This window comes from Sceloporus occidentalis, unplaced genomic scaffold (genome assembly GCF_023333645.1).
Source record: "Sceloporus occidentalis isolate IW3139 unplaced genomic scaffold, rSceOcc1.0.p SCAF_85, whole genome shotgun sequence".
In the NCBI taxonomy this organism is placed as follows: domain Eukaryota; kingdom Metazoa; phylum Chordata; class Lepidosauria; order Squamata; family Phrynosomatidae; genus Sceloporus; species Sceloporus occidentalis.
In genome coordinates this window covers 845,727-989,905 of record NW_028317065.1, presented here as the reverse complement: position 1 = coordinate 989,905, position 144,179 = coordinate 845,727, and the positions used below count along the sequence as shown (strand labels likewise).

General features: G+C 39.6%; 3 protein-coding genes across 3 annotated transcripts; 2 read left to right on the top strand and 1 right to left on the bottom strand.

The window, feature by feature from the left end:
• Window positions 1–26,521: 26,521 nt before the first annotated feature.
• Window positions 26,522–58,984, top strand: LOC149285050 (metalloprotease TIKI1-like). Its single transcript, XM_089495844.1, has 7 exons — window positions 26,522–26,629; window positions 38,328–38,888; window positions 53,114–53,260; window positions 54,773–54,947; window positions 56,635–56,725; window positions 57,740–57,967; window positions 58,804–58,984. The coding sequence occupies exons 1-7, from the start codon at window positions 26,522–26,524 to the stop codon at window positions 58,982–58,984; spliced, it is 1,491 nt and encodes a 496-aa protein (XP_089351970.1).
• Window positions 58,985–81,856: 22,872 nt separating this feature from the next.
• On the bottom strand, window positions 81,857–117,574 carry LOC149285049 (protein Hook homolog 3). Its single transcript, XM_089495848.1, has 22 exons — window positions 117,518–117,574; window positions 104,515–104,600; window positions 102,282–102,354; window positions 101,118–101,168; window positions 100,148–100,280; window positions 99,596–99,663; window positions 98,992–99,054; window positions 98,651–98,734; window positions 95,663–95,826; window positions 94,601–94,741; window positions 90,966–91,167; window positions 90,411–90,521; window positions 89,393–89,480; window positions 89,235–89,304; window positions 87,215–87,355; window positions 87,033–87,120; window positions 85,312–85,346; window positions 84,136–84,218; window positions 83,549–83,649; window positions 83,005–83,109; window positions 82,514–82,585; window positions 81,857–81,997 (listed from the first exon to the last, which is right to left on the bottom strand). Exons 1-22 carry the CDS (start codon window positions 117,572–117,574, stop codon window positions 81,857–81,859), a joined length of 2,157 nt encoding a protein of 718 aa, XP_089351974.1.
• Window positions 117,575–130,983: 13,409 nt separating this feature from the next.
• On the top strand, window positions 130,984–134,013 carry LOC149285048 (E3 ubiquitin-protein ligase RNF170). The gene is made up of 4 exons (XM_089495845.1): window positions 130,984–131,053; window positions 132,031–132,104; window positions 133,150–133,257; window positions 133,744–134,013. Exons 1-4 carry the CDS (start codon window positions 130,984–130,986, stop codon window positions 134,011–134,013), a joined length of 522 nt encoding a protein of 173 aa, XP_089351971.1.
• The last annotated feature ends 10,166 nt before the right edge of the window (window positions 134,014–144,179 follow it).

The window sequence follows — 144,179 nt, the reverse complement described above, 5'->3', positions numbered from 1 at the left end:
TCCTGGAGTGTGGGGTAGTCCCGGAGGTCAGAGCAGGAGTCGTCAGGGCCTTCAGCATTCGAACTGGCGGGAGAAGGCGCCATTTTATGGAATGAGCCCCTGGAGTCTTGGTCTTGAGTCCCCTGATAATAGGAGCGGACCGAGGTGAGTGAAGATTTGTCTTTGCACCCCGAAGGCTTAGGGATGCCATGGGCTTTGTTTTGCCCATTGTGGTGAAAAAACATGCTATTTTGTCAAAGACACGGAGAGGGTTAGCAGAGCAAAAGACCTAAGCAGCCATCTTCGTCCGTGGCTAGCCACGCCCCCCTCATTCATTATATTTAATAAGACATTTCTGGCAAAACCAGATTTAATAAATCTTAGATGCTGCTGCCGATATATATAAATATTAGACCTTGCTGCCGATATATATATATATATTAGACCCTGCTGCCAATATATATAAATATTAGACCCTGCTGCGGATATATATAAAAATATCAGCCCCTGCTTCCGATATGTATAAATATTAGCCCCTGCAGCCAATATATGAAAATGTTAGCCCTACTACCAATATATATTTATATATATTCTGACTGTACCACGACATTGAGAGGTCCTCTCCCCTTTAATCATCCTCAGGGTCCCTTTGTGACCTCTCTTTTACTTACTTCCTGTAGTTCAGGTATAGATCGAATAAACACATGGAAACAGCACATGCAACTGAATAAGACATAAAAGCCCTGTATTTGCAGGTAAACATAAATACCTAAATAAATGTAAAATCAGCACTGAAGGTGTAGATCAAATAAACAACACATGGAAACAGCAATCCAGGTAATGATCAACTGAATAAAACATATAAACCCTGTATTTGCATAAATAGTGGAATAGTATTATTAAATATGGAAACATAGCATAGCAGATATGTATCAAAAAAATAACGCACAAACCCAGCTTTGCACATATAGATCAATTGGAATTCACATAAAAACTCTGCATTAAAGGTATAGATAAAACCCCCTAAATTACAGGCACAGATCACAGGTCGCACACCCTAAAGGCAAGCCTTGGCATCCACATTGCCAACATAAAACCTGACCAACATCCAAATTATACACACTTAGGACATGCCATCTTTGTGCCCAAACAGCCCAGCATGAGTCAACATTGTCCCCAAACATCCCAGCGAATAACATCTTTGTCGCCAAACAGCCTGCCCTGTGCCATCTTTGACCCATAAACACGCTACCTGTGCCATCTTTGACCCATAAACACGCTACCTGTGCCATCTTTGTTCCATAAACACCCTGCCTGTGCCATCTCGTCCCAATGCTTAAACACCCTGTTTATACCCTCTTTGCCTTTTTGACAAATCAATTATACACTTATGATTCACACAAACACTTTTACAGTCACTCACTAATTCACTTTCATTCATATAATTCATTCACACAATCATTTATTCTTTCACTCTTTCACACAAATTATTTAAACATATTCATTAATGCAGTGTCACAAATTCATTAATTCTCTCACTCATTCACACAATTTATCCACACATTAATCCACTCTATCATTCTGACTCTTTATTTCAATATTCTTGCTATCCTCCTTTCTCACTATATACCCCCTCTCCCTCCCTTCTCACTATCTACCCCTTCTGATTGCATGCTAGGGAGCGTAGAGCTGGGCCCTAGGAAATGCTTTCTGGGGTCCAATTTTTTGGGATGGGGGGCGCCAGAGGAGTAGTCCGCACAGGGCTCCAGAACACCTAAGGCCGGCTGTGATAGTAGTTGTACCAATGGGGAAGACCCAAACCACCTTTTCCAACTGGTGAAGTCTATAAATAATTACCAATTCGTCTTCTATTACCTATATAATTTTCAACATTTTTGAGCCTAATAAAATACCATGTGATCACTGATTAATGGGCCTTTAGGTCACTAATCATTAACCAATCTCACTTTTCAATAGCCAGTGACCTAATCTGATCATCATCCCTATCGCTAGCACTATACAGTATCTGTAACCTAACCCTAATATCTAACCGTACATAAAACTATCCACTAACAGTACCCTGGCGCTACCACTTACCCCTCTGCTAACCTCTTACATAAGCTCTAAGTATTTTCACTCAGCTGTTAGGTGCATGCTAACTGGTTCTGTGACACTAAAACACATTTGAAAAATGCAGCATCCATCCCTAAACTTGTCTGACATGTGAAAAGGTACAACCTGACCAAATGCTTTTTTTCCCCCATTATAGTTGTGTAATCTAGAACCTGCTGCGCCAAAAAAACTTTCGACAAATCACAAGTTCTCTCAGTAATTTTCATTTACCCATGGAAAGAAATGGGACAGATTAACACTTAAATGGTTAAATAAAAAGTAATAAAATGCCCCTAACAAAAAAACTTTTTAAAAAATCTATACTTTTGCTCAGCACTATTGTTTTTTCTGGCAGCTATTGAGGCCCAACTCACAGCATTCAATATTTAAAAAAAATCTTGTTTGGAAGCAGTGATGCAACATCTTTTATACTTGGCCTTGGAACAACCACAGTAGATGCAAATAGCATGCATATGAGGACAATCAGGACAAGTACCTTTTGGAGTTTTTTTCTAATTTTTCTTATTTTCACTGGCTATGTATAGTTGTAATAGGTCAAACGTGAAAATGTTGATGTCAGGCCCCATTCAGGCTGCGGAGCTGCTTATCTCTAGTTTCCCCTGTCTCGCTACGATTCCCTCTTTGCTGTAATCCATTCCTGGATTTCCCTGTGCTCTGCTGTTTACTTATGATACTTTGTTTCAGTCATGCTCTTAGCTTCAGCTTCTTTCCTTTATAAATTGTTATGTTTGTCCCAATTTGCAGTCTAAAGGTATGTCTTTCTCTGTTCTGTGTATAGATCTAATGTTTAGCTTCAGCTTTAGTGATTCAGTAGGCAGAGTTTAGTGCTAGGACCACCGAATATTAGAGTACTTTGGCGTAGTGGTGGGCTAAACATACTATGGCCATATGATGTGACGAAATCTCCAATTGTCATTTTATAGTCCTAGGCTAATCCTGTATTTATGTGTGTCAGTCTTTTATGTGCCTTTGCCCTCTTTTTCCTGAATCTTCTGAGGATCTCGGTTCCTCTCTGCTCTCCCCATGTCCCAGTTAAGATATCCTATCCTTGCTTAAAGGAGAAGCATCCGAGGATCTCGGCTCCTCACTCCATCCCTTGTGTTCTTTGCCTTGTTTCCCTGTCCTCTGTTGTGTCCTGTACCATGTATGTCTTGTCTGGCTCCCTGTTCCTTGCTCGCTCTGTCCCCCTTGCTTGCTATTTTTCTGCTGTTACTCTGCTTAGCTTCCCTACTCCCAGCCTGCAGCATCCTGCATATTTCTCTGTTGAGCTATGTCTCATGCCTACTTCACTTTGAATGTTGGTCTGCCGGCCCACGGACCATCCAGCATACAGAGAAAATAGTATATATATATAATTTTGAGGGTGCGTTAAATGAGTTAGTGGGCAATCACAGTTGAATAAAGACATAGCAAAAACTGCTCTCATCCTTTAGGACAAACATGGTAAAAAAAAAATCCTGAAGGGGTTAAAGTGCTCACAGAATGCTTTCCTACACATTCTTTGTTAATGGGCCTGCCCCAATAAACTGTTGCTTTAAAGTTTTCTGTCTAATGTGATCAATCATACTAGAAATCCCAATTAATGCTAAATTGTCTATATAAAATATCAACTTTAGTGTCCTTTTCAATTTTGTCTTGAATATAGGCTCCTATTGGCTTTCTATAAATGTGTGGCACAAGTTATTCTCTTTATCAGCAAATGTGGAGTGAAGTTTCATTTTTCAAGCATGAACAGAGGAACAAGAATAGTGCTCCAGTTCATAGTTGTTTCTACTATTATTGTTTTACATAGTTCAGTAAAAGATTTTTACCAATATGCCAATGTTTACACCACATCTAACTGTTGCTATAAATTTAAAATAATTATTTATATATATAATATAATTATTTTAACAATTGTAACGTTTTACTAAGTGTGACCTCGAACACTTAATGCTTCTGTCTAATGTAATGAAGGCATCATGGTTATAAGTGTTCTATATTATAGATTATGTATAGCTTGCTAATTCAATGCAAAGGGGATGTAATTTGTAAATAGTGAGAAAAACTACCTAGAAATTGTTCCCCATAGAAGCTAAATGGTTTGTTGTGTGTTCCTTATACTTACTAGCACTTATTGCTTGCACCCTTAAGAACTAGTAAGGGTTCATATTATAGGACATTATACCATAGCGGTAGTAATCTCTATTCCTAGTCTTAAACTACTGTATATTGATCATACTTGTGAACGTCCCAGGGTAGGCGTCTTGGAGCTTCCTCTCCTCTGTGCATGAGCGTGGCTAGCCACACATAGGGGCTAGCCCTAGATAGCCTTTAGTGGGTGCGAACAGGGAGGAGAGCATTGGAATGTGAGCATTGAGTAGGTGGAACATGAACAGGGAGTGCATGTGGCCAAAACTTAAACCTGGAGAGTTCCCAGATATGATAATAATTCTAAACAATTGCAACAAAAGTACTTTTTTTTTTATAACAGCATAATTCTCTTAGTTTTCAATACTGTTCAAACAAGTTGCAAAACAATTTTCTTAGAATGGCTAAAAAAAGTCTCTGCCTTGCTTCCTTCATCTAAACTCCCTTTAAAGAGGAACGAAAACATCACAAAAATATTTTCAAAGGTATTGTGCTGTGTTATGTTTTTGCATAATATAATGTTTTTAGGCGACTCCTAAAATTACTGACAACAATGGCAATCTCCAGGTCTGCAGATAAAATAAGTTATATGTTATATTTATATGCTCAAACTGAGAAGATCATTCTGTGAAGGCTAGCCTACATTACTATGTACAACATTATATATTATTTTCAAGGCGAACCTTTTTTTTAATCGCTATCATGCATATAATATTTTGCTTTGAAATCAAATGGCCTTCACTTGTTTGTCCAATTCTTCCAATGTTTTGTCCTTGTATAAAAGATGTTCTACTTTGGTAATCTCATACTCAAGATCAGCAACGTCTCTGGTGATAGCTAATAATGCTAAATAATGATCATGGCATCCAAGTCTAAAGGGAATCTCTGAAAGCATCTTTATTTTATTTCGTCTTTAAAACAGCCATAGGGAGCTGACGAGTATTCAGACCTTAATGCCTAACAAATGCCTGTCCCTGGATCGCTAATTATTATGCGTGAAAAGGCCTAGATATATGTAGTACTATAATGAACAAGTGTTATCCGAATTAGTTTCATTAGCTCCAAAATCCACAGCCTGTTATGTGCCATTACAGGTAGGTAAGCCAGGCAATGAGTTGCTCCAATTCAAAATTCAGACTCGCTGAGCAGCACAAGCTAAACCAGACATGCACATTGAATAATCAAGTCCTTGAATGCATCCTGTATGAATGTCACTCTTATTCCCTTTTAACAAGCTTGTCTTGAGACCACACCAGCCAACATATGGCTATATGTTGACATATGTTCCACTAATACAGAAAACACACAGCAACTTACCAGTGTCTACTGCTTATGCTTTTAGTGGCCGTACCTAAAAGAACACCAAGTCATAAAAATAAGGAGTTGTTGGCCCCTTGAACACCAGTAAAATCTAGGGGCAGTCCCATTGGCCATTTGTTCCACTCCTTACATACTAAGCAATAGGGAGGGGTTCATCCTATGCCTACAATACTTATTGCCCAGTACCATGTGGGCTAATATACAGTCATGTCCAGTGTACTCATTTTCACATGCCCGCTTCTGCACCAAGAAGCATATATAAATACAGGGATTCATTTAGTTGAAGAAAAATATCATTTTGTTCCAAACTTAAATGTAGAAGATTTATTTGCATTTAAAACAATGCCAACATTTCTGCGTAACACATATCAAAATAGAAACCTGCTGTGTCTGTTCAAAATTCACTGGAAAACAAACATATCAGTAAGATTGTATGCTCAGAGACCATGCAGAGGTACATATTGCTTGCATAATAAAGGTAAATCATACTGGTGACAAGGAACTAATTTGCTTGCTAAAATAAAGAAAAGTTTATTATGAAAGTAGCCCAATAATACAGATGAGCCTGGATTTCAGTGCTCACTGCTGGTTTAGTAGGAGAGGACAAAGTGGGTTTTTCATTTTCCTGTATTTTACCATGTTATACAAAAAATGTGTAATGCTCATTCCAAATGAAAATGATCAACATGTATTACAAACCCTGTCTATCCCATGGCAACAACTTTCTTTTCTTTCTGCTCTCAGAATGCTTATTCCTACCCTTTAACCTCTGCCCAATTGTTAGGTTGCTGACTGTTGTTAATTGATGAGGAAATTGATTACCTAATGCTGGCACATTGAGAGACAAAGCACTTCTGTAAGGTGATTTGTTAAAACAAATACATCTAAACGCACTGTCTACCAAAAGGTAGTTATAATAAATTTACCAAATTTACAATATAGACAGAAGCCGGACGTGGGCATCGGTAGATATATCTGAAGTTATATCAGATCTTATACAAAGATAAAAACAGTAGAATGCCTAAGCAAGACGTTTCGTTGCTTAATAATGTACGATTCAAATAAATTATAACAGACCTAAAAAAACATATATAAGAAGACATGTTACCGTATTATTTCCAATTTGTGGTGGATTTTTTAATAAACGAGATTATATCATATTAAAGGTGCCAACAGCATAAAATTAAATATAGTACAGACAGTTAGATTTTGCCATTTGAGCCCAGGCTTTAAATAATGCATGGGGAGCAACATATTATAAATCACCTGACCTTTTTCTCCACTATGCTTCAGTGATCATTTTACTGGTTTACAATATTGTTTCTATATATAAATATTATATTTCTGTTTTAGGGTGTGTGTTTTTTTCTTCTTGTTTTTTTCTTTTTCCATATACAAAGTATGACCAAACGTATGTGGACACCTGACAATCACACCCATATGAGCTTGCTAGATATCCCATTTCAAAACTATGGCCATTAATATGGAGTTGGTCCCACCTTTGCAGCTATAACAGCCTCCACTCTTCTGAAAGGCTTTCCATAAGACGTTGGTGTGTGTTTGTGGAAATTTGTGCTAATTCAGCCAAAAGAGTATTTGTGAGGTTCTGGCACTGATGTTGGACATTCCAAGTTTAAGGTCAGAGCTCTCTGCATGCCCTTTGAGTTCTTCCACACCAAATCATTTCTTCGTGAACCTTGCTTTGTCAACAGGGGGCACATTCATGGTGAAAAAAAGTGCCTTTCCCAAACTGGTACCACAAAGTTGGAAGCATAAATAAACATCTTTGGATGATGTAATATTACCCTTCGCTGGAACTTTGGGGACTAGCCCTAACCCTTGAAAACACGGTCACCTACCGAGATGTTACGTGATAGTTTGGCTGCTCACTGTGCAAACAGCTAGTAAAAAGGGTTCCTGTGAAAATAAGGCTGTTGTGTGATAGAATGAGTAAGTGTTAGTATGTAAGTGTGTGTTAACATGAGTGTGTAAGTGTTTGTTTCAGTGGTATGTGTGTTAGTATGTATGTGTGTAAACGCAGGTACAGCTCATTCTGTACTAGTATGTCTCAACTTGTGTTAACCTAAGTTTTACTGCCCCCCCCCCCCGTTATGATAACACTGCACAATCTACTCTGTAGGGCTCCATAAGTAAATGTAACTTATTAAATAAAGTGTTGCATAAAGTGGTAAATATGTAGAATATAACCGAAGTCACCATTTCACCGTTTAATCATTATACCAAAGATTCTTGAAGCTGTTAGAAAACTAGAATTATTTTAAAAGATACATTACATCCATACCTAGAAACTCTGGGTGAGCACTGCTTCTCTGTGTCTCCTGTTTGGTTTCTTCTCCATACACAGGAGCAGCGTTCCCCTCATTAGGGTTAACCCCACCCCTATGTATAACAAGCCCTGTCCCTCCATGAAGCCACTCCCCCAGAAAAAGGGAGAGCTAATGTTGCTTAACCTAATTAAGCAAGGTAACCCAGATATAATTACATCAAAGATGAAATACCATATATTACAATTCGAATGAATATCATAAAGTCGCAATGTGTCACCAACCAATCAGTGTTCCGCCTGGAAATATAAGGACTTCTGCCATATTCATCCCCAACCAAGTATCTAATGAATTAACAGTTGAGATATAATCTTGTTATCTTGTAAATCTGCCAAATGTTCCAGGTTTTTGGAAACTGCCTGATTTAATTTTCTGCTACCAATCTGAAAGATGAAAAAAACAACCATTTAGCACTACTATTTGAAATTATATTCAGCAAAAATCTATAAGGCTTTTAGTGACTATTCCTCAAAGATATTTCCTTTTCCTGACTATATTAGACTTCCCACTGTTGCCATAATTGTTTTAGAAGTTTATTACTGTAAATGTATTTACTAGATTACATACATTTATATGTCTCCCCATCGGCCTTTTTTTACAGTTCCATGGTCTGTACTAAATAGTAAAATCAGCAAAAATGTATTATACAGAATGCAAGGGGGCTTATTCAGTTTGCAGATGTGTTGAAGTTAGCTTGCTCCCGTTACATCATCATGCTTCATTTAAGTTGATCTATCAACTAGATTTTATATTAGTGTTTTAAAATTATTTTGGATATGAGGAGATATAACATCATTTTTGTCTCCTGTTAAAACTTACCTCAATCCACTAGACTCTTACAGTTCATTATGGCTAAAACCCCAGTGATTTTGCAAGTAATTGAATTCTCTGCCCTTTTGTAAATAACCCATCTGAACTTTACGTTATTCTATAATTCACTAGCCAGCCTTGTGTTTTCTTGGAAATCTTGTCGATTAAAAAGAGAGAAATATTTTTATTTTATAGCTCTTTATAACTTTCTAAAAACTCTATTGTGTATAATAATACATTTTCTGTAAAACCGATCAATTGTTTAAATATGGTTATTCTTATTAGATATTATGGAACAGAGATCAATGCTGAGGCGCTACTTAATATTTGTAGAGAGAATGTGCTGAATGACAATAAAGGGAATCTGTATTCAACAGTTTTCTCTTTTTTTATTAATGTTGTATATCTATAGCTGAATGTCTTATGAAACCTACTAATTTTGTGTTGCAGTCAAGGATATATATTAAAGTCCATTTTTCTAAATATTGCATTCAGTTCTATACACTGAACTAATTTGTTTCCACATAAAGGTTTTAAAAATAATATATTATTGTCACGTCACAGCGTACAAGGAGACACCGAAGTCAGGTAGGACTGGCAAAGGATGGTCCAGAGAGCAGCGGTCAGGATACCGGAGAGCAGGAACGTCGTGGGAATAGCCGAGGTCAGGATACCGGAGAGCAGGATAGTCGTGGAATAAGCCGAGGTCAAATAACAGGTAAACAACAGGAACGCGTACTGAGATAGGCACTACCGAGATAGGCACGACCATCAGAAGGCAATGTCTCTGAGTTAGGAAGTCTCTTAAATAGGCACAGGAGTAAGGCACTAATTGGAGATTTCCCGCCAAATATTCAAAGTGCCATTACGTCACTTCCTGCGCGGCCATCTTGTGTTTGGCGATTTCGTAATCTCCCCATATAAGTCGAGGTAGTAACTGCCGGTGCCACTAGGTGGCGTGAAGAAGAACAAGTCCGGACTCCAGAAGAGGACCTGTCTCCTGGCTGCAGCTGCTGGGAACGCAGCGTGGAGGTAAGCGGTCTCCCTCGTCGTGGCAGCGGCTGCCTCTGCTGTGCGGAGGCAGGGGGTCTCCCTCTTCCTCGCGGCGGCTACGGCTGCTTCTCCGAAGCGGGGGGTCTCCCTCTTGTTCGCGGCAGCTGCGGCTGCTGAGTAGAGGCGGGAGGTCTCCCCCTTCTTCGTGGCGGCTGTGGCTGGAGTTGCCGTGCAGAGGCGGGGGGTCTCCCTCTTCTTCACGGCGGCTGCTGCTGCCGGACCGAAGCGGGGGGTCTCCCTCTTCTTCGTGGCGGCTGCCGGACCGAAGCGGGGGGTCTCCCCTTACCTCGTGGCGGCTGCGGTTGCTGACCGGAGGGTCTACCCGCCGGGTACGTAACAATTATAAAAACAAAACAAGAATTCAGCGCATTTCCAGTGAATAATGTTCAAAAATCTAAGGTATAAATATTGGGGATTCCGTCACACTATATGGCCATATATTGCCCACTGTAGGCCACCACTAAATCAAAATACCCTAAGTTTGGCGAGTCCTGTTTAATTTTTCATGGCTATATTTTTTTACCAATGAGCTGAATCAATGGGACTGCACAATACTTAAAGCTGTGTCAGCATCTTGAAACATAAAAAGTTCTGGCACTGAATTACCAACCTTCGAATGTGTGTTTTTTTTGTTGTTGTTTATTTTTTTTAACGAAGCCCCGAGGGTCAGTTCTTTGCTGTAAAGCAAAAAAAAGGGTGTTCGTGCCAAACTGGTGGCCATACTTCCAAATCTTCAGGGGCCACACTCTACAGTGAAATATGTGAGCATCATAAAAATTCTCAGCACTGCTGGCAAGCCTAAAAGACTGGGGCTAGTGAAAGATAAATATAAATATAATTAGTGCCAGGATGGTTCTGAAGGTGCATGGTGCACTTACCAGGGGGTCACAAAAAAACTGTTCTGTGTACTGAAGACAGACGCACCTACTGTGGCATGCAATGACTATGGACCTTGTCTGGGGCCAAAAGATCAAGACCCTTCTCTCTAATAGGTACTCAACTGATCTTAGCCAAAAGGTGTGTAAATACAGATAAAAGAGTATATTGGTCTCCCTGCTCGGTCTCGGTGCCGGCTTGTAATGCTGAGTGCCGGAAATGACGTCATCTTCCGGCGCTCAACATTACAAGCCAGCACCGAGACCGAGGTAGATGGCTCGCAGAGGAGAGAGGGGCGCCGAGCGGGTACTGACAACTTGGTAAGATAAAACCACTCGGCGCCCTCTCTCTCTCTCTTCTCGGCTTTAAAAAAAAAAAAAGGGCTTGGGGCGGCAAAGTGCCGCCCCTTCAAAAGTGCCGCCCCTTCAAAAGTGCCGCCTGGAGCGGTTGCCCCACTCGGCTCCATTGTCGGGCCGGCCCTGAGCAGAACCATCACCCTTTTTATGTATGCTCGCTTCGTGAGAATGGACACCTCACATGATGACGTCACCACGTCAGTTCGTTTTTTGAGCGTCTTTAGAGTGTTTCGAGTTTTGTGGTGGAAATGTTGTAACAATTGCAGTGCAGTAGATCCATTGATAACAGAAAAAGTTAGTGCTTAACAAAGCACATTTTCATTTCATTACATTCTCTGGACCCCATTGTATATGTGAATGTTGAATAGGACAGCTAGTCCTCAATACATCATCATCATGGTGAGACTGTTGCGTGGGTACATTTTGCAGGTAGGGTTGCCACCTGTCACAGCTGGTATTCTGCCCTTTTAAGCAAGTGCTGGCATAAGTTAAATACCAGCAATGCAAAGCTGATGGGGGAATGGGAAGCAGCTTTCCACAAAAGGGCGAAAGTCTCTTTTGAATAGAGACACAGGTGAGGGACTACCTAGCAATCTTTTACCTCTCTCATTTTCCCAGCCACTCCTTTAAGTGTGTTTTGACATGCCCCTTCTTTGCTGTTCCTGCTTTCTCTGGCCATGCCTGCCTCCTTTTGGGTCTGTTGGAGATCCTAGCTCTGCTCAAGGTCAGAGTGAGAAGGAAAATTAGTAAAATGAACAGGGAGAGAAAAGAAAGAAAGGAAAAGAGTGAAAGAGACAGAGAAAGATGGAGACAAAGAGATGAACGAAAGAGAAGATAAAAGTGAATATATGATGGGGACAAAGGAATAAAGAGAGATGGAGAGACAGAAGAAAGGAGAACAAAAACAGAGGAGCAGAGTGAAAGAGAGGGAACAGAAGATAGGTGTGGTGACTGGGTGTGTTGACTGGGTATTATGGGTGTGATGGCTGATTAGCTGATGCTAAAGAAAGAAGACAGAAACCCTAAAGAAAGAAGACAGTAGAAAAAGAGGCAAGAGAAGAAGCTGGAAAGGAGACAGGGATGTTAATCACTCTGCAGAAAAGGTAGGAAGATGTTGAGATAGAGACTGAGTGACCATGAGTAGGAGATTTAGAAAGCGAGTAAGTGAGTGAGACAGCATGAGTGAGTAAGAGTGAGTGAGAGTGTGACAAAGAAATGCAAATAATCTGATGATGGCAGATGGGAGTTATGCTGTATCACCGTTAATTTCTGGCTCAGTATATAGTGAGTTATGGCGTACTACCATCAGTGTCTGATGGTGTTATGCTGTAAAACCACCAATGTCTAGTTCATTATGTAGTGGTGAGAGCTATGTTGTGTCTGACTTGCTATAGAATAATAGAAGTTATGCTGTACCACTGTCTGTGTCTGGATCACTATATAATGATAGGAGTTCTACCATACAACTCTGTATGTGTCTGGATCATTGTATAATGATGAGAGTTGTGGTGTACCACTGTTAAGGAGTACCTGTACCAAGGAGCCTAAAATCTCATAGGTTCATGCAGCATTGAGTGGCTCTGCCCTTTTTGTGGCTCCACCCTCACTGACCCACAACTATGGCTAGTATTTGAGGAAAAGGTGGCAACCCTATTTGCAGGTGATGATTATGTTATAAATTAATATAAAATAATTATTAATAACATCAGTTGTTTCTCAAAGGCGCACTTCTAAAACTTATCATGTGGGTGAATATTAAATAAAAATTGGCAGTTGAGCCATCAGGGGAAATATATTGTAACAGGTTAAAAGTGTTTTTGCCAGATTCCCAGGATAGAGAGTTAATGAAATAAGCAGACTTGACAATCTTCTTTGTTGGTGGTTTTAGTAGTCATGTTGTGGAAAGAGTTAGGCATGACTTTACGTGTGCACCAATGTCCAAGCAAAAGTGTACAGTAAGCCCTGAAAACAGAACACAGAGTAGGTGCAAGGGCTGCATGATGCCAGTTCCAGTTTTTTGCACAAGATGTCAGCTATCCTTCAACTGTGACTATGTGTCCTGGTTTGTCCAGGACATTCCTGGTGGAGATAATTTGATTGTGATGGATGAACGTTCACAATAGATGGGGATGTAGCCTGCTGTGGGTGCTTAGGCTTCCACTGCTTCCACTGCAGCTTTCACTTGGCCATTACGTCGTCTGCAGCTAAGCGCTGTGAGGTGGCTCTTTGAGTAAGACAGGTGGCCACAACTCCAGCCCCACTTACTTCTGCCTATGGCCCCTTCTACTCCCACTTCCTTTCTAGTCTTAACACACCTGAAACAGACGCCTGAAATGAAATAGCATTTTTTTCCACTATCAGCTGCAGGTGGTTTCCAATGTGCTTTACTTGCTTAGCAAACTAAGGCACATGAAATGTACATTTCACTCTCTACATATATTTCTTGTTCTTTCTAAACCATGGAAAATAAGAAAGAAACACCTCCACAAAAAGGTGAATACTAAAGATGATAAAAAATATATTTATAAATACCCTACAGGTCCTGCTGCTGCCCGAGAATAACACTCCTCATAAGTGTTAACAGGAACAATAGATCAAAATACCGGGGCGCAAAGACATGTGGGAAAATAAAAATAGTAATATAGTGTAATAAAATCTCAGATATTTTAAGAGATATAAAATGAAGTAATTGCACTCACAAACGTGCTCAAGGTTAAGCGCTCATCAATGTGATGGAGTCTGTATATCCTTAGGAATACTGTGATAAGGAACAGAAACCAAAAATAGTGCAAATAAACGTTGATATATTTATTATAAAATAAAGGTAAAAAACTCACAAGCGTATATGCATAACCAAACTGTCATGCATAAAAGCAATGGAAGGATGTCCTTTTCAATAAAATCCGAAAGGTCGATGATATGTATAAAAGTTTCTTAAAAGTTTCTCAACGCGTTTCAGCCGACTCCTAAGGATATACAGACTCCATCACATTGATGAGCGCTTAACCTTGAGCACGTTTGTGAGTGCAATTACTTCATTTTATATCTCTTAAAATATCTGAGATTTTATTACACTATATTACTATTTTTATTTTCCCACATGTCTTTGCGCCCCGGTATTTTGATCTATTCTTTCTAAACCATGGCCAGCAATGATATAGACTGCAGGACTAAAATTCTAAGTATACTTTTTCACTTCAGTTTCCAGCAAATAGTTCTATTCAGTGATGTATCTACCTTTGGGGCCGCCCTAGGTCCGACCTAAGGCAGCGTTCACCTCCGTGGTGGCAGTTTCTGGTACAATAAAAGGGACTTTCTGTGTTTCAGAAACGGAGCATGCAGCACTTTTTAATGAAGTCTACGGAGGCTGTGCAGGCTCAGCACATAGCTTAAATAGACCAGGTGGGGAGATGAAAGATCTCCCTTGTTACTAGACCAATGTGCAGCAGAACGCTGGGGGACTTGACACCTAGTTGATCTAGGCCAGGATGCGACACTGGTTCTATTAAATCTTTGAAATCTTTTTCAGTCCTAATCAGTTCATCGGCTATGATTTTCCTTTATACTAAAACCACTCTAACATGCCTGACAGGATTTGCTTTCTGTTATATAACAAAAACTGATATAGGACATAACTTGTAAAATAGACACAAATGAGATATTTTAAATCCATTCTGAAATGAAGACTTGCTTAAATAGTGAAAGGGACATTCCGCTATTGTAAAATGTCTGGGCTACAATAACACTACTATAAAGGGCTGGACAGGGGCTGATGAGCATACCTGGGAAATTCTAGGTTCTGGCTCCCCAGGGCCCACTTCAGGTAGCAGCATGGCATTAGTGGGTGCAGCATACATCATAGTGGATGGGGCCAGAGTCTCTGGGTGAAGCCCTAGAAATTGGCAGGTATGCTGATGAGGTGACCCTAGTACTTTAAGCCCAGCACCTTCCTGATGTTGTAAGCGTGGCTGGATATGAGAGGATGCATGTTACATTTTTATGCTCACATAGTGTGCACCTGAGTATATTCCCTGGAGTGGCTGATGAGTAGGTGAGTATAGAGCACTCTCAGCCAGTGCCGCCTAAGTATCTCAAACAGCGCCGGCCCAAGACATAATGCCGCCTGGGGCGAAGTTTAAAATGCCTCCCCCCTGCCGACGCCAGGGGTCATTATCTACCCTTAATCTCCCTCCCTGTTATCTATCCAACCCACCCCGCCCCGTTGTACTTCACTTACCTTTCAGCAGTCCTGCGGCGAGTCTCCCTGCTCTGCCACGGTGCGCACTGCTTTACTGCTGAGCGCCGGAAATTACGTCATATTCCGGCACTCAGCATTACAAGCCAGCACTAAGACCGAGCTAGAGGGCTCGCAGAGGAGAGAGAGGGGCGCTGAGCGGGTACTGACAACTTGATAAGCGAAAACCACTGGGCGCACCTCTCCCTCCTCCGCTTAAAAAAAAAAAAGTGCCTGGGGCAATTGCCCAACTCTGCTCCATGGTAGGGCCAGCCCTGATCTCAAAGAAAAATGATTTGCAGTTTTAAGTAATCAATAAAGCTGAGCTGAGATAAAGCATTTCAACTCCCTTAATTAAATATGCATTTTGATGGGCCAGTTCCATTTAGTCACTTCTGAGATCCTGCATAATGCAAAGTTAATACTCAGGAGATGACATTTAAGAAATCTCACTGCATTAACTATTCATTGCACATGGCTTGGATGCTGGCCATGCCAAATGAAGCCAAAGACAACAGTAGAATTTGGTGTGTGGTAAAATAATATCTCACAGCATGGAGAACTGACTTGGTTCCTCTTCCCAATGCACTGCTCTTTGACAGGTTTTTAAATTTGTACAGGTAGTTTAGATTTTTTTTTTTAATCGTGGCCATATAATTTTGTATGGTTGATTTATTATTGTTGTCTTTCTATATATGACATTTGAAAAGAATGCAATATGGTTGAAAATGATTAAAATGTTTTGCAAAAATATAACAAAATAATAAGTTATTATTCTGTAATCACAGCAGTGATTTAGAACAATGCATATGCTTTTTAAAATGATGAATTTGAATTTGCCATTTGAAATAATTAAAAAAGCAAACACAAAGGCACTTTCATATGTGGGAGGTTTACCCATATATACAGTATATATATCGAACAACGCGGAGTGTTTATGAGCAAATATAACACGGTCTCACAACAGGTTAGCGACAGCATCCGGAATGCTGACCATCGATATGACCTCCAATGAAAAATTTCTAGCTTCAATTTCTCATGAGCCTTAAATGATATGTTACAGATATCTGCAAAATTGTTATGATTCCTTAATTTCAAATAGACAATATCAGAGGAAAGGATGTATCAGGTGTTTAAATTGCGTTACATGTGCTTACTCGATTCGGAGTACACAGCTTGTCCTAAAACTCATCAGATACAGAATCACATGTACTATTGAATGTGTGATATATATATATATATGATAATATGTTCATGTGGTTTATCATATATCGGAAAAACTGATTTAACGTTACGTGACCGGATTCAGGGTCACGGATAATCGATCATGGCCTCATATTGTGATGGTGAATCAGATAACCCAGTAGCGAGACATTTTAGATAGATCTTGTCTGCTCCTTCAGTGTAAATGCTATTGGATTAGAACTTTGGATACTGTTGCCCCTCGAGGTTCTGAATTTACATTTATCGTTCTCTTCCTTTATAATGCCTCGCTAATTTTGCATGCAGCGACTGTCTTTTTTCTTTTTAATATGAGCAACTTTTGTATTATTGCTATAGTTGCCGGTTTAGTCTAGAATTTCAATGTATTTCCATGTGTACAGTTGTAGTAGGTTAAGTGGTTCGAATGTATCTCCTTTAGGGTACAATGTAAAATGTAACAAATGTTGTACCTTTAGACAATTGTAGCTGTGTTGTTGGTTTCTTCATACACAATAGGACGATGCATGACAACGAGGTTAGCGTCTCTGGTCTCCATAGTAAATTAAGGTGGTCCTTTTTCATAATTAATACCCTTGTTGGTATGTTTAGTTGTTAGGAGCCAACGTCAGCAGTAATTAATTGTTGCGATACACAGGTGTATTCATTAATCGTTTAGTTCCTGGCACGCTTATGTGTGTATTAAAACGGCTCATTGGGCCATTGTGAATGTGTTGATAAAGGTCCAACATCCGGACCGAAACCCTGATGATGTTGTTCTGTCAAACTCAATAAACTAGCTGATTTTCTATGATTAGAAGTCTCATGAGTGCGTGCTTATTATGAATTGTTGTTTATAGGCTGTGCTGCACCCGGGCATTGAGAACTTTTGTTCCTGATTTAAGGCTGAGTGGACTATACCTTGATCTGACCAGATTTTATAGGAACCAAAGAAAAGATTTTGCCCTCTCCTGAAAAAAGGGTACCATCTACAGCTTCATAATTTTTTTTAAACAAGTGTATTAAAACATAGCACATATATTAACAATGGTTTTGTCTTCAGGGTACTAAATACCAATGGTAGTGAAAGGGTTATTTGACTTGGGTTCTTTTACAATCCAAACTCACTTGAGTTTGAAATATCATAAAGCGAGATCTTTGGAAGAATTAGCTTATTCTATGAATAGCTCAGCAAATTATTGCATTTCTCACATCTACCAAATGCTTACCAACATCTTTGATAATGAGTATAATGAGAACTAATGATGTCCTATTTAGAATCTGGAACCATTTCTTACAAATCTCTGAGCTATTAAAACCCCTCCTCTATCTATTTTTAATTCAACAATTTTTACAGCATTTTCAAACTGTGGCTCTTTTAGAGAATATCCCATCTCTATAATTCTTTTTCTAATAAACAAATCTGGGGGTTTTTCTCAGCCTCTCCAGGCATGCAGCAATTACATTCCTTGGACATAAATATATCATGCTATTTCTGTTATTATTATTATTATTATTATTTTAAATAACAATAAAATGCTCAAATAAAGCTGTGATCTTCAAAATAACATTATCATTAAAGTTGGTGGATATGACATAACAGTGGTTATGGTAGATTGGCCGATTTGTTACCAGACATCGCGAAATAACATATACATATGTTTTCTGTTGGTCATATTCCATTTATGAACCTGGCAAAGCATATTAACCTTTGTGATTGATGATAGTGATGGGGTACAGCTGGGCCAAACCAGGTTGAGAATCCCATTTCTATCAGATAAATGTCACAGTGTTTACCACTCTTTTTTACCGCCCTACAATTTTCTTTCCCTGTATCTTCCACACTTCCACCACTTTGTAAAGCGACTTTACCATTTTTTCCTTCACTTTCTTACCCTTGCGGAAAGTACAGTATGTTTTATATATAGACACATTGGACTAGCCCTATGTATAGTTTTTACCTCACTGGTGTCTATTCACTAAAGAGCGACTTGGCTGTCAATTCAAATTTTGAAGATTGCAAAAACACGTTTTATTGGGCTTTGTAAAATAAATCCTTAGTTTGCTATTGTGCGTTTCAGAAGCATTCCACAAGATGGCACAACTGAGCTCTTCTCTTTGGGGTTTTAAAAAAGTATTATTGATAACAAAAGAAAAAACACTTTTTTTCCCCAACACCAACAATGAAGCTATAGAACCACCTGAAATTATGTTATACGGCAGCATTTGATGGCCTATCCAGTTGTCAAATGAAGCGTGTCAATTCCTAAATTCCAGAAAAAAAGTCTCATTTAATTATAATGCCTATGCAAGCTTCTTTAGACGTAGTCATGCGACTATACATAAATTTGTTCTTGGCTGTTATCACTAGTCTTTAGAGCTAATGTGTAATAGTTACTTAGGTAACAAAAAATATAATTAAGAAAAATTAATTCTGAATCCTGCTACATCAGTAAAATATGGCTAGAATGGATAGGGAAGAATGATCAGATCTGGTTTTTTTTTTTATCAGACTTTATTATTTTGGAAATTTTACTTGATTCATCATGGGTAGGTTTTGGATTCCAACCCCTTCTGGGAGCAATTCTTGAATTAGTTTTAAGAATGTTGTTTCTAATAGTTTCAAAATTGAGTAGGTAGAACGCAACATTTGACATATACATATTTCTGTTGTGAGATATTTCTAAACATGCACTTGACATCATGATTTTTACTTGAATATTTTTCATAGTGGTGGAGGTGAACGGGTGCCCTACATGCCACTAGCATTGTGTGTTCCACAGTGTGTAGGATGAATTTTATTTACATGGTGACATATGAGTAAAATAAGTGAGCGAATAAACCAATAAATACGTAACCTGACCCCCATAAACACCTTGTTGACTATGCAAAGTAGCATTAACTAGCACATTGCATATGCAGATATGCGTACCTCTGCAAATATGTACCTACCTCCCCATGGGCCCATTTAGGTGAACCACCAATAAACAATCTAAGAAGATTATTTTTCATATTTTGTACTGACTTGTATGGTCAACAACTGCAAGATAATTTACATTAGTTGTGTAATTGTTTTTTGCCCCAAGTATAATCTTGGAAAGAAAAACACACAATTTTGGTATCCAAAGTTCTAAATTAACTTTTAAACAGTTACTCTAATATTAATAAGCAAGTGATTAGTGATAAAAATCCAGAGTAGCCAAAACTTTCCAGCTAATGTTCGTTTCCCAATAATTTTTTTTTTAATGAATGTAATAACATTTTCCTGATAAATATAAAATGATCTGCCTTAAAGCCTATTTTGTTGCCAGCGCACCTGGTACTTTAATAAAAAATAAACCTCACTCTTCTCATTTAGCACCTTCCCATATATCTAGTGAGAACGATTGAAAAGTGCACAAAATTATCATTTTGTTAAAGACTTAAATGTGCATGTGGCTGGGTATGCCGGAAGCCTCCCGTTTTTGAAAGGGTTTTGAAATAGGAACATAATCCATTGTTTGAGAAGATCCTGGAAAAATAGCTAAGAACAAAAAAGTTAACTCTACAGAAAAAAAAATATTCTTTAAAACTGAGTGAGCGTTGTATTGTGATAGTGTATAGTTTTAAAACTTGATTTGCTGTACAGCTAATTTCATTGAGGAGCTAATACTGTTTTTTTTATTGGTTATATTAATTTATTTTATCTCCAAGTGGTTACCAGACATTGGTTTCTTAGAAGTGTGGTTTGGGTAATTAAGATTGGACTGGAATTATAAATGCAATAAATGCCTATAAAAATAACACATTGACAGATGGAAGATATACACTCCCAGCAACTGTTATATGAATCAGATCCATTGGTTGTACTGTGCAGTCCTGGAAGCAATAAACACAAAAAATAATGTTATTATCATCCATCTTTTGAGAGTATTTTTATTATTTATTGTTTTATATAGCGCCATCAAATTCCGTAGCGCTGTACAATGGGTGGACAGGACATAACAAGTAGTATGTAACATAACAAATTGACTAACAGAGACAACAGGTGAGGAGGGCCCTGCTCAGACGAGTTTACTAGAGGGACTCATGTTTTAAATGTCTATACAAACTGCTAGGCTTTACTACACACAAACCTCTCACACTGCAAAGAGAAGGGACATTTGTTATTAGATTTACCTAATAATTATTATTTATAAAACAGGAGAGGACATACCCAGATGCCCAACCCCAGACCCAAGGTTCCGAGCACCACCAGACAAGAACTTCCCACCGAAATACCACCAAATGCTCTCCCCAGAACATTCAGCCCCTAGATGCCTGGTAAGCTTTCACCCTCCACTGTGTCAAAATAAACTGCTCACCTAAGCACCACAAAAATAGGGAGGTAAGGAGGGTGGGACAAACTACACAAGGTACGGTGACACACAAAATGGCCCGTAAGCTCAGTCAAGGCCCACTTCCGGCCCATTTTGGTCTCCGTGGGCATCAACACAGATAAAGTTGCTTATGTACACATGGCTGTACCATCATACCCACCAAACATCTGGAGCGCATAGAAATATAGAATACCGGGAAAGAAAAGATGGACAGAAAGATTTGGGCCCTATCAAGGACTGTCGCTCCAAAACAATAGACACGGACACTTAGTCTATTATTCCACCTTGTGAACGGTGTGTTTTAGGTGGTAGTCCGCCAGCTGCCCTGAAGGCAAATGTCGGCAAAGCTCAGAATCTGTAAATTGATGCTTTTTGATTCAAAGACTGAGTAAATACAATTAAAAAATATATAATTTATGTTTTGGAAATATACAAATTAATTTTGTGAATTTTGATTTATGTATTTAGCGTACAGATTATGTCTCACTTTCTGGCTTTGCTTTTGGAACAGCTTCGCACAGATGTCATGGTTGATCTTAGTTTATGGCTTTATCTGCGGAGTGTGTATCTACCTATCTATCTATCTATCTATATACACATATATATATATATATATATATATATAATCAGAACTACCTAGGAATTATAGATCTTCAAACAGACTCTAAGATTGAACAAACAGGACCATTCTTTCTTCCTGTTCCAGTATGATTTACCTTGTGTTATTTTCGCTGTTCCCTTCTGCAACAGAGCAACAAATTCTGCTGGTCCTCTATACATAAGTATGTAATTTAATGAAAAAGTTGTTGGCTGCCCCTGCTTGTTTATATCCACAATGTTGAATGTCAATGACAGCTCAAGGCAAGCAATTTTTTTGAAGTCACAATTTTATGAATTCTCAATTTATCTAAAACTATTTTACTGTTATTTATGCTACGGTCACATTTAAAAAAATAATCACGATAGATTTCTTCAGTTACATTTGTCTTTACAGAAAAAAAAAATTGTCTCACCAGGGATGTTGTTAAAATAGGGATTTTTTGCTACAAAAGTTAAATACCAGAGTAGAGTGGTAGCATCATATAAAACTTTTTTTTTGGAGTTCTAGTTAAAAGGTGCAACACAAAGGATGAGTGGTGGAATGTGTTGTAGTTAATAACATACCTCCTGATCTGTTCAATTATTGTGCAAATATCTCAAGTAGGAACGAAATGAAGATGCAACAAATCTATGTGCTAATACATGATCAGTTTACTTTAGGCTAATCTGATGGCTCTTAACACATCTTTAACAAGTTCATTATAAGGCAATCATTACCTTTTCTAAAGTAAAATAGAAGATCCACTGGAAAGAGGAAATAAGTTAATTAAATCATTTAGTTACATGGATTTACACACCTTTAACAATTTCCTTCCTTTTAACATATTTGAAAGGCACGGAGGGAGCCACAACTTTACAAGTGTAAGGATTTAGCCACCAAGGATGCTACAATGGTGTTAAAAATGTATGATGAATTACAACCAATCTCAGCCTTTTCCTGAACCATTTTAGCACCCAGTGCAAATAAAGTCGTATGTTTACACTTTTAAGGACCTGTCTGAGAAACATGTACACTAACTACATTGAATTAAATGAATATATATACTTTATTTTTTAAAGTTCTGTTTTGCGGTTTTCTGTCTCCACCAAAGGCATATCATGCAAGTATTTTATTTTTCCACAATCCCTCACTAACAATTGCATTGGAATCACGCAGTTAGCCCAAGCAGGAATTTGTAACACCAGGAGAGGGCTGGCACCTTCTGGCCCCGGAGGCAGGTACAGCCAAGGGGCACACCCTCTTGCACTAACACACACTTAAACTAACACACACGCTAACACAAACTAACACACGTATGCTAACAGATACATACACTCATGGTAACACAGACGTATACATACACTCACAGACGTATACATACACTTACACACTCATGCTGAAGCACACTCTCTCCAATACACATTAACACACACACACTTACACATACACTCTAACATACATACTCACTCCCTAACTCTTTTATCACCTCTCTCACTCTCCAGTAGATATGTCTTGAAACATGTTATTGAAATTAGTGCTCGTGTGTACTTATATTATGAAGAAAAGAAACACAATATTGCTCACAATATGACCCAGGGATATGTGAACAAACACCTTGTGTATACTCAGTAATAACATTTTACAGGCATCATTTAAGGGACGTTCCAGTGTTCCAGACAGCCTCCTGAAAAATTAATGTATGTACATTGCAGTACTACACCCATTCCAAAATCTGACATGTTGCACCACTTATTGACACCTTAAAGGAGCCAATCAGTGGCAGGAAAGAACTTCCATTGAAATCAGTAGAAGCTCTTTATGCGCATGGGGAGGTCTAAGATGTAAACTTAAGAGGACCAAATATCATATGCATTAAAGTGTATATGATGGTTGAAGTGTCTATTTAAAAGAATATAACGATCAGCTTCAAAGGGCCTAGTTTTGCACCAAGAATTGTGGAATGTAGAGGTAAATGTTACCTCTGTTGTAATTGAATATTGATATTTACAGATATATTTTACAGCCCTACACATTAAAGATACATATTCGACTGTGTTTAGTGATTAAAATAATCAAGAATAGTAGTCACCTTCGCCTAGATCTAATAAAACAGTCCTGGGTTTCTCTGTTGCTCTGGATTAGGTGAGCCATTAGGTCTGTAGACATTGGCGGACAATCTGCCATTATGTCTGTGGGCAATCTAATTTCCTAGTTGATTCTCTATGGTATATTTAAAAACCTCGACCAATTACTAATGGCTGCTGTCCAGCAATGCAAGGCTGGTCAAATATTGCTTTTAAAAAAACCACATTTTTTAACAAAATGCTCTCTAATTCACATGTTCTCTAGACCCGTTTTTTTTCCTAAAATTGAGAATTTAATTGATGACTTTGGGGTTTACGAACAAAACAATGAATAATGTGTGAAGAAAAGTCATTACTAATCATCATGAATAGCTAACTCACATTTTCTTCCTGCAAGAAGGGTTGACTTGCCCTTTATCCTCAACATGTTGATTTTTTTTTGTCAGTTATATGTGCGTACAGTTCTGGAGACCCCATCTCCAGATGGATATTTATATTTCGGAGACAACTCTGAAAAGGGCTACCAAAATAGTGAATGGATTGCAGCATAAAAAATATCAGGAAAGACTAAGGGTGTGCAATATGGATGAAAGACAAGCAAATCAAGATGTGAAAAAAACCTTTAGCTATTTATAGGGATTTAACAAAGTAATGGAGGGAAGTTTATTTAAAAGGAGTAGAAATGTTAGAACAACAGCTCATAATCTAAAAGTAGAGGGTCAGAGGTTTAGAAGTAATGTAAGGAAGTAATATTTTACTAATATGCTGGTAGATAAATTGAATAACTTCTGATCAAAAGTGTAAGAGGTTAATAGAGTAAAGAAATTTAAATATGCATAATACTATCCTAAATCTAAGTACTGATTTAAACCAGGAAAACCGGACAGACTTGTTATCTGCCATCAAATTCCATGTTTCCATGTTCCTAGACAGAACATCTCTAGTATGTTAAGAAAGCAACCTCAGCAGATCTCTCATTTGATTTTTTCCTCCGTAGGTTTAGGGCAATAGAAAACACTGGTTTCTTTAAACCCTTCATAAAAAATGTGACATCCCAAACATACCATGACCAAATATTCAGAAGCAAAGTGACAAATATAAAGTACATTTTAAAGAGACAGTGACACTTACGTACTTGTAACCTTGTCCAAACATAAACCTTGGCAGGCTCCTTGATTAAAACAAAACAACATTTTTTTTCCATTTTTTTTGCCTTATAGGATTGCAAAAATGTAATTTCTCTTTTTCAAGGCTTAAAATGTGATTGTGTCCCTAGAAACGCAGGTTCTACTGTCACCACACATTGGCATCATTCTGTGTAAAAGTGAAAACACTTTCTCATTAAAAGTACATTTTCATTAATAAGCATTAAAATCCCTTTAAAGTACATTAATAAAAGTTATAAAAATTCTCAGTAGGGTTTATGGATTATGCTGGTTCTCTCTAATGATGATAAGTATAAGATTACAATAAAGCAGAAATTTTTTTAAAGGCATTAATAAGAATCAAATACTAGATTAGAAGGTTGTAGTGCACTGGTGTCTTCCTTATATCCAAATAGGATGTAATTAATCAACGCTATAAATAATATGTTTGATTAGAACTATTTCCTTTTTTAAGAGACCCAATTTCCTAATGTTGTCAAGAATCATAAACTTACTATTTAAGTGCACTAGACTGATGATTGGAATACACAAACACACCCTTAAAAAAATGTCCATCTTCAAACCCCCCAAAACAGCCAAACTACTTTTAAAGCCCTTAATCTCCAAAGTTTTTGAATCACCTTGTTGGAAGTGCTTACATTAATCAAGAGAAAATGCATGCATTCTTTCACACTGATTATGATTAGATGATGAAGAGCCCAAGTAATCCCATCAGTGTCATCATCATCACAGGCAGAAGAAATTTAGACAATGGCATTGTATTTAGTGTGACCCACATTGTCTATTAATCTAATCCGATAATATATATATATATATATTATATACACATTACATATATATATATATATATATATATATATATATATATATAAAACACAATCACTGTGTATGTATATATATATTACAAACATTTCAACTTGATATAGAAAACACTGTACTATATATCTAACGAAACACAATCACTGGCCAGAACCAGTACATACTCGTCTATGTACTGCATGTTATAATATGCACTTTTGTGCAACCCTTGTTTTTTATTGCTAATATATGCTTAAGGACATCGGGGCAGGATTACAATGGAGAATTAGTAGGCAAATTCATGGGACAATGGTTAATTATTACAGAAATCATTGGGTGACTGTTAACACTTGTACTATGCAAAGCGCCTCGGGCCATCCTAGCCAGTTTCATGTCTTCAGCCCAACCTGATTTTTGGGGCTTTGCCTGCAGCTTGATGAAAGGCTGTCTATTTAAATGACAGTGTGCTGTGTAGAAAGCGGACAGTTTACATAACATAGAGATCATGAAATTCCCTGATCTGATCTCAATCATTTCTGTGCACACCATACTGCTCGCCTCCTCTATGAGCCATCTAGATGTGTGCGGGGGGGGGGGGGGGGGGGGGAGTGGGACTCACGGAGGGGATTGGATACAGCGAGAGGCAAATGCAACAGGGGGGGTGGGGGCATAAAAGTTCCAGGGCCCCTCCCACAACTTTCTATTTTGTACAGGGCGATGTGAATGTTGTCCTTCACACTCTTACATGGATCTGGGGCAGGATGCGTTTGAGTGACGTTGATGAGCTTATTACAATCATCGCACACTATAAAGAGCTCCCAAAATTCTGTAAATAAGACAGCATGGCACTGGGGACGGAGACATCACTGAATGACCACTCTACAGAGGGGATCAAGAGCAATCACATCAGCTTAGGTCCCCTTTAATATACTGGATTTTTAATGTAACATATTTTCATACTTATAGATCTATCTACTTTTTTTATATTTATACTTTTTTTAAATTATTATTATTATTGTTGCTGCCCACAAGTAGCAACCATTCCAACCCCCTTTCAGTTCTTCTTTACAAGGTTAGCAATTTTGTTAACCATTAAGCGATGATGGTCATTGTTTGGAATTTATTTCTTCAAGTATTCCTCCTGGTGCTGGCAAAAGCAAGTCTCAGGAGCGTCAGAGAATTGGGGAGCTGTAAACTCAACAAAAAGGTAAGCGGGAGATCTTGGGGTAAAAGAGGAGATGTAGTATATTAACCATCAGCTTGTCCTGTATCCATTACTTTAATCGTACATTGTCCAGAATAAATTATGTTCATTGATTTGTGCAAAGAAATAGCCATTCCCTTTATTATAGACATTCATATAAGTTTGCAAAGTTGCAATAAATTACTTTAATTCTTTTTTTATGTAAAACGATGGTTCTTTATGCACGTTTTAAATTTCACATATTTGCAATTCTTTTCATAATAAAGATTATTATTATTATTATTATTATTATTATTATTATTATTATTATCTTGTATTCATGCAGTACTTTTTACTATACAATGTATTCAAAATGTATGACAAAACCAGAATTGACAGACTAATACCAACTGATACATTACGTATAGAGGGCCCTGCTCAGAAGCTTACAATATATGTGGTTTTTTTGGTACACTTTCTTTAAATGATGTGCATCCCAGTAGAATAATGATCATTTATTTGAAATACCATAGTTACATTTGACTTTAAAGTGGTGCATCCTGGATATGTAAGCATTCAGTTTGTAAGAGGATACTTTTAGCAATATATCTTTCCTTCAACCATAATGTAAAGTAATGATTTGTTAAAAGAATCTGGAATTCCCCAGTATTTTAATCAAACAAGTGGCATCTTGCAATCAGATTTTCCATGGTTTGTTTGAAGCTGACTTTTGCAACAAATGTTACAGTGAGATCTATTGCACATCTGCGCCTGTATCACAAGTCACCCTCTCACACTTAGAAGGTTACAAATATTTGTATGTAGCTTGGGGGGGAGTCCTTCTTCAAAATTGTTGAATTAAAAAGTAAACCAAAATCAAATACAGATGTTTTGCGTTCCAAACAGACTTTTTAATCAGGCATCAAAATCACTTAGTGCGTTAATTCATCATTGTTGACTGATCATGTGGGTATTATATATGAGTTTTGCATCTGGTACAATTTAGAAGTGTAGTTCCAATCATACGGTTGTACAATTTAATATGTAATATATACCGTAAAACTGTAATGTATTATAAGACAAAAACTATGATCTTTTTACTTGAAAATGTAGATCTAAATTAAGAAATGTGTATTATATCTGCATTTTAAATCCAAGATTTTACAATATCTGTATAAACTATGGATAACTATTAGTGGACTAGTTACTGGGGAAATACAAAAAGTTTAAGTGATAGTCATTAAATGCTATTTTTTTTTTGTTAATATTGACCTTTGGTTTTAATGTACCATGTCTAATTTTGTTGTCTACTAAGCAAAAAAGGTTCTACTTTATAAAATTGGATTTTTTGTGCTTTACATTGTTTTTCTGTTTGTGACATCTGGTGGTTTGTTTTTGCTAAATAACCTGTAATTTGTAAGAGCCATTTGTACTTTAAAAGCAATCACATGGCCCAAATTGCCATTTGTCACTATCTTAAGACAGCTTTATTACAGAGTTGTGAAAATTATTTCTAGGTGCCATCCAAGATAGGTAGTTGAGTGATTTTAGATAGTGTCTGAATAATCGCTAAGCGAGATATCAAAAGTGGAAAAGTGTATTTCATGCACCTCTGATCTTCAAAAACTTTAATCGTTGGAGGAACAGATTGCACTGCTTGACAACCCCTGCCAAAATCAAACTTCAGAGATTACACTGAACACAAACCAATGGCCAATTTCCAAATCTAGCCAATGAAAAAAAATCTCCTAATCTTACATTAGTTTATAGATTATTTTAGCCTCATAGCAGTGCCAATCATTATTCTTCTAAAATAAAGAAGGCAAGTGATACTTTCAGTCTAAGAGGAACTTGTGGAAAAGTGAACTGGTTTGTTAAAGTGTTTTATTTACATATTATAAAAGGTTACGTTCCCATGATCCGAATGATAATCTAGTGTTTACCTTTGCTTTGTAATGCAATGCATCTTTCTCCAGTGGGTTAGAGGAGAGGCCAACTTTCGGCTTGTAAGGTATCTTATGTGGCCCTTTGTTTACTAGTATAAGTATGTAGGCTTTATTATGTTGTATTTTTGGCATAATAATGTATTAATGTTAGATAGGTATGAGCCATTTCATGATATTCTGAAAAGACAATAATTGGTTGATTATGATCTTCTGTCAAATAAGTCTAATGGCTATGGTTACATTGTGGGATGAAAAGGAATAGCCTATTCACAAGGCCCATGTTAATGGACTATATTACTATTTTTATTATTATTATTATTATCTTTGATTTATATAACACCAACAATTTACACAGCACTTCTTACAATATGATATATTCAGGGGGCATGACAAGACTAGAAATGACGGACTAAGAAAAAAACGATACATTACTGGCCAGCTGTTAATGTCTATGTGCATGTGTCTATGTGTCTATGTAACTATTCCATTTAGGTTTTGTAAATTAGGCATCTTATAGAAACTGGTTGAATGTTTGGTTGACAACCTGGGCCTCTGTTGAGTCAATGTCTGATGTTACTTATAACCCATACCTATGCCAGCTATGCCAGTATCATGACCAGATTGGTAGTAGAAATTTCTTAAAGGCTACCAAATGGAATTAGAACTTTGTTTCATCCTACACATATCCAGTTACACAGTGACCAGAGGAGCAATCCATTAGTTGGTTTGGCTTCTCCTTTCATACACTGGCACCAAAATTATGTGTTTGTTATTTGTTTCACTACCTCAGTAAAATATTTTTTCTGCCAGACTCTTCATGTCGCAGGTTCAGAGTACCGTGTTGTTTACATGCTTTAGCCAGTATCAAATATGGACACACGACCCCTGAATTTCCCTTGAATGGCTGGTTTTAGCAATAATATCACCGAAGAGAGGATTAGCTTCTTGACAATTCCTCTAAACTTTGGAGTTTAGTTTAGTTACAGTGTTTCTTTGTGGCCATCAGCAGGGTTGATAAGGGTTGATAATTGCCTGTCAAATGGGGACAAGCAGTTATGGCTACCATTTAGGATGTCATACACCATGCAATCATTTTAAGCAGCATTTCCTAGTGGTAAAAACTTCCACAGTACTGGTAGAGTAGGCCTCTAGGGCCACAAACAGGCCAGGAATTCTATGTAACCTTGCCTGAAAAAAAGTAAGAATATTTTTTATTGAGATGCCTGTACTCAAGGTGAGATATCCACAAATTGTGGCATATTTGCTGCCCTCGTGTCTTGGTATAGAAAGGCAATTGTGAAACCCTCTCAGAGCTTTCCAAATTTGCCCCTTTATTATATTGTGTTCACTAAGACCGGGACCTGTCTATAGAAGCAGATGGATAAATAAACCCCCACAAATGGTTGTGATGTATATTCCACATGTTGCCATTAAGGATAAACTTGGAAATAAACAAGTTAGTGGCATAAGCTGTAAGCTAATTGATATAATGGCATTTGTAAGCTGTGAATAGTAGTGCTTACGGTGCCAGATAATGAGATCCAGTCAGGAGAGATAAAGTTGTGTGGAGTGTGTGAGAGTTTTGTTTGCTTTGGTTCTTCTTTTCTTGTATTATTTGTTTTAGTCAAGCTCTCATCCCTTTGCCAAGCACCTCATTCACTGCAATCTGACCCCTCTCCTCTCTAGCCAATGATCACAGGAGGTCGGCCTCTCTAAACACAACCATTTTTGCTTCATTAGGTCCTTTTATTCTGTCTCCTGTTCCCATTATCACTATTTCAATTTGCATTTTAATTAACCGAAATTCACGCTGCTTGTTCTCTCTTTTATCTTACAAAACACATAGTTAGCTTCACAATCACACTGGCTGCACTGTTCAGTACAGAAACTGGTAATAATGTATAAATGTGTAATAAGTCCTTTCTACCATAAGTGTAGAATTAGCCTGCTCTTAAGAAATGATAGGGTTCAAAAATATGGGATATTCACACATACTGTACGTTCTATGCACAGAAACATCTAAATGACCACAGTAATACCTGTCTCAATGTAACAAAAAGAGGAAAAAATTTAATTTAGACTAGTGTTATTTTATTTACATTTATTACCTTAAAAGTGCTTTTCTTCTTTATTAAAACACAGACACTTTGAAGAAGTGTTTCCATTTTCAATTCCTACAACCTATTACTGTCTGCTTTTGTGTCACATGACAGTTAAGGGTTCCTGGGGAAAATTATGAATGAGGCACATTCTTGTAAGATTAAGGTATTATTTCTATTGCCTTGTCTAGGTCACTGCTGCACATGTATTTTGGTACTCCTTCTTCATATCTGCATGGAAATAGAAAAGAACAACAATAAAAAAAATAAATTCTGGAAAGAGTTAATATATTATTAACCTTTTGGCATTCAACCTCCTTTAGCCCTATTTCGTTTTCAGATTTCCTCCTCTGCTCAGTCCTCTCCTACCTCTGTCCTTTCACTTCCCTTTCTCTGTACTTGATTGAAAATGCATGCATGTGTGAAAGGATCTTTTGCAGTATGAATAGAGGTCATTTACATTGTCTGCTTAATGGACAAGTCCTACCTGCACCTGCCAGTAATCTGAGTGCCCATAACCTGGTTCCTGTTTCCCGCAGATGAACTCTTCTAAACAGTTTCTTCCAATAAGCCTTTCCCCCAGGTGATTTCTAGTTGGTTTCCTAAAAACATAATCCCCATATAGCTACCACTTGCTGATTATGTGGTTGGAATGAGACTCAGCTTGTTGACTTGAATAGTTTTTCATATTTTAACATTATTCAGTACACATTGGCAAGGTCCCATACCACCACTATTTTGCATTACTGATGCCGTCTTTATGCAACAGTTGGGCTTTTATTTTCTCAGACATTCATACAGTATATCATAGTCAGCTATCAGTGGTCCTCAGCTTCTACTTTTAAACTAAATTTAATGTAGTGAAGTAATACTACAAATTTCAGTGATATATTTAGAAGAGAAATACTTGATTAAGTAAAACTAGAACTTCATTTAAAGATGTTCATAGAAACAATGCATAGGGAACAGTCACTGGTTTCAATATGGCTTCTGTTTCTACGCCAACAGAGGTGATTTTCTAGGGTAAAGAAAGGAAAAAACTTATGAATGTTACGCGAGGTACAAAAAGATAGTAAATTTTGGCTTTTGCAAAAAGGTTTTCTCCTTTATTTTTGGAGATATTTAATTAACATGTTGTGAATGTGTAATGGTCACTGGTGACAATGAATTTATTTATTTATTTATTTCACTTTTGGTCTTTTTTTCCCACAGGGTCATATTTTTTCTTACAATTTTTTATGTAAAGACATATAGGATAAAAGCTAAGGGTTTCTTTATATATTTTTTATATCTTCATATTTTTGTTTTATAACAATTGCCACATAATATTTTAATAAATAAACCTGAAATAAGTAGTAATGATTACCGTTTATGACAGCCCATACTTCTGCCATACAAAATTGAATACTGATCACATTATTTTGGTTTGTTTTGATCCACTCAGAAGGTATAATATAATTACATATGCAAAGTAGATTAAATAAATGCTTGCAAACAATAAAATAAGAGTAACATACCTTACCTCATGAACATTTTTTTCCAATATTATTATTTATTTGTACAGCAACATCATATTCTGCACTTTTAATAACATGATCACCTCATCACTAATATTAAAATGGTCTTTTTTCGGAAAATCTGAAATACATCATGTTCAGCTAACCTTAAAATATTTAACATTTTGGCAATTAACACATTCTACTTGCAGGAATCCCAGCACGATATGTATTAATACATCAAATGTTTTGCAGATGAACCTTTATCTACATATTGCTAATAAGCAGAAGGTCATATATTGCCTGTGGCATATTGATAAATAGATGGAATGACAATGCCAGAAATGGTGTATTTAAAAAACATATTCTTCGGAAGAATTTCCATTTTCCAGTTTTTAATGTTGCTTTTCAAATGAATTATATTATGTATGGAGGACACAAGTATTTATATAGGTGGGTTTGAAAATTGGAAGGCGTTTAAGGGAAGTGTTGGCTTTGTCTTGTGTGAAAGCTTAAATTAGCTTATTTGCGCACCAAAAGACCACTGCTGAGTTGTGTACCTAAATACTTGGGTAAATGTTTGAGACAGTTTAGCCTGATATTGTTGATTCACAAATTTGCTACTTAGGTTCTTCATGTTAAAATGTTCATGCTGTGCTGAACAGCATATGTTGTATCTCATCCAGAATGGTAAAAGCAGGTAAATGAGCTATTTTATCACTTGACTGACTAAAGTAAAAACAAACATAAAATTAATTATGTATTAGGTTCTGGTGCTCCTCCGTGATCTGATGCTTTACGCCACTAATTGGCTACTTAAATCAGCCAATCAGTGACAGAAAAGCACTCCCATTGAAATCAATGGAAGCACCTTCTGCACACGTGAATAGGGCTGTCTCATTAGACCCCTAGAACACTCATTGAGTCAGTGCTGGAGCTCTTTGGCAGTAGGTATCATAGAATCAGAAAAGATCTTCTTAAATTGTGTGCTGTTTTCATGATTAAACCTTTATTAGAGGAATGAATAAATTACTGATCTGCTACAGTGTATCAGTTAAATTTGCTCTGACAATTCCCCTAATTTCCTGTAGTGCAAACTTAAGCAGCCAAGTCTTCTCTCTTTCTACCACATAGAAAAGGGAGTGACAGACACCTTTAGTTATTTCAGCCGGTTGTGAGATTTATGTTCCAATAAAATACTCAGAGCTTTCCTATAAACATTGGTAACCACATTGAAAGACTTTAAGAACGTTGTTAACCTGTTGCTTAAAGAAATACACTTTCTGTAGGAAAATGGCTTCTCGAATCAAGTTAAAGATAAGACACTTCAATACCAAAAAAAAAGAAAAATCACAAAATTCTATTCTTCGGGTGTGAATTATCTGTGATTGTGTATGTACTTCTGCTTCTTTAAAAATACATTTAGATCCAATTATTTACGAGTGCCTTGATCAACAAATCGCTCCAGCTATCTTTGGGGGAAAGAGCATACCGTATTGGCTCGAATATAGGCCGCACTCCCCCCCCCCTTTTAAGTCTTTATATAATCGGGGTCTAGCCCTCGACGCCCTGGACATGCAGTCCCGGGCGCCGGGCAGGCAGCGGGGTTAGGATACAGATCCCCCGCAGCGGTGCAGGGGACCCGTATCCTACTCTCGGATACGCTCAGACAGCCTCCCCTGCCAGCACTTCCCACGGGGGGAGTACCGGCACGGGAGATTGTCTAAGCGCATCGTGCAGACGTTTACCGGCAGCGGCGATGCGCGTAAACAGCCGCTGCCGGCACGTCTGCACGATGTGCTTTAACAATCTCCCTTGCCGGGAATTCCCACGGGGGGAGTCCCGGCAAGGGAGATTTTTAAAGCACGTCTTGCAGACGTGCCGGCAACAGAGGTTGTTTCTGCTCGCATCGCCGCTGCCGGTGAACGTCTGCGCGAACAATCTTCCTTGCCGGTACTTCCCACGGCGGAAGTGCCGGCACCGGAAGTTGAATAGGTGTTATGTGTAGATGTCCCCCGCCGGCCCCGCAAGACCCCGTGGAGGCTGCACCGGTAAGTCTGGTGGGGGGGACATCTTGGGGACAGAGTGGCAGCATATCTCGGGGGGAGAGTGGCAGCATATCTCGGGGGGGGTAGAGTGGCAGCATATCTCGGGGGGGTAGAGTGGCAGCATATCTCGGGGGGTAGAGTGGCAGCATATCTCGGTGGGGGTAGAGTGGCAGCATATCTCGGGGGGGTAGAGTGGCAGCATATCTCGGGGGGGTAGAGTGGCAGCATATCTCGGGGGGTAGAGTGGCAGCATATCTCGGGGGGGTAGAGTGGCAGCATATCTCGGGGGGGTAGAGTGGCAGCATATCTCGGTGGGGGTAGAGTGGCAGCATATCTCGGGGGGGTAGAGTGGCAGCATATCTCGGGGGGGATAGAGTGGCAGCATATCTCGGGGGGGTAGAGTGGAAGCATATCTCGGGGGGGTAGAGTGGCAGCATATCTCGGGGGGGATAGAGTGGCAGCATATCTCGGGGGGGATAGAGTGGCAGCATATCTCGGGGGGGTACATCTTCGTGGCAGCATATCTCGGGGGGGCAGAACTTTTTTCATTAAAAAAGCACCTAACTTTTAGGGTGCGGCCTATATTCGGGTGCAGCCTATATCCGAGCCAATACGGTATTTTTATTAAATTACTTTTGCCCAGGCTGAATATTTTGCTTTGTATTATGCTAGCCAGTACATTGTGAGATAATATGCAAGACAACAATAAAACAAATACAGCTCCATCATATTCCACAGTACTGTACAATGGGGTAAATAGGACATGACAAGTAGTGCATCATATAACAAATTTAACTTACTGAAAGAAACAGAGAAGAGGGTCCTGCTCAAACAAGCTTACAATATAGTTTAACTGATATTTGCACAAACAACCATGTTTTCTACAAATGTATATATAATTGTGATATATTTGTGTGTGAATACATATTTGCATTCACATTTAGTCAAATGAGAATGTGTCAGCAGCTATGCTTGGCTGTTTGATCCATGATGGAAAGTGTAACAGATGGTGATATAAAATATTGAATGGATATTTTAGGGGAAAATGTTTTTTTTTTTATTATTCTCTCAAAAGTGTCAGAAATATAAACATGTACGCAAACAGTTTTGATACAAGTCGTAAGGGAACAGAAACACTGTGAAAAATGTAAAACATACATTAATTTATACATAGCAATATACAACAGAGATAAACGCAAATCCCAAATTCAGTTCCATCCTAAAATGGTATAACTGTTTAATCAAAGTTGATCTTCTGCCCTACTGGAATATGCTTTTGAATTTAGTATAGTTCCACAGAACTTGAGCCTGACAAATAAAATGATGAGCATTTGAGGGTCTTAGCTTTCAGATGAACCTATTAGGCATTTGCTACAATATAGCTCCATAGCTACCCTCTTTCTAGATTCTCCACTAACACAATTGCTTCATGATATATATTTCTATTGAATCCAATTATCCAATGGCAGGCAGAAACCACTGTCTACATGTATTCAGTTGTGTGTATGCAAGCTTACAGAATGAAAGAGAAACATGGTCACCAAAAAAGTGGAAACAGAATGTAAGGACCTAACCTCTTTAAAGTGCCATTACAACAACCTCAAAGCATAGGCCATCTATAAAAACGTAATTGGGCCTGTGAGAACATGTGACAGATGTCAGCACCATCCAAAAGGCTCTCATCTCAAGATGAACTTTAACACTCCACAGAGCCCAGGCAGCTGTCCTCTCCTTCACACCACATTCTTATGGTGCTTTGGAGGCAGAGGTCAGGGGGACTACAAAGGGAATTAACTTCTATCTGTAGGTCAGGGGCTAGATTAAAGGTAAAAGAGAGAAAGAAACATTGAGTGCCTAGCAATGCAAGCTAAAGAAAGATTTAACATCTGAGTATTGGAAGAGAGAAACGTGTTGCTAACCTGTGCGCAAATGGTATACCATATATCAGACTCTTAGAATGCAGCTTTTTATGTGCCCTGCAGTTTCAACCAATACTGTATTATGTTTACAGTTTACTTTTTGACCTATGTTTACAGTTTTTTTGACCTATGATAAACTGTAATAGTTATCTTTTCTGAGCTTTAGTCACATTCATTTTGTTTTTTCCTGTAGTTTGCTTACAGAGTGTCTGATCGCATATTGTCCCCCTAACAGTTTACTTGCCCAAAGTGGGACACCTTTGTTGTGAGGCATAGTTAGAGGTGGGTAGGAACATGTTTAGGGTTGGAGCAGAACGATCAACCTGCCCAGCTAACTAACGATTGTATTGAAGCAATTCGACAGCATATGATGTCATATCATGGTGTTTTGCTTTAATATGTTACAAGGTGGTTATGTGAGAGCTTTTAATGAGGTTTGTACTGCAAAAGCACAGACCTTGATCAATTTCACAGCTGACCTGGCAGTCAGGGGTGATCCTATGATCCCCCTAACTGGCCCATGATCCCATCTGCCCAAAGTGGGGCAGCTTGGTGGGACAGGACAATTATTAAGTAAAGTGCATTTACTTAAGACAGCTATACATGGCAAAACTGTATATTTTACTTCCATAATAACGACCGTAATAATCACTGCGGTCTGGTAAGGCACTACAGGGCAGCATTACTTTTTGTGGTCAAAAGACATACTAACGAGAAAGCAATTTGATGGAAGCCTCAGTTTGTCATGGTGTAAATTGGGATTAGATGTGTGACTGGCTGTATATTTTTTTCGTTGTAGGTATAACCACATTAAAACAACAAAAAACTTTCAAGAAGCATTTTCATTTTCTATGAAAACATCCTATCATTGCAAGCTTCTCTGTCACATGAATATTATGCATTCCCTCCAATAATATTGACCGATGTAACATTTTACATGATTTAAAAAAATGTTCTGCCAAGGATATATATATATATATATATATATATATATATATATATATATATATATATATATATATAATCACATATAAAGTCTGACATTTTGGGCAAATGCATTTCTGAATGGTTTTCAGTAATTTTGTCACCAAAGTTATTCCAACATTCTTTTAAAGTGAACTTTCACCTCACCTCTGTTTTAATCATCATAGTTGTCACATCTTGTTTTTAGTTAGTGGTAACTGAGACAAGGGAAGTTCAGGGGTCAGGGAAGGCAGACCCTTTCATATGAAATATATTAGTTTAAAATATGGAGAGCTACAGAATTTTGTCAGTTTTAGTCAGATATACTGATCATGAATGTATTTTGTTGCTGGTATAAAAGCCTGCAATATTATATATTTATGTATAATGTATCATACTACAAAACCAAACTTTTTAATGCCTATTTGGGTAAGAATGCTGTTTTTTCCAAAGGATACTTTATTTAATATGTGCTCTCACCTCTGTCTTCATACAGGCCATCATGACATGTCTTGTTGATGGGGGTTGTGGATAGTTGCAAGTAGGTAGTAAAGGGACATAATTAGGTGAGAAGTGGGCTAACGGCCATGTCCACCACCAGGAGATAAAAGCCCATATTTGAGGACAGTAATCAGCTGACAGATCAAGACAAAGAAGTAGAGTTCCCAAGTATGACAGTATATTTTAAAGGCCAGCCTCATGTGATATTCTTATGAGAAGAGAAAATTTCACTGACCTACTAAGAACTAAGAAGTCCGCCCATTCCTTCTTGCATTAGAAATTCTCCAGGGTTGTCTCTTTATTGTGCATAGTTAAGTGATTGAAAATAAATGTCTCAGCTCAACTTATTTACAACTCTGTAGAGAGTAAACCTCAAGCATTGGCTTGCCCAAGGATGCCCTAGATTTCACCAAAAGCTCAAGATAAGTGTGTTAAGGTTTGCTTATGCTACTAAAACAGAACAGTTGCTTACGGTAAATAGCTTTTGTTATGGTAAACCAAATACCTGTTTCAATAATAGTAAAGTGTGATATTGAATTATAAAACAGGTGTCTCTAAACAGAACCCCAAAATATTTTCTTCAGTAGAATATTTTAAGTATTTAGGAATAAAATTGTGCTTTAATTATACAACATAAAACCCATTTTAGCATTGTTAGTGTATATTTCTGTTAAACATATGGTGAAAATTTTGTTAACTTATTTTTTAACATATTATCTTAATTAATCTTTTTGTTTGTTTGTTTTTCAGCAAAGCCAGTTAAACTCCTTTCTTTGGACAATAAAACGAGATCCTCCTTCATACTTCTTTGGTACTATTCATGTTCCTTATACAAGAGTGTGGGATTTCATCCCAGAAAACTCCAAGAAAGCTTTTCATCAAAGCAATATTGTATACTTTGAGCTCGATCTGACAGACCCCTACACAATTTCAGCTCTGACCAGCTGTCAGATGTTACCCCAGGGTGAGAACCTCCAAAGTGTGCTTCCTAGAGACATTTACCGTAGACTGAAACGTCATTTGGAATACGTTAAACTAATGATGCCCTCATGGATGACTCCAGATCAAAGGGGGAAGGGGCTTTATGCAGATTATTTATTCAATGCAATTGCTGGAAATTGGGAGAGAAAAAGACCTGTATGGGTAATGCTCATGGTGAACTCTTTGACGGAGGTCGATATTAAATCAAGAGGAGTCCCAGTATTGGATTTATATTTGGCTCAGGAAGCCGAACGTCTTAAGAAGAGGACAGGAGCAGTAGAAAAAGTGGAGGAGCAATGCCACCCACTGAATGGACTGAACTTCTCACAGGTAAAATTAGAGAGTATGTCACATATGAAGCATAGCACTAACCGTTTGTATTAACACTGTACAGCACTGACATATATAAAAGAGCTATTACTATAATAACAGTATACAGCATTTGATATCTTTTAGGACACATATCTTGCCTGGTTATTATGGGTTACTTTTATGGTGCTTAAACCAACATTTATGTATGATGTAGTCAAAGATCTTGAACTGGTAAATGAAAATTCACAGGTTGGTTAAAATACCTGATGTCCATTGGTTTGGTTTGGTTTGGTTAGTCTTCTAGAGGTAGCCAACAGTAAGCACTACATCACCATACTTCCACCGCAGACCTGATTTGATTCTGTAATATGTTTATAGATTTTGCTGTGTATACAGTTTTGAAAACTGTAAAATATTAATCTTTAGTACAGTGTGTGTTAGGCTTTTTTATTGATTTTTTTCCAAGCAAGTGTGACAGAAGAAATGTTATTCAGATGTGGCAATCACAGGTGCTTTTATGTCTAAAAACAGAATATCATTAAAAGTGTTACAGAACTATTGTTAATCTTAGCTAGAGACTTAAAGTTGCAGCCTTTCATATTATGCTAATGTAAATTTGGGCTCTGTCTGAACCCAATGAAAACTGTATGGGAACTCGGATGGTGACTTTGAGATTGGCCACCACTGAATATGTAAAATTACCAATTTAAATCAACAAAAAAATCAGTCAACATAGCAGCCGATGTAACATTTCTTCTGATTATTCTATGGTTAAAGAAACACTATAGTCAACAAATGCACTTAATGAATATGGTAGCTCAGTATTACCTATAAATCTACAGTTTAATGTTGATAAATGTAAAATAAAGCAATTGGGATGTAAAAATTCCAATGCAGAATATAACATTGGGGGCACTGTTCTGTCAGTGACAACAGAAGAGATGGACTATGGAATCATTATTTCAGAGGTCTTAATGGTAAGCAGGCAGTGCGATAAAGTGTTAGAAAAAGCAAGTAGCGTGCTGGGTTGTATAGTTAGATACATTAGTAGTCGGAAGAGAGAGGTTCTGCCACTTTACAAATCTCTGGTAAGGCCTCATCTACAGTATTGTGTACAGATCTGGAGACCCCATCTCCAGGAGGACCTATTGGAGAGTTATGAGAAGAGATAAGGTGAATGGTTTGCAGGATAAAAATTATCAGTAAAGACTAAGGCAGGGGTGTCCAACCTGCGGCCCTCCAGCTCCTGCAGGACTACATGTCCCATACTCCTCAGCAAGCCCCTTAGCTCAAAGAGCATTATGGGAGATGTAGTCCTGCAGCAGCTGGAGGGCCGCAGGTTGGACACCCCTGGACTAGAGAAAGAAGAGTGAATTGAGATGTGATAAAAACATTTAAATAAATTAAAGTGATTTAACATAGCATAAGAGGGAAGTTTACACTCACTGGCCACTTTATTAGGTACACCATGCTAGTACCGGGTTGGACCCCCTTTTGCTTTCAGAACTGCCTTCATTCTTTGTGGCATACTTTCTACAAGTTGCTAGAAACATTCCTCAGAGATTTTGGTCCATATGGACATGATGCAGTATTTGTGGGGCTGCACATCCATGATGCAAATCATCCATTCCACCCCATCCCAAAGGTGCCCTATTGGATTGAGATCTGGTGACTGTGGAGGCCATTGGAGTTCAGTAAACTCATTGTCATGTTCAAGAAACCAGTTTGAGATGATGTGAGCTTTGTGACATGGTGCATTATCCTGCTAGCCATCAGAAGATGGGTACACTGTCATCATAAAGGGATGGACATGGTCAGCAAGTATTGGTAAGCAATACTCGATGCTCAATTTCTTGGCCCAAAGTGTGCCAAGAAAATGTCCCCCACACCATTACACCACCACAAGCCTGAACCATTGATACAAGTCAGGATGGATCAATGCTTTCGTGTTGCTTACGCCAAAGTCTGACCCTGCCATCTCAATGTCGCAGCTGGAATTGAGACTCATAAGACCAGGCAACGTTCTTTCAGTCTTCCATTGTCCAATTTTTGTGAGCCTGTGCGAACTGTAGTCTCAGTTTCCTGTTCTTAGCTGACAGGAGTGGCACCCGGTGTGGCCTTCTGCTGCTGTAGCCCATCTGCTTCAAGGGTCGACGTGTGCGTTCAGAGATGCTAACTAGAAACCACAGGGCGCTGGTGTGAAAATTGCACCTGGGCCCCCAACCTTAGCAGCTGGTCTTTGCCATTATTGCCCCTAAACAGCTTGTCTGTGCCCCCCCCCTTCCAACATACAGTCTAGCACACATATGTAAACACACTTACTCATACTCACTAACACACACTCCATCTCACCCCACTTACACGTACATCCTCACACAGAAGCACACACAATTACACATCCATGCTCACACACACGCAATTACAAAATCCATGGTCACTCTCATACACACTTACACATTCATGCTCACACATACAAACGCACACAATTACACGTGCATGATCACACACACAATTACACATCCATGATCACACACACAATTACACATCCATGATCACACAAACACAAGTACACATCCATGCTCACACACACACAAGTACACATCCATGCTCACACACACAAGTACACATACATGTTTACATAGATACATAAATACAAACACATATACGTACATCCCACCTCCCTCTCACCCTCGCTTACATTATCTTTTTTCCAAGAAAAAAGAAATGAATTGCATTATATTATAAAACAGAACCCAGGTGCCAATTTTAAGAATATTCTGTCAGTATTCATCATTCAATAATAAATATTTAGCCTGGAAAGCAATTTCACCATTTGCCATTTGAGATAGGCATAGTTTATTTTCAGATTCTACAATAGTATGTTTGTTTGTGAAACTCATTTTATTGTAACTCAGTTGAGCCACATGTTGAACAGTGACCAAATACAATAGAATTATCAGCCAAGTTAAAGCATTTATTAGTCCATTGCTGGGGCGGCTACATAAACCCCCACAATGATGATGAGCTGCTGAATAAAATTAAATGATGCTGAACCAGCAACCTGACCTGTTCCAACTGAGCAATCACAAGTGACTGCATTGAATATAGTTTGTGGTTGCATCAGATATTGTCACGTGAAATGTGCAACCCGCATAGTACCCAGCTCTCTGTATATATAACGTAATGGTTTTAGTAGGTCTTGCCTTGCACATACTACTTATTATAGGTAGCCCCCCACATTTGACTTTGACCCCCTCTGTGCCCCTTTGTGTATGATTTATGGAGGAAGAACTTTTATTGTCCCAGATCCCCAGGATTTCCACAAGCCTTGTTACAGGCACTTGGACAGTCACCTTGCCTAGACTGAAGTAATGTTAGTCTTTAACAGGGAAGTAGATATGATTGTGTTGGTCCTAGAGAAGGTAATATTTTCATAATCGTTAGTGATAACCTTTAGTGGCAAACATCAAGGACTTCTGAAGTGCCACCTGTTTGTGTAACTTATACTTTATGCTCAATGAATGCAATGGCCCAATGCAACCCATACGAAACCATTATGACCGTTACCTATTTTACAACCAAGCAGGCTGTCAAACGGAGAAACTCAGTTTTTTTATAAAAAAAACATTAAATGCATGCCGTAAAAGCTGTGAGATTGACATTGATTTGCATTAATGTTGTGTTTAAAGACATTAAGACATTTTAATGGATGTTTCTAAGGGATACACTAGGCACTTACCTTGACATATTTGTAGCGTCATTGGAGCCAGTAAGTGTATTCCTGTTAAAAAGAGGCAAATATTTTTCATGTGTATCACTTGTATTTTAATAGGCTGCACCTTAGTGGTTCTTATTTCCCACCCATAAGGCATTTTTTAGAAAATGAAGAGGCGTTTAGCTGTATGCTGTACTCTGGATGTAAGTATGGCCCTTAGTTGATTGTGAGGCTAAGGTCACAGTGAGTACAGGAATAACAAATAAAGTTGTGTCTAGGTAATTGGTGCACAATAATGCAAATATGTTGTTAACTCTGTTACCGTAAAAAATATATATGCTCAAACCCTGACATATGAAGAAACAAAGCCGAACAAAAACATTCACATATAGCTGGGAAACAAATGATAGAGGTATTAGGAATGAGATGCGTAACTGGACATTTGAAGCTCTTAACGTCTTCGCAGTCTTGCACATCTATGTGCAACATTGAACCAGTTTTATTAACAGCCATTCTGACCCAAAAAGCTAAATGTGAAGCAATCAGCATTCCATGGTTTCCATAGCAATTGCTCCACCTTTAGAATTATTTTCATAAGTATGCCCAGTTTATCTATAAGACTGTCCCCAACAGGTCATTAACATGCAATATGTTCATAATGTTTATGAGAGGAATGTAGGAATACCTGTGATGATGCTAAATAATTATTTATGGTAAGGGAACACAGATTTTTTTCTGGGTTACCCAAATGTGGCTAATAAATGTTCCCCAAAGATATTTTGTGGGAACAGTCTAATTCAGAACGCATTGCATTTTGTGCACAGTATGGACACTCGTATTCGTCACCTATTATTCTGGTAGTGGCTTTTGCCTGCTCGCCCATCCTTTGATCACTGACTGAAACTAACTACGGACCTGTTTCCATGGAAACTAATTGTTTATTCACACATCAGAGCCATCCCACAAAGTTTGACTAGCTTTCAGGGAAAATTGCCTGAAAACTTGGAGATCACGCTGTTTAGTGTTCAAAACAAGTATATTATTTGTGCCGTCCTTGTACAAAACCGAGTGAGTTCAGTGGCATGTTTCTTTAACCGTTTGAAAACCATTTCGATTTTAATCAACAGAAAGGAATCAGTTGTACCCCGTGTATTTTAGGGTTATCAATTACACAGAAATGTCCCTAACATATTGTATACATTGACTGTATAGGTTGCTGTTCTTATCTCCTGCTACTTGCATTCTTTCATAGTCCTTTCAGATGAAACTTGTCTTTAAGGTATTTTTCCTAGATTTTGGAACAATGATACCTTATCTAAATTGTGTTTTTGGAGTTTACCAGAGGCGGCTAACCTAATGAACACTGATAAAGGCCCAACTGTGATTACAAAGCCATTTTGTAACATATACTGTTACATATACCTTATTATACTGACAACGTATTAGCATTTATTGTCTTGCTCCAGTAGAAGTGTCTGACAAGTGCTTTATAATATGGAGGGCTGTGTGTGAAGCGTAAAATATAAGGGTAAATTGTATTATAAAATATTTTGTGATATATTCCCTTCACCATAGGAATATATCAAAGATATGCAAGGGTTGAGTGTTTAAATATTTCACGTGTAACACTAGTCAACTCTGCTTACGTTGATCAAGGACCATTCTTTGTCTTTTGGTCAATACGTATTTCCGGTGCAAACATTCACACCCAATGTAAATATGTTTTCTTATGGCAACCTTTTGTGCAAGGTGAGGTACTTCTAGCTACTCGATCCTCTGTAGTCCAGAAAGACAGCTCATGATTTATGAGTGAATCAGTTAATTATTATATATTGACTTTCAAATTGCTGATTAACATTTTTTACTGTATAATCTGGGTATTTAATGACTAAAAAGACATGCTAATATTTTGTTTCACGTTATCTATGTAGGTAAATAAATATCAGAATAATACCGTATTTGCTTGATTATAAGACGACCCCCCTCAAATTTGAATATTTAGGAAAAAAAGAAAAAGCCTGAATATAAGACTGCCCTATAGGAAAAAAGTTTTACTAGTGTCTGACATAGGCTCCCCAGGGACACCAACCAGGTCACCCAGGCTATTGACCTTGTTGCCTGAAAAAAAAAACCCCTGCAACTGCAGAAGGATGGCCGCCCAGTGACTCACATACCAACTCTTTTTTTTGGGGGGGGGGTTAGCCATCACAGATGTGCTATACAAACAGAAAAACCTAACTCCACTCAAAGACCTCCAAAGAACCCCTGGCCGAACCTGGTCATGCAGGTCTTCACCAATTAGGTGCCAACCTTGCCTTTTCTAGTGTAATATTCCTTTGAATGGGGTGTATGCTTACTTGAGGGGTAGGCATTAAAGTTTAAGTTGTGAAAAAATTACATATTATGAAGAACCAACCACAGGAGGAGTGAAAGTAGGAAATGAAATAATTTGTCATTGCATAAACCAAACACATTTCATTTGTTGGTACATTTGTATCTTTCCAGTAAAGGGTTCAAAGCAACATTGTATTCCGTAGACTTGTCTTGTAAGAGTTTTACATGTAAGTACCGTATTTGCTCGATTATAAGACGACCCCCACAAAATCTAAATATTAATTTAGGAAAAAAACAAAAACCTGAATATAAGACTACCCTATAGGAAAAAAAGTTTTACTAGTAAATATTAATTCATGTAAACATTTTTTTCATATTTAGTAAAATCTATGATTGAGAAAAATATATATTTTTTATTTCCTTTTATTTGCCAACCTGCCCCCCCAGTTATGCACATCTGCCCCCAGGGTTGCCACTCTGCCCCCAGAAATGCCTTATACCCCCTATTTGCCACTCTGCCCCATGATGTGCCTCCAGAAATGTCTTATACCCTCCTATATGCCACTCTGTCCCATGATATGTCTTTTAACCCCCTATATGCCAGAGTGGCATATAGGGGGTTAAAAGGCATATCATGGGGCAGAGTGGCATATAGGGGGTTAAAAGGCATTTCTGGAGGTATATATATATAACTGCTAACAGCAATCACACTCCTATCAAGCCAAGGCAGCCAGTACATGCTGGAACCTCCCTATGCCATGCTACCACCCCCCCCCCCCTTACACATCCATGCTATCACACACACACACTCATTCACAAACATTTAAATACTCATTTATTCCATTAATCACACATACCTGCTCAAAAACCCTCCCCCATCCCCTTACCTGAACTGCAGATCTCTCGCTCAAAGACTTCTGCAGGGGCCCGGCTGTGCGAGCAACTTCTCTGGCCCCGCCCCCAGAGGAAGGAAGGGTGAGGCAGATTTATGTGACACTCTGCTAGCTTCCTGTTCTCCTGCTGCTAGTAGACGAGACGCTGCCTGGCCCCAGCGGACATTTTTTTGAGGTCTGATTAGAAGACGACCTCGATTATAAGACGAGGGGTATTTTTCTCTGTAGAGTAAAATGACCTTGCAGAACAGATTTGTTCACGTGACTTTGAACCCATAACCCCTTGGACTATAATATCACTAGTTTGTTAATTTTTTAAACTTGCTGTTCCATTAGGAAGTAAACGCAGAATTATTTTATTTTATTATGTTGTTCTTTTTATGTTCCTTTCATATATATATATATATATATATATATATATATATATATAATATAACATTCCAATTTTCTGTGAAGGACATTTGTTCAGAGAAACGCATCTCCCTGTGTTTTATATATTTAACTGCCAGTCAGTTCCATCAATGGGGTTCCGGAATGCTCCAAGTGGAGGTCTAACAAGACTCCAGATGCAGATGCATGGAAAACATGTCCATTGATTTTTAATGGGAGCGTTTCCTGTCAATGTCCTGCTGACACTAAACCTCGGACCAAGGGCAGGGAGCTGCAGCTCTGCAAATTATTATTTTCTTTTTTTGTAGCTTAAATAAATCCATATGAAAGTACTTATACTTATGCATTCATATACATTCATTGTTCAGGGAGTCCTTTCAAGTAAGCTCAATGAAGACTATTTAAGGTGCCCTTGCTACTAGTTGGGCAGTCTCAGCTGTCAACTTCAAAAGTATCATGGGAGCTAAATCAAAAAATCTAGCTATGTAGTCCAAAGGCTCACTTTCTCTACTTATTTGCATGACAAAGTCAGCTTAGTGACTTTCATAGCATTTGTGCCTTTTGTTGGGCAATTCTAAGCATCAAAAATGAATGTTAGGTTCAGATTTCAACATCATATAAAAATAAAAAAAATAGCATTGTAGCATGACAGCGGGTATATGAGAATAGAAAATCAGGAAACAAAACTAGCATGTTTTGCACTCAGCAGTGTTTCTGTGGTGCTATAGATTCCCCGATCATAATCAAAGACGGTAAATGGCTTTCAACCCTGTATAAAGAAAGCAAAAGAACAGAATATGGGGCAAGCGTCCAAGCAGATGTGAGAGTTTAGTTGTGAAGACTTGAATGCTGACGGGGTGGTGATTGGCTAATTTGAGTTGCATAATGCCATAACCCATTCAAATGCAAAGTGCAGCTTTGATCAAGTTGGATAAAAGTTCTGAAAAGTAGAGATGGTGGCAGTGGGTCTTTTGTCTTTGACAAAAAAAAAGCATCTGCTGTTTTCCACACCACTCTCCCAGCCCCCTACAGCCTAAGAACTATCTTCAGCAATAATTGCATGGAAAAGTGACCTGTCTCTTCTAACACCTGAAAAAATAAAAAGGGGATGTTATATGTATGTATGTATGTATGTATGTATGTATGTATATATATATATATATATATATATATATATATATATATATATATATATATATACATATACATTGTTTTTATAACATAAATCATAGATTTATTTTGCCACTTTTAATTCCAGGACATTTCATATAGCTTATATAATACAGTTTTTCGTACTCGGCTATTGGCTATTTTTGCAGTTGGCCCCATTCAGTTGACACACACAATGGAACCCCGAATTCCTAAAAAAAAGTCTTGCATCTTGTTCATATATTTCTTCTCGTATCCAACTAAACATTGTATAATGGTACATAAGTGGGAAGTTACACATTTGCTTATGTGACATCACTCCATGTGTGAAAGAAAGATTCCAAGGCAGACAATGGAGTATAATTTTCCTTTTATTTTCCAATTTGTCAGATTATTAACACTGATAATTATGCCATTAATCAAGCAGGAAATGCACTGAAGCTTTGTAATTATTTATTTTGGAAATTCTTAATTAGCTCCACTTTACATTACATGTGTATGACACTTTTCTTTGGAAAATCACATGATGAAATGTTTAACTAACTTTACTATTTAAACAAAAATATGAGATGCTTAATAAGGACTTTAAGCACCATAAACTAACTTGAGTAGGTTTTTCTTAGAATGACTGCCACAGGCCAGTGGAACAGCAGCAGCAGGAGAGAGAGAAACAGAAGGCTGGAGTAGGCTATTTAGACATAGACACCAGAAAAAGCACCTGGGAAGTGCAGCAAAAAAAGCTTTTATTTAATCATGTACACCCCTGCTGCCGGAGTGGTTTGGTCTGTTCTCTTCCTCTCTCTGTAGCTCCTCTCTTCCTCTTCACTCTAGCATCGGCTCCTTCGCAGGCACAGAGTCAATGCCAGGACAGAGACACACTTATATTCAAACATGTATTGTGCTAGGGTTACTTAATACAGCTGTTAAGACTACATTTCCCATGACTCTCAGCTAGTCTGGTATATTGCGGATAATGGAAAGACAGTACTCAACAACTGGAGTAGGTTGGTTGAACATCATGAGAAATGCAAAACTACGAAGTGTCCTATTTTGGTTGGTTAGCCTTTATGTCCCTTTTGCTTACTACCTTTTTTGTAATAATTTAGGATGTTTGCTGTGCATCACAGAACTACACAATGTAAAATTACCTTTTTTTGTTGTTGACTCCATCTACAATAATATTTAACCAGCCATATTTCTAGCTGAAATTCATGTGAATTGTAGTTACAGACTGGGATTGTGGTGGCCTACACTACACACTAACTTTTTTATGTTCTCTACAGCTCTCATGATATACAGTGAGCCATTACTGACTGAACATCATAGGAATTGTAGGCTGGGGTAACTGTGGCCAACAATGCATTTACCTTCTACCCTGTCTTAGGCCTGACATAGGGCAGGTCCCCCACCCCTGTCCATCCCCCCTACTCGACTTAAGGCCGAGTCTGCACTGCCTTAAATGGCATGACATGCCTTTAAGACATGGAGCGCCTGGAAATGACATCATATCCCTGAGCTCCTTGTCTTAAAAACACACACCACCGTCTAATGCAGACTATGGGGGCTGTGCTGAGTTGGCTCATCCATCATAGCTTAAAAAGGCAGGTTGAGGAGATCGAATATCTCCCCTGTAACTGGCCCATTGAGCAGCAGGATACTGGGGGGCCTGATCGTCCAAAAGGTCAATCTGCCCTCGGTTTTGCAGCAGGGGGATTGCTAGTTGGCCTAGGCCAGAATATGTCACTGATTGTGGCTAATCTAGTAGTGGTCTGTTAGCTACTACTAACATGGTCATATAATTTTTCTTATGAATGGGTAACTACCACTTGCATCCTGCCAGGGAACCCCTCTTCTGAGCCTACAAAGATAGGCAATGGGAATCATTGTAATGAATGTATCACACACCCAATAATTTTTTAGGTGCCCAAACTTGGAAAACCATTGTTGGGAGGTATGGCATGAGACAGTGAGGCTGAGGAAATAAAACAAATCATGATACAATTATTACAGAACTCTATTATTATTATTATTATTAATAATAATATATTACTAATGTATGTGTTTTTCATTCAATTTAATAATTGTTACTTAACTCACTTACTAGATTTATCAGCTCATGATGATTGACAATGAAGGTCATCTGTTGATGCTGCTAGAGCACCAGCCGCTTTCAAATTCAAGTTTATCTATGCCATTTTTACAAGTGTTTTCCTTTCCTCCAAAGAAGATTTTCCTGATCAGCACAGCTTGTGATTCTATTGCCAAGACATCACTGGATGATAAGTGGCTAATGGTGTCTCATGCTGGGAGTGTTGGAGGCTAAATAAGATGAACCAAATTAAAGAAAAACAATGCAGAACAGTTTGACAGAAAACATCCTATTTAAATTCTAACAAATTAAAATTGTTTCCACTTTTGGATCTGTAATTTAATTACATTTTTTAAATTCTGTCTTTTTACTTTTCACAACATGCTGTTCAGATTCTTTATACACAAACTATTTTTAAGGTATTAAAACTTTATATGTGCAGAATTTTAATTGTAAAAATACAGGTTTTGTGGGTTTTTCTACTTTGCACATAATTTAATAAAGCATGCAAAGTTAAGGAAAAGATCACCTATCATAATAGTGGCACCTGTACGTTATTTCGGTATGAAACATAGTATGTATTACGTGACTATTTGCCAAATTTGTACTGCGTATGGTTTTTGGCACTAGATATGAAGAAATATCCTTTTGTGTTTCCGCAGAATTTCCTTGGACTATCTGAGACTATTAATTATTTGGCAAACGAACACTATTAAAAGTAAATGTCAGCCAAATAAACACAGCACAATTGGCCATAATTTTATATCCAAGATACAAACTAATTAAAGTGATAAATAGCATGCAAAATAACAAATGGAACAGTTGATAATTTTGTTTGAAAATTCAGGAAAATGAATTCTCAAACTGGAGCCTCCCAATCCATCTTTTGTAAATTAATCAGTGAGAGGTGAGAGACTTAAGTTAAACCTAATACTTCTTCAAGGGTATAACATAAGAGGACAGTGTTATTACAACTTAATTTACTCAGCAAATTAATGCATAGATTAAACATTTTGAGCAGTGGTAGATTACATTATGTTACGTTGTTATTGTTTGAGTCTATTCACAAACTATAACATTTGAGTTGGGTTGCTCTGGACTTAAGTAGTTGAATAGTCATCTATTCAGTAAAGTAAGAATTCCATCACAGGGCTTGTCCACTAGAAGTTTACCCACATTACAATTTATGACACTTTGCTATTAACAGCATTGCAACTAGTCGTATTAAGTCAAGTTGAAAAGGGGCTCCAAGTTAACAAATAAACACCTTACTCTATAAGAAGAGGTGAATTGGCCCAGAATTCATTTAAGTTCAATATGAATCACAAATAGTGTCCAACACAACTACAGACTTTCATTGGCACTTTGACCAACACACATAATGACAAACTCGACAGTATGAGAGTTTCACAGTGTCCAACTAGGCAGCATTTAACTCACTTTTTGGGAGCAAACTGACATTTCGTGAATAAACCTTTGTAACTTTACGTGACAATGGCCTGGTTATGTGGGCAGCTGGGATCATGGGCCAGCTGGGGAGATACGCTTTCCCTGTCAGGCCAGGGGAGCTGTACAATGCAGTTGAAGCACAGACCTCTACTTCAACTTCCATGGGGCCTCCTTGGGAACTTTCTAAATGAGCTCTCCAGGTTTTGCCTGGAAACTCTGGGTGAAGCGCCACTTTTCCAGGCCAGAGTAGGGGCCTTTAGGTACACCCTGCTCTCCATCCATTTTCTCCTCCTACCACTTAAAAATGTAATGTGTTTGAGGATAGCTCCGCCCATACATCATTGACCCCACCCACTGATGTCAACAGGCCAGTCCACCCACATCCAGAAGAAAGATGGCTCCGGGTAGCAGGGGCCTGGATGTTCCCAGCTGTTACCAGCATATAATGTTACTAATATCTTAAAGATTTATTGCTAATGGATATTTGTAAGAATATTGTGAACTGTGAAAAGTTGGGAGTACTTGAAGGCAGAATAGATGGGCCAGTTGGTTCCTTTCTGCAGTACAGCCGTGCATATACAGTATGTATGTACTGCTGGGCTAAAAGCAAGAGGTCACTGTAATATGTCAGCCTTATCTTGAGGTAAGAATAGGAAATCGCTAAAACCAATTGGCAAACTTTTCAAAGATAAAAATATCCTAAAATAATAAAGATAACACAATGCTAATAACTGGATTAAAAGCTAGTGGGAAAAAACAATAAAAACATGACTTAAATTCATCTCAAAAAGCTTTGTGTTGTCATCATGGTTTAATATATGCCCAGATAATATGTTAATATCTAACTATATATGATATTCGTTGAAATGTTAGTATTGTAACAATAAAATAAATATTAATTTAATATTTTATTACTTTTGAGAATATTCACAGCAGTCAGTGCCCTAAGTTTTATTCAGTATATTGAAATAAAATAAACAGCCTCTATACATATAATATTAAATTTCTGCTCATATTTCCACAGCTGTCATGTCTCCTATGAAAAGATAAGTCGGGCAAGTCTGCTAAACTATATAGGGGAAAAGCAAGAGTCCCTCAGACACTAGAGTTGTCTTTTTTCCTTTCCTTTTTTTAAGACAAAAGGACCCCTGCTGGGCTCTTTATATGCCTGTAGGATCAAAGACCCAATCTGCATATGAAAGACTTATGGTATTATGCAACTTAAATTAGCCAATCGCCACCCTGCCAGCTCTAGGACTCAACAACAAAAACTCTCACATCTGTTCAATCAATTGCCCTATCTTCAGTGTTTTCCACTCTCAACTCTTTGGTTGTCAAGTCAGTTTATTAGATAATGGTTTAGAAAACAACTCTATCTCTAAGACTCTATTACTAAACACTTCTATTGGTTATAACGATAAAAGCAAAATGAATACATTTGCATTATCCAGGTTTTCAGGAAGTTCTTATTTTTCATGACCATCTCGTGACACAAGTATCAGCTACAACAGACTAGCACTATTTTCATAGTTATAATAGTATGTTAAAAATATATAGTAATAGCTATAGAATAGATAAAAAAGACTGTATAACTGATTTGGAGATATATGGTTTAAACGTAAGGCAATAGGAAGTAGAGTTCTGTAAAAAGGTGGCAGACCTAGCATATCAATTGATATACCTTGCTATTATTCTCCTCCCTGCGCCCTAACATAATCTGGCTGAATCAGTAAACTGCCACCAAGGCAATTAAACAATATATAATATCTACAAATGCAGAGAAATTGTACTTTAAAGACAAGATATTTATATGGTAGTACCCTGCCAGATGACGAGCTGTCTCAAATTCAATGTGATAAGTTTACGGAACTTTGATTATTTGTTACCACTAGCTGTTTCTGTATATGCAGTAGAGCACATGGTATGTGGTATACTTAATTTACAGTTTAGTTGAAGTTTAAATGCTTGCCTCATGCATTTCTTTAAGACTAGGCACTTAATGACTATTAAGATGGATGGATGACAAACTCATATATACATTGTAATATATAGAGATGTTCACTTGATTTATATGTATAAAAGATGGATAAAACCCAGTTTTCATGGAGTTAGAAGCTGATGAATCCAAGAAGTGACTAGCTTTCGCTTCATCACACTGTTACTATTTCATCCGTCACATAACAAAATTCACTTCTAACTTGTGTTTTTTAACTTTTCTTTATAGGTAATATTTGCCTTAAATCAGACTCTCTTGCAGCAAGAGAGCCTTCGAGCAGGAAGTGTACAAGCCCCATACACCACTGAAGACCTGATCAAACATTACAACTGTGGAGACCTCAACTCAATTATTTTTAACCATGATTCTTCACAAGTAAGTGACCTCATATTTTCCCCCTAGTATTGTCCCTTTGGATGAATTATTCCTGATTTTGAATTAGGTAAAAGCTAGAAACTAGTTTTTGGTGCTAGCATTGTTGATAACATAGCTTAACCTTCTTAGTCACAGAGAGTATGGTTCTGAACACAACACAGCAATCAAACAAAAATTATAGTTTAATAACGCTTAAACACCCACTGAAGTTAGAATAATTATTTTGTGAGGCATTTTAAAATCAACAAGCTTATTTGAATGGAAATGTAGAACTAGGCAATGTGTCAGGTTGGTAAAATCTACAACTCATCAGGCTCTTACAGTGTGGCATTTGATACATATCCACACAAAAAAAGCTAAGCTGAGTTAGAACAAATACCACTATGTGAAGTAATGTTGGCACATAACGTCTGAATTTTAGAACGTAAGGCAAAGCAAATCATTAAGTCGCATTTCACTTTGGCATTTAGATGTGCTATGCCCAGTGCCCCATAATATGTTCCTCCTATAACTTTCTGTGTATAAGGGGGTGGAAAATCATGTGGGTGAGGCGGAAGCAGTTAGATATTGAGTTTAAAATAGCAAGGGTTTGGGAATGGCTAATAGGTATGTTCTGGGATTGTCAACTGCAGGGATGCCAACTTAAGGACAACAAAACAGGATGTCTTATCAATGCACAGCTGTTCATGTTGCCTAGAAGCTGTCGCCCTGAACTGCAGGGGAGAGCAGTCTGTTTCTCAGCTTCTACCATAGTGGATGCTTCTTTATCTGTACTTCAGTAGATTGCGGATATTGCAGTGGTACATTATAAATATACAGTATATATGTATACCTTTCTCTGGTAATTAGCCCTTTCCAAATAAAAAGGAACAGTCTATTGTCCCTGCCACCACCTGTAAAGAAGAATGCATATTAAAGTACTCTGTGAAGCAGTTAAACAGTGGCCAAAAAAATGCTTCAATTGAAATGTATGGCAGCATCTTCTAAATATGTGCACCGGGGTCTTGTGGAGCAGGTCTGGAGGTCACATACAGGGAGAACACATCGCCTACAAGGCATTTAGCAGAGGGTTGGCTACCTGGAGCCTACCCTTGCAGGACGCGGCCAGGACTCCCCAATGACATCAGTGGGTGGTCCCACTGCCAGATGTGGGCAGTCCTGCTGACATTGGGGGTGGTCCCTCTGATGTCAGGGCGGTCCCGCTGATGTCAGGGGCGTGCCTGCTGACATTATTGTTTGTTCCAGCTAACATGGCGGGAAACACCCCCATTTAAAGCGGAAATGGGTGGGCAGTGGGGTCGGTCAAGACCTCGCTTCCGCAACCCGAAGGAGGTGAGAGTTCCCAGGTATGATGATATAGCTTAGGTCCCCAAGAAACCTAGAGCCACCCCCCATTCCAGGCTAGAGGAATTAGAACATCACGTCTGTGTATGCATTTTACTTCCAGTTCTATTCACCTATTAGGGTATATAGGCATGATATAGCTGAAAATGTGTCTTTTTTTCTCTCCAGGTGCCTAATTTTATTAATGCTACTTTACCGACTCAAGAAAGAATAACTGCTAAGGAGATCGATAACTATTTTCGTCAAGAGCTGATTTACAAAAGGAATGAACGGATGGGACAGAGAGTGAAAAATCTCCTTGAGGAATTTCCAGAGAAAAGCTTTTTTTTTGCTTTTGGTGCAGGTAAGGCAGAACCCACTATTTCTGGGATTATTTTCCTTATTTATAGGTCTGGTACCTGGGGGACAATTTCCAAAATAATATCAGGTTCTCGTAATGTTTTTTTAATGTCATAGACCCAACAGGCAGATAAATACCCTTAATTAAGATTACTAAACCTAATGATATTTAGTAAATTGTTTAGAAACAATACCTCACCAATTACTCATTGTTTTTACAATTTCTGTGCAAGGACAAAACACATATACGTAGATTTTGCTGAGACTTTGGAAGGTTTGTAGTCTATAAAGGTCCATGTCAGGAAGTGTGTATCAGGTTACATAGCATTTTATGTGAGGCCATCACATTATCAGAATCTTATTTCATGATCATTAATGGACACAATGTAGACTGTTTTCCCAAAGTATGGTATAAAGGGAGTTTGTGGACGCATTATACCTCCAGTGAATTCAAGGTTTTAAGTTCTCAGTTGTTGAATTGATCTATAGACGTAATTTGTCTTTGTTATTAACGTTAAGGCTTAACACCCTAGAAGAGCAAAGGGAGAGGGGAGACATGATATAAATATTCAACTATATCAGAGAATAAATAAAGTCCAAGAGGAATCATTTTTATCAACAGAGGTGTGCCAGGAAAAAAAGCCACAATTTGCCATTAGTTGGTGGAATACTGAGAGATAGTGAGAGAAAATTCTAGGGTATGGAAAGGATAGTAGATACTCAGAATAGACTTCCAGTGGAAGTAATACAGGCAAACACAGTAAATAAATTAAAGAACCCTTGGGATATGCATTAAGCTATTTAAAAGAATTAGTAAGAAAAACATTAATTCAGAAAGGGCAGACTAGATGAGCTGATCGCTATCCATGTATTTACGTAAGATGTGATACTCCACCCCTTTAATACACTATAGTTACGTTAAGCATGTAAAAATGTGTAAAACTGCTAATTTTAAGAAAAGGAATTGAAGGCTACCCAGGTACTAATGGTTAGCCCACCCTCTAAGCTACTATGTACACATGGTTGAGTTTACATGGAAATGTTTGGAGTGTGAGTTAAACTGAGCTTGGCTAGCAAACATAAATGGCAACTCTAAATGGCTGATCCCTTGAAGCTCTTTTGTTCCTGTGCTATAAGGCTTAAAATGGCAGGGGTGAAATTGGAAGGCGTGAATGACTGCATTCGAAGGTAGGACTAGTGTCCAATAAACTTAAAACGGTATGGGAACAGGGATATCTGGGCAGAGATTGGGCCGAGTAGAGATCCAATCGCTCCCGCACACCCAGATAATCAAAACTGCTCAAAGAATCTATAAACTACTGCTGACTGATAACTATCAATGACGATACAGAAGATGTTATATCCCAGTCAGTGATTGTTAGCGCTGTCAAGGAAGAAAGAGCCTTTGTCACTGGAGCTTGTGCTCCTCATGCTAGATAACAGGGAGAATTCAACAAATGGTATATTACTTTTTCTAACTTTGGGAATCAGGAATGATTTTTACATGAAAACAAGGTGGCAGTGATCATTTAATTTCAAGTTTACTTTGGTAACAAGTCAATTTTAATAGCACAGTAAGTTACAACTGATGTACATTTAGGTTAAAAAGGTATTTAAAGTACTGAGACCTGTTTGCTATTGCTGTATTGCTAATGGGAAAAAAGTAGCAATTCATTTTTTCTCATCTACAGGACACTTCATGGGGAACAATACGGTCATTGATGTGCTAAAGCGATATGGCTACGATGTGCAACACACACCTGCCGGGCGATCAATCACAAAGTAAGTCACCCACCTGGTAAACCATTTAATATTCACAGCTCCAGAAAATCATTGCTACACGAAACAGCACTCATTATCTTCCATTAGCTGTACAGCGCATAGAAACATAGAGTCTGACAGCAGATAAGAACATTCAAGTAAACTTCCCTATGTTAAATCTAAATCTTTGACCCTCTAGTTTTAGATTTCCTCTGAAATAAAGTTCTCTCCTATACATTGTTAAGACCGTTTAAGTATTTAAATGTTTACAACACATCTCCCCTCTCTCTTCTTTCCTCTAAACTATACATATTGAGATTCCTTGGCCTTCCCTGATAATGTTTGCATGAAGGTATTAACACTACTTATTCAAATCATTAAGTTGTAGTGCATGGTACTTTCAAACACGTAATCCATGATGTACTCTTGATGGGACCAGGAGGTGCTTCAATGGAAGTTCACCAAGCGATGGCTCCCATTCTGTTTGTGAAGTACCATTCCCATAGAAATATTTTAGCAAAATTAGTAATAAGGCTAAGGTAAATGGTAGTAAACGGCACATATTCAGCCCCTTGTGTGCCACCAGGCTACTCATATCTGGAGGCACACAGCAACTGTGTCAACAAGAAATGTTGATGTTCTGTGTAGATGGTTGGATGTTTCCTTCACCAGCTTTATTAGTTGGCAACAGGAAAAGCTGAGAATTAGTATTTTAATTTTTCTTCCATTAGAAAACACTAATCATGCCATATATCACACTGGGATGTAATATAAATAAAATGTTTGTATAAAGACAGCAAACTATCATGGGTTTGCTGAATGACATACCACATTTCGTGAAACGTATTTTAAAAACTCAGCCTTTTATTTCTTCTACCCTTCACCTGCTAACTGGGATGATTATTGATCAGTGAAGCCAGATCCCATTTTGAGACACTTGACTGTTCATTCCACTGGTTATTATTTATTTATTTATTTATTTAATATGACTACATTTTAAATTGTGTTTATCATTTTTTTTTATATGTTTTCTAGTGGTAGAAATAAAAAGTCATCCTCGTTTTCTTCATCACCCCCGTGCACGGCCATCTCTCGGATGAAGGAGCCAGACAGTTCTCACCAAGACTCAGAAATGGTACCTAATGTATTGCTATCTGATAACCTCGGAACGATGGATAAACGTGAAAGGAAATACAAGAAAAAGAAGCCAAGGAAAGAAAAACATCGGCACTTCAGTGACCTGTGGGTTCGCATTCAGGAGAGGTACTGTTTCATATTAAATCTTGTAGTTTTTTGTTTCATAACACGCTGATTTTTTGGTTGGAGGATTGGGGCTGGAAATGTTACTTGCTGCATGTGCTAGAACCATAGATTGGTGTAGATGAGTCTACAGCCATTAACATAGCAGGTGAATGACAACACACAGCTACTGATACAGTTAAATTGCTTAAACTAATAAATACACATTGACCATGGTAGATTGAGGCTACTACAGACTCATATTAGCACCATTTAAGCACTGCGGCTATTTTCATTACTTTGTTTGTTTTACACGGAGTCATACTACAGTTGCCATAAGAAAAAAACATTTTGTAGAACTCAGCCTTCCTCGTGGAAGAAACTTGCACTGTATAATGTCTGAGTGAAACGTATCTATAACTCATTGAGTAAAACTTGAGAACCTGTTGAACCTGATGCAACCTTAATTGACAGGGATTAAGCTATCACACAACATTAACTCTTGTAGATGCTACTACGTTTGAAGCGTAGCGAAGATTCTACATACTTTATTGATTGCTTTTAAACATTTTACAATCGTCCACGTTTAAGATGGGTTTCACTTGACTTCCATTCATATATATCAACACGACCATTCCTAACATAGGCTTGGGCCCTTGCAAACTGTGGACAAAATCTGAAATCACTCAGTTTCAGTGTTGTCTTGCTGCTGCCCCTTTTTTGTACGTGGGGCGTGGAGCGCCTAGGAGCATTCCTGTTTACCATTTACAATGGATGGCCCTGTGTACCATTATAGTACGAGTTCTACAACACTTGCATCCAAAACATGTAAATAGTGTCTTCTTTTTTTGTTTCTTTAGTGCTACGGAGTCTCCTCCGCAAATTCAGATTATTAATGGATACATTACAGTGGAGCCCCCGCCAAGACAACATGGAAAAGACAGTTACATACAGGCAGCCAAGAGCAGCTCCTTCTCCCAGTTCATTCTTCCTTCCTTTTTACTGTTGGCTTGGTGTCTTCAACAAATGGTGATTCTGTAAAGACAATAACACATTATCAAGTGAGGACATTCTTGTAAATGGAGCACAAACGTGTCTGCCAGCACTGGAAAATACCCTATGGCATTACACCGCATATCAAATGTTCTCCTGAAGGTGTGCTTGGAATCTGACCACTAATGTGATTTACTGGTTAATACAGAATATATGCCTTTTGTTTGAAAAGTCATTATATTTTTCTTCTCTTTAAGAAGGATGATTTCATGTTAATCCCATAATGTACTTGGGAAATGTAAAATAATGTTGTAACATAGCTATACTCTAGAGATATAAAACATTGACATAAATGATTTTTTTAATATAAATACTGTCTATGCTTGTTTTTAGTCTTTCTATGGAGCTTTGGATCTCTAACCGGGTTAATAATAAAAAAAAAGTGATGATCCTTTCAGCAGCCAACTGCAACTGGCCATTAATGCTCAGAATGCCAACTGTGTGTGTTGTACGTGTCTTGTATACAGTGATTCTACAACGATTTTTCTCCCTGAGGGAAATCTTATGTGTTGAAGAATACATGAAAGATGTCTATTATAGATGAAACCCTTTTATTACTGCAATTCATGGCCTATGTATATACATAAAAAAAAGACAGGCAAATATTACTGTTGTCCATCCTACTGAGCAGAGTTGGATGTAGACAACCTGCACAATAGCAAGGATAAGTCTATTTCAAGCTCTCTTGGTTTCAATTTTATTTAAAAACCAGGTCCTCTACTCAGGGGCGTACCTAGAGTATTTGGCACCCGGGGCGGATCCTGTAAGTGGCACCCCCCCCCCCAAATGTAAAGACATCTACAAAATTATGTTGGCAAGAATATTTATTGCACCAATTTGTAAACTGTATTTCAACTGTAAACAACAAGAAATCTGAAAAAATAAATTAATAACTTATAAGTAAAATAAATACGTTTAAATAACATTTACTGAACATATAATAGTGCTTTCTTTAATAACCCTCCAAAAAAAACAGCGTCCACATTGCCCACATAGAACCTGACCAGCACCCAAATTACACACACATAGGACGTCCCATTTTTGCCCCCAAACAGCCCAGCATGAGTCAGCATTGTTCCCAAACAGCCGAGTGTATGCCATCTTTGTCCCATAAACACGCTACCTGTGCCATCTTTGTTCCATAAACACCCTGCCTGTGCCATTTTTGTCCCATAAACACCCTGCTTATACCATCTTTGCCTTTTTGACAAATCAACTATACACCTATGATTAACACAAACACTTTTACAGTCACTCACTAATTCACTTTCATTCACAGAATAATTTATTCTTTCACACAAATTATTTACACATATTTATTGATGCATTCTCACAAATTCATTAATTCTCTCACTCATTCACACAATTCATCCACACATTAATCCATTACCCTCCTTTCTCCCTATCTACCCATTCTCACCCCCTTCTGTCCTATCTACCCCTTCTCACTCCCTTCTCCCTATCTACACCCTATCCCCCCGTCTCACTCCCTTCTCCCTATCTACCCCCTCCTAACTATCTACCCTCTCCCCCCTTTGAAGTTCACTTACCTTTCAGGAGTCCTGCGGTGGGGGTGCAAGGCCTCTGTCTTCCAGCTCTGCCACTGTATGGAACAGCATAGAGTGATGGGAGTTATGATGTACTTTAGAGCATAACTATATAATGAAAAATACATTGGAAATGGTACAGCATAACACCCATCACTCTCACACATTTACCAATCCACACATACCAATCCACAGATTCCACACATACCAATCCACAGATTCCACACATACCAATCCACAGATTCCACATATACCAATCCACAGTTACCAATCCACACATACCAATCCACAGATTCCACACATACCAATCCACACTTACCAATCCACATTTACCAATCCACAGATTCCACACATACCAATCCACACTTACCAATCCACACATACCAATCCACACATACCAATCCACAGATTCCACACATACCAATCCACATTTACCAATCCACATTTATCAATCCACAGATTCCACACATACCAATCCACATTTACCAATCCACACATACCAATCCACACATACCAATCCACAGATTCCACACATACCAATCCACATTTACCAATCCACATTTACCAATCCACAGATTCCACACATACCAATCCACACTTACCAATCCACACATACCAATCCACAGATTCCACACATACCAATCCACTCTCACTGTCACTCTCACTGAATGATTTCCTACCTTTCCTCTTTTCTTCTTACAGCAGTCAGCTCCTTTTCTTCCTCTTCGCTCCTCTTCTTCTGTCTTCTTCCGGGTTCAGAGGGCACGGACGGCGGTGGGCGCGGCTTCAGTGTTGTGCGCCGGGATCTGAAAACAAACCCCGGCGCACAGCAGCAGTTGCCGCGCGGATCGCGAGGGAGCGGTATCGGAGGTCTTTAACAGACCTCCGGCTCCCTTGAGTGATTTGAAGCCGGTGGAACCGGCTTAAAATCACTCAAGGGAGCCGGAGGTCTGTTAAAGACCACCGATACCGCTCCCTTGCGAGCCCTCTCCTCCAGCGTCGGACATTACTGTCCGTCTCTGGAGGGGTGCCGGCAAGTTGTCACCCCCCTGATGAGCGGCACCCGGTGCGGACCGCCCCCCCCGCCCCCCGCTAGGTACGCTACTGCCTCTACTCCATGACAGCCTAAAAAGAATTGCGCCGTTCGGCTATATATCAGAGTGTGCGCCGAGATGTCATTTGACATAACTAGTGGCAGATACACGCTGCATTATTGCACACATCCCTCTCTAGGAGATCACTGTAGATTCCAGCACAAGGCTAACCCAGGAAGGAATAGCAAATTAAATAGAAAACTGTATTGTACATTATTATTATTATTATTATCCTTTATTTATATAGCGCCAACAATTTACGCAGCGCTTCATACAATACATATATTCAAGGGGTATGACAAGACGAGAATTGACAGACTAAGACAAACCGATACATTAGGTGGAGAGAGCCCTTCTCGCAAGCTTACAATCTTGAGGGAATAGGGTGACAAACATAAGGCACAAAGAAAGGTGAGAGGTAGTGTGGTGGTTGTATCAGTGACAAGGAAGTTCTAGCAGCTAAGATGGTTCGGCTTTTATTGACAGATAAGAATAATTTAGCCTGCCCATTTTTTCTGATGTAGGACTCGGATCCTAATCAGTCATTGACTTTAGATTCAGCATAGCTTTATGCCTACCTCATGCATGTTTAAAGTCTCTTACTGCATTAGCATCTACGACTTTTGATGGGAGGTTGTTCCATTTATCTACCGCCCTCTCAGTAAAGTAAAACATACTTGGATATAAAGTTTGAAATCTCTGATACTCTAGTTTTAGATTATGACCTCTTGTTCTAACCTCCTTTCAAATAAACTTTCCTCCTGTACTTTATATATTTAAATGTTTCTATTATATTCCTCCCCTCATAAAAAGTCATAATGGCATGGAACAGTGGTTTCTGGAGTAGAAGACTAGCGCACACCCGAGGCAGACGTAGAGAACTGCTATTAACCTATCCCGCGTCTCAGAAAAGTAAAAAAATAAATAAAAAAAGTTCTAAAAAGTGGGCTACCAACTGATCTATAGTTAGCTGGCTGGCACACTGAAAAAACTGCTTTCATGCAGCTTCTCAGACATTATGGCACAGTCAGCCAGACCCCACTTACAAATAAAATCAATAAAATACATTTTCATTACAAATAAAACATATAATAAAAAATACCCTATAGCCACTTTTTAAAAGGGCTCAGGAAGTATGTAAAATATTTCTGTAATATGGAGATGCAGCTAAATACATTTTGGTGGGTTTCTTTGCATTTGCATGTAATCTGTGCAAACAATCCCAAAAGCAATAAAAATGAATGGTACAGCCCCTTTTGCTAGGGCTTGATGACCAACTGGTTGCATAAGTGTTCAACTGCTCTTAGTGAAATACCCAAGCTGGTCTTCTCTCCAAATATATATATTTTGTGGGGGAATTTTCAGCTAGTGGGCTGCTCCCAAATGAGACATGGGCCTCACAAAATAAAATTTCAAAATGTGTGCCCTGTAATTTCCAAAAAACTTTACAATAAGGGAGATTTGTAAAATGTAGGTGCTGGGAAATGTAATAGAACCACATTAAAGCCCGCTGTTTTCCAACACTGTCCATGAAAATGTATTATCCTTTTGATACTCCAGCCTGGCTGCTTTTTTTTTTCTCAAATTCAAGACATTTACATTAATATATTTTGTGGCATTTTGGTCAACTGAACTGATTTGGGAATCATTTTCATAGTAAAATACAAAAATTTAAAAAAATATTTAAATTACTTTATTATTCATACTAAAAATGGTATCAAAAGAAAGGACTCTTCCTGTCCTTGAAAAAAACAATGTATGCAATTAAAGAGGAGAATCATGCTTATGGAAACATATTGTAAAATGCTGAAAAAGTCTCAAGGTTAAAAAATGCAGACAGGCTGGAGTATCAAAAGGATAATACATTTTCATGGACAGTGTTGGAAAACAGCGGGCTTTAATGTGGTTCTATTACATTTCCCAGCACCTACATTTTACAAATCTCCCTTATTGTAAAGTTGTTCTTTGTTGTTAGATGGGGAGAGGAGAAAAGAAAGAATTTCAAAACACGATATAAGATAAAAACAAAAGTAGTACAAGATGTAAGTAGCTTTAGTAATTTAGTAATGCTAAAACCATGTGTCTGGTTTGTGTGATAGACTTATCAAAATAGTTTTAAAGAGGCTAAATTTCTAAATTTCCTTTAAGTATCAATTACATGTGGATAACATGGCACTAATGCCCACAGGCTTAAGTCATTAAGCTGTATGAGCAACGCCAGACCTTCCCATTGTATAAAAAAACATTACAGAATTTGTGTACCTAGAGGAAGAGTTTAAGCTGGGTCTCACTCCACTTTTGGACTTTTGGCAGTGGGGTTCAGCCAACACAGGGTTTCCAGCAGGCCTCTGCCATAAGAGGCCATCCCATTTCTGTTGACTCCCATAGGATCATTGCAGTAAGAAACTTTTGATATTATAAAATAATATTGTGAATGCAGTTTCAAAGCAATGACAAGATGTGGATTAAAGGAGTGCAAAACTCAAAGCTCATGCATTTGGTGTAGAACTTCAGAATTTTCCTTTGGGGCGGTTGGAAGCCAACAGCTGCTTCACAAATCATACCATTAATTCAAATATTGCTGTAATGCCAGTTTGTACTATAGTTAGGATGAGCACAAAAAGGTCAGGAAACATTTTATATCGCTCTTAGGATCAAAAGACAGGTTGAGAATATAGCTTGCCTTTCAGTTTTAATGTTCATTGAATGAGTTTCTCATGTAAACCTGATTCCTATCCTTACCTATCACCTAGTCATTTAATTACTAGATGCAGTGTTATTAAAAATATTTGTTTAAAAACATTTAAAGAAGTAAATTCACCATAGGGCTACCATCAGACTTTTGTTAGTACCAGTATCATCTTGGGCCCAGGGCCCAGCCTAGTTATGCCCAACATATGAATCCCCAAGGCACCTGTCTAGTTAAGAAGAAAAGTGTACGCACTCTTCCCCTGGTCCACATAGGTTAACGGTGTACATCTTTCATATTACAAATCCTTTCGTAGAGAACAATGCATCAAAATAGTTGTACTGACTATACTGCTTTAATGGTGGCTTCATTTCTATTAAACAGGATTATGCAGATAACTTGGATATTTGAAGCCCCGGACTTCCCTAAGTTTTATGAAGGGTCAGTCCCACCCAGCTTCACCTATAAGAAGGGTAGAGCTGGAACTGCAGAATTTGGAGCTCAATTGATGGAGACTTTTAAGAAATCTTACTGGTTTAACTTTATACTATACATGGCCAGATTGGCCCTTCATGCAAGAGAACCTTATTGGGGTTGACCCTTTTTAATGCATAGTGCAATCAGGGAATTGGTATATTCAACTCAATGCAGCTCACATGGGAACTTTCTCAAGCCAAAGTCCAAGGGGCTGTGGGGCTTGTGGCTGCATAATTTGAGAGTACTTACAGATAAACTCAGCAGAGCCAAAGCCCCTGAGAGGACCTATCAGAAAAAGCAAAATTTTAACATTTAGAGAGAGGGCTCTAGCACCCAGAAGACTCCTGTAAGCCCCTAGAAACATGCATGCTTCAACTGATAGGAAATCAGTATCAGGATCTCTGTGGTTCCTTTTTAAAAAAAAAAAAAGATTTTTCTTTAAAATAAACAATTTGTTTGAAGTCTTTACATATTATTTACGTAATATGAGTTGTGCATGAGTGACATCGAAAACTTTATCCTATTCTATATAACTTACACATTTAACTAAAGTGTGAAATGTCACTGCTGATGAAAGTACAACTGATACCTGTTTCAAACATTGGGTGGTTAATTCTCTAAAGGGAGAGTTAACAGGATATATTTAGGTAGATTTATGTTTCAGCACCTTCACTGTAGATGTTTTAGTGCCATTGTGAGCTTGGCTAGCCCTTTCTCATCTATAGTTAAACCGTTGACAGTGCTTGAAAGTCACCATAAACTCCACTGACCTGTGTCTCCAGAGGACAAAACAGTCGACCAGCGGCCAAGGTTGGTGTGTGTGTTATGGCCCACTTTTCAATTCTAACATAGATAAATGATCTACCTCTAGGACATCTTGAGAAACGTGACTGTCGGTAAAAAAAATAATTTGTAAGTAAGCACAATTTTTACTGAAGTAAATTAAAAGAATTATCAGTTGTTGGCAATCCCAACGAAGGGCTGTACTGATATGCTTTTACTTTCACTGCTTATCAGATTGAATGTAGCTGAAATAAGCTTACAGTACCTACGCAACATGCAGTGAAACACCCACGCTTCTGTAGCAGTTAACATCAGGCCTTGGTAATTCCACCCCTATATTATCATTGTATATATGCTACATGACTCACATGTATCTATTTCTAATGTGCACATGGAGGTTCCTTATACATTCTGTTAGACAATTGAGAAACACTTTTACCCAGCACACAATATTTTCTTTATTTATTAGTTGTGTTTAAAATTAAACGATATGTTTATCTAATCTACTTGCTTTTCCCGTGGTAACCCTAAATCCATCTTTTGCCTCAATAAATTATGGAGCATGCGTAACATTCATATGGATCCACATATAGTTTCACAGCTCCATCTAGTGAATCCTTTGAAAATTTCAACAAACAGAACCTGTGCCGTGTCTTAAAAGTAAATAATAAAACAGAAGACTGCTTGATATTTTGTGGATTTGAATAGTCTCACAGCCAAAAATGAAAACAATAAATTACAATTTTATTTGGGCCAGGCTCTAACACAAGTGAAACATATTCATAAAAAGGAATTTTCACATTTAAAAAAAATATATATTATATCAAGCTTATGGTAACAAAAAGGCAAGAAAATCAATCATTTCACTGAGTTCAGTGTCATGTTGCTGTGTTCATATGGATGTGTCAAATCAGTACAATTACAGTGAAAGCATGTAACATATTGGCTATCCAGATAAAGATCTGGATAGTTTCCAGCGAGAGAACTTTCATCACTTCATGCAGGATTCCATGATGGGCCATACCACCTTACAACATAGGCCACGTAAAATGATATGGCGGTCGCATTGCAGTTAGTTAGTACTGTTTCTCTCCCATAATTATCACACACAAATATTTTATTAGCTCAGACCATTCTTTTTTGGTTGGTGTATACATTTGTTTATTTAAATGTATTATTTTTTTCTTTTAATTCAATTGTGCCAAATAGTTCCAGCTAACAGGAAAGATAAATATGGTTGATCAGAAAGATACCAGTCAAAGTTGCTCCAGCATGCTTTTAGTTTACAGTAAAGCTTTTTAATTTAAATCTCTCTTAATCTCAGATTCATCAAGACACTTATGGGCCACCTAAATGTACTATAATTAAACAAGACAACAGGAAATACACCATAATGACCACAGAAAAACACAACTGAGTTTCACCAGCATAATTTTCACTAGGTTCTCATACTACTCCGAGGAAACACTGCTCAGTTTTCATCAAATTCTAGGTGTATTTAGTCTCTGTGCTAGGGTAAGCAGGATTTTTTTTTGCCTCTTATGCAAAATTGCGTAAAGGCTGGCTGCAAATATCGCCCAGAGACTATGGGTGATGCACCGCTTCTCCAGGTCTTTATGGAAGGGGCATTACAACACGCCCCACAGTGCTGCAACATTAGGGGACCATTCACGATGTCAGTTGGACCCGAATACTTGCATCCAGAGAAGGAAGGGCTCTGGGTAGCTGGAGCCTGAAAGTTCCTAGATATGGTCACAGACATCCTTTAATCTTCTAGGGGCTAATTGCCAGATTCAGCAATAGCCCTGTTTCTAATTAAAGCAACGTGTAACTGAAAAGTGTTTACACATCATGTAAACCCTTACTTGAGGGTCATGGAAGCTACATGTTTTCCCAGTTTGTAAGGACAAGCTTTTAATGAAGATTAATGCTCCTAAGGGGACAGTTAAATGTCACTGACAGCCCCAGTATTCTTTTAAATACAAAGAAAAATTACTTACATCAGGTAGAAGCTACAGCTACAGTCTGACAATTCTTGCCACTGATTGGCTGTTTGAATCCTTCAATCCGTATTAGGAAAGCACTCCCATGGAAATCAATAGAAGCACTTTCTATAAGTGTGCATGGGGGGCTGAGTAGACTTTGCCAGTACTTAAATATTGTGGAGGCTGTCTTTCAAGGTATGATTTGGGGTACACCTAGTGCAGGGGTGTCCAAGTTTTTTCTGCAGTGGGCCACTTCATCAGAATTGTATAAGTGCGAGGGCCGCACTCATTTTTCACTGAGAGAAAATATGGCCTTTAATAAAATATGCAGATTAAAATAAATTAAATGACACAAAACCTTTACTTTTCCTCTCACTGATTTCTGGGATTTCTGGGCCTACAAATTCAAGATTCTGGAAAAGTAAAAATAAAATAGTTCTCTTTATTTTAGGGATGCACTAAAATGAAAATTCTGGACCAAAACTGAAAATTCAGGGTTCACTTAGCCAAAACTGAAACTGACCCCCCCACACATTTTAATAAAAGTAAGTTACACACCAAAATTGTACAAAAAATATATATATTATGATTGTTAACAGCAATCTCAGGCATACCCAGATTCCAGCATGTACTGGTTGGCTGGGCATTGTATTTTTTGTCCAATTTTAGTGTGTAACCAACGATAAATCAACGATATGACTTGGCATGATAGGAGTGTGATTGCTAACAGCAAACACACTCTTTTTATACTCAGGCAACCAGTGAATGCTGGAACCTAGGCATGATGGGACTGTGATTGCTGTTAGCAGATTGCTGTTAGCTGTTAGCAATCACACTTCTATCATCCCAAGTCAGCCAATACACGCTGGTACAGGGTGGCTGTAAGTGCAGACCCCATACTGCTGGCAGCATCAATACACAAGGGGGGCAGCTAGCCAGGTTTCAGCATGTACTGGCTGACTTGGCATGATAGGAGTGTGATTGCTAACAGCAAACACACTCTTTTTATACTCAGGCAACCAGTAAATACTGGAACCTAGGCATGATGGGACTGTGATTGCTGTTAGCAGATTGCTGTTAGCTGTTAGCAATCACACTCCTATCATCCCAAGTCAGCCAATACATGCTGGTGCAGACCCCATACTGCTGGCAGCATCAATACACAAGGGGGGGCAGCTAGCCAGGTTTCAGCATGTACTGGCTGACTTGGTATGATAGGAGTGTGATTGCTAATAGCAATCACAGTCCCATCATGCCTAGGTTCCAGCACTTACACATCCATGCTATCACACACACACGCACACACACACACACACACACACACAAATTCATTCATTCACAGATTCATTCCCTCAATCAGACATACTCATTCACACAATCTCCCCCACCCCCTTACCTTCACTACGGCTCTCGATGCCGCTCACAGACTTCAGCAGGGGGCGCGGCCTCCCTCGTTCTCCCCACAGAGGAAGAAGGACGGAAGCAGAGAATAGACCCTCCCACAAGTAAGCAACAGGGCTCTTGTGATCCTTGCTGCCGATCTCACGCGGGCCGCACCTCGAGGTTTCGCGGGCCGCATGTTGGACGCCCCTGACCTAATGGTACATCTTGTGTGGTGCCCTAAGCCTAAGCCGTCCCCACTGTTGCTACTATCCTCGCTGCTGAGTTCAAGGATATGACTTCATATCCTCATGCTTTGCATTTTTGTGCAACATTTTCCTATATACCATGGAGGTTGCACGCCACACAGTCCTCAAGATCTCCCTTGTAACCAGCCCATTAAGCAGAGGCACACAGAGGGGCCTGATCTCCAAGGTTTTGCAGAAGAGGGACTGCTGTCCGTCAGAATACATTGGTTTCAGCAATGTTGATGGTCACAAGTTGAAGTACCAGAAGCATATACAGTATTTCAAATACCATAAGAATTTTGATCAGTGCCATCCATCCGTGTAATACAGCTAGTCTGAAGGCAAGGCTTTTGTCAATCACGCAGATGTCCTTCATAACTTCGAAAGGACTATATTCAATGTCCTAGTCAAAGAGCTCTTAACAGTGGTTGTAGAAACTCAAGCAAAAGCTGCTGTCTGACCTTTCATATGGGTCATGGAGTTTTGTATTCAGAAGCATCTACCACCTGCTTGCACAAGTGATTCACTACTTGGCATCTATTCGGCTTTCGTGCATAGTACTTATAACCCAATACTATTTAAAAGCTCTGAGCTTTTAACTCAGTGTGGATCCTTAAAATAAATCACACACAAAAAAGCATTCTCAAAACTTCAGAGAGGTGAACAGTATTGACATTCATTAACAGTTTCTGTATGTATTGCTAAAACCAAACGCATCTCTCCTTCACAGTTCTGGCTCTGATTAAAGTGCGGTTTGATTATTTGATGTGGGGATGGAAAGGGTAATAGATGTGCTTCTGCAAGGAATATTAATTCTTAAAACCTCTTTTCACACAAAAAAAAATCAGAAGATGGCGTAATTCATTAGTGACTAATCAGATTTTCAATATCAAACATGATCTTGACTTTATATAAAATAATCAAAAAGTTACAAATTTGGCTAAAAGTACATTCAATGTATCATGGGTGACCAAACAGCGGCTTCTTAGCCCCATGTAGCCCTTTCACATTTATGTGCAACAAACAGAAATACCTGTATGTTTGTCGGTCCAACATATTTTTATGCCAGCTGAGTCTGACCTTCTGCTTCCCTATCTCTTTTTCCACAGCTCCACTTCTTCTCTTGCCTCTTCTTGTTCTTCTGTCTTCTTTCTTTGTGAGCTTCTCCCCAGTATCAGCTTCATTGACCTTACGAAATGCTTTCTCAAAACGGGCAGATGCTCTCCCCCTAGGAGAACTGAGTTGGGACGGGGGAGAGGCTGTCCATTGACTAAAAAAACCACGTGCATTTCTAATAATTCGAAACAAAGGGAATATTCTTCTGTGAATTGACCAATGTCGGTTACTCACATGACCTCTACTATCAGTAAATAGCCTTTGAAAATATTTGGTATGTATATGTATACATTGTGATTATTAAACCTAATAAATATTAACAGTTTATATTATTTATTCATGTATGTACTTTATAAACTACATATTAATAAAAGACGTACTGTATTAATATTTAAATATAATTTTTTGTATAACAAAATGTGCAATTTATCATTATCCCAAAATAGGTAAAAAGGATTGTGGGATTTGTCTTAATGAATATTCCTTTTCAGACGAAAAAGGGAAATTTGTTTTTTCTGCGATAGATATTAAGGGATTTTAATCAATATGACAAGGGACTTAACTAGAGCTGCAACGATTATTTTTTTGAATAATCTGATAAAAAACAATATGCTGATTTTTTATTTAAAATAACTTAATTAACAAAGTGGGTGTTAAAAACAAACAGAAGAAAAAAAAAACCTTAAAATTTACATTTTATCTTTTATCTCTTTATCACAATGGCATTTCTCTAATTGCCTTCTTATTTTACTATGACATAATAAAAGCTACAAGAACCCAAACACAATATTTTTAATAGCTAAAAAAGTTTAACTAGTAAATATTAATTCACATGTACAATAAGCTATTTTTTCATATTTAATAAAAACTTATTGAGAAAAATGCATTTCTTGTTTTTATTTCCTTTTTGTCAACCTGCCCCCAGTTATGCACATCTGACCCAGGCTTGCCCCCCAGATACACCTTATACCTTCTATATGCCACTCTGCCCCTCCAGATATGCACATCTGACCCCAGGCTTGCTACTCTGCCCCTGATATGCCCCACAGATATGTCAATCTGCCCAGAGTTACCAATGCATTCCCAGACTTGCCCCCGTGGTCCAGACTCCCTGGTGTCTAGTGGGGGCAGCCGGCGGACGTCTGCACAATATGGGTAGACAACCTCTGCTGCTGCCACCCACTTCCACTGGGGCTTCTATGACGGAGCACCGCAAGGTCATGTCACGCTGGCGCTGCATCATAGAAACCCCAGCGGAAGTGCGTCCACCGGCTGCCAGAGGATGATCCAGGTCCCCTGCAGTGCTGCGGGGGATCTGGATTTTAGTCTTATAGTCAGACCTATACTTGAGGTCAGATTATAAGATGAGGGGTATTATTCAGAGCATTTGCTCTGAAAAAAAATGCATCTTATATTCGAGCAAATCGATTCAACTAATTGATAATGAAAATAGGTAACGATTTTCATTATCGATTACATTGATTAGTTGTTTAGCCCTAAACTGAACTGATGCTCGACTGTGACTCTTTATTAAACCGACGAACCATAAACACTGGATTTAGAGGAAATGTATAAGGCATGAAAAAATATGAAACATTTTAAATTAATTTATATCGTTTCCCTACTCTGTCATTAATATCTATTTAATAATAGCTGTCAAAGCATCCATAGGTTTATAGATCAAATTCAATGACTGAAAGAACAGGCTCAATTCTTACACCTTCCAAGATGAAAGAATTCCACCACAGGGGATGGTCAGTCCGAAACTAGCTGTGTCATATGTTTCAGAGACCATAGTCTTCAGTTAATATGACCCCTTATTTATTGCATCTCTGCCATCTAGTGGTTGTCACACTGATTAATTTCAGGATAGGCTTGAATGAAGGAGGTGTGAGAGGTGCAAATGTGTGTCTGGCAACATGATGTATATAGGGCTACAATAGGGTTTTTTAGTATATATAAAAAAAAAAATTGAAAAAAATTCTATTTAGGACTAGAACACCGTAGTACATTGCACGTGGCTGAATCTGAAACCTAGGTCCAAGGTGTAGAGGGTCATTGTGGATGATACCCTAGGTCAGATCTACAGCAGCACAGCATTAGAGGAATACATCACTGATCATTGTGCATTATGAAGTGCCTTCTGTTGCAAGATGGACTTCATTGGCTATACACAATGGGCTCTTAATGTGAGATTTTGTGAATGTTATCTTACTCAGCCAACTAACAGCAATTTTTATCAAATTTTACGGTAAAACTATACTAATATTTCAAACTCTAACATATTTTAATCGGGCAGGTACATTATAAAACTCTTAAACCCAAAATGCCACCTGCCACCTTTGATCAACACGATTGCGTATATGTTGTCATATTTAAAAGGAAGCAAAGATTACCATCCATTTTTAAAATAATTTTTTATTTACAGTTTCCTTAACAAAAGTACACTTCAGGTAGCAGTGGAAGCATCTACATCTGAATGAAAAAGTACAAACGTTCAAAACAACATTTTCATCCTATATACATGTATGGGTCTTAAAAACCAATGCTTCCTTAGTGGATGGATGAACATTGCATAATGCGCAGGCAATGGCATAACTGTATTGCAGATTTGCATTCACAGATGTTCAAAATAAATTCTCATTCCCTATGAAACAAAACATGTATAAGAGCCAGATGTATGATGCACACAAATATTTTTCTGAAGTCATAATCCAATGCTAACAGGTAGCGTAGGTTTATACAACAGGGAGAGATGTTCTGGAGAAACATGTCTCAAAGAATGCAAATAATGGTACATACTTAATTTGGGTTTAGTTTGGGTTTTAAATGTTGGGGTATTTGACAAAATGATATTGCTCCTACTTAGGGATACAAAAGCAAAGCTATTAAAAGCAATTGAACAGTGTTCTCACCATATTAACCAATGAACTTATCTTGCTGGTTGGAACATTCTGTTGGTTTCTGTGGTGATCAGACCAACAGAATAGCTTTTTAAATATACAACCCCACTTGTTCCAGCCAAATGTTTGTTTCCTTAATGACTAGCCACAGTTCATATAATAGTTGACCATTTCTAAAAGGTGATTCGGGTGCAAAGTGGTCTTTTGAAAAGTATTCCCACTTACTGAACCTCCAGTGGTTGCTACACTGACAGGAATACTTTTTCAAAATTTGCATCTGAATCACTTTTGTACTCAACTCCCATTTCTAGTACTATATAAGGGCCACCCCTAGCTCACCTGGGTTGGCACTTCATAACAGAAAGTGAGGTGAAACGGCAACTCCATCTTCAGGGAATTACCATAAGGCTTATATGGAAAAATTTAGCACGCTGCTTAGTGGGACACGAAATGAAGGCCATGGCAAAACGAGTAGGCCTAAGTTTTCCAACATGAGTCCACAGCAGCTGCAATGTGCTCCCAACTAAATTTAGTGAGGGAAAAGAAAAAAGGGATTAGAACAGTGGGAGACACAATAATATAGTAATGAGAGAATGGGTAATCTTGTAGACCCTAAAAGGTGCTTAGGGAATTTGTGTGGAAGCATAATCAGAGCCTTGTCAGGGGTCCAATTCAACTTTTAAAATGGCCGAAAGTGCATTACTTGGCTTATTATATGTTAACCCCAAACCTCTAATTTGACTATAGCCCTTAAATGTCATCACGGCATCTCTGATGTTACAGATATCCATAAAAATAATTTCAACACTGGAGCAATGTGAAAATGAGATTAGGAAACCTAGCATGCTCTGTATACAAAATTACAAAACATCTAATGTTACCACATTTAAACTGTAAGCCACCGCAGTGCTTCTTTAAAAAAAAAAAACAAGAGTAAAATGTAACATCAGTGTCCAGCTTCACATATACTATTTATGAATCAGGTATGGTTGTTTTTATTAAGAGGACAGCCAACTAAGAATAGAGTATTTGAAACAAAATACACATTAAAGCTTGCACCATTTTTTTTAACATAAAATAAATGTGAAGGCTACTTTGTGGTTCTTTTATGTAATACTGCAGAAAAAAATGGGTAAATCAGGCAGTTATTCAGCCCCCATTTCTATGTGTTTGCATACAAATAGTTATATAACTATTAGAACATAAACGGTTATATAGATATGAGTAGAAATAAAGTATTAGCACAGTTAAATAAAAACTAAGGCAGCCCATATATGCAAATTAATTACAAAGTACATTAGAAAACAAAATTACATTAACAGGCAAAATGATATAATTTAGCATAAAATCTTGTAAGAAAAGCAAAATCTGAAATTGTAAACAATACGTCTTTCTTAAACAGTCCTACGTACAAAATAAATGCAAGAGGTGCAGATTATTTTACAATACAGGGTATAAAATAACAAAATTTTGCATTTACATACATACAAACCCTTCATGGAATCCAAATAATTTTGGATGTTTAGGGATTATCTTTTATAGTCAATGTTTTACAAGTTTGGGAGCAACTTGGATATAATAAACCTGAATATACCGGTACTTTAGAAATTTTGAGACATTGTAAATTCTCACATCCTTCTTTTCTTCCTACAAAATGTATTACATGAAAGCTTGGTCTAATCCCGCCTAATCAAATAAGTCTGTTATTTTCTGTCATAAATCACATTACTTTTGTCATCAAGCTGAATATATTTAATGCTTAAGAATTTTTTTCCCCCACATACAATTAAAATTCTAAGTAAAAACATTCACAATACATGTTCAGCAGGCTTCTAAAACCAAGGAGCAACGTGGAAAGGAATTGGTAAAATGTTCAAGCTTTGTTCTCATGGGTAAACGCATATTACATTGCAGCCACTAATGTCGGTTAGTTTGAAGGTTAGGCCGGTCCGAACAAAAAAAAAAATATCATGCAATGCACAGTCCCTGACTGCAAAACCAAGCTGCGTTCATGCAATGACATCACTGCAAATGAAAAGTAAAGGGAAATATGTTAATTAATTAGAAACACAAATGAGGTTAAAAAAAGTGATTTACAAATGCAAAATAGAGATATATTATACCCACGTATAGACAAAATTACCTCAATACAAAGCCTCACCTTTCAGATTTGTTCATATGTGCAATGACAGTCTATTAGCATATTTTTATTTAAAATGACAAAAAAATGCTGGGAGCACCCAACTTGGCTTTAGTAATATTAGTAAGTTAGTAAGCAACTAGTTATTTTTGATATAAAAGTAAAGGGATGTGCAAACGATGGTTAGGTTTTGCTTTACAGCCAATGACAGAAGCCGTGACTCTTGTGAGGGTAAGATAAAAAACCAAGATGGCTACCATTTCGGTTTAGTCAGAAAACAGTGATGCTTGTAGATAAAAAAAAAAAGCAATAAGAAAAAGTATTGCAATAAAAATGTGAATTATACAGAAAGAAGTGATATTTGGATGCAATGCCTTGAGTAAAGCAAACTTCCCAACAGTTTATTGAATGATATATATATATATATATATCCCGCTAAGCTAATTTTGTACGATGAGGTAAATACATTACTATGAAGATCCTCTATAACGTAAGCTTGCGAGCAGGGCCCTCTTTACCCAATGTATCGGACTGTGTTAGTCTGTGTTAGTCTGTCAATTCTAGTTTGACAAAAGTCATAACTTTTGAATGTATGTATTGTAAGAAATGCTGCGTAAATTGGTGGTGCATATTAATACAAAGCAACGATAGTATTGGAGCTTTCCACATATCATTTATAATGATTTTTGTCTTACTGTTTGGCTGGACAAATGTTTTTATTTTAATAAGGTTATTAAGTGTATGCCAAAAGACAGTTAAAAGTAAGACAGTTAAATCCTCTATTCCGCAGTCACATAAATTGTATTAAAACCACATAATGCGTAGTCTCCACTGGACACAGTGGAAACTTTAAGAGCAGGCTCCGTGGTGGCAGACATTTTACCGGTTACCCCATATGACCAATGACTTTATCTGTAACCTGCTATGGTGTATCAGTGGTTCAATCAAGTAGGGATTCAAACAAAATACATTATATTTTTATGATAAAATATAAACTGTAAATTGTGAGCCCCATTCACGTATTTTATTAAGCCACAATTTCCATAGTGAATATAAGTGGCCAAAATACCCAAAACTATAACCAATAAGCCATTTAAGGAATATTTCCAGAAATAGTTTCTCAATTAAAGGGACGGTAATGCCCATTGTTTGTAAGCAAACATTACTGGTCTTCCTGTCACCTTCATTTTATTTATCTAGCAGAAAGAGGAGAGCTAAGTGGCTTTGCACAATGTTTCACGCAGAAACACTATGCCACTATGCAGAGTACTGGGTAGTGTTAAATCTAACACTAGACAAGTCAAAATATTACATTCTTACAGCCAAAGAGGAGGTAATAGACCAATGCCTTTAAACTAATGCAGATGTGTATCCTGTTTCCTGGTGGGTTGAGGAATACGTTGCCAAACACTGGCAGGTGGATTAGGAATTGTGACCTATAACAAAGACATTCACTAAAACATTCACCAACAGGGAGAGTTGACCGGAGTTATGCTTTAGCTCCTTCTCTTCACTATTCATTGTGAAAAGTCAACCCTAGTGAGTTTCTGTTGAAGGTAGAGCTTGGCCGGCCTTGTATAATGTGTAGTTAAATCAGATTTATTCAGTCTCCTTACACATTGAATGATGCAGGGCCAGATCATCAAAGAAATTTGTTGGCCCTTGAAGTAAAAGTTAAAACCGCAACTCCCCCTTTACCGAATAAACCCCATTGCTGTTTACATGGCAGATGAGAGCCATTTTCTGGAACACAGCCATGCTCCCATATGCAACAACCTAGGCACTACAGGATGGATCAGACTATTTTATGCAATGAGGAACACAATCAGCAGCAAACAGATATAATTTAAAGCAGATGTAAAACTAGTGGTGAATCCCAGTATTCCACAGATGAAACTAAAGAAGAAATGCTTTAACTAAATTTTCTTTTTTAATTTGAAAAGATAAAAGCCAACAAAATGCTCTGTTCTACAGTCCAATCGTCTTAACATAGTACATTCTGCATCACTGTGTTACACTTAACATATAGGAAAGAGTCACAATATACCGTATTTTTCGCTCTATAAGACGCACCTGCTGATAAGACGCACCTAGATTTTAGAGGAGAAAAAAAAGGAAAAAATATTTTGAGCTAAAAAATGGGCTATAAAAAAAGGACATCATCCTCCCGTCATGCCTGCACAGAAAAAAGCTGGTCAGACATGATGGGAAGTATAGTTGGACTACAAGCGCCGTACTGCGCATGCGCCGGCGCCATACGTGACACGGCGCTTGCGTCAAATCCCCCCGTCCTCTCCATCCAGTCCGCCCTTAGCCGTCGCAACGGACCAGAGAAGAGGAGAGGCGGCGACAGAGGCGGCGGTCTCCAGATGAAGACCTCCCCTGGACGGCGAAGCGAGACAGAGACTGTCCGGGACACTTTTGGTGAGTACCGTATTGGCTCGGATATAGGCCGCCCCCGTATATAGGCCGCACCCTAAAAGTTTGGTGCTTTTTTAAAGAAAAAGTTTTTTTCTTTAAAAAAGCACCAAAAAACATACTGCCACTCTGCCCCCCCCGCCCCCCGAGATATGCTACCACTGTCCTCCCTCCCCGAGATACGCTGCCACTGTCCTCCCTCCCCGAGATACGCTGCCACTGTCCTCCCTCCCCGAGATATGCTACCACTGTCCTCCCTCCCCGAGATACGCTGCCACTGTCCCCCTCTGCCCCCCCTCCCCAACTTACCGGAGCAGACTCCCGGGTGTCTTGCGGGGCCGGCGGGGGACATCTACGCAATACAACTTCCGGTGCGGCACATCCGGCACCGGAAGTTGTATTGCGTAGACGTCCCCCGCTGACCCCGCAAGACACCCGGGAGTCTGCTCCGGTAAGTCCGCGGGGGGTGCAGAGGTAAAACGCATCCGCACGATGCGCTTAGACAACCTCCCGTGCCGGCACCCCCCCCCCGTGGGAAGTGCTGACAGGGGAGGCTGTCTGAGCGTATCGGGGAGTAGGATGCAGGTCCCCTGCACCGCTGCGGGGGATCTGTATCCTAACCCCGCTGCCTGCCCGGCGCCCGGGACTGCATGTCCCGGGCGTCGGGCGCTAGACCCCGAATATAGGCCGCACCCCCACTTTAAAGTCTTAAAGTGGGGGGAAAAAAGTGCGGCCTATATTCGAGCCAATACGGTATATCGTTGCCCCCCCCCTCCCTGCCTGCATCTTCGCTCCATAAGACGCGGCTGATTTTTCATCCTACTTTGGGAGGAAAAAAACTGCGTCTTATGGAGCGAAAAATACGGTATACTAAAAATATGCAGCTGGGTCATGTTCGTTCCCACAAGAGACAGAGATTAACATTCAGATAGCCTCAGCCAAACAGCTGGTTCAACAAGCCATACGCTAGTGAAATGATTACATTCAAAAAAACATGGATGAAAAGGCATCGCTGTGGTTATTGTATCTACGCGGCTACTACTGGTTTTGAACATAAATTATACAGATTCCCCATTTGATATCATCCGAAAGCATTATAAGCTAAAACAGCATTTTTTAAATTTCCATAAGACTTAATAATTTACCCCGGCGTCTCCAACAAACAGCAACAGAATATATTTGACCAAAATCTTATCTCAGACAATGGAATCCAAATTCTTAATGCAATAATCCTAAAAGGAATGAATGGTGGTAAATAATAGAACGGCTCAACCTCAATCACCCAGCCTGACACTTGGGCTAATGAAAGTCTATAGAGGAAGAGACTCCATTAAATAAGTAGGACTTATTGCGATAAAGAGTCAGTTCAGTATGGTGTTTGAGCAGGGAAGTCACTTAAAATATCACATCTGGTAACAGTAGCAGCCTACGGGTCTTTAGATAAAGGAAGGTCATTGGAAACCAATTAAATAAAAACCTGTTGTAAATGACACTATGTTCACGGTCAACGGCACTGTATTAAATTGGCAATTCTTTTCCCACATGCGGCTTACTCTCAGCCCAGAAACAGAACATAAAGTAAAGGACCAACTTGAACAATCAGTTAGTTGCTATGGTCATAAGAGATTGTTTCTTACTTTACACCCCTCAACATTCATCTCAGCAGTAAAAGAACTGCGTGGGGATATGGTGACTTATACGCCGTATAAAACTCATTAAATGATGGGGTAACATGATCTGCTTACATAAGTCAAGCTTCAAAAAGCCATGCTGATCATAAACATGCTGTGTTTCCGAGCTCATGACTGGCTCTTAGCAATGCAACGAAAGCAGAGCACTGTACGCCGACATCAATGTGTGTAAAGCGATACTAATTGTATTACTTATTTTCCTGCGGTGTCAAAGCATTAGCATCACTGGTAAAACCAGATCTTTGCACAATTCAGCCTAAATAGGGACAGAAAGTCGTTTATCAAAGGACCCAGATTCAGTTTCAGTTGAAAGTGAAAGGTGGATAATGCAAATAATTCACAAAATAAAGGATGGTGTTCTTGTTCTTTGTTTTCAAACCAACAAAATGGGGTTTTTTTTGGGTTTTTTTAATATCTGTATTAAACTACTGTGTATTGGGTGATCATGAACTTTTTCTCTTGTTCCATAGCTCATAAATCAAAATCCTACAGCCTTGGTTTTTTGGACACAATATGAAATTGCCTTTTTTTTTTTTTTTTTTTGAGTCATGAACGACATAAAAATCTTGATGCCGCTCTCTGAAAGAGGGCACCAACCAATACATAGATGGAACATTATAATCTTATACACATGGCAGTGTGCCTGTTTATGTGCTGTTGTTGGAATGTTTTCTTGTTATGTATTTTTTTTTTAAGGCCAACTTTCACATGAAGGTAATGCCTCTGAAACCAAAATGTATCTACAGAGCATAGTTGTTAAATTTTTACAGACACTGTTCCATATAAAAATCGATCCTGGTTGGTGAGTTACCCCACTGTTACAATTTCATTGATAAAATATCTTGGTTTCTCCAAAAAAAACAAAAAAAAAAAAACAATTCATATGTTGTAATACTTAACATGTTATATTGTTTCTTAACTGAATAACTGTTATTTAAAGCTGCTGAGTGTACCCATGAAAAATCCAAGAGTGATGGGAACATTTTCAACCACAAAACTAAAAAAAAAAATAGTTCATTTCCATTAGCCCTTAAGATGCATTTTCTTTCTATTTGAGGTGTATTGTACTTGCATACAGTTTAAAATATTACAATGTTTAAAATATTACAATGTAAGTGGGAAACTAGAATCGGTTTATAAATATTTTAAAACATATTACACCACGCTAATGTGTACAGAACATTGCTACCCCCAGACTATGGAAGCCAAAACAAACCTTGACATACAGGTTCATACAACAAACATATAGAAACCAAGTGGTGTAAAGTGCTACGTCATCATTCATTTGCTCTTTGACTACCTTGTTTATACATTTAGAGTTCCCTCTTGATCTTTGCAGAAAATACTTGGCAAATGATGAAAAAGGAGAGATGAATAAACAAGGCTAATTAAAGGGAGTTTCGAGAGCAAAAGGGGTAACAAATTCATATGGAAAATTTCCAACACTTGGCATGGTTTTATCAGGGTACATTATAACTTAAGACTTTAGACTTCAAATCAAACATATCACCATAAAGCAACTGAACAACTGTTGAAACAGCTTGATTCACAGATTCTTAAAAACAAAGTGGTTTTCTTAAAAAGGAAGCCATCATTATGTTGCCCAGAAACCACAGCGAAAGAAGGCAGTTTGCTGTATAACCTAACTCTCCAATACATTAATCCGCATTGCCATAAAAACCATGCCTTCCATGCCCCCCCTCCCCCCAAAATAAAACCTCACTGTCCCACCAGAACATTATCTGGTCACAACTGTATTTTAAATCACCATTTATATACACATGCCCATTTAGGTACAATCACCAATTCCAGAGCCACCCAAACTCTTCTGCTTCCATATCATACGTAACACTGAAATAAAAAAGTGACTACATGCCTGTATATATGTACACTAAATCAGGTCAAGACATCAATTGTTTAACAATAATTCTTGTCCATACTAGCGCTTTACCAATAATGAAATGCACACATTTTGCAAGTAAAGTGTTTTCTCCATCAAGATATACATACATACATATATATATATCTTGATGGTGTTAATTCAAGACTACACCTTTTGCAAGATAGTACACAGTAACATATTAACAAAAGTTTAGTTTGTTTTAAGTTTGCACTCTAATATTTGAATAACCTTTTTTTTTTATAATTTAAGATTTGGAGATAAAAAAAATTTTACACCGCTCTCAAGGGTGCATAGAACATTTTTTGGCACATTAAAATGTACATGAATGGGTATAGAAAAGATTTGTAAATATATGACAATAACTCGTATTAAAAAAAAACCAACAAAAAAAACCAGAACAAATAAAAGCACGTTGGTTATATTTCCTGAAATGCTGTCATGTGCAACACAAGGTCATGATGAAGATTCCCATCCTAGAAGGTTCTTCTACCTCGCTGTGGCGGGTTGGACGTGCCCTGGGTAGGATCTCCTTGTGCTTGTGGCTTGTCTTTGCCTGGCAAGGAATGATTGCCCCGTGCCCGTGCTTGCAATTCTGTCTTCTGCTGCCTTTTTATGCAAGGTCATACCCTGTGGGAGTACATATATCAACTATATACCACAAACTGCTCAAGAACTTGAAAGGATTTAAAAACGGTCAATAGCGATACAACAAATGAGTAGATATACTAGTATAAGATATACAAAAACTATGTTTTCAGATTTAACTAGCTTATATTAAATGATCATTGCACTAAATTAATAATTATGCGTATTTCCCTAAATTCTATACAAGTTTTGAAATTCACAGGTCATTTCCTTTTATTGTAAACAGTGCCTGTTGTATATGGGATAAATTAGAGAATAAGCCTGATGACTTTACTCCAAGATATAAGGCTAATAAAAAAAATAAAGGCAAAAAGTTGTGCTATAAATAAAGCTAAAATGACATAGATTAGTTCGTTAGAGAGGACCTTGAACATAACAAATAATATAATCTAAGCATGGAGTTACGTTAGAACAAATGTCATGTTTCAGAACCTGCTTGACAATATAGTAACAATGTGTTTAAGAGCTGATGTTGGTGTACTTTTCAGCTGATCTTACCATATTGTACCAAGCACTAACAATCAATTTTTCTTCTTGATCCCTTTGTGTTTTTGATTTCTCGTATTCTTTCTAAGAAAACAGAATATAAAAGGGACAGATTACATGACAGAGGTAAAGATGTAGTAAACAGATTGGGGAATAGTTAAAGGGACACTCCAATAAACAGATGCATTTTACTGCATTGTTCATTTTGCAAATGCATGGAGGGATCCTGCAGCATCCCCCATACGAATTTGCTCCTCTTCCCTGCCCCCAGCTAAATGCCGTGCAGGAGACGGGTCCAGCCGAACCCATCTCCCTGCATAATATATACTCCCCTCCAGCACTTCACGCAGCCACGGAGGAGGCCAGCAGCTGCATACTTATTTATTTCTATTTTGTTTTCTTTTTGGATGGACGCATGCCCTCACATCGTACGCTAAAATATGCATTCTTCCATAGAGGGGGTGTCACGGACACTAACTCGTCCCTTTAAAATAGAATATTACCTCTAAGGAAAGTAACATTTTATCCCTTTCTTGGAGCTGATTTTTTAAGGCTTGTATCTCTGGACCCGACCCTTGATTCTGTTTTGGATCCAACGTGCGGATAACCTGAGGAAGAAAAAAAAATGTTAAAAAAAAAAAGCTATGTTTAGAATTCAGATATGTATTTTTTTTTTTATTCTTCTAAACTTGCTATTTATCATAAAAGGGCCAACCACGGCACAAATTAATGAGGTGACTTTCAAGAATTATGACTGATCCAAACGCAGGAGCCATCCATACTATTTTTAAAGCGGAACCTCACTGGGTCAAGGCAGTGAGATTAAATTGCAACTCTCCCACCAACTCACTCTTTAGTTCCTAATCCTCATAGCGTCAAGTTAAACACTGGTCCCACTAAAAACTTCCACTGAACCAAGCCCACTAAGATCAAATCTGTAAAATCAGGCCTAATGTGAAGAACAAAACTGAGATTACAGGCTTCACATTAAGATGCGAGTTTAAAACATTTTGGACAAATCAAACAGGCCAATAATGTTCCACTTACGCTTTTTGCTTTCTCCAGATACTTTTTGTAGCGCTCCTCCATTTGCTTCATATCCTCTTCTTTTTTCCGCAAAGCATCTTGCAGTTCTTCAATTTTCATTGCTTTGTTTTGGGAGAAAAAAAAAAATAAAAAGTTAAACTTGAGACAAAAAGTTACCCAACAACATTAACCGTAAGTAGGAATCTCACACAGTGAACCAACAGGAGAACAATGACAGCAATGACACTGATGGAATAAGATGCTTGTGAAGCTATACTATCAGTGATTGATTTTTGTGTCAAATGACTATTATGTATTCATTGTAACACATTTCATTGTTCACAACTTTTTTACATGACTTATGAACTGTTTAAAGAAAGGGATTTGGCACTCAGCAGTACTAGGAAGTATTGTAAGGGCTACACTTAAAAGAGTATGTGGAACAGTACCTTTAACATTTTAATGCCCTTCAAATGCCCCAGATCTCCAACCTTTCAAGGAATGTAGGGTATTGGCAGCCGTCAGCCTATTTTGTTTCCACTGCTCTCGCTAAATTTGAGTAAAACAAAAATCTACGCAAAGAACTGTCTGATAGAAAATAAACTTACAGCTATTGTTGTACCGGGGCTCCAATTCTTCAATAATTGCACGTTTCTTTTGTAGCTCATTATTGGCTTCATGGAGCTTTTCCCTGTTCAAAGCAAAAACATTTCCAAGTTTAGATTTTTTTTTTTACCAAGCCAAAAAGAAAAACCAGAAAATGACCATAAGATTCTCCTTTACAAGGTTGCTAGAATTTAACAGCAAAATAATAAACTTTTAAGTGTTATGTTGTAACGTAAAAGATAATTGAACTGATGTGGGTATAATATCTGCGGTTTAATGGTGGATGCAATATATTCATATATGTTGATTTCCAGAGGAACTTCATGTTGCTGTATTCCATTCCCTGACAGCAGAGAAGTGGTTTAAAAAACAACTCTTAGACTCTAACAGAAGAACTGGTATAATAAAAAATGCGAGGGTTTTAGGGAGCCTGATAAATCTAACACCAATGCGTTTAATAAAGGAAAACGGTTATATTTTACTGATTTTACAAACCATACTGTGTTTTTAGGAACACAAAATGACATTCACAAGCACATGAATTAATTATATATACAAATATCTTTATATACATATATATCTATATCTATACACACACATATATATATATATATATCTAGATATATAGATATATATTATATATACACACACACACACATCGTATTTGCTCAATTATAAAAGCCAACCCTGATTATAAGACGACCCCCCCCCCCAAATCTGAATAATAATTTAGGAAAAAAAGAAAAAGCCTGAATATAAGACGACCCTATAGGAAAAAAGTTTTACCAGTAAATATTAATTTACATGTAAACTATTTTTTCATATTTAATAAAAACTATGATTGGGAAAAGTTTTTTTTTTGTTTTTATTTCCTTTTATTTGCCAACCTGCCCCCCAGTTATGCACACCTGATCCCCAGTTATGTAAACTTGGATTAGCAAACACAATGCGCCATTAGAACACAGGAGTGATGGTTGCTGATAAAGGGCCTCTGTACACCTATGAAGATGTTCCATTAGAAATGAGCCATTTCCAGCTACAATGGTCATTCACAACATTAACAACGTCTATCCTGTACTTCTGATCAACTCCATGTTAATTTTAATGGACAAAATCAGCTTTTCTGGACGGTAGCATGTATGTGTATTTATAATATATAATTCAATCAAAGGACTTACAGGTGTTCTTCAAGCTTCTTCTTCAATAGATTTGACTAGATGACAGAAACAAAATTGGAAAAACAAGTCAAACCACATTTACAAAAATGATTTAAAAAGTATTTAAAGTGCCATGAAAATAGCAGATTCAATGTTTTTGTTAAAAAAAATAAATCTATTCTGGCTTGTAAAGTCATTTTAGTTTCACGATGAGATGTGATAATGCTCTGCTTCAGGCGATGTAAATTTTGTTGGCAGAAAACAAATAGCTTTTTAGTAAAAGTTTTTCTATCTTTCTAATGACAAATGTATGTGTTAATAGAATTGGGTTCAAATGAGATGCTGTACTATAGATATAACTATATACTCACAATAGCCTTGTGTGAAACCCAAGCCAAAAGACAGAAGCATTAGTAAAAAGAGCAAGAAAAACATGGTTAAGGAGGTATTCCAATCTATAAAAAGTAATACCAGTTATTTCACTCAAATCAAAATAGTTGATTGAGATATTTGCGGCAAGCTACAGGACTAACTTACTTTTAACGTCACGAAGATAACGGCAAACTCATAGCTGACAACTATATATATTAAATGTAATCTGTCACCACTATAACCTTTGGTACTGTTAAATTCATGTAGGAATCCTGGTTATGGATTGAAATACTAAATGATGAATATTTGAGAATCATCTCTGTGTATAGATGGCAGAGCTCTGCATTTAATAGAGGAAACTAATAGGGGGCTGTGTTGGTGAGACAAAACTGCTAGCTGGAATAAGGTACACCCATTTTTTTGGCGCCAGCCTGGCCAGGCATAACTTGCCCTATAGTGAGTTTTATTTTCATATTATATTACATTTTATTTATTTTTTCTTGAATTTTTACTTTATTTATCCTTTGGTCTTATACATACGATGCTTTTTTTTGTATGTTTTCTTTTTGCTTTGTATGGATTCCTAACATGTTTGTTTCTTTTATTTATAGTATAATCAATAAATTATATATATTTTTATATTCACACTTTCTTTGAGCGCTGTCTTTCTTTAGTTAACACCCATAGTCATATTATAATTACATACATATATACATATATACACACACACACACACATATATATTTATATATACATATACATATATATATACATATACATATATATATATACATATACATACACATAAGCTACCAGGCTGCTAGGATTTGTCAAGCCTTTAAAGTAATTGAAAAAACTAACATGCAGAATCCTTGCCAGAGCTTGTCTATAATACAGAACAATGTGCTTGTTATTGAAACTTTCTGTATCACTACAAGCCATGATATACATCCCACACCGACATTAACTAATGATATACTGTTATTTAAGCTGGCTCTGTAAGTAAGCGTAGGAAGTAGGTAGGCATCTCCTACGGCTGTTTACCACAGACTATCATTGTAAGTATGGCTGCTTGTTTGAACACTAATTAGATAACATGCATAAATATTAACTTTCCTTGCATAACGGTTACTGTTTTACCCATGCAATTACTTCCCCACCTCTCCTACAGCCATTTGTGTATGTGGTTTTTTTTTAAATCATATCATATATCAAAAGACTATGTTGTAGACATGGGGGTAACGATGAGATGACCCCAGCTATCCTTTCTTGTGGAATTAGGCTCAGGACCTGGAAAGGTTCCAGGAACCAGTGATGGTTCACATAAAACATACATACAAAGTAAAAAAGCATATTTTTTGACAACTTACATCCTCGGCTTTGGCCCCTTGTTCCTGTAAAGATTTCTGTAGTTCTTCTACTTGGGACTGTACTTCCAAAAGCCTTTGGTTAACCAACCTGCAAACAAAACAAAAGAACACACATACCAATTTTAACAAATAAAACATTTGTTAAGAATAATATATAAAAGATCATTTGGATCAATTTTTACCTGTTTTCAGTCTCCAGTTCATTTTTGCGCATGTTTGCATCATCAAGCAAACTTTGTAAAAGGGATATTTTTTCATTGTCGGATCCTTCTTGGTTAATTTTCAGCATCTTATTTTCGTGTTGGAGGCGAATTAGTTTTTCCCTAAAGAGACATCAAAAATCAATTTGTAGAGCGATCTGTTTATTTGAAATTTCAATATTAACGCCAAACTGTAGCACAATGTATGAGCATTATTTATAAAGCTCCAGCGTTCCTGTGCAGCACATTGGGATTACAAACAAGTTGACAAGCAGGAGATGAAGACGGCCACGTTGGTAAGATTTAGAGATGAGGCGGAGGTATATGAATTTCTGCTTGTCAAATCTCCCAAACTTAAAGTGTTGAAAAAGGAGAACACCATTATTACTTATTGTTTTATACACACACCATGGCTGCCAGGTGTCCTTGAGCGTTTGAAGGTGCTGTTCCACTTAGACAAAACATTGTGCTCTCTAATATTTTAAAATTATCAGATAACAATATAATTGTTAGGAATCTTTTTTAGGTTTCTACAGCGAAAACTTATAAATGGCTTCCAAAAAATAATTATGAAAAATGCATTTTTTTTTTTTTAAACAAAAGGAAGGGATTTGTAGGAAGGTTTTGAACATGCAAGAGGATGATGTTTCTAATGGTGTCCATAGTGTTAAATTTATAAGAAGAGCTGGAACAGGACTAGTATGAACTCTGCATCGACCACATAATTTTCCACATAATTTGTTATCGGTATTTACATATGATCCTTCAATACAATACAGCCACTTCAATCAAATCACCTTGCTCCATAGCTGCATACCATTTTGTGGATTCATAGGAATATAAATATACCGTATTTGCTCGATTATAAAACGAGGGTTTTTTTCAGAGCAAATGCTCTGAAAAATACCCCTCGTCTTCTAATCGGGGTCGTCTTATAATTAGACCTCAAATAGAGGTCTGACTATGAGACTAAGATCCAGATCCCCCGCACCGCTGCAGGGGACCTGGACCCTTCTGTCTCCCCCCCCATTTAACACTCCCCCCCACCCCACCCCACACACACTTACCGGTGCTTCCAATTTTCCTGCTGTATACCGGGGCAGCGGGTTGACGTCCACGCGATCCGCGTAGACAACTTCCGCTGCAGCCGGATGGAGGTGTGGCTAGCAGCGTGGGTTGTCTGCGTCCATCGGGCACCGGTGCCGGTGCCAGTGCGGGGAACTCTGATCTCTGACAGCCAGGGAAGGTCTGCGCGACGGACGCAGACAACCCCCGCTGCTAGCCACACCTCCTTCCGGCTGCAGCTTAAGGAAGACTGCTGCCCCGGTATACAGCAGGAAATATTGGAAGCACCGGTAAGTGTGTGTGTGTGTGTGGGGGGGGTGTTAAATGGGGGCATAGGGCATTTCTGGAGGCAGAGTGCTCTATGAAATGCCTTTTAACTCCCTGAACGCCACTCTGCCTCCTGAAATGCCTTATACCTCCCTATATGCCACTCTGCCCCATAATATGCCTTTTAACCCCCTAAATGCCAGAGTGGCATATAGGGGTATAAGGCATTTCTGGAGCCAGAGTAGCACATAGGGGGTTAAAAGGCATATCATGGGGCACAGTGGCATATAGAGGGTTAAAAGGCATATCATGGGCCACAGTGCGATATTGGAGTGGCAAGCCTTGGGGCAGAAGTGCGTAACTGGGGGGCAGGTTGGAAAATACAAGGAAATAAAAACAAAAAAATATTTTTCTCAATCATAGCTTTTATTAAAAAATGTAATAGTTTACATGAATTAACATTTACTGGTAAAACTTTTTTCCTATAGGGTCGTCTTATATTCAGGCTTTTTCTTTTTTTCCTAAATTAATATTCAGATTTTGGGGGGGTCGTCTTATAATCAGGGTCGTCTTATAATTGAGCAAATACGGTATATGAATAAGTGTAATAAAGAAAACTTGCAAAAATGCGCAGAGTATATGGCGGTAAAGAGAACGAGGCAGCACTTACTTTATTTCAGGTGTCACTATTTCTGCTGCCAAGCTGTCTGATGTTTCCTGGTTGCCCAAAGGCAGCAAACCTGTGGAGGTGAATCCATTTTCAAAAAAAATACGGCACAAATAAGTTACGTGTATAAATCTCTTATTGGTTAACAATCAGTTCTTTACCTGCTGTGGTGAGCTGCCCTTCCTGAGCTTGAACACATCGAAGCTCCTCTATGGTTTCCTTCAGAGAATCTCTTTCTGTTCTTAACCTCTGGCATACGAAACAGAAACACAGATGATGATTGGTAAGTGCCAGCGGGACAGTCTGCTCTACCCATTTCTTTCTACTTGCTCTAAGATAAAAAAACCTTACACGGCACCTTAGTCTTGTCTTACATTTAGGATGTCCTTTTTGTCTATCCCATGTATGTTTAAGTCCCCTCACTCTATTAACGTCTGCTATTTCTGCTGGGAGGCTCTCAGTGCAGTAAAACCCCCCTTACATTAAAAGTATAATTTTATGATTACTTTCTCATCTTTAAATATATCTCAAGTTGGTTATGGGAAAATATCTTGAAATGAGCTCTTCTTCCAGTCAACTTGAAAACCACTTATGAAACGTGCAATGATTTAACCCAATACTTAGCTTTAAAGGGAAAGTACAGGAAATGTATGGCAAAAACGGTCTCCAATATATACTAAATCTGGACAACATTTACTATTTCATAAGCTTTTATCATTTGAAACCATGATCGCTCGTAATTAAAATCCATGACAGCCCACCTGTCACAGACATCTGGGAAAAAAAAATGGATTCCCTTTTTTATAGGCCACACATATGGCTTTTAATTTTTCCCCGTCTACCTTCCTTGGATTATTTTAGTGTTGCATCTCTTCTAAAAGTTCACCAACGTACCATTAAGAAAAAAAGAAAAACAGCAAAATCATACATATGGACATGAATGAGAGAAGACAAGCCTCCAGGCACATTAATGGATTCCGCAAAAAAAAACAACAAAAAAACAAAAAAAATAAAAACAGAGGATCACTTGAAAGCATAAATGAGGGACTCCTTGCAGTATTGTGCTGCAGGGGAGATGCAAGGCATAATCCGAGAAAGATAGTGTACAAGAGTATGTGCCTCATCACTGCAGTTTCATCTTTATATTAAGATAGTAAGAATGAAGGAAGGCAGACTTACATCTTTCTCCTTCTGCAAACTGTCAATTTTTTCTTTTAGTCGTTTGTACTCAAAATCCAGCTTATCAGCTTTTTTAGATTCCTCAGAGAGTCGATTCTGAAGTTCTACCACCTGTTTAAGAAGCAAAACACTTCATTTAAATGAGCAGTAGGGGCAAAAAAAAAAATAAAAATATATATATATATATATATATATATATATATATATATATATATATATATATATATATATATATATAAAATCCCACACACAAAAACAGGTCACAGAGGTTCAGCAGCAGATGACATTGACCGGAGGGTAAGACGTTCAGGTTGCCGGGGTATACTGTTGGATTCCTCAATCAACCGCATGCACACTGCACACTAACGCTATTAGGCATAATCCATAGTTTTCTTACTGTAGCACACCTTGCCTTCCCCCACCACCAACAAGCAAACAACCCATGGGAATAATACGGATGCAAGCCAGAGCCAACAAAGGCACTGCATTGGAAACGGAAGATTAATGTGAATACACAGCTTAAGAGACCCCAACTGTGGCTTAGCGTAGCTTTACCTGTCTCTTGTAGGTTTCCAGCTGGCCTTTAGAAGCGTTGGCTTTCCTGAGTTCTTCTTCTAAGCTGACGGTATTCTGCATATACATGGTGTTTTTTTCCTCTAAAAGCTTCACCTGCCTTCGTAAATCTCCAAGGTCCTCCAGTTTCTTTTTATATGCCTCGACTTGGCTCTCAAGCTTGGACACTTTGTCAGATGAATGCCTATGAATAAGAAAATGAAAAGGTGTGGGGTTTTTTTGTCAAAAGGGTCACATGCCAATGAGCAATTACATGAGGTATAACCTATTCTTCTACCATCTAGGTATTCTTTTGCTCCTAAACACCTCAAAGTTTGCTATAAAACTTGTGATCATAATGTATTTTGGACTAAATATTCTTGGGTACAACACAACCCCATGTTTAAGTCATACTATAAAGGTGAGGCCAAAGAAGCTTAGGTAATGAGAATTGGGGTTACCACGCATAATATATACTAAGGTAAGAGAAGAGACCTCAACTTCCAGTATCATTCTACTCTATCTGAATTTCCAGTAGAAGGCAATACAAAGCATAAGGCTCAAATCATAACACAGGACAAAAAGGGGTCATAGCATAGCATTGTGGGACTGGAGAGGATTTTCGCATCTTAGTGCTTCTAGGCCATTGAGGTTCTAAGTAAAAGCAAACCCCCAAAAAGACGTTATTCAGTACAAGAGTGTGGCTACTGGGAAAAATATAGTTGAAGTGTGTGTATAAATAATTATAGACAATGTGGAAACCACTTGCGTTCTCATTACGATAGTGTCCCCCTCTGAAAGTCATAAGACTGAGACAATTTGTAAGAACAATTGAACTGTTCTCTTATAATAGGGTTTGACGCATCCATGGAGCAAGTCAGAAATAGTTTTTTTTGCTGGCCAAACACAATGAGGCGTTTAGGGCTTACAATCTGCTCTCTGTTGGGTTCATAAATAGGCCTGTGGTGTCACCAGGGTGACCCGAGTACAGAGCTGCACAGAAATCAGAACAGATCCCTCATACAAATGCTTTGGTCACTGGGAAAATCACTGCTAGGAATACTTCGCTAACTTCAACTATGCGGTCAGATAACGCCTTTAGATACGGTGCTATTATATAGGCAAAGTAGCTGCTTGGGGACTCGCTGGACAGAACTCTGCTAGCTTAATGTTCAACCATCTTAAAGCTACCCATTTATACTGCGTTTCTTAGCTTACATATAATGTAATTAAAAAAAAAAAAAAAAAAAAAAAATAGAAGAAGAAGTGCTAAATAATAAACAGAAAAATGCAAGGATAACCCGTTACACTCAATACCAAAAGAAAAGTGTTCAGAAAGCAACACCCAAAGTATAGATATGACATAACTTTTAATTCATAAAGTTAAAAATAAATGAAATAATAAGTAAGCCATCTCTATATGTATACAAGAACCCACTAAACACTGGACACAGATGATGTGCATGTGGCTAAACCGGCGTACAGTCAGGGCTGTATTGGCATAAGACACTGAAAGGGTTAAAAAAACAATAAAAAGCACACTAAGTACCCCTAAGTACTAAATACTTCAAATGGCAAAAATATATGTGACTGATATGTATAGAACAAAAATAAGTATACGTATAAATAAGTAGGGCTGCAACAACTAATCGATAAAATCGATAATAATCGATAATGAAAATCGTTGCCAACGAATTTCATTATCGATTAGTTGAATCGATTTTTATCGATTATTAAATGAGGGTTTTTTCAGAGCAAACGCTCTGAAAAATACCCCTCATTATATAATCCGTTTAGTCTGACTCACAGCAGCAACTCCTACTTACCAGTCCCTCCCTGTAATCACTGTGACAACTGGTCCCGCCCCCTTCCTTCTCCCAGAAGGCCAGAACCACATGGCTGTGACACTCATCTAACTAAGTATAAAATTAATATTTGGGTTACTGAAAGTTAGGGGAGGTGGGAGTTAATTTAGGGGCTGTTCTGGTTAATGGGGTGTTTAGGGTTCATTTAGGGGCAGTTATGGTTAATGGGGTGTTTAGGGTTAATTTAGGGGCAGCTATGGTTAATAGGGTGTTTAGGGTTAATTTAGGGGCAGCTATGGTTAATGGTGTGTTTAGGGTTAATTTAGGAGAAGCTATGGTTAATGGGGTGTTTAGGGTTAATTTAATGATGAGGACTGAGGGTTAATTTAATTAATTTATTAAAGTTAACTTAAGGTGCAGTTAGAGATAAAGGGGGGCAAACCGAGGGGAATCTAAATCCTGGGGGCAGTGAAGATTAACCCAGTACTTATTTATAAAAGTATGGTCTGTGACTCTATGAGGGGACTATGAGATATCTGGGGGGTATAAGGCATATCTGGGGAGGACGGAGTGACATATCTGGGGGTATAAGGCATATAGGGTATATAAGGCATATGTGGGGAGGGCAGTGTGGCATGTCTGGGGAGGACAGAGTGGTGTATCAGGGTGTATAAGGCAGATCTGGGGCCACAGTGGCATATCTGGGGGTAGAGTGGAGTGGCATATGTGGGGAGGGCAGTGTGGCATGTCTGGGGAGGATGGAGTGGTGTATCAGGGTATAAGGTGTATCAGGCACAGTGGCATATGTGGGGGTAGAGTGGAGTGACATATGTGGGAGGCAGAGTGGAGTGGCATATGTGGGAGGCAGCGTGGAGTGGCATATGTGGGAGGCAGCGTGGAGTGGCATATGTGGGAGGCAGAGTGGAGTGGCATATGTGGGAGGCAGCGTGGAGTGGCATATGTGGGAGGCAGCGTGGAGTGGCATATGTGGGAGGCAGCGTGGAGTGGCATATGTGGGGGGCAGCGTGGAGTGGCATATGTGGCAGGCAGCGTGGAGTGGCATGTCTGGGAGGCAGCGTGGCAAGCCTGGGCTCAAACGTGCATAAATTGGGGGGGGGCTGGTAGCGAAATAAAGGCAAGAAATGCATTTTATCAAAGTTTTTTTATTATGCTGTTTGTATTTAATATAATTCGTTTATTACATTATTTTAAATAAATGAAAAATTTACATTCATTTTTTTTATCCGATTAATCGAAAAAATAATCGGCCAACTAATCGATTATGAAAATAATCGTTAGTTGCAGCCCTATAAATAAGTAAAATTACCCTTCATCAAACATAAACCATCTAGCAAGCCCTTTTACAAATCATATTATACCTCTCAACATTTAAAAAGTGTGTTTGTTTTAAGGGGTATTGTTAGAGATATGGCTAAGGGTATGGCTTTACTACGACATTTTGCATGACTTTATGACAGCTATGTGAGAAGAAAAAGAATACTATTTACCGTAAATACATTCTGTTACTTACATACACATTACTAGAGATTTGAAGTTGTAGAACACTGTGATAAATAGAACCAAAAATTAGCAGATTATGCCAGCGGAAAGGATAGCGATGCACATTACAAGAGCCGTAGATAAAATAGCTGTGTCCTTGTGCTTCGAAGATAGGTTTCTGATACTTGTTGTTCTGCTTATTTTTAGCTATAAATGTCATTACATTGATTTTTATTGGATCTAAGTATAATACTACAATCAAGGTTTGTAGGACGTGCAAATCTCTCTTCACAATGAAAATATGGGTTGCACCAATAAATGGGAAAAAGTTACCTTAAGACATCTATTTCATCTTTGAGTGACTGAGCCTCATCTGCAAGTGTGGTTAAATCTTCATTCTGTTGTCTTAATTCCGAAATTTCCTTCTCTAGCTCTTCACATCGTATCCTATAATCATCTTTGGACGCCTCGAGCCTATTACAGTTGGCAGGGAAAAAAAATCAGCCATGGTTAGACAAGAAATCCAGTAATTAACAGGATACCTGCAAACCTTTGCCACGATCTGCCTAGCGGACAAAACAATCTCTCCAAATCTTCTGTTAGACTCTGTTCAGCAATGGTCACCATAGCATATGCCAAACCTGCGGCCCCCCAGCCGCTGCAGGACTACATCTCCCATAATGCTCTTTCAGCTAAGGGGCTGGCTGAGGAGTATGGGAGATGTAGTCCTGCAGTAGCTGGAGAGCCGCAGGTTGGACAACCTTGGCATATGCATTCAAGGTTAAAAAGCGAGAAAACTAATACTTCTCATTTTTCGGTGGTTCCATACGGTGGTACATTGACTTGATTACCCAAGGATGATACAGGTACAGAACATGTGGCGATATGTGAATTCGACATACAATATTTTCAGTATACGATGGGTTCATCAGAACCCAACCCCATTGTAAGTCGAGGAGTACCTGTATCTCTAAGACAATTACACTGATCGACAAACAAAACGCACAAGCCATACAGGTAGAATGAATAATTTAGTTATTCTTCCACATCAAAGAACATATTTATTTTTGCAGAATTGTACTTCTATCTGCAGCATACACTGATTTATTTCATAGGACATCCGTGTATCTCTCAGCTAGAGACTTGCACATACATCAGGCATTAGTCTGCACAGGACATCAGGCAGCAGGAGCCAAAGGCTACATATCACAGAATAGTGATCTGGTAAATCTCGCATTAGAAAATGAGACCCAAGTGTACCTTATACAGCATGAAAGCTATCATTATTTTACATATTCTATATGTTTGTGGGTAACTTCGCTTATTTTGCATGGAAAACAAAGGTGCTCAGACCCTCTAAGTATTAGTTTTAGAGGCCCCATCCCGCCACCATACCTAAATGTTTCCTCCTGCAGTTGTTCAAGCTGGGTTTGAAGTTGCAGATGCCGTCTACCTGCTGGGCTGTTGGGATCTTCTAGGGAGTCGGACTGGTTCAAACGTTCCATCAGAACCTGGTTCTCAGCAAGCAAACTGCTCTTCTCTTCTTGAAGTCCAGCAACCTAAGACAATAAAATGCATCGTAAAACTGTTCATTTTAAGCAGCCTATCTGCACAACAGGCTGCTTTTCTCCCACATCAACGTCTATAACGCATGCCAGTCACACACTGTGGTCGCATCTGTGTTAGAAGTGCAGCTTGGTTTCATTTTAGCACTTAAGGTCAATATCACCTGGCAGAAAAAACAACCCTTAATATTTGTTTCCTAAGATCTCTACTAGTACAGAACAGGAACAAAGTAACATTATTTTAACTCGATAGGCTGCGCCCCTGCATAAAATACTCATAAGGTCTTGTACGGGTAAAGGTTTCATTGGCATATCAGGCTGCATGGCAAATTTCAAAATAGATATTTTTATTTTTACAATCCCGATTGCCACCCCGATCTATACACCGGCCTAAATTTTAACCATGAAAATATAAACTGTATTCTTGTTCCAGATGCAAGACACGGACGATCGAAAACCTAAGTGTTAACTGAACCCACTATCTGTGGGTCACTTGGGGGACACTCCAGCCATGCACTTTAATGCATACGATAGCTATATGGTCCCTTTCACCGAGATGTTCCTCTTGCAAAATGCCTTAATATCCATTCTTCTTTTGGAGGACAGTCAGGGGCAGCAAAATTGGCCATTTAAGACTCTAATGTTTAGCCTGTACTTCATTAGAGTAAAACAGCCCTCTTATTTTGAGTGTCCCAAACCATATAGCTTTATGTTAAAAGGAACAAGGGGGATATAACTACAACTAACGGAATCAGCAATATCATATTTATTATTGTGCTGAAAAAAAGCTACCTATTATAAGACAAGTATTTTTAAAACAAAAATTATATTAAAATATGGAAGAAGGTTATAATGATGAAAATAATAGAGTAAATAAGACTGGTGTTGGTACATTCTAACCAAAGATCCACTGCCACACTAATCCATCCCCACTGACCTTCAATGTAATCCTCACTATCTTTAGAGAGCTACAGCTAAAGTCCTTCTTCTGGAATACATCCAGCCTCAGCGCGCGACAAAAGGCACACAAGTGGATTCAGTCCGCTCTCATGCAGCTATTCACAAACGCAGCCAAGGAGGTGCAGTGCCCGAGCAATAGCAAACTGTGCAACTCCGTGCGCTTCACCACAGTAATAATGCTACCTAAAATACACCAATTCATATCTAGATCCTAAATAAGAGAGCTTATCAGATAAGGCACACACAGGCAGTTGAGTACATTATGAAGTCAATGAGAATCAGGCTCTCCCTAATACTTTGCTGAGTTTACAGTCTCGTGTTAAAATGTCGAAGGCCTTCAAACTTTTCTAAACTCTAATACAGGGGCGTCCAACCTGCGGCCCTCCAGCTGCTGCAGGACTACATCTCCCATAATGCTCTTTCAGCTAAGGGGCTGGCCGAGGAGTATGGGAGAGGTAGTCCTGCAGCAGCTGGAGGGCCGCAGGTTGGACGCCCCTGCTCTAATACATGTCTGGGGCTCTGTGTTGGTCAGAAAGAGAGGTGTGGAAACCTAAGTGGACCTGGCTCCAGACACCAATTCATCCACATAGGCAATAAAGTTGTTTTGTTTTTTTAAATCCTTTTACATTAAAACCAAAACGCCTACTTAATGCACAACCAGATACTGCTCAAGTGTATATATTAAAACAATACCCAAACACCATGCATAGTTAATAGAAGGACAAACAAATATTGCCTTCTGAAACATAGCAAAGTGACGCGTGTGTCCAATATACAAAATCATAACTATCATTAGTACATCTTAAAACGAAAGCATATGCAAACCAAAGCAGCATTTTGTTAGTAGTTGTGGGGGGATGCTGCTGTGGGGACAAGACATTCACCATTTACCCTTTCGTCTAGCTCATTACATTCAAACCTCAGTTTATCTCGCTCGTCTTGAAGAGAATACGCCTTCGTTTAAATACAAAAGCAAAGCAAGAGAGTCGTTAAGGAATTTCAGATTGGCGTAGTCATTGCTGTTGAAGATATTTGTTGGTGTACTGGAAGTTATATCATTTATTATTATTATTATTACCACAATAAATTATACGAGCTGATCACAACTAAAAACCTAACAGCTGCTTCGGTCTGATTCCATCCTTAATCAATCACCTTAGACCAGCAGTAAATTATTAAAAACAATTACTTTAGGTGTACACATTTACGAGACAGGACCTGATAAATCTGGTTATCTAAAGATGCTCTCTCTTAGATTTGGACATTTTGCATAATTAGTTAATATGATCATATTAAATCAACAATTTCATCTGTCCTTGGTGACCGCTGTTGTAATTTGATGTGCAGAGATAACACGGAAGGAACGTAGCTGACCTGCAGAAGCACTTAAAGGAGTGTAAGCTTGCGAGCTGCCCTCTTTACCTAATGTATCTGTTTATCTTAGTTTGTCAATTCTACTTTTGTATGTGTTGTAAGAAGTGCTGCGTAAATTGTTGGATATATAAATATATAATATCCAGCAATATAAATAAAAGATAATATGCTTTCTCTTCTTACCAGTGCATCTTGGTGGTCTCCAGGTTAACGTATGTTTTATTTGAATTATTTCTCTTATATCAGAGTAATGAAGCTGTGGCATGTGACAAGAATAACTATTCTAGAACGTGGGTATTGATGTATATGTTATACAGTTCCTGATCAGATTGTCTATGTGTCACTTTCAATTAACAAAAAACTAATATTCACATTTTTTTTTTTGTTAAACTTTAATGGAAATTAGCCTTACATGTTAGATCACTTCTAGGCTCTAAAGTACAGTTCGAGAAAATGATGATGTTTTGTTGAGGAAAATACTAACCTGCATATCTAATTCGTGGCATCGTTGGGCTATTTCTTCTTTTGCTGCTAAAGCGTCGTTCAACTCTTCAAGTGTCTTCTTCAACTATTGAGAACCAGGTAAAAAGTATTAACATCAAAGCTATTAAAACATTATTATTAATGGAGAGATGAATATGCGATTGTATCTGGGAAAGTTGTAACTAAAAGGTTAGAGTAAATTTGATGTTTCTAGGCCAGAGGTCAATGGTTGAGGGCCCTAGACCCGACATATTCAAAAGTAAATAACATACACAGTATAATGGTACATTAGATGAAATGATCACATAGATTTTCTCTCCACAAACCCTAGAAAACCCTTACCTGACGATCCAGCTCTGCATATGCGTCCGTTCCAATGGAGACAGGCGTTTCCTTACTCATCAGCTGCAATTAGAGAAAACAAGACACTGAAAAAGAAAGCACCTATTTTCAATAAAAATGATAATGGTAAAGTGGATGAATGTTAACTGGATATGATAAAGCTAAATAGGAAATGTTGCATTGTCTTTGTAGTAAAAAGAGAGACCATTTTTAAGGGCAGTTATGTCTCTTTTTCAGGGCATGTGGAAGGAAACAGTTTTCTTCCCTCATCGCTCTCTCTCTCCTTTTACTGAGGAACAAGGCTCAGCAGCAGTCACACAATGACGCTGGGAATCTTGGCATATGTTCATTTTCACTTAGCAGCCAAGTCAAGTTAACCCAACAGCTCTGTCCCCCCATCATCACCACCACGCTGGCGTGATCGGCATAGCCAAAAGAGCAGGGGCTTGCCTTCAAGGCGTTGTGTTTTTGAAAATCACAATGAATAGGGCATGTTAGGCTTCAACAATATATATTTATTGCTTCCAGAGCATTTGTTCTAATGATTTGCATTGTACATATTGGAAAATATACCCATTTTAAGGGATATGCGGTACCAACATACCTCCTGTATGGCTGTCATCACCATGTGCTGAACCGACTCCTCCATCATCATGATTGTTTGGATGTACTCTGAAAGATATATGTATTCTATTAGAGGCACCTTGTCAAAATGTTAACAAAACGCTCAGTTTTTACAAATATATAGATTAGAGTAGAACGATGCATGAGGCGCTGAGTCTTTGTCCCGCTACTATCAATGTGTGAAGATTAGTTAAAGTTTTGTGATTCAAATAGACGCATTGGCGTAACAATGTTCTTTTTCACTTCCTATATTGGAGTGCGCCATGTATCTGCTCAGCTATCTTATTTTTCATTTTGGAAGCCTCCCTTGGCTTAAACCCTTAATTTGAACCTGCAGGCCTATGAAATTAAGCTTTTCCACAAACTTCACCCCACTGACACAACTTGCAGCTAACTATCTGCTAACATGGAGGAAACATTGCTTGTACGCCGGTGCCCAAAATATATCAGTCAATCAATTTTACGCTAATTAACAATAAGCAGTCTCTAATACTACAACTGTACAAAAATGCATAACTATAACTGTATTTACCTTGCTTTTGCTCACATTTCACAGCACAACCTAAAATAAGTTGTAACATTCGGCCAAGTTCTGAGGCGTCCGAGTGCTCGCCAACCAAATTAACATCAGGCAAGGTAAAATCATTTATCTGATGTCCCAAAACCTGAAAGCAATGCACACTAATCACAAAACATTCAAGTCAAAATGTATCAGCGATACAAAGGCATGCTAAATTTATTACATACCCAGCGGAGAAGCAGATTCTAGTCTTGTTTTTTTAAACTTATTCACATATTGGAGGGACTTCACTATAAAAAAAATGACTAACTATTGCTTTTAAGCACTACTTATTCCTTTAATGACATTGGGGTTTATTTACTAAAGTCAGAGTTTATAGGTGAGTTGGCAAACTCGTTCAACTCCAATATGCAATCTGAATAGCAAACCCTGGAAGGTTTCTCCTACAAATAGAACTGAATTATGTAAGAATAAATAATTTATTTCTTTCTCCCCACCAGTTGCATTATATAGGGCAAGCTCAGCTTTTACGTTGGAGAAAGTTGGTAGGGAAGGCCCTTCATAGACTACCTGAGGTGGAATACACTATTCACTATGGATTGCTTTATTTGACTAACTTTCCTATGCACTATGAAGGGTGAAACCATGCGAGCATCCCCTGTGACAACTGTTCTGGCCCTGCATAATGCATAATTAATGCAGGAGATTTCCTGAAAACCATCTCACCAATTTAAACATGCATTTTTCAGGGCAAATTCAGTACTCCTACAGAGCAGCTAACTGGGATTGTCCTTTCAAAATACATTAAGTCAAGTAGTTCAGCTCTAAAGAATTTATAATAAAAAATAAAACTAATTTTTTTTTTAAATAACAATAAATCTCTTTTAAACGAGTCCCTATTGTTAGAACATATAATGCTATATCATGGTAAATTAACAGTTTATAATCAAGACATATACTGAGATTGCATGGACATTATTACCTCATGATTGTAGTCCAGTATTCCTTTTAAAATCTTCTTCAAATTGCTTATCTATAAGATAAAAAAAGAAGTGTACCATTAAAGCAAAAGTCCATCTTGTGCACAATAAAAGTGTTAAACCAAAAGGATTGTTACTTAAGTAACTCTGATAAATTGCCTTTGAACACACAGGGCTTAGTTTCTTAATCAGCAAAAAAACCTAAAGATTTAAAAAAAGACACTATATATTTCCTTTTGTTAGTAATTTAAGTGCTCATTACTTCTGTATACTCGTGCCATCGATACACGTAGGAAACTTAACCCCTCCCTCCCCATGGGAATTTAAAAAAAATGTTGGTTATTCTTTTCTCGCCAATTTCGAGTTTTTGCAAATTCTGGAGAGAGAGGCATCACATGCTTTTAATATAGCACACCGTTAAACTAACAAGAAACCTTGCATTCAATTGAGGGTTCACGATGGTCTGATAAGCCAGGGCATTTAGGAGATCCTATTACCCAACCGGATTCTAGGCCCGTATTATGCAAGGCGTACCGTTTGTATTAAACAATTTTATTCTGTAATTTTGAGGGTTTGTTCAGCCACTCTGACGTTACATTGCTCAGGAACATTCCATTTCAATTCCAAACCAAAAAGTTTCCATTTAGGTTTTACCTTTAATAACAAGTAGATTGGAATTTTGGAGAGAGGGGAAGAAAGAGAAGAATGTCTGAGCTTGGCAAGGAGGAGTGAAAAAAAAAAAAGCATAGATTAAAAAATGGAGGGGAAAAAAAAAAAGGCCATACGATAGATACATTTTGCTAGACAGAAACAACATCAATAAACAGTGTATCTTATGGCAAGACACACTAAACTATATGTTTTTAAGATCTGTACAAAATGAGTTGCCTCTGGCACTGAATGGGTTAAAACCATTCATTGCGATGCTGGTGTGTGCAAGGAAGACACATTCTGTTGTAAAATTGTATTACCTTGTATTCGTACAAGTAGAAAAGCACATGCAAACACATTTGTAATGCCCACAACTTGCCTTAATAATGTAAAGTAACTAATAAAAGGAAATCAGATTTTTTTAATTTTTTTTTAATTTAACCCCTTACACTAAAATTCACTGACAGGGATGTGAAGGAGTAACAGTCAAGCAACAGTAAATAAATAAAATTTACCTTCAGCCTCCAATTGTCACCAACATCGGTTTTAATCCTGTTTAACCAGTTTTCATCGAAGTATGCAGGATCTCTACAAAGTAAACAAAAATACAAAAGTAAGATTGATCTAACAGATCAGTACACATTCCACAACCCATCTGCGGATTCCAGGTATGTGAGTATTTTTAAAATCATGGGCCGAGTAACTTTTTCTGTAAGAGTCGTTTAAATCTTGTTTTGGGTTTTGTTGAATGATACTTGTACAGTAATTTAATGCAATGTACAGTATTGCGGAATGTGTAACATGGGAGGTGAGGAATTCAAATGGTGACATGCGCACTTTAAAATACCATATTTGCTTGATTATAAGATAAGGTTTTTTTCAGAGCAAATGCTCACCGCGCGCAGGCGACAGTGCCGGCAGCAGCGGAGGTTGTCTACGTGCATCGCGCATACCTTCCCCGACTGCCAGAGAGGAGAATTCCCCGTAGCGCAGTTGTATGGGTGGCATAAGGCTTTTCTAGAGGCACAGTGCCCCATGATATACCTTTTAACCCCCTGTATGCCACTCTGTCTCCAGAAATGCCCTTTAACCCCCTATATGCCACTCTACCTCCAGAAATGCCTTATACCCCCTTATATGCCACTCTGTCCCATTTCATGCCTTTTATGCCACAGTGGCATATAGGGGTATAAGGCATTTCTGGAGGCAGAGTGGCATATAGGTGGTTAAAGGCATATCAGGGAGGCAGAGTGGCATATAGGGGGCAGATGTGCATAACTGGGGGGGCAGGTTGGCAAATAAAAGGAAACAATTTTTTTTTCTCAATCATAGCTTTTATTAAATATGAAAAAATAGTTTACATGCATTAATATTTACTAGTAAAACTTTTTTCCTATAGAGTCGCCTACAGATGCACAGTTCTAAACTCTCTCGAGCACTAGCCGCTCAAGCACATTCTGTGTAGTGTTGAGCAACTTTCCACATAACCTGAAAATAGGATCATAATTCAAATATCACGAAAGGACACTTGCATGAAAATCGCCTAGCTATATAACTTTTCTGTCATGTGATGTCAGAGCTGGAAAACACCTTACAACAGGGCTCGACAAATCCCAGGCGCCAGGTCGCCATGGCGACAGAGAATTTTGTCCTGGCGCCTAGGTTTTGTCAGCCTCTTACATCCATAAAAAAATGTGGATGTAAGAGGCTGAGTAACCACACGGGGGCGCTGCTGCTGTCTGCCCAGGAGTCTGGGCAGACAGCACAGCCACTCAGAGCCCACCCCCGAGCCTGAGATCCCTACCACGGAGTGATCCTGTAGGCTGAAACCGCGGTTGCTGCAAAACCAGCAATCGTGTTATCAGCTGCCACAGGCAGCTTCAGGGAAGGGGGTTGTGTGTTGATTGGTTCCCCACACAAGTGTGGGGACCTGACCCAACACCCCCCTGCTGCCTGATCGCTCCATGAGAGCGACAGTGCAGCGTTAACCCCTTCAATGATCGCGGCATTTAGGGGTTAATTCCCGTTTTGTACGGGGCTCTGCTGCTGGTGGTCTGCCTGGAAGCCCAGGCAGACCAGCAACAGCAAAGACGAGCCCCCACAAGCCCTTTGATGATTCCTGTAGGCATGGAAGCCTACAGCAGTCATCAAAGACTCCCCTCCCTGCAATGGCTGGTCTATAGACCAGCAATTGAGTCCCAGCTGCCAGAGGCAGCTTCAGGGACAGGGGAGAAGGTTCTTTGGTCTCCACATGAGTGTGGACACCAGCCCCAACACCCCCCTGCTGCCTGATCGCTCCATGAGAGCAACAGTGCAGCGTTAACCCCTTCAATGCCACACTTGTGTATGACACATTCGTGGCATTGCAGGGGTTAAATTTTTCCCCACAAGCTTGTGGGGACTAAATATCAGTCAATGCTGTGCTCCAATGGAACATCAGCATCGAAAGAGTTAAAAAAATAATAATAATAATAAAAAAAACAGCACTGACCTGAAAGTCCAGGGTGCTTCCAGGTCAAACGCTGTGAGTTTAGTAAGTGGGCTGATGATGATCCGATCACTCCTAACCAACTGTTAGTTTAAAAAAATCCTGGCTCCTAACTTTTTTACCTGGCGCCTAGATTCACAACAAATTTGTCAAGCCCTGCCTTACAAACAAGAATAATATTAATAACACAGGTGTGACAGTGTCCCTTTAAAATGTTGGCCTAATTGATTCACGTGTTTATAAAAATAGAAAATACTTACATTTTCTGGAGGACCATTGCCATTGCCACCCCACTTGTGAGGTCTTCGACTGTTTTGCATGGTGCCTCTACATGAAAAGTCTGTATCTAAAGGAAGTAGAAAATGTCAACATTAAAAGTCTGTGTTTAACCTCTAAGATTATATATCATTTAAATGCAATGCAACTGTAATCAGTTAACATATGAACGTATGGAGTGCATAATGACTAGAAATCTCTTCCTGGCGACTGGGAGGTATGACCCTGCTTGGCTGCACCGGGTGCATGGGACCCAAGGGCCCACATTATGAGATCTTTTAGTTCATCACAATATAAGCAGTGCTAGAGTGTGTGTGTGTGTCTGTATATAGTGCCACAGTCCGTGTGTGTATATGTACAGTTCCAAAGTCAGTGTATGTTGATGAATAGTGTTTGCATGTGTATAAGAGTGTGGTGTGTGTTACTGTATGGGATTAGTGTGAGTGCATGACAGCATATAGTGTTAGTGTGTGTGTTTGTGTATTCATGTATGGTGTTAGCATGCGTGTGCATGAGCGTATGGTGTGTGTATGATGTGCAAACTTTATTTACTAATTTTCTTTCAAGTATTATTATTATTATTTTACTTTATTTATAAAGAGCCGACAGATTCCGCAGCGCTGTACAAGGTAAAAATTTTACAGATGACGACAAGTACAAAATGACAAGCAATTGACATACAGATACAAGAGGAATGGAGGGCCCTGTTCCCGCAGGAACTTACATTCTAATGTACCAACTTATTAAATTATTAATGCTTTTATCAATACATTTATCAATGCTTTATTAACCCCCTAGGGATAGAGCTATTTCTTTAAATTTCTGTACCCTTCGTTTTAACATTTCTGCAATGTTTGCGTTAAGTTGTCATTTTCTTGTTTCTCATTTACTGTACCCACACAAATTATATATTGGGGTTTTTTTCAGAACAAGAAGGGCTTCTTTTAGATATAAAAACGGGGAAAATTTAACAAACACTTTTTCTGACTTATTTGAAGAATCTTTTACCCATCTACAAAAGCTAATGGAAAACACCTAAAATGTATTCTAATATTTGTCCTAGGTTTAGAAATACCAAATATTTTTTTTATATTTTTGCAAGTTACAGGGCAAGAAGTACAAGTAGTGTATTGCCCTTTCAAAATCTGGTCATCCTGCTCCCATGTCCTATTTGGGACATCTTTGAAGCTTGTCAGCTGAGCTTACTTAATCCAATCATATATATTTGAAAACCACCACCATGGTTCAAAACTTAAGTATTTTTCACACACATTGTATTTCAGCCATGAATTTACAGCTCCTGGTAAACGTCACAACACAACAAACGATTTTAATTATCGATTAGTTGAATCGATTTTGCTCTGAAAAAAACCTTCGTTTTATAATCAGACCTCAAACAGAGGTCTGATAACAAAAAAATCCAGATCTTCCGCAGTGCTCCTCTCTGACAGCCGGCGGGCATACATCCCCCGCTATGGTCCTCCACTTCCACCGGGACTTCTATGATGGAGCACCAGCGTGACATGACCTTCCGGTGCTCCAAAATAGAAGCCCCGGCCGAAGTACCGGCCAGCAGCAGAGGTCTGTCTGCATGCATCGTGCAAACGTTCACCGGCTGCCCCTACTACACAACAAAGAGTCTGGAGCACGGGGGTAAGTCTGGAGGGAGATTGCAGAGTGGCATATCAGGGGGCAGAGTGGCATATGAGGGGTACAGTGACATGTAGGGGGTTATAACGCATATCAGGGGCACAGTGGTATATAGGGGGTATAAGGAATATTTTGGGGGCAGAGTGGCATATCAGGGGGCATAAGGCATATTTGGGGGAAGAGGGGCATATCTGGGGTTTATAAGGCATATAGGGGATATAAGGCATACTTGGCGGGTAGAGGGGCAGGTTGGGAAATAAAAACAAGAAATGCATTTTTCTCAGTTTTTTTATTCCGCTGTTTGGTTTTAACATCCAGTTTGTTCATTAAATTATGTTAAACGAAAAATTTACATTTATTGTTTATCCGATTAATCTAAAAAAATTAATCAGCCAACTAATCGAAAATAATCCTTAGTTGCAGCCCTAAGTGATACCACCCATGCATGGGTTTGTCCGGTTGTTAGGGGGCAAAAAGACCACATTTGGGAAGTGTTCATTGTTAAATTGAGAATTTCAACATTTGGTCTTTCTGCCTCCATGTCCAATTCAATTTACCCCATCAAACCACACATTTTTGAAAACTAGACACCCCATTGTATTTCAAATGTTGGTATTTTAACTCTTTCCGTGGCAGGATTTTTGGGAACATACAGCACCAATTTAAGGACCTTTTTGTTTTGAAAAACATTACATGGCGCCCCTGCAACTTTTTTTTGGGTGTTTGAATTACTCAATATCGAGGTATGTCATTTGATAAACCAATCACTTCTAAGCTTGTTCAACCCCATGAGGGGCCAGGCACATCAACTGTTACAAATTGCATGTATGTCTCAGAAGAAGAACACTGAAAGAAACAATAAAAAAGGCTGTTATGGACGACATTAAAGCTCTTAGTAAGCCGATGGATAAGAAGGAGAAAGCTAAGATAATCCTGTAAAAACCTAGGGTTCAAGCTGTGAATAACTTTGTTGAACACACGCCTAATAGTTGATGCAGCATGTAAAGCGGCAACCACAGTTACTCTGAAGAGTCAGTCCTTGAAGAATGAAAAACAGGGCTCAGGCTACATACCAAATTACAACACTGACACCGCAATGGGAAGTTAAATAACCTTTTTTCAGACAAGAATACAGGAATGTTTCCAGGAATGTTTGCAGCCCTTGAGGACTGGAGGGAGATGTGGAGACCTGGTCTAGAACATCATATTCTTGATAGAACTGGTGGCATGGAGATAGGAACATCTTATTGTCTAAAGTACAGTCTAATTGATAAAACGGCAACATGTCAATCAACAGTTTCTCTTCCACTTTTTTTTGCCCATGGTAACAATTTCTGTCAAACAAGTACCATCCATCTTTAATCTTTAGAACATAAATACCCTACTAAGAACCCTTTTCTATTAAGCATCATTAATATCCAGAAACCCAAATAGATTGTAAACCCATAGAAGAAAGACCTTTTTTTCCTGTACAGTACAAGCGTGTCTTAATGTTTTTGTCAGTTTTAGTGCTATTGCCAATTTACACTCTCCCCATATGGTAATAACGCTAAAGAATCATCTGCCCAATTGGTACATATACCTCCGTGCAGCAAAGTGCAGGACTTACTAACAGGATTTTTTGGGTATGCCGCTACATGGTTAACCAACGCTGAACAAATACACACAAAAAGGGCAAAAGGGGGCATGAGTAGGATATTAGAAAATATTACCAGACTACACAACAGAGAATACCCACATGTATCACCGTAAAATGTTGAGCAACATTAGGGTAAATTGTTAAATTCTGACAAATACAGTGAATATTGTACAATCAATTATATATCAATATATGTAAAATTTGATTCATGTGCTTGTTTGTGATCCTAAAATATATATTTTAAGATGTGTAAAATTGGTAAAGTATAAGTTTATTAAACATGTTAGTTTACAGAACAAGATAATGTCTGATGAGGCTTTATTTCTGGCTCTTCATACCAATCTACCAAGATAACCTTTTAAGGTGTCAGAAAAAGCAAGTAAATCATCTCTAAGGGTTTTACTTTTATGAAGAGCGTCAACAATTGAAGCAGCGGTTTGGTACATCTTAACTCATAATTACAGAAAACTATTATAGTATAGTTAAAACGATCCCATTTATTGGCTAGCAGAGCTTAATGGCAAGCTTAAATTCTCAGTAAGCCAATAAACGCTATCATTTTAACCATGCTTAACACAGTAGAAACCTTTTGACCAGGAAAATATAACCCCTTCCTAAATATCTTTCCCAGCATTCCTATCCTCGGCAGACTGTAAAAATCCCAAGCTTTCATTCATACGGCTGGAGAAAACATGCCATGTCACCAAGGATGCCGAGATTCCAATCTCCAATAACAACCCTCAAACAACGTTACTTATAATTATGCAACACATCTGTCATTATAGCAAGTATAAGCCAGGACACAAAGAGATGGGACATTTTAATAGTAATCAAATATATAAGCATTTTTAGATTAGTTTTCTGCATAATGTATCACCATCTTTCTTCCTCCCTCATCTTGATGTAGGTACCGTAGTCTATTTGTCAAAGGCTTCCCAACTGAAATAGTTTTTAAAGTAATGCCTTATTTGCTTTATAGGGATAGGTAAAGTACGTGGAATACTAAAGTTTCACTGATGCCTCTTTGACCACTAAATGTATTGTGTTTTATGTAGAAACGTGGCTTTTTATTAATCTAGGGCGGCGGCCTGCCACTCGGCATGAAGCATCTGAGGACTTACTGCTTCAGCTGACCATGGCAATGTCATCGGTCTGAAAAGCATTATCTAAATGTTTATAACCTATGCCCTCCTCTAATTACCTAACAATATACTCACACACAAAAGGGTCCAAAAGTCTAAGCCTAATGTGCTTTTATTTTAGCATTTCTGAAAAACTAATTTGACAAATTAAAAAAAAAAAAAAAAAAAAAAAAAAAAAAAAAAGAGTACTTTCAGGACCATTAGTAGGACCATACCAATATAATTCAGGTGTTAATAATCCACACACATTGTGCTAAGATTAATGATTTTTTTTTAAATTAAGTCAATGGTATGTGAAGAGAATTTACCTATTTCAATTTCACATGAAGATTTATCAGAGATAAAAAGAATGATTTGTTGCAGTATTAAATGTATTCTTGTAAAAAACATATCAATCATGGTGGACTCAGACCTTTGCACCCTCTTGTGTGTGTTTTATGGGCATATATATTTAAAAAAAAATTAGGATTCTATTAAAAAGAATAATAAATACAGGTAATGGTACACTCCAGCCAGCATGTGCTCTTTAATGCATATGATAGTGGTGTGACAACTTCTCTGATTCCTTGACATGCACATTTTGTTCTCCTATTGATTTCAAGGGAAGTGCTCTCCTGCCGCTTACATTTTTTTCTCTGCTAGTTTAAACAAAAATAAAAAAAAGAAAAAGGAACTGAAAAGTACATGCTAAGTACTTTAAGGCCTAAAACCCTAAGAAGTTTGGATGTGTGAAAAATAACACAACACATTATCTGAAGACTGCACTATTTGATGGTAAATGAGATATCATTTAATACTGGACTACGAGTCTTTGTCCAGGACAACGCAGATGTTTGCAAGAAGAGGACAATAGCCTGTTCTAGGAAGCACAGTAGAACTTGTTTAACATCTGTAGATATTGATTTCCAGTTTAACCAAAGGTCCTCCATAAGACCTCCAGCATTTAAAAATACGTACTACATGTACAGTCTGAAAGATTAGTTTGTTTTTTTTAAAGAAAGGATAGTTAACAAGGTTGCTCCTAAAAGATCGAACTTTTGTAACAAAGCTGTGATTTAAGGAACAATAAGGTCTCCTTCCCAACGCATAAACCTAATAACGAAGTTGAGAGTAAAGGCTACTTCACATTTTTACCTTGTCATCAACAATTATTTTTTTTAGTGTACTCATACAGAACGTTACACAAAAAAACAAGTAGGTCTTTCCTTTGGTAGTATGATCAAAGTGCCAATTTTGGCCAAAACAGTACAACATGATCAAAACAATTGTGGTCTTTTACGCCCGGGGATGTCCATTAGCTAGGGAAACCCCAGGTGATGGTACCATGAAGTTGCTAGAGGGGGTTTGGCTTCTATAATGAGCTCTGAAATACTTTTTTAATAATATATATATTTTATCACATTTTTCCTTTTTCCTTGAAAATAGAAGTTTCTCCTTTCTGTAGCACGCTCCCTGTAATTGCTGATGATCTTCCTGGCAGAAGCAACAAAAAAACACTTTAGGAAACCTGACCTCATAGATCATCCACAGGGATTCTTGTGATGAGGTCAGTACTTATATTTAAAGTGTAACTTTAGGTCCATGTATTTTGGTCCCTGCTGGCAGAAGGCAAACAAACCAGTTAATGCCACCGTCAGTACTATTTAAAAAAAAAATCACTGTATGTTCTGTTATGTCCACCAGCACAAACAAATTTTGCGGGGGAATGTAACAGTTCAGTGGTAGGCAGGGCTTAGTAGCCGTTGACAGTGCATACATGTGTCCAGAGAGTTCATAATGATACAGGGGACATTGAAGGTACCAAGAGCCCTAGTTCATGCTCTAAATGCCCACATTCTTCTCCATTTATTTGAATGTCCGTATTAATAAATATTGTTTCTCCCACAATCGGCCATTTGGGTCTGGTTTACATGGACTAATATTTAACTACAGAACCCACACTTAGGCTGCCTCCGGTAGAAAGAGTAGCCATATGCTCCACACCATGGTACTGGATCACAGCTCCCAATGGCATCTGCTTCATAAGGGTTTTTTGCCTTCCTCTGGATCAACACAGTAGGGACACAATATGTATATAGGTTGAACTTGATGGACTTTGGTCTTTTTTCAACCTTATGAACTATGTTACTATGTTACTAATGCAAGTTAATACTTTCTCCTTCAAAATCTGTAACGCTATAAAACCGTGCCAACAGAGACGGCTACTTCTTCCCCGGATGCCCTGCTATGAAAAGCCAAAAAAAAGTTATCTTTATGGGACCTCACTTCCTTAAAGTTTATATGAAAATGAATACAATGTTGTTTGTTATTTTTCCCTTTAGAAAGGTCAGTTACAGCTACTTTTTAAAGGCCGTTTAAAGACTTAGTAAATAAAGCAGAGAACAGGGCTTGGTTTCCTGTAATACGGTGACGGTGATCTTTTTCCCTGAGCCGGTGGCGTTTCTTTGCCAGGACCTAATAGATTGTGAGCTTGCAAGAGTGGGCCCCTCTTCTCATTTTGTACAAGTTTCATCGTTAATTATTTACAGTATCTCACAAAAGTGAGCACACTCCACGCATTTTTGCAAATGTTTTATCTTTTCATGTGACAACGCTGAAGAAATGACACTCTGCTACAATGTAACAAATGAGTACTAATTTGCTGTCCCCTCAAAATAACACACAGCCATTAATGTCTAAACCTCGGCAACAAAAGTGAGTACACCCCTAAGTGGAAATGTCCAAATTGGGACCAAAGTGTCAATATTTTGTGTGGCCACCATTATTTTCCAGCACTGCCTTAACCTTCTTGAGCATGGAGTTCACCAGAGCTTCACAGCTTGCCACTCATCTATGACGACATCACGGAGCTGGTGGATGTTAGAGACCCTGCGCTTCCCCACCTTTTGTTTGAGGTTGCCCCTCATATGCTCAATAGGGTTTACATCTGGAGACATGCTTGGCCAGTCCATCAACTTTACCCCTCAGATTCTTTAGCAAGGCAGTTTTGTGTGTTTGGGGTCGTTATGTGGGAATACTGCCCTGCAGCCCAGTCACCGAGGGAATCATGCTCTGCTCACGTACTCACTTTTGTTGCCAAGGTTTAGACATTAATGGCTGTGTGTTGAGTTAATTTGATGGGAAAACCAAATTTACACTGAGTGTCATTTCTTCAGTGTTGTCACATGAAAAGATATAAAATATTTACAAAAATGTGAGGGGTGTCCTCACTGTAATATTATTATATATATATTATATATACACACACACATCCAAAAGGGAAGCACTAACCAAAACTTATTATAAGAGGGTGCTGCTGAAGACCAAATGGTTATATACAGTGTAAATAAGCGCACTCACATGAAACAGGTTACAAACGCTCAAAACTATAGTTTCCATTAAGACTACTTAAATAAAAACCTTTCCAAAAGAAAAACAATGGATATTTAGTCACATTATTGTCACGCACAGCGTAGATAGAACCTGTAGTCAGGTAGAACAGCACGTGCAAGTCCAACAGACAGATAAGTCCAGTGCAGAACAGCCGAGGAGCAAGCCGAGGTCTGGAAGCCGGAAGTCAGGATCGTTGCAGGGTAAGCCGAGGTCAGGAAGCCAGAAGTCAGAATCGTCGTGGAGGAAGCCAGAGTCAAACGCCAGGGAAACAGGAACAGGAACAAGCCGAGTCGGTAACGGGAAATCACACAGGAACGCTTACTGAGGAATAGACACTATACAAGATAGGTACGACCATCAGAAGGCAAAGCTGGAAGGTCTCTGAGTCCCTTAAGTAGGCAGAGGAAGTTAGGCATCAATTAGCGTATTCCGGCCAAGTTTTCAAACTGCCGTCACGTCACTTCCGGTCTGCAGCCATCTTGGGATTGGCGAGATCGCAAATTCCTAAAAGGAGCGGTAGTACCGGCTGACGACACTAGGTGGCGTGCAGAAGAACGGGTACACGCGGCAGGTCCGGACCTGGTTCCAGTAGGCGGCGGCTGCCGTGTGGAGTTGCGGGGTCTTCCCCATCCTCACGGCGGTTGAGGCTGCTGCGGCAAGACGGGTGGTCTCCCCCTTCTCCGTGGCGGCTGATGCTGCTGTGATGAAGCGGGGGTCTCCCCCCTTTTCCGTGGCGGCTGCCGATCCGCGGACCCGGAGGAACGTGACAATTATATGGCCATATTATGCTTCATTCACCACTACGCCAATGTACTCCAACATAGGTGGGCACTAACACTAAAGATGGTTTATACGGAGCTACATGTGATGGGGAGAGGTGCTAAATCCCTGCTATACGCACAAAACAAAAATCAGGAATAAAGAAGTGTGGCAAATGTGGGCAAGAAAGGCTGCAAGGGATGGTGAGTTCCACAGCCACTAAAATTTAATAGTACAAATATCTTGATCAATAAATTTTATCAAAGCACACTGAAAATGGTGAAAGTCTGTCTCTTTAAATCCTAGAGGACTCCTAAAGGATCCACTGTAACAACCTATTATTGGGAAGTGGATGAGTAACCACAGCTCAGCCACAAAGTGGTAGACGGGTCACACACACGGTGTGCTTAAGCATCCCTCACTACAGAGTTCCAACCTGCCACTGGAAGCAACATCAGCCCAGTAGCGTGCCAGGTCTCCATGTGGTGAGAAGGGGAGGGACGGGGAGTAGTTACATAGTAAATAAGGTTAAAAAAAGACCTAGTCCATCAAGTTCAACCCTTCTACCTAACCTTCCTATTCCTGATCCAAAAGAAGGCTAAAAGCCCCAATCGAGCTACTTTGAATTCTGCCATCAGGGGGGGAAATTTCTTCTGGACTCCAAAGGGCAATCGGATTTCTCCTTGGATCAAGAAGCTCTAAAATATTAATGTTATTCTATTTATATCCCTGTATGTCATACCTTTCTAAAAATAATATCCAGACCCCTTTTGAAGGCATCTAGTGTATCTGATAACACCACCTCCCTTGGCAGTGAATTCCATACCTTTATTGTCCTCACTGTAAAGAATCCCTTCCTTTGTTGTCTATGAAACCTGCGCTCTTCCAGTCTCAGAGGGTGACCTCTTGTTCTTTGTACATTTCTGTTATTTAACAGGTCACTGAAGAGCTCTTTATATTGGCCCTGCATATATTTACATATTGTTATCATATCCCCTCTGAGATGCCGTTTTTCCAGTGTATCCTCGAGATTGTAAGCTTGCGAGCAGGGCTCTCTCCACCTAATGTATCGGTTTGTCTTAGTCTGTCAATTCTCGTCTTGTTATACCCCTTGAATATATGTATTGTATTAAGCGCTGCGTAAACTGTTGGCGCTATATAATTAAAACATGATAATATAATTTTAACTTTTTTAGTCTCTCTTCATTACTAGTATCTCCCAATCCCCTAATTAATATGTAGCCCTCCTTTGCACTTTTTCTAGTTCCATAATGTCCTTTTTAAGGACCGGTGCCCAGAATTGTACCGCATTTTCAAGGTGAGGTCTTACCAATGACCTGTCAAGAGGCAAGACGATATCCTCCTCCCGTGAATCAATACCTCCTTTTCTGCATGCCAAGACCTTATTGGCCCTTGCAGCTGCTTGCTGGCATTGCGCACTGTTGCCAAGTCTGTTGTCTACCATTATTCCTAAGTCTTTCTGTGTGTGTGTGTGTGTGTGTGTGTGTATACTGTAGTGTCACAGCCAGTGCGTATACGTATAGTGCTGGAGTTAGTGTGTGGATATGTATAGTTCTGGAGTGTTGTATATGTATAGTGTGGGAGTGAGTGAGCGTGTATACTGTAGCGTAAGTGTGTACATCAGTCTATAGTGTGAGAGTGTATGGTGTTATCTTATGCTCATCATCGTATGCTGTTTGTGTGTTTAAGTGTATGATTGTGTATGGCAAGGCTTGACAAACCCTGGGTGCCAGGTCGACTATAAATCACTTGCTGATGCCCGAGAAGTAAGGCAGCGACGAGGGGGGTGCCAGAGGAACATGACATTGGGGTGCCCATATCATGTGACACTGCTTACAGGCAGCTAGGAGATGATTACATATTCTTAAGCGCCAACATATTCAGCTGTACACCATTTGAGGGTGTTTAAGCACTTTTAGGTACATGCCCTAATAAATAATATTTATTAGCATAAATATGGTTTAATATAAAACCTTGAAATTTAAAAATAAATTATCTTTGATAGGTAAGCTAAAACCCAAAAATAGAAACAACGGTTGAGCCTTTATGGTGTAAAATACCCCTTATTATGAAGGGTTGTGTTGTATGTTGTATTGCCCCCCAAAACAACCTTTAGCGGCTGACCATGGGGCAACATAAGAAAATAAAAACATAGTGGGGGAAGAAAAAAAAAACCTGGCTCCTAGATCCAAAACCAATTTTGTTGACCCCCAGAATAGAAGAGAGCAGCAGTTGTACGTGGAATATCAACATTTAAGTGGCACTAATTGACACGGTCCCTTTCGACTAAGACTTCGAAACTAAACTCTATATTTATTAATTATGTAGCCGGTAACTGCATGAGCCAAGCCACGCGACTCAACATTACACTCTCGTGACGCTGTCGGCAATGTACAGAATTTATATGGACTGTGCTGAGTCTGGGGCTCCAGATAGAATTTAACTTCCTTAACTGCCCAATTATTCTAATCAGATTTAATATATTCATTGATTGCATTAGTGTTCAAGTAACAGAGTTTATATGTCATACAAGTTACTGGGCAATATGTTCAGCTAAAATACTAGAAATGTAAGCATAGTGAGGAGGACAAAAAAAGGGGCAAGATAACAGATCAAAACTAACATCTATGTTAATCTACGAGATCTAATTTTGAGAATTCATCTAAACACTTTTTAAGGTTATGTGATATAAAATGTACATCAAGTATTTTCTCACCCATTATCACTGTATTGTATATTTATCTATGTCTCTGCATAGCAAACCACGTCCATCAACACATGTGCCTCCAGGCATATAACGGTGTAAAGTCTATGAGATAAAGTTATGCAATGGGGAAGGGTAAATAGAAAATCCTCACCTAATAAAGACACGAGATAGTAAAGCAAAACTGAAAAAAATTTTTTTTAATGTATTTTAAATGTGGTTAGTTTTTTTGTACTAATAAAAAAGTAGCGTTGTTGCCTTCTATGAATAACCTCTAAAAGCAAGGGCGGGTTCCAGAGCCTGACCTCACACTAACCCACCGACCCAGACACTCACACCAACACAACTAGACACTCAGCACTAACACACACACAGACACTCACACAGACACCCATACAAACATACCATCATACTCCAACCAACGCAACAAGTGTAACATACAGACTAACATACCAAGGACTCGTGTTCACACACTAACATCAAAAGACACATACACCATCAAAAAGACATATGTTTACACACTAAAATACCCCCCTGCACACACACTCACAAGCACACATACTAACATACCTTGACAAAGACACATGTTCACACAATAAAAAACCCACACTACATACCCAGGCACACATACATGCACACGCTGACACGCATACCCAGGCAGGCACACACTGACACGCATACCCAAACAGGCACACGCTGATACGCATATACACACACATCAGACCTGTACTGGCCATTGGACACACAAGGCAAATTTTTGGTCTGGTGCAGAAAGTCCCTCCCGTACACCTATAGAAGGGGACTTTGCGCATGGGATTTACTTTTCCAGGCCAGAACATGTTAAAGCCTTCCCTCATGTGTATGCAACGGGGAAAGATCTCTTACCTTCCTATTACCTAGATAATTCCTCTCCATTAACTAACTTATTCACTATTGTCAAGTCGCTGATCGTTGGATTGTTCAGGCATCCTTTGTACGGATGAGTACAGCCAAGAACGGCGATAACTTCGGCATAGGAAATGTATAAGAGAACCCTGACTCTGCCACAGGCTGCCATCTACCTCATCTCGGATGAGAAGAACTTTTAATCTAAAAATCTTCAAAGCAATTGCACAAGAAACACACCTTACAGGTAATTTCAACCGCACTTAATGACCTTCTTCCAACCCAGGCCAGCCCACCACCATTTCCATGGGGCGGCAGGACATTATTAGAATTGGGCGTCTCAAGAAAAGTAAAGCCTCTGATTATTAGGAGCTATTTAATCATCATCATATGCTCCTGGAATGTATTATGATAGATACAGAGTAAGGGGCCATAGCACAATGGGCAGCACATACCCATAAAGCACACAATAGCGATAAAGAATATAACACACAATATCACAATGATGCCTCATACGACACTCATCTCCCGGTGTCCCTTTGTTGTGACACACGGCCCATTGATTGTCACAAACACATTGGGTCCATGCTGTCTAGGAATGAATTAATAGTGTGTGGTATTGTTTCCATCAGCGTGATGACACCTCAGTCATTCCGGGGGGAAATAACAGAACTCCAGTGATCAGTGGGTCTAGACCCTTGCCGAGAGTTGTGAGTGTGGCAGTCACACACACTGAGTGGCCAGGCTCACCATTACACTTCAGTGTGTAGATGGGGAGGAGATGCAGGGGGATGGGAGATCCATTGCACACTTACCCACGTCAACAGACTCTCGCAGAGATCCACCCGATCCAAGCTCTCCACGTTTAACATCCTCTTTGATCGTCCACCCGGCAGGCAGTACCGCCTGACACCCGCTTTATCTCCCCACAGGGTTCTAGCACTTCGGTCGCCCACCACAACAAATGGCAAAAAAAATGTGTTTTTTTGTTTTGTTTTACCACAAAAAACCCAGTGCTCAGTAGTTGTCGGTGCTCGCGTCTTCTCCGATGACACTTCGAGCCGGTGTGTAACGGGGCTGGGGAGGGAGCTCACAGCCCGACAGCGCTACTAGATGGACAGCCCTGAGTTACCGCTATTTGAAGCAGAAGCCCCCGTTCCGCTGCTCCTCGCAATCTCAGGTCCACGCAGGTCTTATCCGGGGCTAGATCGGTGTCCGGCTGATCCCTGCCGTTTGCCCCCCCAGTGCCGGTAGTTCTGCTGGTATTCAGGGCCCTGCCGCTCCTGCTGTGTCGGGGGGGGGATGGGTGGTCGGGCGGCTGCTGCTCCTCCTCTTCCCCCTGCTCGTAGTGTCTGTCTATGAGAGATAGAGCTGACAGCAAGTACTCAGTGCGCATGCTCACTGCATCCAGCGGATATTCGGCAAAGCGCGGCCCCGGGACCCGTCATCACATAGTGAGCCAGCGCTAGCGGGCATGCTCTGTGAGACAGGGGCGGGTGGCTGGAAAAAGTGACTAGTGCTAGAGAACGGGTTTCATGTGAACAAGACCAAAGTGTTAGCTAAGTGAAACAGCCTCCCAGCAGAAGTGGTAGAATTTCACACTGAGAGGGAACTTAAGCATTTATGGGGTAGTCTGCCCTGAATCTAAGGCAAGACCAAGCATTACTTCAGGTAAAATTAAGCAGAGTAGATGGGCTTAATCGTTCTTATTTACCGCCCAATTCTATGTATCTAGGTAATCTTCCTTACCTGGTAGGTTGCCTAGCAACAGAGTATGTTTGAACTGCAAGACAGTAATAAAAATGATAAAATAGATTAGGTATATTTTAGTCAACCTTGTATTTCACAGTGAAAATAGGTAAGGATTTTTACCTTTGGGGAGCCAAAATGCCTCAGTCCCTCTCTCCCACCCTGGTGACTCGTCACCTCGAAGATGTGGCATATCATACTAAAGAGTGGATTAAACATTAGCAATGTTTTAGGAGCTGGTCTGTCTCTCTGGAGGGGAGTCTCTCTTTGGTTGGTCGTATATAACGTACGTCTTGGACCTGCTACAGAACACTCAAGAGATCCAGATAAAAAACATAAAATGATACAAATTGTATATAATTTTATATACTTTGGTTGTGTAAAGGGATTAGTCAATTCCTTAAATAGTCTTCTTTAAATAGTCCATTAAAGTTACCTCCTAATGCAGTGATGGGGAATGTTTTTGGGCCTGAGTGCTGAATTTTGTGCATGAGACCAAGTTGCAGACCTCAAAGTACCAACCATGCATTTTTGTGCCTACCCTTGGTGTTACTTTCACCTTACAGAAAAGAAGTAGCACGCAAGCATATACCTACACTGACTTTCATGCATACACACATACTCACATGTACATACACACACACTCCTCCCTTTTACACGGGGAGCCCTGGCCAACAGCTAAAACCAGGGAGAAGCGTACGAACGAGAGAAGAAGTGGGAAAGGAGACAGGAACATGGAAGCGGTCGGTGGAGAATGTAGGGAAACATTGCGAGAGTGAAAAAAGCAACAAAATACAAATGAAAATTCGGGGCTCTGGTTCAGCTTCACTGAGAGACCTTCCTCGTTTCCGAACATTCTACCGAATTAACGAAATTAGAAAATGAAAATCCATACAAATCCAGATGAACGAGTCTACGATATACTGTTTGTTCTTTTGAGCCTTAAATACAGCCCTGTATACAGTAATTGTTCTATCTCCTTTTGTTCTAAGTTGTCAGTTGTGATATTTCAGTGACTTTCCCTGTTAAAACTCTATACCGAGCTGATTCTTTACGGGAATGCTAATGATGTACTTCTTCATTGTTTCCTCTACAGACTTTTATTACACCTAGGAAGCAAACGCTCCAGGCGGCACCAACACAATTCACCTTACCGGGGAGGCCGTATGAGCCTTATTCTTGAAGATATGCAATATATTCAAAAAGAGGAGAGTAGCTGTAGCCACTGAAATAAATGGATGCAAATCCATTCATGCTAAACTAGACATCAGAACAGGAGTATCCCAGGAACTGTATGGAAATAATTATCCAAAGATAGGAGAGCAGATTTGACATTAGGACTATAGAAGCCAACAGACCAAAACACATTACACGGTAGCTCAGTCTTCCGGAGCGTGTCATATTAAAGTATCTGGGGCTAGTGGAGCAAGACATGTTTTGGTTTTCCACAGCACCTATTAACCATCTCATTTCGGTATGTTTTCCAAGGAGTTGCTGTGACAAGAAAAATTTGGGGAATATTCATCAAAGTCAGATTCACTATTCGTTATGAAGGGTAATCATTAGGTCTAAGCCGGCCCTGCATAATGCATAATTCAATGTGTAAAGAGACTTTCAAAAAACTTCACTGATTTGACTATACATTTTAAAGGACCACATACGCTCTTCTTGCAGCAGAAGCTCACTTAGGTTGACTCTTAATAATGTATAGTGAAGTCAAGGAGCTCAATCACAACTCTCATGGAAACTATCCTGTTAACTCTTACTTTAGTGAATAAACTTTGTGCGTTATCAAGGTAGACCCAATTTTCTTTGTACAAAGTTTCCCTAAAGGGAGTCATTTAATCTCCAGGTGTGGAGAGCAGCACCCAGTACCTGCCTTGCCCAACCAACTTCCTTCAAGGTGTGTTGAGATGTATGAAAGTGTTATGATGTCATATCACATTCTACCCACATTAGTTTTCGACCTTGTTATATCACAACAAGCTCTATAAACAGCATGAAGCAGCATCATGTCACATACGCCAACCCTGTTTCCCACTCAGCCAGCCAGCAGTTCTGCTCTGGGACTGTTTTGATGAAATTTGGACATTTGTCATACATGCTGATACAAAGTAAAAACAAATTCTTCCACTAGCCCCAAATAATATAAAAATGGGGCAAGCTCCCGACAGGAGTGCAGATCCTATGCTATATACGAAAAATGTGTAGATTGGGCTTTAATGCTGAGGGAGATCCCAATCTTAATATTTATACAAGAGTTTAGTTATGACTGTTCAACAGACTGTCTTTAAGGCATGGTAAAACCTGCAGTTGGCAAGGACATCACAGGGACTTAAGAGCAGCTGGACCCTTTGCCCAGCTAAGGTGGTGAGAGAGAGAACCCAAATGGATTATAATGGAGGGGCAGCCAATAAGGGTGCCATGATAAAGAAAGGAATACTGAGATGGCAATGAAGTCGTTAGTATTTGCAGAAGTGTGGTGGCACCTGCAAGCAGAAACCAGCACATAACCCCTTATTAACTCTTATGATTACCCTTCAGTTAGCTGCCTTACAGATATGGCTTGGGTCATATACATAGTATTATTAAACTACTTCCACAGCAGCATAACATGACTATTCACAATTGCCTAAAAACAGTAGGGTGTCATTTCAGTAGCTACTATATGAGGTAGATATTTTTCTATGGTAGGTCAATAATAAAAGTTTAGAACCAAAAAAGCCATAATTTGTGGTGGGCAATTATCTTATTATAGAAAACGCAGGATAAACTAGAATTAGTGTCATGTTTAATGTAGCCCAGTAATTGAGCAGTGAGTCCTACAATGTTCCACATAGATGCATGGGGATGGAGGAACATCACTTTAAAAGCAACTCTGATGCAACGCAGACCATTACACCAAAGGACTACACAAACACACTGGTTTTCATATATATATATTTATTAATGTTTACTTGTTATAAGGATTTCATGGTTCCTTAATGCTTATGTTCATATATATTGTGAAGGCAGCTGTACCAAGTTGCTCCCGCTCCCCGCTTAATATTAACATCCATTCCACCTTCAAAGCTAAAAGAAACCCCAAACCAGCTGAGCGCTTGGTACAAAGTCAGCTACTCCATATCTAGCTGCAGCTGCTTGTAACTGTCTGAAGCTTCAAAGCCGCAAAAGCTAAAATAAAAAGTAGGATCACCATAAATTAGATAAGCCTTTTAAATTGATAATATCTATATCATTAGCGCCTCTAAGCAGAGGAGCTTTGTTAACACTTAACAGTGATATGTAGTTGCGTTGATTACATTAAAACTTTATCTTATCTTATATCTTTATCTTTGCCGAAAGCATCTTCTCCTTACCAGTGCGCATACGCGGTATACTTAGCACCAAACAGTATTTTTAGAAAGGGGGACATTCATGTCAGTGATCGGTTACTTTTAAGCAGATGGGGTGGTACGATAAGTTTTTCCAGTTGAAGAATGCATATTAAAGTACTTTCAAAGTAGTCAAACACTAGAATAAGCAGTCCATGCAGGGTCACAATCAAGGTGCAGAGAGGGCAATAAAATAAGGATTTTATCCAAAACACTCCAAAATGCTTTTGAGAACATAAGAAAAACGTTGAGCAAAGGTAGCAGGAGCATGACATAAGCCAGCAGGCATCACAGTATATTGGAAATGTCTATATCTAGTGCTGGAAGCTGTCTTCTACTCATTCCTGTCTCTAATAGGGACAATATATGGGCTAGGACTAACAGCAGGTAAGAAACCAGATGAATGGCTAGGTGAGTGGTGCCAATAGACAAACAGGTAGAATAGGGGCCAAGGGTAATCTGCAAGAATGCAGAAAGTGACCGACCTTTCTACCAGAGATGCTGCTTCAAGTTAAGGGACCAGGAGACTTTAACAACTATGTAACACTGGGATAATGGCTATTCTTAAGAGCATATATAGCTAAATAAACAGATTTCGATTTTTGTATGTAAAATTAAGGATTGCTATAAAATATGTCATAGTTATTTCATAAAATTTTTATTATTTATATTATTGTTTTTTTGTTGTGATATAGTGCCACCTAGTGGTACTCTTTTTTACTGTCTAGTACAGATTCATATTTTGTTTATGAACTGGTGGTACTTGAACAATGATGGTGTTTATTTGATCTTAGTATTTTACTTGCTGAGAGCTTGTTTCTATTGATCTACTTATTTTATAATGGGGGACTTTTGTGGCAAAAACATTATTATCAACACTATGTGGACACCCCTCCTAATTATTGAGGTGTTTCAGCCACACTCATTGCTAACAGGTGTATAAAATGAAACACAGGCAGCCATCTCAATAGACAAACATTGGCATTAGGACTAGGATGAACAGAGGGTTAATAGCTGAGCAATTTAAGAAAAGAAAGAATACCCTATTCCTTTGTCAACTATCCTGGGGTTGGTGCTGTAACTCGTCACGCTGTCTTTTTTTGTGGAAGATTGCTGGATAGATAAATGGGGAAAGAATCTTTCCATGAATCTATGCAGAATGAACCCCTGGGACCCATGTAAGGGCCAGCTCTTTGTTATGGTGTCTTTTTATGCTGACCCTGTAAACTGCTGGCCTAGGCCAGAGCACAGCCTTGTCAGATATGATCAGGGTATAATAGGTTTGCATAAAGTAGGAAAGTAGGTCCCTGTCCCATACAGCACAAAGTCTTAGTTGTAGTAGTTGAGAGTGGTCAGATGAATAGATGCTAGTGTGAGAAGGTGATAAGTGCAATCCATGTGAACTTTGAGTGCCAAAAGCATACATTATGTCACTGTTTCGCTGGACTATTAAGGAAGGTCGTCCCCGCAGAAGTTCTTCCGCCCAAACTACCACTACTGAGAGGGGAATTCCCAGCAGCAGCAGTCCAGGACTTAGATGATCCCAACAGTGGACAACCTCCCACCAGCTGGAGATAGACTCTGAGCGGCAGCAGCCGCGGCAAGGCACAGCACGAGACAGGAGCACAAAGCAGGATAGACGGACGAGCCAGGGGTCTGATACACGGAGCGGGTAGTCGGACGAGCCAGGGGTCTGATACACGGAGCGGGTAGTCGGACGAGCCAGGGGTCTGATACACGGAGCAGGTAGTCGGACGAGCCAGGGGTCAAAACCAGAGAAAACAAGCAAAGGTACCGAATCGTGGAGCAAGGGAGAGTCAGGCAAGCCGAAGGTCAAAAACAGGAAACAAGATGCACGAGCTAGATACACGAACTGAAGACCACAACAGGGTGCTTGTGAAAGGCACAGCCGGCTTTTAAAACTGGCGCCATTCCACAAGCCCCTCCCAGACCAGGACCAAAACCACGCCCCCCAGCCGTCCATCAATCCTCCTGCAACGTGCAGCGTGCCCGGGAGGCGGACCGACGACCGGAGGACGGGTAAGTATACTGGCTCCGGGAACTACTGTTCCCGGGGCCGAAGCCTCCCCGTGTCCTACTACCTCGGGCGGAGGGTCGTCCGCTGTCCGGGAGGATGTTTTCCCGGGACCCGCGGACAACCCTTCGCCCGCTACTAGTGCCGCGGGCGGAGGACCGACCGCCGTCCCGAACGGCCAGCGTACGGGACCCGCGGCCAGACCTCCTCCCGGCGGCGTCCGGAGCCGTGACGGAGACACTCCCGGCTGCGTCCGGAGCCGGGACGGAGACACTCCCGGCTGCGTCCGGAGCCGGGACAGTGACACATTAGACCTCATTATGGATCATAAGCATACCTGGGAACTCTCTGGGTTTGACCCGGAGATTGCGGGGTGAGCACTGCTTCTCCGGTTCTCTGTGTCAAGACCCGAATCTTCCGGGTCGTGGGAGCAGGGCCTTCACGCTCCACTCCCTGCCCATTTTCCTTTAAATTGGGGGGTTTCCCGCTGCCGTCAGCTGCCGACATCAGCGGGAACACCCACCAACGTCAGCAGGAACGCCCGCTGACGTCAGTGTGCAGTCCTGGCCGTGTCCCGCAAGGGAAGGCTCTGGGTAGCTGGAGCCCAGAAGTTCCCAGGTATGATCATAGGACATCCGAGAACCCTGAGCGCTGCTGAGCAACGACCCCAAATTGGATGACGTGGTATCTTTTATTTACAGTTGATTTCATAGGGATGTTACAAAAGGGAAAATAAATATTGTCCAACTGGCAACGCACAGAATGGACTATAACATTAACACACATTAAGCCGTGCATTGTTTTTCACATGATTCCTGTACATCATCTTGTTAACTAACTGAATATAAGAGAATGTGAGTAAATTGAGTAGTTTATCCCATAACCCAGTGACCGATGGTCTCCCCAAGGCAAGTTCCGCCATCAGGAGTGAAATGTCTTTACGAGCGACTCCATTGGTCACTTGTACAGGCCTTTAACTCCTGGAGCAGGGAGACCCCCAGGCGGAATTTCGCCATCAGGAGTAGGACTCTATTGGTCGCCGGCAGGAAACTCCTCCGCCAGAGGAGCTTCCTGCCGGCGACCAATAGAGTCGCTCGTATGGACCCTTAACTCTTGGAGCGGGGTGACCAATGTTCTCCCCAGGCAGAGTTTCGCCATCAGGACTCTATTGGCGACCAATAGAGTCGCTTGCATGGACCTTTAACTCCTGGAACCTCCCCAGGAGTCAGGAGTTAAAGCTCAAACGGTCCTTTAACTCCTGGAGCGGGGAGATCGGTGGTCTCCCCAGGCCGAGTTTCGGCACCAGGATTTTAAAAGTCAGACTCTATTGGTCGCCAGGAGGGGACATCAACCAATGAAGAGCAGCTGCACTTCATTGGCTGATGGCAGAGGAGGCACGTGACGGCGACAATAGAGTTGCTCATACTGGCCTTTAAACGAAGACAAACATGAATTGGCTGCGCCCAAGTCTAGTTTTAAGTACACAGTGCACCTAGCTTGACCATAGCAATCCCAAATAAAACCATCAAGTAGTAGCTCAGGAATTTGGAAGTAAAGGCCTTTAGCTTGTTTTCAGAACCTTGTTATGGTATGAGAACACCTTCTCATAGTTCCTTTGCTGAATTACTGGCAGCTTGCTCGTATATAAGTGACATCAAATCCTGGCTTTAGCAGACCCTTTTTAGTACCTAACTTTCATGCAGTAGTACACAGCACAGTGTATGGGAGGATTAACATTAAATAAGTTCAAGGTACTGGTCACAGTTTGAGTAATTTAAAAAAATACTTTCCTTAAACATAAGCATACAAACATAATGACATATTCAAAATATATTTTACCTTTGTCAGCCATGCTGTGTGGAGTATAAGGCAAAGTGTACTATGATTGGACCTTCACTGTCTGTCCCGCACAGTGCGACACAGAATTTGCAAGGATCTGGTGTGCAAGCAGGAGAGGGGCTGCCAGATAGCGTGGTGTGCAGAAGAGGGTGAGGGATGGTAAGGGCCTGCTTGGTAAGTGTTGTGAGGGCAAAGGGCTGTCAGATATCGTTGTGTGGGTCTGTGTGTGTGTGTGTGTGTAAAAGAAAGAAATAATACACAGAGAAAAGAGGGACAGAGGAAAGAGAAGATATGGATGGGGAAGAAAGTGAGAGGGAGATAGAAAGGATGGAGAGAGGGAACAAGAGAGAAAAAAAATACTTGTCATTAACTGATATTAAAATATAATAAGTAGGTATAGCAATTAGCAATTTTACGTATAATGCACCTGTCAGACACAGTGCCTAAAATGCTTGCAGCTTAAGGATAGGTATAAATGCATACTTTTGTGCATGAGACGTGAATGTTAAATTGACCTATTTTTTATGGTTGCAAAAACCTAAGCACACCTTTTTATTCACAGATCTTCATTTTGTGAGACTGGAAAAATGTATAGGCTGGTGCAAGGTTGGCTTTCTGAGACAAGTTTAAAAAATCGCCTCCACAGGGAACGCTGCTGTATTAAATATGTCTCCTACTAGGCAGCTTACAATATTTAAAAGTCTACAGTAACACATGAAACATTTCAGAGAATGCTTAATAATATAATATATAAATAATAGATTAGAGCTCCAAAGAGACTGCTGTCCTATGTAAGCAGCCTAACGGATTCTTGCTACAGACACCAGATTAGGCTAGCTGGCAGACAGCTTCTTTTCTTTAGTTACTAAATAAAGCACTGCTGGGCAACTACGGGTTAACCGTATCTAACTTCCACTGTGTCTAATCGCGGTTATTACACAAACACCATAATACCCAGCTAATACAACGGAGGAAGTGATATACATTGAGTTTCCTGCACAGGGCCCGCCTCCAGGAAGAGATGCGACTCTCCTGCCTGTCACTAGCAAGCTGTCTGAATGCAGGAGGAGGACAGGGAAGCTGTGCTTATACATGTATGTACTATGTGTGTAAAACGTGTGTGTCATTCTGTATGCATGACTGTAGGGTGGCTGCGCTTTCACGTTTCACTAAAGGGGAAGGTTTCTGTGACTGGCTGTGTGGTTTGACGTTAAAGTTTATATTGTTCAAAAATAACTTTATTGAAAATGTGTATTAACGCACAGACAAATGTGGTGATGGTAGATATTACTGCGTTTTCTACCCACTGTAGCACTTAATAAATACCAAGTTACTGGCACATGATTTTTTTGTTATATGTTTTATAAATAATTCACATATATGTATGTAAAAATCATATATGGCATATTATACCCTGTAATCATAATTTTAGGTGTTTTGCTATGTCTGTTAAGCGCAGTATACGCTTTTACTCCACTGCTTCATCTCTAAATCATCTTAAAACAGCATAATACTAATGTATGCATAATCGTATTTTTTTAGTCAACTCTGAGGCTCATGTGATGAAGCAGGAAAAATTATATAAAACAAGCACTAGCTGTTTTGTTGTTTTTTTTTTTTAGTTCTCTTGAGTAGATAATCCAATAATATCCTCTATGCCTCGTTCCTGTTTACAAGCATAGCTTTTAACACAAACGAATAGGAAGGTTTGCAGCTAAAGTCAATATAAAAGAAAAACCGATGGCACATTGTCAGGCATAAAATAAGTTAACAGCAATTATACGTATTTCCGTTGGGACAGCCTAGCCATCATATATGCTTTAATGCATATAAGAGCTGGGTGTTCCTTTCAGCGGACCCCCTGCATGTGTTTGCTTCTTTACCATTAAGACTGTAAGCTTGCGAGCAGTGCTCTCTCCACCTAATGTATCGGTTTGTCTTAGTCTGTCCATTGTATTGTATTAAGCGCTGTGTAAACTGTTGGCTTAAAAACCTGACCACAAAAGGGACAATATGCACCACATTGCTACCAAACTGGGTTTCTAATGTTCTGCACAGGCTAAGTGAGTTCCTAAATGTTATTGTATTTTAAGGACAAACATCTAAAGTGACATGGCTAAAGCAAGGCTTTTTAACTCTGTTTAACCCTATTTCAAAATATTTTAAAATATCTTGCTGTTACCTACATTGTTTCTGACTTCTCTTTAGGTTTTAATGCCTGAATTGTGGAATGGCTGAAAACCACCAAGGAATTGTGCATGCACAGTTAGATGAGAGTTCATTTATCGAAGGAGTAAGCAATCAAGTGATCATTGCAGTTGTCTTAAGCTTAACATTCGTTGCAACTCTTGTATATTTTCTCCTAAGGTATGTTGAATTTTTTTATATGTTTATTTGAAAATGTGGTATGGTATAATTTATTTTGGCGGGAGCGCTTTCCAACCACTGATTGGCTGCTTTGTGGCACAAATAGTCAGACCATTGAGGAGGCGAGCAGCGGCTGCAGCAGGGCATGCTCTTCTTTGTCAGTTAAGTGCATATTAGCCCATTCACGGCAAATCCTGTACACGTATGGGCTCGCAATGCATTCCTGACAAAGCTCGTACTTGTGGCTGCTTTTAAATTACTGCACTTGATGCTTTTTCGCTGCAGTTGGCGGCTTTGCAGCATCCACGGAAGCTAGGCGTGGGCGTTGTGAGGAAAGGCAGCCCCCCAAACATGTCTGCTGCCGAACTAATCAACAAAGATGGCAGCAGCCAGCTAAAACAGAGCTTAGGAAGTGCTGTTGAGGTATTCAACAACACAATCTCCCTACCACAATCGCCTTGCTCTGAGGAGCAACCACAAGCGCCATCAGTGAGTGACATTGCTGCCACTCACAAGATGGAGGCTTCAACTGAAAAATTAACTAGTTCAGAGAGGGTCTATCCAGGTACTGCATTCAACCATGCAAACCATTAAACATTGTGATTAGTAAGCCCAGCTTACAAAAAAAAAAAACTACAAGGGGTTATAGTTGCCACAGAGTGCTTTAGCATGGGCTCTTCAAGAGTTCCAGTTGAAGGGGGAGGATGAACGAACATTTGGAGAAGAGGTAAATAAGACGAGGGACTCTGGCAGAAGAATTCATATGGATTCACATGCAAATTGATTTCACTTTGAGCACTTTCCTTTCACCGATGGGCTGCTTGAAAGCGACAATTATTGGCGTGAAAACGGGACCAAGGAAGGGCCATTGCTCTGTAACTCTGGCGCTGAACCTTTTTAAGGTATTTTCCTTAAACAGGTTTAAGAATGCTATTAATGTGGGCAGGAAGAAATATTATTAAAAACACAACTTTATTAATTCATGACCACCTGCTGGCTGTGGTATGGCAAAGGAAATTGAATTGTAGAGCCAGGGACGGAGATTTAGGCAGGCTATGATTGTAGGGCAGAATAAATAGGTCCTAGATATTTAGCAGGAGGCAATATGGATATAGTATGAAGCTGATCGTTGCAGATACTCACATGGGCTTACCGCTTCTCCAGGAACATCACACTGCCTTACCTCTCAGTTTTTTAGTGGAGGCTGCTTTATACTGCTACGCTTTCTATTGTAACAGTCAGTATAATGTTAGGCAGGTTATTTTGGACTTATCTATTTGAAAATGAATCTATAGTTCATCAACATTCAGGATTCTAGTTGAATTAGGTTTAAAAATGCATAGTGAAGTATGTACAAAGTACTTTAATATGTATGTATTCAGGTACGTCAGGTGATGTGGCCTTTTGTTCTTCTGGGTTACATGATGCACAAATGTAAAAGTGGTTACCGCATTAGCCAAATCTTATTATTTTTGTGTAATTTGGAGACTTCAGGAATTACACTTAATGTCAATTTGCAAGTTTTGTCTGTGTTATATTTCATTGTATTTGAATGGTGTGTCCCTCTTAGGGAAACCATTTAATATTGTTCTTTAAAATCATGGACACATTGAATTAATACATTTGCCACAGCCATGTTTTACAAAGCAGAATAAGGTTAACTGGTTTTATTAGAATACAGCTTTTTGTGCATATGCCATTTAAAACATTCCAGCTAAATTACATTTTGATGGCAAAGGGAAAATGCTAACACTGTTTTTCATACACTGCTGAGTTTTCAGTTCATAGCTGAATAGAGTATTAGAAACTTCATTCCTCGTACTAAAAACTGTGCACAGAGGCTCTCTACATGCTTACTACTGCAGATGCTGAACAACAAGTACGTTGATGCTATCTATCCCTTTTCAGTTGAGAAAGGGGCACGTAGCTCCAAAACATTAAGTTTTTTGATGCCTGCAATAATAGAGCTGGTGGCGCAAGTGCATAGATAAAGTTTTATGAATTACAGTTTTGCTTTTGAAGTTGATCAGGAGCCACATATGAATTTGTTCAATACCACTGCCATTTTTATTTGATTGGATTCCTAGTTCTTTTTAATGCACAAACCCTTCCCAAAACAGCAGCACCTTTTTAGCCTCCAAAAGTAAAAGAAAACTTTGCACGATGATGTTTTCTAAAACCTAGCTGAAAAAAAATAATGAACTAATTTACCATGTCACTAAGACTCATTTCTTATGTTAAGCAGGAATGAACAGCAAAACATTCACCCCGAGAATCAAGAACGCGTGAGAGCCGTACGAGAACAGCTACAGAATGAACAAGTAAGTACCTGAAGTTAGTGGCACAGTTTTACGTTTTCTTTTTGAACAGTGGTGATCAGAATGGAATACAGGAGCAGAAAGTATGGTATTCTGTCATAGGAATATGGCTGAGCTTTAGCAGTTCTGCTAGGAAGAATGATCCAAAGTTCCTCCTGAAAACCGTTTGAGGTTATTGCTGCCATAGGGGGTTCAACCAGTTATTAACTACAAGGGGTCACTTACTTTTTCCTCCAGCACTAAATGTTCAAATAAGTGTGTTCGATAACGATGTGATAAATCATTGTTGGTTGTGTTTAATTAGATTTAGCACATTAAGTTTGTCTATACTTGTGATTGAAATGTAGATCAGATTTTATTAACAATTAATGCAGAAAATCAGGTAATTCCAAAGGGTTCTCTTACTTTTTTTGCCACTGTAAATATTTTTTGTCAAGAAATCGTTTGTGGTTTGGAAGCTGTATAGATTAAAAATAATTTTGTGAACAAGTTAACTGGCATGATGATCATGAAATGTATATTTTATTGCCTACATCTGACTTCATGTTTTGTCCCAGCAGGACACGCCGGTGGCACCCCGGCATCAGTTTTACTCTGACATGTCTTGCCCTGTATGTTTACAACAAGCCACTCTTCCAGTGGAAACCAACTGTGGACATCTTTTCTGTGGTATGTGCTGTTTATTAAAGTACCAGTAAATGTTCATTTTTACCCTTAAGAAAACATGAAGCAGCCCTTACTAATATGAAAAGCAAGGTTTACCCAATTGATATCTTAAACAGATCCTCACTGTTGAATCTAACAATCTGTATGGACACTGTTGGTGGCCGTGCTGTGGGAGGGAGAAGGCAGGGGGACATTGTTCGTAGAGAAGGCTGCAGTACCCCTGATCTGGAAATTTGTGCCGCCAATTGGCTGCTTGGTGTAGCCAGTCAGTGGCAACCAACAGGAGCGCATTCCCCGCATGTACACAGGAGTCTCATTAGACCCCTGCAACACTCACAAGCCAGCACTGGAGCTGACCGGTGGAAAGAACACATCTCCTGCATGCCAAAGAGCTAGGTGGCAGGTAAAGAGCACATGATAACTCAAGAGTCCCTTTAAATAAGCCCAATTACAGACACAATTTAAAGTGACATTTAAGAAAAATAAGTGTGCTCCAGTTATAGCACCAAATAGTTAAGTGCACATGTCATCCATCAGTGTATCAGTTCAGACAAATACAAAAATCATCAAGGATGTCGCCGAACTGTGAAGGAATACACATGCACGCTAGGTCATATTTGTACTTTATATCTATGTTCTGTCACTGATATGGCAAAGACATACAAGATATAAAGCTTCATCATAGCCTAACGGCCAATCCACATATTTGTTGGCTAATTGATTATTATAATATGTAAGGCAAATAGTGCGCCCTGTGTTATTTTTGATGACAGGAAATACATTTATAACGTATCTGTCGCAGTATCAGAGTAGAATTATAGTATTCTGACCAAATATATGTTTTGGTGGTGCAGGTGGAATACATTTTTCTGCAATCTAACATACTGCACATGTTATTCTATTATCAGTATTATTTAGGTTTACCCTAAGGAAACATCACAGAATATAAAATACAGGTTTATGTTCTTTTTCTTTTGTAGGTCCATGTATTATCGCCTACTGGAGATATGGCTCGTGGCTAGGAGCAATTAGTTGCCCTATTTGTCGGCAAACGGTATTTCAATATATTTTTCTCAGCAGTGCAAGTTTGGATTGTTAGTTGTCAAATATTCTATTGCAGTGGCTTGACTAATTGATATAACCAACATACCACATAAGGGAAAGTTTGATGGCTGGTCCTGCTTAAAGATGAAATATTTATAGCCTAAAATAAAAATATACTACTTTGTGACCTCTGTGTAAACCCAACCCTCTGTGGTTGCTTTAATATACATTCTGCCAAACCAAAAAAAAAAATAAAAAAATAAAGAACTTATCTGGCACAGAATTTGCAGCCATACTGCAAAACTGCAGTGTGCATTTCTTGCATTGATTGGTGGTTTGAAGCTGTCAATCTGTGGCAGGAATGGGCTCAAGTTGAAATCAATAGGATTGGGTCTAAACAGTCCCCTTCATGCAACGTTCACCGGCGCTGGAGGTGAGAACATCACATGCAGGGAAATGCATTCAATCGAACACATTTCCAGCAGGACATTTAGGTGGGAGATGGGGAAAGGGGCAAATGCAATTGAGCGGAAACCCCTCAGTTTTTGCAAAATGGACCACACAGGAATTTATGACTGGAGTGTCCCTTTAACATCATACTAGCATTTTTAGTAGGGGCAAATGAGTAGAATTAGAGAAACAGAGAAATATACCAGGTAGGCCCAAAGCCCCCCCCCCAGTTAGAAATTAAAAAGGGACAGAGTAAGGAAGAGAATAAAAGAGGGAGGACCACAAGGCAGGACAAACATGAGGCATTGCTTAAATAACCACAGCCCCTCCCCCAACTACAGGCTAATAAAAATTAGACTTAACGTATACCCATATATCATCAGCACAGGGTAAGTTTACTAAGTTCTAAGTGTGATAGAAATAAGAAAACTCGCCGATCTCAAAATTCATGTGACCAAGTTCATTTCAAATGCACTAAACAATAACGGGAATTCCTTCCCCAAGAGGCACTTTGTTGGCTCTGCGGAAGGATTTGAGAACACCAACCAGTGAGGAGTTCAAGAACTTGAATAGTTTGTAAGATTGTATTTTGCTGTCATTCGTAGGTAACGTTACTATTTCCAATGTTTGAAGTCAACGAACAGCAAGAAGCACAAGAGATTTCCCAGGAAGTTAATAGTTATAATCGAAGATTTTCTGGACAGCCTCGCTCTGTGAGTAGGAGAAACGTAGTGTGATGAATAGAAATTGTGATGTAGCTGTTAGATGGCTGGAGTATACAGAGCCATGTATTATACAGTCATTTGTTTTCTTTATTTAAGTGGCTGGACCACTTGTTTTTATTACTGACATCAGTTTGCCCTATTGAGCCTCTTTCTACAGTTCTAGCGCTACACTACTATAATAGTAGCATTTGTTAAAATGGATTTCATATGCATTTTTGTTTACTTAAAGCACATATTTTGTTATTAAGACTTTTAACACCAAAAACAAGTTGCATCATTGGTATGAAGAAGTAATGGAGCACCAATGTTAGTAGAGTAAAACAAATTAAGAGGCACTTTTAGAGATTGCCTCTTCAATTGTGACTCTGCATCTTACTTTATGACCAGTTGTCTTCCAAAAGGCTTTACAAAGTTTGTAACTGAGACTTGAATTAGAAAATAAAATCCACATTTTGTTTTCTCTCTACTTTATAGATAATGGAAAGAATTATGGACTTGCCCACTCTACTGCGTCATGCTTTCCGTGAGATGTTCTCGGTGGGTGGACTCTTTTGGATGTTCCGAATTCGAATTGTCCTCTGCCTGCTTGGGGCATTGTTCTATTTGGTGTTACCCTTGGACATTATTCCAGAAGCTCTGTTTGGTATTCTAGGTTTCCTGGATGATTTTTTTGTGTTATTTCTATTTCTTATATATATTTCCATCATGTATCGTGAAGTGGTAACACAAAGGTTACACAGATGAGCAATGTGAAGGGCACGGTGAGTCCTTTCCTCAGGCCCTTTAAATAACTTTCTATGCAGGCTTTATTCAAGTAAATCCGACAGATGCATAACTGGAATTTTTAATGTATTACCGCATTCTGTTCAAAATTGGATAGTATTAAAAAATGAGATTTAGGTAAAATGTTGCTTGTTTACATCCACCTTGAATACCAAATTTCAAGATCTATGTATTGTTACAAACTTGTTTTCCAAAAAAGGGTGCTACTGGGAAGTTTTAGCCAGAAGTAATGTAGGCTTTTCTTGCCTGTAATCCAAGTTCATGAGAATATGTTCTTTTATCTCCTAATAGTCCTTTGCTGGGTTAACACATGAATTCAGTGAAAACGGCAATTTTGGCTTTCTATTGGCAGTATAATAAACAATAAATGTTTACTCAGTTTTTGTTACTCTATACTTAACATGGATCTCAAGTAAGAAAGAAATGATGTAAATAAATATTTTTTATTATTCCAAAGTATTACATAAAGCCATTTGTTAGCAGTTGTTCCAACCTGCACGCTTTATTCACAGCCCAAGATGTTAATCCCCCAATGACCTACTTATATTACCCCAGGTTTCTCCATATAAAAGATTTACAACCCCTTTGTGCAATACGTCCCTGTCTAGAAAACTAGGCATCGGTGTAAAAGTAAAGGATATTAGGGGAGTTCACCAGTGTGGGAACTGCAGACCCTCATACAGCCATTACCCCCGGATGGCTCCCCAAAGACCCCACGGAAACACTGAAAAAAATTACCAGGCACACTCCAGGTCAAGAAATTGCTGCAGTATATGTAGTATAACAATCCAACCAGGTGCGCTCGTCTTAACCGATAAAATAAAATAATATGAAAAAAAATAATAATAGTGTAGACGTAAAAACAGTAAACTTGACGGATAGATATACTGTATGCACTCACAAGTGTACGTGATGTTTCAAAGTGAAAAAGAAGTCCTCTATAGACCCGTCTGTCCGCTTGAATATGTGGACAAAACACAAAACCAAACAAACATGGGATGGTATCTTTCAGGGAGAGAACACCATAAGGTGGTGGATGCACTTACTCTTATGTAGAGAATGTTCAGCGTTGGATTTTCCAGAAGGTCTCTCCTGATCAATTCCTCCTTTATGTTTGTCTGCAGTTTCATGTTGGTCTTAGTAGATCTTCCCCAAAAATATAATCAATATCAGGAACTACCATAAATTAGTGGCCAACCAGGTAGTTAATGAAAGAAAAATGTATTTGAGGGCAAAGCCCTATATAAATGTTCCAATGGACTACAGGTACATGATTTTCGAAATAAATATAGCTACAATAAATAGATAAATATTTAGAAGTCAGTCCATTTGGTCCAAAAATAAAAATAAATAAATCTATTAAAAACCAGTATTCAGTGTTGATAAAAGTACTGGAATAAAAAAGTCCTCTCTCTCTACGCGTTTCGCCTGCTGGGGCTTCCTCAGTATATACAACTATATGTAGTATATGCAGTGAGGTCTTTCTGGTTTGCAGCGCTATGCAGGTAAATCCTTGATCCCCCAATAAGTCCATCAAGAGTGAGACTATTTTAACAGGGGACAGGAATGATGGTTAAATTAGCACTTTAAGCCCCAGAAAAAAACCAAAGCACCATCAATCTGGTTTGGGGTGCATATGTGCTGCATTGAATGCATTAAATTAATCAGTAACCTTCATGAAAAAAGCTAATTACAAAATGGTTTATTTTATTAAATACAGCTTAATTAAGTGTCAGTTATTTTGGAAACCTACAAGGGGAGAACCTCTGATGTCTTCAGCAACACAGTGAGCTTTTTTGTCTAATAGGAATGCAGTTTAAACCCATAAATAAATAATAAATAAATAATAATGGTGATCTTTAGTCTGGGGAGAGCTGCTGCAGTTTGTCTTCTGCTGGGAGTTCCGTGGAAAGCTAGAATGGTCAATACGTAAAGATCATTTTACAGCAGTGTTCCAACTGTCTGTGCCGAAGGCAAATGGGTGCTCTTATAGAAGGGTCCCTACAAATGGTATCTGTTTTAGTCGATTATGTCGACTAGCTATTTAGAGAATTAATCTGGTAACTATTATACATTTGCATAAACCCAAAAGTTATGGCTGCCTAGTACATAATTCCCATAATGATTAGGCTACCTGGAGCAGCCAGGGAAAAGCAATGTCCGAGTGACATAAATGACACATTTCCTGAAATAAATGAAGTGTATTCGTGGCTGATCTAAAAATGGGTGACTGTGGCTCTTCTGATATTGTCATGCCTAAACTGATAACTGATTCAACTGCAGGGGATCTTCTGTGTGGACCAGGATTTCACTACCTCTGAAAGAGATATGTCCAAACAAGAATATTCTCTGATGTCAGAGGGGTGAGCAATGGTCTGGCCTTTGCTTAGCATGACCACTGCGTTACATGAGGACTGAGCAACATCTACCGTAAAATCTTGGGTATAACACGCACCTGTGTGTAACACGCACCCACAGGATTAAGTCACTGGTTGATAATCAGGTCTTACTAATGATCAGTGACTTAAAAAGTCCTTAATGGGGGGGGCGTGCCCGACCGCCGAGTAAGATGGAAGCTTGAGTCTCTCTCTCCGCCGCCGCTCGCATCTTCTCCACGCCTGACCGCGCTTCTAGCCCTCATGGGTCGATCCAAAAAATCGGCCACGGAGCCTTCCACACCGGGGGACCGTTTGCGCTCCTCCAACCCGGCATTCCGCGAATATTTTCGGACGCCGGCGGATCTGGCCTCCCAGGCCCCCGAGGACCACGAGGCCCAGTCTCCGGCCAGCTCCACGTCGGTTGAAGACCCTGCTCCGGCGTTGCACTTACCGCCTGCATCTCAGCCACCGGAGGTGGTGAATCTCTTCTCCTCGGCACCGTGGAGACGAAGTCTCTGCGGTGCGCTCCGATCTGGCCACGTTGGAGAACCGTGTGCAGACCCTCGAGGCCTCCTCGACGCAGTATCACTTGACACACACTCATCTGCAACAGACGGCGACGCAACATTCTCATTACCTGCTAGAACTCCGCCGCAGGATTGAAGACCTCGACAACAGAGGCCGTCGCCACAACATCCGCGTTCGCGGGATCCCGGAGTCTGATGGCCCGGAGGATGTGCGGGCACTCCTCACGCGACTCTTTAATGACCTTTTGGGTCGTTCGGCTGACTCCCTGATGCCCCTGGACAGAGCTCATAGAGCCCTTCGCCCTCGAGGGGGACCTGGGACACCCCCCAGAGACATTATCTGCCACCTTGCCGACTTCTTGGTGAAGGAAGCCATCATGCTTCGTGCACGTGAGGTGGGCACTTGGCTGTTTGATGGGCACCAGGTGTCCTTCTACCAGGACCTCTCTGACCTGACTCTGCAGGCCCGGAGGGCCCTGAGGCCGCTGACGGCTGAATTGCAGAGGCTCGGGGTGCCCTATCGCTGGGGGCATCCTTTTGCCCTGAACATCCGCTACGACAATCGGTCTCTTGTCATCAGGCACTTCCAGGACGTCGGAGGTGTTTTGCAGCATTTAGGCTTTCCGGACCTCCACATCTCGGACTGGTCGTCTGCAGAAGTGGTTCTTGGCTCTCTGCGCACCCCAGCCCTGCCGACTCGGAGCCGCGATCGTTTGGATCCGACACGCCGGGATTCTTCTCGCCGCCGTGTCTCCCAGGCGCAGCACGCCCTGGCCTCCCGCCGCCGGGGTGACATCGAGGAATAGCTGGTTGTGAGTCCCGGCGCTGTTGCTGTCACCACCGTCATCTCACCTGTTATTTTTCCTGCCACGCTCACTAGACTCTTTGAGCATCAGCCGTTGGGACCCTCACGCTGACATTCACCCTGTTTCCGGCTTACTCACCCACATCTCACACACTTTTCACTTTTATTTCTTTACTTTCTATATATATATATATTTTTTATTTTTTTTTCTCTGGTAGGTGGCTGTTGGGTTGTCCCTTTCTGCCTCCTCTACGGCTATCTTTTTGACTCTACTAGGTTACCTGCTCTCCTAGTAGTAGGTGTCATTGCGTTTTCCATGGCGTCTACCCCCTGTCGCCTCATGGCCTCCTGGTCTGGCACCCTGTATGCCCGCCACTGGGTACCAGTTTGCACTTTTTGCTCCCATACCACATTGGGTTCACCCACTCCACTTGCACCATGCACTTCACTACGCTGTGCCTTGCTACACTTCTCGCCACTCCTTGGAGGGCGTTTCATACGCGGATTTATCCATGTCTATTTAGATGTATGTATATGTATATGGAAATTTTTTTTTTTTTTTTTTGTTCCTTTTATTGGGGGGGCGGGGGGTGGCTGGGTTGATGCTGGGTGGAGTTTGGGTTCGAGGTAGAGGCGGGTAGGGTTGGGGGGTTCTGTTTGTTTTTTGTTTTTTTTTTTGCGCTATTTTCTGTGGTGTATGAGCCTACCCTGCTCTCACGTTCTTTTCTCAGCCGCTGTTTCCACTGTCTTGGTGCCTACCTGCATCTTATGTGTGGTTTACCGCCGGTTCGCCTGCTGTGCCTTTTGCGCGACTCCATGTTTTCCAGGTGCTCTCCCACGATGATCTTGGGTTACCTATGCAACGCTTACTGGGTTATTTTTTTTATTTTTTTTTTATTTATTTATTTTTTTTATTATTTTTTTTTTGCGCCGTGCACAGTGTTTGTTTCTTCTTCTGACTTGCACCTGTACCTACCTGTGCGTACTGACGTGCTGCTCCGACACACGTCTGTATCTAGTTGACCTAGTGCGTGGGTCTCTTTACTACCTAAGTCTAGTGGGGTTTCTCTGGCTCTGTTATTGGGTCTCCACACTTTTGTTTACACTTGGTGGCGAGCGATGGTCCCCGTTGCTCTTGTTTTTGTGTCCCTTTTTACCGCTGCGCTGTTGCGGCTGTTTTCCCGTTGCTCATTGTCCGGGTTACAAGGCCCGGCGGTTTTTTCTTCACCCCTCCCGTCTTCTTCTCTCTTTGTGGTCCTTGCGCTTTCAGTCTAGCTTACCTGCGAGCGGCGGCCCTTACTGGGCTCGTCCTTTTTCTTCTCTTTTCTTTTCTTCTCCTGTGTCTCTGTTTTCTCTCTTTTCTTGTCGGTCGGCTCCTCCCCCTACACGATACCGCCCTTCCGTTACTGGGAACGGTTTTCCCGGTGGGCGTAGTTGGTGTCTTTTTCCTCTTCTCCCCCTTCTCTTTCCCCTTCCTCTTCCGTACCCTCTTAGTTTCTCTCACCCCCCCCTTTTTTTTTTTTTTTTTATTTATTTTTTTTTCCTGTTTGTGTCCCTCTTCGTCTCTGTGTTGTGTCCGCTATGGCTGCTGGTCTAACTCTGCTCTCCATTAATGCTCGTGGCCTGAATACTCCGGAAAAACGCTCCTCCCTTCTGCGCGATCTTAAGCGGGGGGGAATTGATGTTGCTTTCGTGCAGGAGACGCACTTCTTGAAATCCAGGGCCCCCAGACTGATTTCTCGATTCTACCCCACTGGGTTTTTCAGCGATAACCCTTCTGCTAAGTCCAAGGGTGTGGCGATGCTTTTTTCTAATCGGCTTCCGTTTAGTTTGCTTGATACTCGGGAAGATTCTGAGGGCAGATTTTTGCTAGTGAAGGGGATGATTCTGGAGCAAACTTATACCTTTGCCAATGTCTACCTTCCCAACAGAGGTCAGCCTCATGTACTGCGTCGCATTTTTCGGGAGTTGGAGGGCTTTCAGGAGGGGATTCTAGTGCTAGGGGGTGATTTCAATGTGTCCCTACACCCGGCCTTAGATACTTCTGCTGGCACGGCCGGGACTCCCCGTCACGTTCTTCGCAAAATTTCTGGTATACTCTCAGAGCATCGGTTGTTGGACTGCTGGAGGGCCCTGCACCCTTCCGACCGGGATTATACCTTCTACTCTATGTCTCACCATTCCTACTCCCGTATTGACTATTTCTTTCTTCCATGTCAACACGCCTCTCTCTTACGTGGCTCCGCTATTGGGGTTACCACTTGGTCCGACCACGCCCCGGTCTTGCTTTCCCTGCTCTCCCCTCTGGCCCGTTCTTCTGACCGCTCCTGGCGCCTCAATGAGGCGATTCTCTCTGATGCTGCTGTTAGTGCGGAGGCATTGGAGGTTCTCCGTCGATATTTTGAGGAGAACTCGCTCCCTGAAACCCCGCTGCTGACTGTCTGGGAGGCGCACAAGTGCGTGATCAGGGGTCACTTTATCAATGTCTGCTCTCGTCGAAAGCGTCTGGCGGCGGCTAGGGTCGACGAGCTCTATGGGCAGATAGCGGAGGCTGAACGGGCTCATAAGTCGTCTGGCTCGGGAGCTGACCTGCAACGCCTGCTTGCTCTGAGGGGCGAGTTAGCCTCTATTCTTAATGACCGGATGCAGAGATCCTTCGCCCGCTCCAGGGCCTTGTTCTATGAACACGGGAATAAACCGGGCAAATACCTTGCTAGGGCTTTGAGGGCGACTAGAAAGTCGGTGTATCTCTCGAGGATCCGCTCCCCTGACGGTCTCCTTCGTTCGCTTCCCTCAGATATCGCTGATTGTTTCAAGGCATATTATGAGAGTTTGTATAATGTACGTGGAGGGGATCCGCCTTCGGCACCCCGTGTGGGGTCGGACGAGGTGCGGCGATATTTGGAGCGGACGATTCGACGCACGCTCCCTGCGGAGGCGACTGCCTCCCTCGACTCCCCAATCACGCTTCCCGAACTTTTGCTGGCCCTTAAGTCCTCACCTTCTGGTAAGTGCCCTGGTCCTGACGGGCTCCCGTTGCGGTATTACTCTGCTTTCAGGGATCTTCTCGGGCCCCATTTTGTAGCTGCCTTCAATTCCATCCTTGAGGGCGGTCGTATCCATGATCACACGTTGCTGGCCTCTATCACCCTCATTCCCAAAGAAGGCAAGGATCCAGACCTTTGTGGCAGCTACCGCCCTATTTCCTTGCTCAACTCTGACCTTAAGTTGTTCGCCAAGGTCCTGGCCAATCGCATCAAACCGTTCCTGCCTTCTCTGATTCACCCCGATCAAACCGGCTTTGTTCCCGGTCGGGAAGCGCGGGACAGCACTATCAGGGCCTTGTCCCTGATGCACTTTGCTAAGCATGCCCAACTCCCGGTGATCTTGCTGTCTACTGACGCAGAGAAGGCCTTCGACAGAGTTGATTGGCCCTTCCTGTTTGCCTCTCTCACACATATGGGCTTCGGTCCCGGGCTGCTCGCTTGGGTCCGCGCTCTCTACTCCACTCCGTCGGCACGGGTCCGCGTCAATGGCACCTCCTCTGCCCCTTTCCATATTAGAAATGGCACGCGCCAGGGCTGTCCGCTGTCCCCCCTTCTCTTTGTTTTGTCCTTGGAACCCCTGTTGCAATCTATCAGGTGCAACCCTGACATCAACGGTCTTTCTGTTAGGGGTACGCGCCACAAATTACTGGCGTACGCGGATGACCTTCTCTTCCCTGTCTCTCACCCTCGGCTGTCTCTCCCTGTTATTTTGCGCGAACTATCGGTTTACGGTGCTCTCTCGAATTTTAAGATTAACCTTTCCAAATCTGAAATCCTTACCGTCGCCTTGCCCTGTGCTGAGGTTCGCTCCTTGCAGCCGTGCTTCTCCTTCCGTTGGAGTTCTGATAGAATTAAGTACCTGGGGACCTGGCTCTCCCCTGACTTCTCTCACCTCTTTCGCTACAACTTTTTGGCTCTTCTTGCCGGGATCCAGGCGGACCTGTCGCGTTGGCGTGGTTTGATGATATCCTGGGTGGGCCGGATTAATGTCGTTAAAATGTCTATCATGCCTCGTGTGCTGTACCTTTTCCAGACCCTCCCCGTCTATCTCCCCCCGTCATTCTTTGTCTCCTTGCGGCAGACTCTCTCGCGGTTCGTCTGGGGTTCTCGGGCCCCGCGAGTCCGGTTCTCCACTCTGATTCTGCCCAAGTCTCGGGGGGGTTTGGCGCTGCCTTGCCCGCGCTCGTACTACAGAGCATGTCATCTTCTGCGGGTCGTGGAATGGGTCCATGGCCCTAGCCATAAGCAGTGGGTGGCTGTTGAGTCTTCTCTCTTGGGGTCTCCTGCTGGTGTGCTGCCATGGCTATCGATCCCGACGGCTAGGTCTCTTGCTGCGCCTCACCCATTCATCCGGGCTACATTGGACGTCTGGCATTCTGTGCTCCGACACACCCAACTTTCCACCATTCCTTCCCCTCTGACTGCTGTTAGGGATAATCCCGACTTCCCGCCCGGCCGGGGAGGGTTTATCTTCCCTGTCCCCCCCTCTGATCGGATGGGTAGTATCCGTTCCTACTGGTCGCCGTCGGGTCTTAAGCCCTTGACTCAGTTGTCCCCTTCTTCGCCTCCCTCCTTCTCTGATGTTTTCAAATACGCTCAGCTCCGCAGTTTCTGTTACTCTCTGCCTCGGCAGCACAATCTCTCTCGTCCCCTTACTGTACTTGAGGATCTTTGTGTGGCGCCCTCCTTGTTAGCTCATGGCGTCTCCCGCTTATACGGCCTTCTCCTCGATGCCTTTAATCCCTTGCCTCCGGCGTTTATGGGTCGCTGGGAGTCTGAGCTGAGACTCACCTTCACGCAGCCCCAGTGGGAGAAGATCTGTGTTCTTAACTTCCGTTGCTCCAGGAGTGCCAGAGATCAGGAAATGTCGTATAAGTTGCTGGCCCTCTGGTATCGCCCTCCTGCGCTGCTTTCTGCCTATCGCCCTGATGTCCCCAACCGTTGTTGGCGGTGTGACGCCACTCCGGGTTCCCTCCTTCACATCTGGTGGGAGTGTCCGGGTATTGTCCCTTTCTGGACTGCCATCCACTCCACACTTCATCGCTTCACGGACTCGGTTCCCCCTCTCACCCCGGAGTGTTTCCTTCTTTTTCATATGCCCCAATCCGTCAAGCGCTTCCGGAAATCGGTACTCTGCCACTTGCTGGTGGCTGCTAAGGCTCTAATTCCTTTACACTGGGGCTGCCCTGCCCCCCCCCACGTTCGCTGAATGGGTGCTCCGAGTGGAGCGGCTCAGGGTTTTGGATGAACTGCATCATATAGCTTCTGGGAGTATGGAGCGGTATCAGGCCTTGTGGTTCTGCTGGTTGTCTTTCGTGAGTGACCCTACTATTCGTCCCTTACTGGAGTAATCTGTGTGAGCCGTGCGAGTTTCTGTGTCTTCCTGTCTTCTCTATTGCTTTTTGACTCCCTATGTACTTGTGTTGTGGTTTTGTGTCCCTCCCTCTCTCCTTCCCTCCCCCCCCCTTTTTTTTTTTTTTCCCTTTTCCTTCCACACCCCTTCCTTCTGGTCTGCTCGGCGCCTTTATGCGGCCTGCGGGCCCTTTAATTATGGGCTTTCCCGGGTGCCCGGAAATTTTCATTCGTGTACACGGTCCTGCTCCGCAAACAGCCGCAGGAACACTCCGCCTGCAGCTCTTGGCTGGTACCCTGAATACTACTTTTCTTGGAGTTGCTCCTCTTGTGGGTGCCTTGGCGTTCCCGGCCTTGGAATGGGAATTTTCCAATTGCTTAAGTTGGTGTCCTATTTTAGCTAACTTTTCTTTGATATGAGTTCTGCGTCACTAGTGCTTCACCTGTTGCACTCATGCGTGCGCCTGCCTATGGTAGAGGGATTTTCTGATATCCTGTAATTGGGGCATCGCCGAATATTTTGTTTACATGTCGGCCTGTCCACCCTGATTTTTCATCTGTCCTATGCGACTGTTAACGTTATTTGCTGCACCTGGCCGGGTGCACAGACTGTGGTTCCTTCGCTGTGCGGGCACTTCGTGTGTTCTTGAGTGTACTTTGTCTATGTACTCTGTTATGGCTCTTCTTTTGTAGCGTGTTGGCGCATTATGTATCACCTGTGTGGATTCTTCTACCCCTTCCCCTCCCTTTTTTCCTTTCTGTACCCCTTCCCTACATTACCTGAAAATTACAATAAAAATTTTGATTTGCCTTAAAAAGTCCTTAATCATGGATCGGATCATTTATTAGGATTGAAAATTGTTGAAAATAAAATAGATATTGTATAATAAAAAAAAATAAATTAGATCCATAACCAGTGAACTAAAATGCCATTAAAAATGTAAAAAATAATATAAAAATAAAATATATATTGTTTATTAATAGTGTGTGTGTTTGTTTTTGACCTGGTGACCCCTCT

What these genes read in the sequence shown, in the direction of transcription:
- LOC149285050 (XM_089495844.1), top strand. Translation starts at nt 26,522, where the DNA reads ATGATGGTCATTGTTTGGAATTTATTTCTTCAAGTATTCCTCCTGGTG. An exon ending in TTTTTTTGCTTTTGGTGCAG is followed by an intron (nt 54,948 to 56,634) that starts GTAAGGCAGAAC and finishes TCTCATCTACAG; the next exon opens with GACACTTCATGGGGAACAAT. An exon ending in TGGGTTCGCATTCAGGAGAG is followed by an intron (nt 57,968 to 58,803) that starts GTACTGTTTCAT and finishes TTGTTTCTTTAG; the next exon opens with TGCTACGGAGTCTCCTCCGC.
- LOC149285049 (XM_089495848.1), bottom strand. Translation starts at nt 117,574, where the DNA reads ATGTTAAACGTGGAGAGCTTGGATCGGGTGGATCTCTGCGAGAGTCTG. An exon ending in ATGCAGAGCTGGATCGTCAG is followed by an intron (nt 98,735 to 98,991) that starts GTAAGGGTTTTC and finishes GGTTCTCAATAG; the next exon opens with TTGAAGAAGACACTTGAAGA. An exon ending in GCCACGAATTAGATATGCAG is followed by an intron (nt 95,827 to 98,650) that starts GTTAGTATTTTC and finishes TTATTGTCTTAG; the next exon opens with GTTGCTGGACTTCAAGAAGA.
- LOC149285048 (XM_089495845.1), top strand. Translation starts at nt 130,984, where the DNA reads ATGTCTTGCCCTGTATGTTTACAACAAGCCACTCTTCCAGTGGAAACC. An exon ending in CTGTGGACATCTTTTCTGTG is followed by an intron (nt 131,054 to 132,030) that starts GTATGTGCTGTT and finishes TTTCTTTTGTAG; the next exon opens with GTCCATGTATTATCGCCTAC. An exon ending in GCCCTATTTGTCGGCAAACG is followed by an intron (nt 132,105 to 133,149) that starts GTATTTCAATAT and finishes TGTCATTCGTAG; the next exon opens with GTAACGTTACTATTTCCAAT.